Consider the following 144,179-nt stretch of genomic DNA (forward strand, 5'->3'; position numbering starts at 1 on the left):
TTACAATTAGAATTTTTTTTTACTTTTAATAATAATTTTAGTATTATTATTATTACTTTTATTAGTGTGTATTTTGATTACATTTTGTTTGGTAATTTTATAACTTTTATGAATCTTTATTCAGTACATTTACATTTTATAATTACTATAATTAAACCCTTTATTACTGATTACATTTAGTTTCATTTAGTAACATTTTTACATTTAGTAAAAAAATAATAAAGCATCCTTTGGCTAGTCAAGTAAGTTACATATATTGGGATGGACTGACAGGCTTAGACTGAGACCCAGCCAGTGGAAACTAGAGCCCGACCGATATGTTTTTTTTGCGGGGGCGTTACCAATACTAGTATTAGGGAGTAAAAAAGGGCTGATATCAATATATCGGGCAATATTTTTGTAAGGGTGGCACAATATGATTTTTTTTCAGAACCAATCCTGATCCAATAACAAAAGTTCTGAGTATCGGACAATACTGATACTGATCCGATACCAGCACAGTTTTTATTTTTTATTTTTATACCTCAGTGTGTGTTGACTTGATCATCACTCTTTTTGTTTCACACAATCTCCTAAAGATAGACAACTTCATTATGAAGAAAAATAACAAATAAAAAAATAATCTTTGAGAAAAATTATATTTTTAACTAGGTTAGTAGATAATTCAGCAGCAAAAGTTACTCTACAAAAATGATAAATTTACAATGATTTTTATAAAATCTAAACATTTAAAGAAAAAAATATTTAGTGGGGAAACAAATAAAAGTAAATAGGTGTAATCTGGTAAAATGTTAAACACTGCTCTTTGTTTTGTAAAATACATTCATGAAAAATAAGTAAATATAATTATATATAAATATATGCAATAAATTAAATACGTTTCTTTTACATTTATAGTACAGTAATGAGGCAGCAACATATAATAGATAAGACAGAACAAGAAAGGCTATTAACAATCTTTCATTGTGCAAAAGTATTATAACTTGAAAGACCCCAATACATCCCTTGCGCAGAATGATGCACTTGAAGCAAGATGGATCTCCACCAAATTCAGGGGATCCCTTCAGCTCGATGAGCCCTCTTGAAGTGCCACCCTCCATGCAATGGTAACCCCCGGGATTACCAAAATGGTTGGCACCCGCTCCACGAATTTAATCGCCAGTAACTCCCAGACCCCGGGGGGTATTGATGCGGGGGTGGTCTCATTCAAAAGGAGGCCTTGAGATGTACACTTGATTCGGCGTTCAAGAGGGTTCCTCAAGCTGAATGGATCCATCGCACTGTAAGGGCGATATGGCCGTTCACGGTTTCAATTGTATTCCATACACTTCATCCAGGTCGCCAGTAGCAAACAGTGGAGCATTCTCTGCTGGTCAAATTACATAATTTTGTAGCATTTTATCTGCATTTTATGTTTTGTAAAAAAAAAAAATAATAATAATAATATTGGCAGCATATTCGCCGATACCGAAGTATCAATGTCAGACTCTAGAGATATATCTGAGATATATCGGTATACCGATATATCGGTTGGACTTAAGTGGAAACATGTTCACTTTTGATCACCAATGGCAGGAAGAATTAAGATTAGGAAGCATTCTAGACTTACACCCAGGCCTTTCAGGTTGTTTGTGTCATTTATGCACATACATCCAAATTTTGGTTTACTTAAACTGGAACATTCATTTACTGTAAACCTGCATATGAATATCAGCTGTATGATTCCATGTCAATCTTCTCCACATGAGGAGAACTGCTTCAACAAGTCCAGCTCTATACGTGTCATCACATGATTGAGCTATGCTGTTATTCAGGCTTAAAATGTGTTATTATGTTGGGTCTAACCAAATGTCAAGAGTAAATGTACACCTCAAAAAGGTTTTCGAATGCAAACACTGTGATCAGTGACAAACACAAATTTTAATATGTGCATCAACACCTTGTTTTTCTCTATATGTTCACTGTCCAGTCTTACAGCATGTCAGAGCACTTACGCAATTCTACGTAAGTGCTTTTGGATGTTTCTGCTTTACTATGTTGTTAAGAAACATACAATTTCAGTTCCCTCTCTCCCTTTCCTGCCTTTTTCAGCTTGGTTAGAGAACATAAGTGAGATGTTTTTGCCAATAAAACAACTGTCTTGGAACAGAATTAGAAGGGAAACATTCCTGAGAGGAGTTTGACTCATATGAACAGTGATTCAGACAACAGAATCTTTCCACAAACTCACTCCATGTGTGTGTCGAGTTCAGAAATGAGCAGGAGAAAAGGAAAAGGTCTGGGCTGGTCCTGACATCAGTAGCCCTGAGGGAATAACACAATAGAAACGTTTTCCCTTTGCCTTTTTTTTTCTTTTTTTTTTCTTCTTCTGCTTTTTGGAGCTGGCGAGTCTTATTTCCCCTCCCTGCTTTCCGCTCCTCCTCCCTCTTCTTCTTGCTTCTCTCTCTCTCTGTACCGCTGCACATTTTCTGTCTGTTCTGTGGAATGGCTAACACTATGGTTAGCCTACGGCGCCCAGAGTTGGGCTCCCTCGCTTGGGATGCTGTTGCTAATCAACAACTCTTTCTACAGACTGTGTCTTCCAAGTTGGGACCATCTCTAGGGACCAACAGTACCTCCACCTCTGGACCCCCAGAGACCAGACTGAAGCCCTCTAACCGAGAAGCGCGACCCACAGGTAGTCTTGGTCCACCGGGAGGCCGAGCGGTTCAGCTGGCGGGTGAGTTTTGCTTGTTTAACACTCCACATGCCCAGAAGAAAATCTCAAAGTCATCATTTAAGGAAGTAGGCAGAGTGAACGCTACAGTGGAAGAGCTTCTAGATTGTTTTCTTCAGTGTAATGTTTCCGGTAAGCTTATACTGATATTGTAAGTGTGATTATTTCACCAGCATCACTGTCACAGTTCAGGTAACTTAAAACTAAAATGTATTGTCTGCCTGATTCACATTTGCAAAATAATTTGACATAGCATAGTTGTGGTTTTTAAATGTGTGTACATAGTCTTTTTATATAGAGCTGATTATAATTTCTTTCTTTCTTTCTTTATTTCTATTTAATCTTACTTTTCTATTTAATACCAATTGTATCACACTACCATTCAAAAGTTTGGGTTTAGTAAGATTATAATCTTTTTTTATATTAAAATAAAATACAGCATTAATTTGTAAAAATAGTTCACAATAAAGATTTACTATCTGATCAAATAAATGCAGCCTTAGTAAGCAAAATATGCATCTTATAAAAAACATTTAAAAAAAATATCTTATTGACTGAAGCGTTTGAACAATAGTGTATATTTTATTATTTAGAATTCTTATTATTTATTCAAATAATAAACTAAACATATAATAGACAAAATAACTGATAATATAAATCAATAATAAAATATATTAGTAATTACCTAACCTCAAAATATTTTATTGCATTGTTTTATTTTTATTTTTTATATATTTTTATTTGTTAAAATAAATCAATGTAATTACTTTGTGTCCTAGTTTTAAAGACGTCCCCAGGTTTTGTCAGATTTAACTATATATATATATATATATATATATATATATATATATATATATATATATTTTTTTTTTTTTTTTTTTTTTTTTTGCTTTTGCTTTTGCTTTAAATTAGCTGTGTGAGAATTAGGTTAGGGGTTTACCTAATAGAATCAGCTCCTTATAAGATCTCCTTACCAGTGAATCCAACATGTGTCTGTGTTAGCGAGTGAGCGGGAAGCTGCAGCTGGTGTTAATAAACCTGCAGAACTCAACACTTCAGTGTCCAAACTTTGCGCTGTGCTACGTAGCTCTCCTCTCTGTCTGTGCCACTGCCAACATGTTCATCATTCACAGCCATAACACACACTTGAATTTAATTCTTTACACGCCATTCTCTCTCTTTCCCTCCTCCCATCCTGTCATGTTTATATCTGTCCGTTTCTTGTGTGTGTAGCCTAAGGCAGTTTTCCTGTTCTGGTCAGAAAAAGACATCTTATTGTGCTCAGTGTGTATATATATCTATATGTCTACACTTTTGAAAAGTTTCAGGCTGTCCCGTAACTTAACCTTTCTCTGTGTCATCCCCTTTTCTTTCTATTTTGCGTGTTTCCTCTTTCTTTAATTACAAGCGTAGCAGGGATATGTTTGGGTGCTTGTTATGCTGGGGCCATTCATTATTCTATATGTTTGTGTGTGCGTCATGTTTCAGTGTCAATGAAAAGTAGAATTGAATCAAGCAGAGAAGGTCACATTCCTCCTAGACAATCGTCGTCTTGTTTCTCCACAGAAACCTCAGGCCTACACTGTGATTTTCACTCCACAATCTAATTGCTGCCAATCAGGGGAAAGTTTTGTGTTGAAGGATATCTGTTACTGTGGAGTTAGATTCCCAAAACACTGCCATTCTATATCACCAGGACTACTACTTATATAATTATCAGGATAAAGAAGTTTTGTTTATTACATTATTTGATAGATTAACTATTTTTAGTGCCTTATGCAGATGACATTTTTTTATATTAAACACTGATTTCGTGGAAATAAGTGAGTGATATCTATTTGCAAAGTTACTGTTAAAATCTTTATTAGTATTTTATTAGGTTTGCACTTATTAGCTTCATCAAGGTGAACTGTTTTGTGTGATTGATTAGCCTAACGATTTCTTCTTTTAGCTACACAGATTTAGCTGCACCACTGCACCTTTTTTTCTGTGTTTTTGCTTGCTTTCCTTTATTGTAGATAGTAATGAGTGATCAGATAAATCCACTTGCAGAATAAAAACCCAAAGTTAGACTTTGCCTGGAGGTGAAGAAGCAAAATGTAGTACCATGTTTTCTCCAGCAGGTGGCATGTATCTCACTTATTGGCATCACTGCTGTTGAATCTAGTGTCGTTTAAACACTTAAAAACATAGGAAAGTGCAGGGTTTCAGAGAGTGGTTTCTGGACCTGACTCCGGAGAAAGTGAGGAATCTCGCTGTACCAGACCGGCAGATTCAAACATAGCTGTAAATATATGTATTTATTTATTTTTTATTTTGGCAGACCTGGCATTCCATATAAATACAGCAGGTGACATGATGTGTATTTGTGCTGGTTGGTCTCCATAGCAGTGCCCCCAGAAGACCTTACGTTATGTACAGGATGTGTTTGTGTGAGGCGTTCAACCCACTGGAGTCAGAAACAGGATGCAGGAGACACACAGAGATTTCCCAGCACACTACTGCACGTTTTTACAAAGAAAAAGACACAAACACAACACACGCTTCCCAGAAATTCGGTTGTGATACTTAGTTGCTTTTACTTTTTCTAAACTGGGATAACTGTGAAAACAAAGTATGAAAAAATACATCAACAAATAACTATAAATCAGTCAGGATAATCTTTAAAGTTTGTATGCATGAAAATATTTCATAAGTAAAAAAAAATTACAGAATCATTATGGTGGGTATGGAAGTGCTCAAGATGCTATGCTATATGGTGTATGCTATATAAATAACTGCAGTCTATTAAATAATTGAGTAGACTGTGAGTGCAGCTGTCTGAATAGAACTGCTATGAAAACATCCAGTTTAACCAGAATATGCTATAGTATAACTGAAGATGAAAAAGTAGAATTGATTTATAACTGTTTTGTTCTTTTGCATTCAGGTATTCCAAGGATGCGCAGCACAGGACCCTGCAGCCCAACTTCTGTTTCCAGCCCTTGTTGTAAAGGTCCTCAGAAAGCTGCATCTTCCAAACTGCCAGTCAAAGGCTTACCCACAAGCCCCAGCTGCTCATCACTGGGAAGTACAATCAGCGAAAGCAATAATATTGCTGTAAACAAAGGTGCGTGTCTGTAAGAGATCATACAGTCACCATACTCCTAATCAGTACTTTGAAGAAACAAGACATTTACTTAAGATGCAGATGACACATGAATATACACTAAAGTACTATGGTATCAACATTTGAGAGACAGAGTTTGCCAGGTTTTTTTTAATTAAAATCTTCAGAACTTAGACTGCCCTCATTCCTTTGGTCAAAGGTCACGTCTGCTCTGAGTTTAGCAGTGACTGTGAGCAACAGTCATATACAATACAATCTCTGCCATTCCAAAACTGTGTGTTGTAGACATTAATCACAACATCCTCTGCATGACACCCTCTTAGAATCATGATTAGTTCATACCCACACACTCCTGCTGTCAACTCACAACCTACATCCAAGAAGAATCAATATAGCCACTGAGTTCTCATGGTAACTTGGAGAAATTAGATCTAGTTTTAGTAGGAAAACATATGAAGGTTTTGAAGGTAATTTCACAACAAAACGGCCAATTAATATTGAAACAAAAGCCTTTAATTTGAATGATTAACTAATACAGTGATGACATGCTTAGCTTTTTACAAAATGCATTTAATGAAGTAATTGGGTCCTTATTTGAGTTTGGTATATTTTTGCACAATCCTATACTCAGTATTTTTATTTATTTATTTATAAGATTTGTTTAAGGTGTTATTAATATGTGTTTTCAGTGATTTATAGACATTTAAACATTAATTAAAAAATAATATCAGTAAATTTAAGTGGAAGTAACATTTAAAATGTGAACTGGAACAAGAGAGTACATTTATATTCAAGATAAATTCTCTGAAAAAAAATCATGTACAATATCATGTTAATATCATGTACAATTGTGCTTTTTAGGTAAATGTATTCTTTTTTTTTAGAAGTGTTGACATTTAAAAGATGAAAAATGCTAATAAAGAATTTATTTTTTTGCATTGTACACAGTATTGTTTTCTAATGTGATGTGATGATTTCTCTTTAACCAGTTCCTGCTGAGGGGATAAAGAGTGAGGAGAAGTCTATCAAACAATCACTGGCATCCCAGCTTCAAGGAAAGTGTCTAGTCAGCAAACCCGTGTCAGGTCACCGCAGCAGAGCGAGCTCCACGCCGTCTAAACCAGCGACAGGTGGGAGAAACATACATACATGTCTCTCCAGCAGCACCCACATTTGTCCACATTCATCTGTCTCTCATCATTTATTATTCACTCATCAAAACCTCACTCTCCTATAAACATTAATCAGTGGGAAAGCTCTGATTGTCTTAAGCTAATGACACTGCAATTAGCAGTCCTTTGATGTCATTAAACCACAATAGGATTACTACCATATACCCCTCTTAATAGGTTTTAAACATTTTTAAAAACCTAACTTGTTAATGTAGTTAGTGTATAGTTCCATTTTATTGTTATGCCAGCAGCAACTGATATAAATAGATCAGATTAGTGTTTTTAATATGGAAAGTTAATGCAAATCATCTACAAAACATTGTTTAAAAATAATCATTGTTATCATTGAAACAAGTTAAAATTCACCCTGTATGCAAAATTGCATTAAAATATTAAAATGCTATTGAGAGAATATATCTTGGATATGTTACTGTATGTGGCACCAGTATATATATATATATATATATATATATATATATATATATATATATATTATATATATATATATATATATATATATATATATATATATATATATATATATATATATATATATATATATATATAAAAGTGACAGTAAAAACAGTTTTAATCACACAAAAGATTTATATTTTAAAGAAATAATGTTCTTTTCAACTTTATATTTATAATATATAATTATTATTTTATCTTTTATATATTTATAATAGATGAAAATGTGTCACAGCTTCCACAAATATATTAAGCACCGCAAATATTGATAATAATAAGAAATGGTGTCATGTGATACTGAACTGAAAATACATTTAAAATATATTAGAAAATATTTATTTAAAATCATAATAATATATCACAATATTACTGCTATTATTTGTTTTGTTTTTTTGTATATATATATTTTTTATGAAAAAAATGCAGTATGGGGAGCATAGAGACTTCTTTCAAAAAACATAAAAAACCTTTAAACCCCACATTTCTAAATTATGCACAAATCAAGACAAGATATTCCTTAAAGATTGCAGGACTGATTGTTATAGTTAATACTGATTGCCTTGCTAATTGATTTGTTAATGTTTCTGTTCCACCCTGTCCCACCCATTGCCATAAATACACTAATGCACCTAACACCTCTACAGTACATCTGACTCAGTCACTGAAACCTGCCGCTGTGCAGTCTGTTAACATGAAGTTTGATTTCTTCTGCACTATTTCATTAGGGCTGAAGGCCCCAGCTGTGACCAGCAACGTGACAGCTAAGACCAACCAAAATGCTTTGCAACGCAGTGGTTCTGCACGACTCGTTCGTTCATCATCAGTAGCAGGTAAGGAGAGAAAAAAAAAACATATTGTGTGTGTCCATATCCAAATACGCTCTACCACTGCTGCATTGTCAAAAGTATCTTTGAAGTTTTTTGTGAAGTAGGTTTAATTCTGGGTTTAATTCATGCACTGTGCTTAGTGCTACATTTTGGAAAGGGACAGTTTGATGGTTAAATGAACATAAATATGGCCATATGATATAAAAGTTATAGAATGACTGAACAGTGGATTCCTCTGTATCTGTGCTCATGCATTTGTCTCATACACATGTGATACGATGGCAAAAAGTATGTGAAGTATGTGAACCCATCGGGATTAGTCATTTTTTTTGTGTTGATTGGTCATAAAATGTCATCTGATCACCATTGAAGTCAGAACTATTGACACGCACAATGTACTTTCAATAACAGCACACAAACAGTTATAGTCTTTCATTTGTTTATTGAACACATCCTATTAAACATTCACTGTGGAAAAAGTAAGTGAACCTTACGTTGTTGATGTTGATGATCTGAATGATCCACAACAATTTTTTTTGAGTTTCATGAGTTGGTCATGACTCACTTGACTGCCTACTTTTATTCAGAAAAATCTTCCATTTCCTGTAAATTCTTTGGTTTTCCAGCATATTCTTCATAGTTGAACTCTTTACAAAAGTGAGATCCATCTTTTCACACTTAGGACATTTAATGGAGTTATACACAGATATTACAAAGGGTGAAAAAATTAATTGGAGAAAACTTAAAAATGTATTTATTAATATTAATATATGTGATTGAAATCATTTATTATCCGCTGAAGGAAGGCAGCTTCATGATCAAAAGGTGATATTTCTTTATTTTAATAATAATAAAAAAAACATTACTGGATAACCCCATTGCCTTTTGAACCTTCTTCTGCAATTCCCAGAAATTCTGCAGTGCTTCTCCACAGACATCCTCAAGCTAAAATTCCAGGCACATGCACAACCAGTTTACCCAACCAGTGCACGTTTCTTGGTATTTCTGGCCTTTCCGTCTTGTTTTACTTATAAACAACTTGACTTTAATAAAATATTAGCCACAAGCACCAGCTCCACCCCTTGACTGTTGCTAATTTATGTTACTCTGGCCATGCAGCTTTTGACCTTTAGAGGTGAATATGGAAGCACAATAGTGTCAGAACACAGCCGTTCATGTGCTGCTTGACGTCTTTTTATTCAACAATGTCACTCATCAATATTCTGAGGCGCTTGGTTCTCTCGCTCTCTCTCTGTTTCTTTTTCTTTACCCAAGGCATCCAGGAAGCCTGCTGCTTGGAAGATACATAAATGTTAAATAGATGTCTCAGAGAAGGCACCTAAAAAAAGATGGAAAGAAGAAGAATAAAAAGGAAGATTATGACATGAGGCAAGATTAGGGACTAAGAAGAACTTTATGCCTATGAAAAAAAAAAAAAAAAAAAAAAAAAATAATAAAAAAAAAAAAAAAAATATATATATATATATATATATATATATATATATATAGAGAGAGAGAGATAGAGAGAGAGAGAGAGAGAGAGAGAGAGAGAGAGAGAGAATAAGAATGTAGGATTTCAGTGTTTAAATATTTACTAAAATTAATTAATAATAAAATAATAAAAATTCTGTCATCATTTTCTAACCCACCTCATTTCAAGTCTGTATGACTTTATTACTTATATGGCACACAAGAAAATTAAGAAATAAATAAATATTATGTATTTATATAAATATTATAATTGATTATTATTATTATTATTATTATTATTATTATTGCCCATATAATGAAAGTCAGTGGAAAACAACATTGGACCCAATTAGCTTTCGTTATTTGATTAAATTCGGTCATCTAAGCATTCTTATATATTTTTATTTTATTTTATATATATCTATTTATTTATTGTATCTTGTATTTTAAATATGTCTTGAATTATGTTTTCTTACCTTGTCGGTGTTTTTTCTTGTTTTAAGCAATAACCTCGCCAAATTTTGTTGCATTCAAAAGCATTAAAGGAGGGAGAGTGAAAATAATCAAATAACTGCATTTTGTTTAAGAAAGTTTAAATATTTTATAAATGAAAATACTGATTAAGAAAAAAAAATTGCAGTGTAATTGTAAATCAGTAGCTATGCAGCATCTTTCATCCTCACACCATAATCATACCCATACTGTAGCCAAGAGAGAGGGAGTGAGAGAAGGACGTTACTCATAACACACCTACTCCCCGCTCTCTGCAAACTCCCTCCCCTTCCATCCCCCCTTCTGAGTGCACGAGTGTGTGTGTCAAGCTACAGAGAGCTTGGCTTCATGTGTGTGTGCGTGCGTGTGTGTGTGTGTGTGCGTGCGTGTGCAGCAAACATAAAGGATTAGCGTGTGCACATTTGCAAGAGAGAGAGAGAGGAGGAGAATATATGAGAGACTGGCTGGTTCAGCATCCAAGAGGATAGCGCTGAACAGAGCGGCTGTTCCCACAAGAGCTACGCACCATTGCCAATCCAATCTTCATCGTCAGTTTGGTGTTTCTGTAGCAGTATCATTTTTTTAAGACATTTTCTGAGAGATTTGGAGACTCTAGCTATTTTTATTTTTTTGGCAATTTTTTCTCCACCTATTTGGACTTTCCCTCTTATACCTTTAGAGAACCTTAACACTGGAATGTGACAGATACCAGAAGATTTTATTTTAATAATTATTTATTTATCATGTTACATTCTTTTACATTTTCTTGATTTTTTTGTGGAGGAATTCCTCTCCTCCATTTAAACGTTGAAGGTCATGTTATGGTCTTCGAGACTTCGTTCCCTATCAAACTTCCACGTGAAGCTCACGGCTAAAGGACTATTCCGCAATCTCCAGCTACTGCCAGGATGCAAGAAGACCACGGTGGTCTTCCATGCAGGTTGGGAAACCTCTCCTTTCCCTTCCTCCATCTCTCAATCTCTCCCTTCATCTCTCCCTCACCATACGCCCCTTCCCCCTCCCATATTTCTCATTTTTACAGCCGTCTCTTCATAGTTACCGTTGTTCTATCCATGCTTTAAGGAGCATGTGGCAGCCTTCACTATTGTTTCTTTTAACAGAAGATGCTTACAAAGAATAGTATGTGTTTGTGGGTCTGTGTGTGTGTGTGTGTGTGTGTAAAGTAGTGAAAGGCCTGATCGCGTGATATTTCGTGAGTGATTCCTGTGCCAGAGGGCACCATGTGCAGTGCCAGAAATAGAAACTGCTTGCTGTGTTTTATCCGTTATCTGTCTCTGCTTCCTTTTATTCATATGTAAACAGCACATTTACATAAACAAGGGGAACGGTATATATTGATTTTTGTGCTGTGAGTAAATAAAGCACAGATTGATGTGATAGTGTGTGTGTGTGTTTATGAAGATGGTAAGGGCACAGCTGATTGCTAGGATGTGTTTCTGTGTTTTCAGATGCACATTTTATGTCTTAATTCTCTACTAAATTCTCCAGCGCCCTCCTTCTTTCTAGGTCAGATGAGAATTTGGGTTAGGGTTCATGTAAGGGTGCTCTCTCCCTAACTGTCCGACCCTCTTTCTCTCTCTTTCTGTGAATCTGTTGGATGATTTCAGTCATGGGGATTAATAGGAATTCCTCTTCATTATTAATTAATACGGAATTAATAGGGTTTTCATTCTGACATCTGCTTTCTTTTACTCTTAATGACCTAATAAACCATTTTACATTCTTTGTAACCTATCTCTACGATAGTTTTATAGTAACTATTGCTTTGTCAGCTCAAGTCTATCAGTATATAATATGTATTATTTTTATTTTTAACAATATCTATCCATCCATCCATCCATCCATTGATGTTAGTGTGTGTTAGGCATTTAATTAAGATGATTATTAAAAGTATGAACTATTAGTATAAATAAGTGTCATTCAAATATAAATACAATAAAATAATTAGCTTAATTTCGTTATGCCATAAAAAAAATCACATCCACATACACACACACACACACACACACACACACATATATATATATATATATATATATATATATATATATATATATATATATATATATATATATATATATATATATATATATATATATATATATATATATATATATATATATATAAATTTCTTTTCCTTTTTTTTCTATTTTATTTATGGGTAAAACATGACCTGGATATGTTCACAAATATTATTTCTCTACCACACCAGTGGTATAGGCATGGCAGTCTCAATATTCTCCCCACAGTGGAAAATTCCAGAATATTCTTGAACACATACATTCAGAGTGAAGTATCTCCTCATAGCTGTCTCCATAGAAACTAGGATGCTGGATCATGTGGTGCTGTTATCTACAGTCCTGATATATGTGACCTGAACAGCCGGTGTGAGTGAGTGAGTGAGTGAGTGAGACTCGAGCATCAGCAGAGAGAACAGTCTGTACATATACCAAACGCTCCTGCACACACTGCACGAGATACTCGATCAGATTAATCTTCATCCGAGTACACAGGCTCTCTAATCAGAGCAAATGTATTGATTTTAGAAATGTAATGTTGTGTGAGCATGTATATAGATATATATGTGCCAAATGCGCAGGGACACAGTGTTCTCAAATTTGGCCAGCAAACTCAGACATTAATTACAGCCTTCATTTTTTTATCTATCTGGATTTGATGGCTTGCTTTGGATTTGGTCGTTTTCATCCCTCATCATGCGATTTAATCTAAACACAGCCACTGGCCTCATTCTTATAATTCCAATCCAGATTATTTCCCTGGATCTACCTTTTTATTCTATTTTCCACCTGACTGTGTCGTGGTACCTTCATAGTACTTTTTGTCCACAATAAGGACTTTAAGGAGGGTCATTTTAGGTTGAATAACAATAAAAACATGTAGGTATATCTGAATTAAACTAAATGATCAAAACAAGTGTGCTTGTTGTAATATTTACAGTACTTTTCAAAGTTTGGGGCCAGTGCATTTTTTTAAAGGAGTTAATACTTTTTATTCATCAAGGATACATTAAACTGATCCAAAGTGACAGTAAATACTTTTACTTTCATTAATATTTCAAATAAATGCCATTCTGTTAGACTTTCATTTTATCAATTTATTAAAGAATCTTGTCAAATGCATCACTTTTTCCACAATATTAAGCAGCACTGCTCTTATTATATTCAGCATTGATTGCACAACATTACTGTGTTTTGATCAAACAAACACAACCTTGGTAAGCTTAAGGTTTATCATTAGAGAGTTTCATTTTGCTAGATGAAACTATGTCACAGTTAGACTGAGAAGATGTGCCGTGATCCGATTGAATGTGTTCGGTCTCCTTTTGAATGTGTGAGATTCTAAGTGAGATAATTCTTTCCATTAAGAAAAATACTGAAACGTTTATTCAGGCTTTCCTTCAGAGCGGGTGCATAATTTCCTCATCTGCCATCCAGTAATTATGTGGAAGCCTTTTTTTTTTCTTTGGAGGCTTGCGGTTTGCTGGTTGTATGAGTGTGTGTGTGTGATGTTTAATCTTGCTCAGAGGATTGCTCAGAGAAACAACAGCATCAAAGGAGCACCACTCTGTCTGTTAGCACAACCATGAACATATCCGGCCTGGGTGTGGACACGCTTGACGGAGCTTGTGTTTGGACGCCGGTGGTTGAGCCCTGCTCAGTGTGTATGTGTGTGGTAGCTAGTTACGCTCTGTCTCCAGTGGAGTGTTTGGGGGACAGCAATCACAGCATGTCTCCTGTCACGGTAGACCATCATAAACACTTATTACGAGGCCTAGACTGCACACTGATTACATGCTACTTATGCACTTATCATGTTCACACACAGACGCACACACAAGCAGAGACTATGTACACTCGCTGACATTTAACAAAGCATAGTGATGACGTTTAATGATTTTGTACTCTACAACTAAGTTCATATATATATATATATATATATATATATATATATATATATATCTCACCAATTTCAGCAAGCTTTTAGAAAGCATCAATCAAACACAATACATAGTGAATCAAATAACAGTAGACAATGCATTGAATACATGAGTTTTATATTTAACTACCATAGCTTTACCCTGTCTTATTAGACATGCTACCATTGTAATACAGTTCCATATTTTAAAGAGTTCCGTGGCATTTAAATGTGGCATAGGCCTATATAAAAGAAAAGCTATCATCCAATACCACAATAGTACCACTGCACAGTTTTGAAAGGCTATTGGGGACATAAATCTGTGCCACAATGACATCCATAGTAGAGGAGTATTGCAGTGATGTGATCAGAGCTGATGACACAGTCCTGTGGGGTGGCAGATTGTGCAGATGTGGTCATGTGACCGCAGGCAAGGGCACTGCTCAGCACTGAGTTACAGTTATTTAAGGACATTACATTTCACCTCAAAGCACACATATTCCCTCACATCACACTGAGCCAGAAAAAGACTGCAGCAATCTCTCTGTTTCAAGCCTGTGTTTAAATAATGTAACAGTGACATCCGTCAGAAAGGAGCTTTGCATTATACATAAAGACTTCCAGGTTTAGAAGAAAATAGGTTTTGTATTAAGTATAAAAAAGAAAGAGGAAATATCTGACCAAAGAGCATTTTAATCATTGGACATTTATCATAAATAGGATAACATATTTCTATTTATTTAATTGGATACAATTCATAGTCGAAATAAGTAAACAACATGCCTACTGAGTGTTCTTATTCTTTGATGCACAAAGCAGAAAAGAGAACAAAGAATAATATGAGTGATACATTATTTGTAGATGATTTATTGTGTAAATTAATTTCTTCAAAAGTTATACGAAGCTGAAAGCAGAATCTAAGGGTCCTACCACAGTGAAAATATATCTGCCAGCAGGGGGCGTCAGAGAGACTCTCTGATTCATGGAAGGTGATTTAAAGGGAAAGTTCACCCATAAATTTGAATTTCTGTCATCATTTCTCACAGATCTTACAGCTATATTCGAAATTCCATATTCAGCCGAGTATTCTGAAGCCATACAGTGATGACTAGGGGCGAGAAGATTCCCTCACTTTCTCAGTTCAAAACAAATCTCGTTAATGCTTATATAATCATTTTGAAACAGATTTTTGAAACATGAATCATTTATTTTAATCAAGAATATATTTAAAATGCTGTAAGTGATTCTGTAAAGTATCATTCAGTATTTTTCAATACATAAACATTACAGTTTTTACATAGGAAGATTATTGAAGACATTGTACCGTTGTTTACATAAGACACATTAGGAGCAGCATTTACATAATCCTATATGCATTTAAAAATTACACAATTAAATGAAATCTCATTGTGAATTCGACTGAATCAAAGTATTTGAAATTAATAAAAATCTTTCCTGAATCAAATTGAAAACCTACACTTTTCTTTTTTTGGGTGCACTGTTCCTTTAAGGCCAGCTGTCCAAAGCAGTATACTAGAGAAAGAGACATAAACTGCATCAGCAATAGCTAATATTCAGTTTGCACTCTTCACCTCTTCACAATGTTTGTGTGTATATTATGGTTACTTGGCAGATTTGTGTGTGGGATATTTTAAAGTTGCTTGGTAAATACACAAACAAGGACAAAGTTAGCATCTAAATTACAGTTTTTTCATACACAGACTGGGGAGTTTGACAGAAGCCAACCAAATACCAAAATTACACATACAGTATATCCAGCCTTCGTCTGTCTTTATAACTTTATGTGTAAGCTTTACATATCTAATTAAGATATGAAGAAATGAGTAGAGGGCAGTTTGAAAATCGTTATGACATTTTGCTAATTCAAAAATGTTTTGTGTAGATGATATACTGATTGTTTGCAGTATGAGAGATGTGTGAGTCAATATTCATCACAAATTATGGGAAGGAAAACCTTACTTTGACTTCAGTTAGCCTATAGAAGATGAGACCGAAATGCACTCTCAGCAGACACACACACACACACTCAATCTCTCTCTCTTTCTAATGCACTCTTAATGTGTTCTCTAGACCTTAGTGCATTTCCATTAAGATGCAATCCCAGCATGCACTAGGACTTTTTCTCATCATCAACACAAGAGAGGGCGTATGTTATTTGCGTGCCGAGTTTGTTTCTTAAAGCTTTTGTTGCAGAGCTTTCCTATTAGTCATGTTCATTTCTTTCTCATGATACCATTAAGATCTAAATACTTTTCTAGTGTATGGGTGTGAATGTTCTTCTCATGAGGGCAGTTTTTGCTTTCAGTTGTACTGATTGAATTGAGGAGTATATGTGATTCTGGACTGTGAAATCATGCTGAACATAATGGCCACACTGAACACCTGCTCTTTTACAGTGGACAAGAGCTCCAAAGGGCCCAAAGCTGCAGGGGCAACAGCTGGACGGACACAGCAGCACAGCTCAGCTAGTCAAGGAGGACCGACGGAGGAAGAGGAAGAGAAAGATCTTCGTCTTCAAAATGAGAAGAAAAGTCAATGCATCCTGCATCTCCGTAAACTCATCGTTAATGGCAATCGGCGGCTGGAGGCTCTTGCCCTGGTTGTGCAGCACATCTTCAGTGAGGTTGGAGAACTTTACTGTTAAAATCTTTGTCTTTTTTTGTCTAGATGTTACTTTGTCAGCTTTATTCCCATTTATTTTCTATTTTTCTTTCTTGCAGTGGTTTTAATATATAGATATTGAGCATATTACTGATCTTTTGGCAAAGTGGTCTTTGGCTGAGAGCTGTGCAAAATGGTGTTTTATATATATATAACTGTGTTTAATAAAGCGCTAATTTATTATCATTTAAGATAATTTAAGAAAACAGCAAAAACAGAAATTTTGTGAAATGTTTTTGCAATTAGAAATAAATATTTCTGATTTGAATATGTTTTAAAATGTAATTTATTTCCATGATGGAAAAGATAATTTTTCAGCAGCCATTTATCTAGTCTTCAGTGTCGCACGATCCTTTAGCTGATTTGGCACTCAAGAAACTTCTTCTTTTTAACCATTTTGAAAACAGTTGTACTACTTAATGTTTTTGTGCAAACCAACAGTATTCAAAGGTACAATACGAAGTTACTAGGGTATTAATTTCTTTCAGAATTTTTTTTAATTGTCCCCAAACTTTTGAACGGCAGTCTGTTTAACATAATTATACATATCTTAAATAATGAAGTCTTGACTATTCAAATTATCTTCAATCAAGAGATCTTTGTTCCTCTGTTTTATTAGTCAGATTATAATTGCAGGTATCTCAAATTATCATTTCATCCTTTGAAAATGTAATTGGGTCAGATGCAATTACAAACATCTGAAATGTAATTATGGATAATCAAGCATACTACAAGGACATGTCATAATGTATGCGCCTGTCAGTTTTGTCTACAAAGCAGATAAGTAGGAAATGTTTCATATGGTGGTACCATTAACCAGGATTTCCAGGTGTGTTGAAACTAAGAGGGCTCCAGGGGGATGTTCTCCCACATTCACTCTAAATGTCATGCATGAATTAGGTTAGTCAATAAGCCAAGTCTGACCTTACCCCTTCACATGATCTCTTTGCAACCCACCGAAACACAGCTCCTTCTATTCATTCATCGCCATCAGATCCACATGCTACTGGGCCTCTTTAGTTTGATGTTGCACTTGTGCATTGATCTCCCTCCTTTAATTTACTTCTTATCTTCAGCCATTGTTCTTGGAAATGGAATGTGGCTTCAGCGCAGCTTCGGTAGCGACTCAAGCTTGCACAATATACGTTGAAGAGGAAACAGTTGGCCTCTTTTGGGTCTCTTTGACTAAATGTCAGAGCCATCAAACTCTGTGTATACAGCCTGGCATGATCAAATATCTGGGAGTGTCTGTAAAAGGCCTTTATTTCGTGATTGGCTGGATCCTGGATACAGTCTTGTCACAGTGCTAATCTCCATTCCCCTTCTTTCAGTTTGCAAATATTTGCAGATCAAAGGAGCTGTCAATCACTAGCTGTAACTAGGTATTTAAGGACTGGTCTGAATAAATCAACCATGAGGTAAACACTCTTCCAAAACAATAGGAAGATAATAAATCACAGATTAATATTCTCTTGTATGAATGTAAGAATGTAACAGAAAATTGTTCATAAAACAGAAATTACAATTAAGAAGCAATTCAATTGTTTTTTTTTTTTTGTTTTTTTTTAGCTTGCCTAACCAGTTAAACGTAATAATTAATCACCGGCTTTGACATGTCCTTGCCACGCGGCTTAAGGCTTATTGAATGGCTTTTTAATGCTTAAACATCTTGGTAAGAAGTTTCTCAAATGTTTGTGTAGACTAATAGACCACTATCCACTACCACTATCGTGGATACAGACTTAAATACATCCAATTATATAATGTCAGCTTGGATCATTCTGAAACCTGTGTGTGTGTGAGAGGGAAGTTTCAAGCCTACTGTTCATTTGATTGGGGAGCTTAGTAACACCCTACCGTTTTACATATTTGTGTATCTGACAGAGTAGGTTTGAGTGTAATCCCGCCCTCATGGGCCCTGAGGCAGAACCACTGACAGTAAAATCATCTAGACGCACGATGTTGTACTGAACCCTGCACTGTCTGATGATGTGTGATCATCTGAAGGCATGAACTGTCTTGTATTTCCTGCATGACTGGCTGGAATAGTTCTCGATTTTGAATGTTGAAATTGATTGAGGCCAGAGAGATAAAAGCCTGCAAGAATATACAAATGTAACATCCTCTCAAATAGAGATGAATTAAGATACTAGAGATTCGAAAATAAAACTTCAAATAGAATAGTTTGGATCATAAAAAAGGTTCTGGTGCAGATGAGTTGGAGAAAGTACTGGCCCACTGACGGCAGCCAAAAAAGGCATTCCAAAGAGGTGGAGGAATGGATTACATTTTGTTGAAAGTATTTGACAACATATATTTGTTCTTTGAAATAATGTGCACTCATAAATCATGCACTAGGCTAGGAATGTGTGTTAAGAAAGGGAAATTGGGTACATTTTTATTGCGTGTTGACTTTAAATGTACTGTAATCTTCCTGATCTAATATCTAGATAAACACTATTAGCTAGGTTAGAAGTTGGGAACTGGTTTCTTTCTTTCTTTTTTTTCTTTTTCTACTTTAAGTCTGCTATTTTCAAATTTCCAGTTTAGCCATCTCATTCCATGCATTCCTCAGTGTCCTAATGTCCATTTGTTATCTTATCTCCATATCTCTCAATAATAGCAAGACTTCCCACATCAATTCTTATCAAAACAGCTTAAAAAACACATAGGATACTTCACAAATTTTGCACTTCTACTCCAGAAACCCCACATACTGTCTAAAAAACATAAATCTTTCACTTTCCTTCCACTCATGAAAAAAGGGAGACCTTACTTTGGGGAAAGTTGACAATTTTAGCCCTTTTGTGTCACCCACAGTGATTGATAGTGAGCACAGAGGAATGCACCAGCTGCTACTGAGCCCCAGGGGGCGGGATTTGGAGAAGGGGTGTGGTTTATTTTCCCACCTCACTGCTGTTTGGTTGAGAACAGTAGAGTAATGTTTCTCTGTAGCCACCCACCACTTAGCATTTTACAATACTTTATATAATATAATGACATGAAATTTTTGACTAAAAAATAAAATAAAATAATAATAATGATAAAAAAGGAAAATAACACTGTGGAAGTGTCTACTAAAAATTTTATATTTCATGTAAAGCTAGCTGAAATAAAATTTGTTCAAGCACATGCAAATGTCAGTATGTGCTTGAACTGTCATCAAAATTGTTTCATGTGGATTTGATTCAAATCTAACTTTGAGCAAATACCTCATTATTTTCATTACTTTCTAATTACTAATTTGTTCTGATTCTTCATGTTTTTTTGTTGGTTTTCTTTTCCACAGCCATGCAGTCCTGTGGTCTTCTGCCATGTAACGGTTCCCATGTTGATCATAATATTATATAAACTCCAATACACCAAGCACGATCTCATTTATAGAACAGCCATGTTATGTAACTCTGAAATCACCTTTGGACTTACTTCTTTCCTATGTACCCTGGCAAAATGTGATTCATCCATTACTCTGGTCTCAGTATATCAGTAAGAACCAATCAAATTGGTTGTCTATAAAAAAAGATAGATTTTCTTCATAACCACAGAACCAACTTTTCCACCTACTCACTCTTTCAACATTCATCTTTCCATTTTCTCTTATCTGAGTTTCCACTCCCTCTCTCTTAGGAGGAATACGGGAGCAGGTCTGTGATAGGGAGGGAGTTGTTTCTAATGCAGCATGCCTGGAGACTGATGCTGACAGACCAGTTTGTAGCATAGAGAAGGAGGAAAGTATTGAGGAGTGTTGGGTTGTTTGACCGGCGGAGGAGAAGAGAGAGCAGGAGTGTGAGTTTGAGGAGAAGATGGGCTCCTCCGGGAGCAAACCTGGCTTGAAGAAGCTTCCAGGCTCCAAGCAGAACCAAAAGGTGTAGTTTAGTTCCTTTGAGTGGTTATTTTTGCCATTACTGATATTGGAAGATTTGTTAGTTGCTACTCTGTTTCTCAGAAACTTCTTTCTCAAAGTGTAGGTATGTTTTGATTCTTAACTTCCTGCTCCTCAACCAACCTATTGTCAATGTTGACAGGTGATTGAGTATGGTTTGTGATGGCAGCTGTGTGTCATGTGTTGTGCATATGGACTAATCTTTATTTATGTTTCCAGTTTTTCAGTTTGTGCATTCAAACTTGAAGTGCACAGTCACATGCTTGAGTCTGTAGAAGGCGTTCTTTGAATGTTTTGCCCATGCAAAATGTGTTTTTGTATAGTTCAGTGGTGTAAAACTCATGTCCTCTTATCTCAGGCCATGAACCTGAGTGTATGTGAGTACAGTAACCATAACAGGGAGTTTGACTTCAGTTTGGACGTGAGGTTTGTGTGTCAGTCAGCATGTTCTGCTAAGAAAACATCTATCACGTGTTCCTCAGTCTTTATCACAGAACATAGTAATCTCTCCCAGGCCATGTGATCTGTTGCGGCTAAGAGGTTACTTCAACATTAAGCATCACTTAATCATGGACACACACACATATGTTCTTCCTGAAACATTTAATCAGCCTCACACTAACTCTTGATCATGTTGCAGATAAGAAACTGTTTGTGATGATTCTTATCCAACATCAACAACAACCCATTCTGTCAGTACTGACCGTGTCCAGTTGAGTCACACAAAATGCATGATATCATTGCAAAAGCTTCGGATTGCAGAGTGTTTTATTCATAATTCTAATCAAATGTGAGGCTTGGTTTTTTACAGTATTTTTGAAGTTGAGTTGAATCATGTCTTGAATCTTTTCAAGGTTTTGGGGAAATTGTAATGACTTGTAGTGCAGTTGTTCTTATTCTGTGGACCACTGGTAGTCAACGACCAGATTCTAAGTTAGTGGATGTTTAAAAAACAAATGCATCTAAATTAATAACTATAATAGACAAAGGAGTAACAACATTACATTAAATTACTGATTAATCAATTCATAACAATAAAATAGTTAACTAATTATGTTAACAGTAATTTGGGATTCAAATATGTTTGAATATGTTCTTATTTAACAAACATTGGGCTCATAGAAGTTCATTGGCTGTGAGTGGAAGTAGCTTAATGAAAAGTATTTCAATGAAAGATGAATTTGCTAAATATGTGCTGGTTTCCCCCAGTAGCGATTATTTGGTTATTATCTGTATATGCTTATTCATATTTTCAATTAGCTTTTATTTTTATATAATAATAATAATAATAAACATTTTATTTAGTATAGCGCCTTTAAAAGAGTACTTTCTCAAAGCACTTAACAACACAAGCAAACACAACAATCCAGAGTAATACACAAAAATACTGAATAACAATCAAATCAGACAAATTTGCTTCCCTGATGTGTATGTATGTAGCTTTTATATATATTTTTATCATTCGTTTCAGTCATTTTGGTGTTTCAAATTCATTATATGTTTTTGATTTTTATTAAAATGTTTCTAAAATGTTTTAATAACCATTGCATTGTGACAAGCTATTTTTCTAAAAATATTTAAAACAACGCATTATTTTTTGTATTAAACATTGATTCACCTTTTATGCCCTTACATTATTTAACTAAATGTAATATATAAATATATAATTTTTTAAAGAATATAAATTCATCTTTTCCTATACAGTGTAATACTATATATTATTTTACAATAAAATCTTTCTTTATGTAACTAGCTATGCTTTTACACATTTTTGATTTGTCGGAGTGACTCATTTTTGGTTTTGTTTCTTCTCGTTATAGCGTGAGGTGGCAGTCAAACAGAGGGAAGAACTTTCTGTCCAAATCAACAACCTGCGAGAGCAACTGGGTAAGCAACACATGTCCAGTCACACACAGAGACTCGGTTATTATGTCCCTTCTCAAGGCTCACAGACCCAAAGCTTTCATCTTGGTTAGATAGCAGTCATTTAACAGGTGCTTTTATTCAGAGTGACTAGAAAAACACTAATTGTAGGGAAAGTCTCTGTGAGAAACCTTGGAATAACTGCCTTGCTCAAGGGCACAATTCTGATAAAATGGGACTGTGTGAATGTCTAGTTTCGGGGTCACACCTAGTTGCAATTGCGGAATTTGTCTGTTTTTTTTTTTTTTTCTTACGGATTATTTACCCAAGCCATATTTAGCTGTATTCATTCAACTCTTCTTAAGAAAGTGTTAAATTCTAGTGACCTTTATTTATTTTCTTTGTCTATATTGTCATTAACACAACTTAGCTTGTGTTTGGAGCTTTATTACCTTGCTGTGAATTGCCAGTCACATATTGGATGATATTATTCTCCACATTCCAGAGTGAGGCTGTTTCGTGTTTTATCCTGTTGAATTCTCTGTTCTGATGAGCATTGTATTGATGGAAGTGTACAGCTAATTATTTGGAAATTGGGAAACCGATGTTAACAAGCACACAGCAATCACATTCCACCTGTTTTATTACGCCCTGTAGACGTTTGACTGCCTTTTATTGTGTTTGCAGTTGGTGTATTTGTTTGTATGTGTTAGCAACAAAATATGACTCCTCGGTCCATTCGTACCTTGAACACAAATGCACACACATTCTTGGCAAGCCTGGACACACACATTTCTAATGCTGTAGAATGGCAGGGATGTGCAGCTTGTTATGTTTAATTAGTCCGACCTTACGCACTGACATGGCCTTTGGCTTCGGGACAAGTGTGAGGGATGTGTGTGGTGCATGAGGAATGTTTCACACACACTGGCTCCTGTCTGAAGGAAGTTGGCTGAATGACACTCTGTTCCTGGTTCAGTCCTCACAGAATTCAAAGAAATAGTTATCCTGAGGCTTCGGAAACACATGCATGCTAGGCTTAAATGTCCATTAAAACTTTGAGAGGAATCTTAACTGCATTTTGCAGAATTTGTAATTGTCATTTTAGTGTAAATGTACTGATTAAAAAATATATAATTCTTAATACAGCATGTTCATAGATTCAAATCTTGATTTTACAGAATAATTAGCAAATAAAACTAGTTCCTAGTTTCTATTGATACTTTTGGGAATTAAACCATCAGCATGTTCCAGATTATACTGGCTGAATAATAAATAAATAAATAAATAAATATATATATATATATATATATATATATATATATATATATATATATATATATATATAGTATATGTGTGTATTATGGCATTTATTAATATTTTGAATTAACTTTTATTTTTAGATTTTCAGTTTTCATTATAAAAATTTTGTTTATATTTGTAATGTGCTTTTTTATTTTTATTAATATTTTTGTTTTTCTTTTTAGCTTTATTTTTAGTCATTTTATTACTTAAAATGTGCATTTCTGTTCTATTTTGTTTCTTATTTTATTTAATCTTTATTTCAGTTAACAAAAACACTTTTCAGCAGTTTTAACTTTTAGAAGTGTTCTTCTGTTTCAATTTACATTAAGTTCAATTCTAGTTTTTAATCTCTTTGTCGAATTAAACCCATGGCACATTCTAGATTTTGTGTTATATTCTACTGGCTCCATCAAAACGTTCTAGGTTTCTAAACTTTTTATTCACTGATGAGTGCGCAGAATCTAGAATAGAATTCTGACAACTTAAGGAATTTTACCACCAGCACATTCTAGGTTCAATTCTGGATTTTCCTGACTCTGTAGAAAATTGACCAACTGGTGGATTCTATTGTTTTGTCTGGATTCAATAGAATGCTCAATTTGTAATAACATCTAGAATGTACTGATGGTTTTGGGAATTTGTTCAAGTTTTTATCAAGACTAATACCAAATTCTTCAAAACCCTAATTCAGACCAAGACCTGCCCAAGAAATATTGTTGTAAACAAAGAGAAAATCTATTCCAGCGTTAAATTCAAGTAGCCCCAGTGTGTTAGATATGGAGTAGATAAATCTAAAACTTAAATCCAGACCAAGAACTAAGACAAAGCCAAGTTTATTTCACTCTTGTGAGTTCTGAAGATCAGGACCACAGGTTCAAGAATCCTCTTCTTCCTAACATGCTCCTCTCTATCACTTAATTCCCAGGCAATTCTATCTCAAGTTGTGAACAGCTGGAGAAAGAGAAGGAGGAGGTGCATGCAACTTTGGAGGCATTGTTTCAGAAACTACAGGAGCAGCATCAGACAGAACTACAGCAGCTGGAGGAGCGGCTGAAGGACTTCTACTCCGCCGAATGGGACAAGACCCACGAGGCATATCAGAGAGAGGCGGATAAATGCAGGGCTCTCATGCAGCAGCAGGTGGGATCTTACCTGGGCTAGCCTCTGCTTTCATCACACAGAAATCACAAGTGTTTTCTTGAATCACAGAAATCACAAGTGATCTCTAATCGCACAATTTTACGTCTGGTTTATTTAGATTTTTTTTTTTTTGTCTTTAAATTCATTAATTTATAATTGTTTTGACTGTGAATACATGGCATCAGTAACTAAAAACATGTTTACGTGATGGTGCATCTGTTCTGCAATACTAACCAGTGCAACTTAAGCCAAAAAATTCAAAGTTTATTTTTTTTCCACGGACAGGTGGAGGATGTGAGGAGCAAACAAGAAGCACTGAGAAGCCAACAGGAAGTGGCACACACTCAGCAGATAACAGCACTGAAACAGGAACATGAGACTTCACTTGCAGGTCATTTCACTCATCAGAAGGCCTATTGTTTATCCTTTCATTAAATGCACTATATTTTATATATTTATTTTGATCTAATCTTTCTGTCAGAGGAGGAAAATCAATCAATTTTTCTTTTTCATTTTCCAGAGCTCAGGAAGACTCATGAACAGGACGTGCAAGAACTTGATAAAACACTCAAGGAATCTGAAGCCATGCTCAATGTATGCATCGCCGTCTTAACATACGAATACGAATTAATTTACTTTAATCTTCAAAATGTATAGTATTCATATTATGCTTAATTTGCACATTTTTGGCTTTCTGGTAATTGTTTTTTTAATCACTTTTCTCTCCCCTACAGGAGAAAATTCTGACTTTGACAGCAGAAAACGAGGCTTTGAAAGAAAGACTGAGAGAAGAAGAGCAACGGAGGAGAGCTCTGGCAGACAAAAGTCAGGTAAACTATGTATTATTCACAGTATGACCACATAACTGGTTTACAGTTAGTGTAATTGAGTTGAAATCCTTTTTCCACTAGTTTTATGACAAGCCCCAAATCTACTGACAATATACCATTAAAACTTATTAAAAAATTAATATTTTGACTTTTTGTCATATTTTAAATTTTTCAGTTTTAGGTTTTTTTTTTTGACTTTTTAAATATTTCTATTAGGCTTATTAATTTTTCTTTTCATTTTAGTTCTATTAATTTTACTACTTCAATTTAGTTTCACATTTAAAATTATTACATTTTCATGTATTATTTACATGATATTGTAGTTCAGCTGTTTTTCTTTGAACAAAAATGACTGTTAATAGTTATAAATAACAACTGTGTCCTAATGCAGTCCATTAGAAATGTTTAGATATGTGTGGTTTTTTCTGTTCTGGTGTGCTTGTCGACAACATCGTCCCCAACCGTAGTTTCAAAGGGCCATCTGATTAACCATCTTGACCATGTAAAGCTAGTTACTGTGACCCATGCCAAGCCTGTGACCTGTAGAGTTGCTCCGTGTATTTCTTTGTAGTCCCAGATGCCGTTAACACAAACTGAGCACCGTTTTCTCTGTGTGCAGAAAGACGCCCACACACTGTATTTGGAACAAGAGCTGGAGAGTCTCAGAGCTGTGCTGGAAATAAAGACCAACCAGATACACCAGCAAGACAAGAAACTCATGCAGATGGACAAACTGGTGAGATTATGCACATGTGTAATAATAATAATAATAATAATAAATATGCATTAGATGCCCCTGTAGCTTCATTGTGGCATTATGAGCCAATCAAATTCTGATTACATTTGTTTCTGTCACTGTATCTATAATCAGCCTTTGCCAGGTCAGCTGTCTTCATGTAAAGTAGCTTCCTTATATTCCTGTTACATCATTTATGTCACTTTTAGATATAGTAGAATAGTTAACCCCAATTTTGTTTAATTAGAATGTCTTGAAGATACTTTGAAGAATGGTTTTGTCCATAATGATAACAAAAAATGATTTTGTGGTGAAGTAAATACTATGGAAAACAAATACATTTCTATATGTATTTTCTACATGAAAAAGTTAGTTCAGGCAACAAAAAAAAAAAAAAAAAAAAAAGTAAATTCTATATTAGGACTCAATTCAAGGTTGTAGAAATTAAAGCATAAATATCAGTGTTATTAAATTTAGCAAAACCTAAAAAAAAAACTTCTAATACTGGTGGTCTCATCATAAACTGGGACGTAAATAATAATAAGAAGGTTGATTTTTTTATTTATTAATATTTATTTATTTCTGTTTTCCAGCTGTAGTCACTGTAATGTTTTATCATTGCTTTTGTTGTTAGGTTTAATAACATTCATTTTTTACTCAAAATGACACATTCATAATCCAAAATCGATCAACAGAATGTATTGAAATCTTTGTGTTCGGATGAATGCTACATTATTAATTAAGTAGATATGGTGTCTATATGATATGAATTGCATTATTTACTTCTATGTTTCTGAGTAAAACATACACTTTAAAAGCGTGGTTTAATTCAGTGCTATACTGAGTAAAAGAGCCTTGACTAAGTGTAAAAAGTGTTTTTTTTTGTGTGTGTGTGTGTAATTTGCCACATTTATTTGTAACTTAACATTGGGTTTACTATTGGTTTAGCATGTTTTTGATGAATAAATAATACATTCATGTTTTTAACATTGTTTACAGATTGATGATAATATGAAACTGGAAGAGTGTTTAAAGAAGGTCCAGCAGGAGAACGAGGACTACAAGGCTAGGATGGACAAACATGCTGCACTTTCAAAGTAAGTAGAATTTTTGTAGGCACAACAAATCGACTATTTTGTCTATTTATTCGGATCCAGCATAGCCTTTTCATCATAACATCAATGTATTCAATTTTCAAAGTGGAGATATTAAATTTTTTTTTTTTCTTGTTTGACTGTAGGCAGCTCTCCTCCGAGCAGGCCATGCTTCAACAGACCCTACAGAAAGAGTCAAAGGTCAACAAACGGCTATCTATGGAGAACGAGGAGTTGCTGTGGAAACTACACAACGGGGACCTTTGCAGCCCTCGACGCCTCTCACCCTCCTCTCCTTTCCACTCGCCCCGAAACTCTGCCTCCTTCTCCACAACCCCGGTATCACCCAGATAACCTCTGACCTCTGGCCACGCTTGCTCAGAGGCAACTATGGACCTTTTGGCCATTTTATTCCTATAATAGGACTTGTACAGTTTGTAAAGCCTTGTAAAGTTGACAAATGTTCCCTTTCCAGTTAAGACAATGATGCACGGTTGCACTTCTAGATCAAGGAATTGCCTTGTTCAGTTACACGCTTGTTTGTTCTTTAATGTCTGTCTCTCCCCCTTCTTCAATATCTTTCACAAACACACACAAACATTACTCTGAGGAGGGAACATACCTCAGGGATTGTACATAAAGCGTCTCTTCCTTGGACTGCCATTTTTCTTTTACTTGTGCTCCTTTAACCTTTTTGATTATTTTATTAAAACGGTTTGTGCATAGTAAGTCAAAGTGTAAAGCTGTCGTTTTCTTTCTATGCTGACAAGAACACTATATGACATTTGCAGAAATGATGGAAAACAGAAGTCCTCTGTTTGCTTGGACTGACATTTTTCAGCATGAATGCAGAAAGGAAAAAAAGACATTTCGAGAAAGAAGCTTAAACCTCAACCACCCCTCTGAACTGGAGTGCATATATTGTAGATCCAGAGCTCTATTCCTGATATTGTGGAATGTATTTACTTCTCTCCCAAACTGTTTTCAGTGGCCCACACACCCAGAATGCTTAAGGTGTGAATGTGTCCCTAACTCAACCACAGTGCCCTTCTTTGCTTTATTTAATTTTTATTTTTTTAATTAATGCATAAAATTTCTGGATGTTTATCTATGATATTTTGTATTGTTTATTGTAATGCAAACAGCACACAGGGTTTATTTATTTATTTTTATTTAGTTTAGAAATTATTTGAATAAAGTACATATATACGTTAGTGGAAATAAGAAAATAATGGTGGTTTTGTACTTTAAGAAATAACTCTTATAATTGTTCTTTATTCCACCACCTTTACAAAACAACAACAACAAAAACAAAAACAAAAAATAATAATAATAATATAATGTGTTTTTATTCTGGTAGGAGTTTAAATTAAGTTGACATTTTCAGTCTGATGGAAGGGATAGCCTGCCCAAAAATGAAATACGTTTCCCATTGACCTCTATTATTATATTTTTTTGTACTGCAGTAAGTCAGTGAAAACCAAAGCAACAATTTTCAAAAATATCTTCTTTTGTGTTCTAGAGAAGAAAGTAAGTCATTCAGGTTTGAAACGGCATGAGGCAGAGCAGCAGAGTAAATTTTATTATTCTTTTTTTGGAAGTGGACTATTACTTCAACCTATTGTGCCACCTTGTGGTTAAAGCTAAAACGTTTCAGTGTAAATGGAACGAGAGGGACATCTAGTGGACATAATTGGAAATGCGAAGTGATTGGAGGAGTGGAATACTACTGACAAGTTACACGAACAAAAATATTATATTTTATTATAATATTAAATATAAAATTTTATATTTTTATATGTAGTCTTCGTAAATTCTAATATGAGCAAATGTTTTCATGTGTGTAAGAGTTGCTCATTTTATTTAACTATTTTTATGTTTTTGTATTTCCACATTTTTTTAAATATAAAAACTGGGGATAAAGGAAAGCAAAATAAACTGTATTACGTATTAATAGTTATTTGGAGTTTCTCTGGGTTAAGCAAAATTTCAGCAAAATTATTAAATACTTTTTTTTTAATAAAATTTATTAAAAAGTGAACGATATCAGGTAGAAATTATAATTTCAACTTTAAAGCATAGCTGATAAGAGATCTACATTTAGAGACCATGTTGACATACTTTTTTCCAGGAAAACCTGCAGAAAATCTAATAACAGTAACTTTCACGCTAGAGCTTAAGTATTTCTTAAGGTGTGTGTAAAGAGTCTGAGAGGGCAGGAATGAGATTATAAAGGGCATGTGTGTGCATGTGTCAATATCTCACAGGAATGATCATACCTCACAGTATTTGCTTATTGAATTGCACTGAGAAAATGCTCACTGCATGATAACAGTCTGCTATTGATCAATAATATATCATTCTTCATATTCAGTAGTTGTGCAAACAGCCCCAGGCTCAGCTATTTGAGTAGAAATATGTCTAACAGTAAAAATACACAAACGCATCTTTTCAAAAAGGATATCATTCCTTGATGGACACTCGTGAAGGTATGTTTAAAATGCGTAGCCAAATGAAAGCATAAATGTCAGTGAAAATTAAGCCTAAGAACATTGTAACACTTTATTTTACAGTGTCCTTTTTACAAGTTAAATGTACTTGCTATAGCACTAACAGTAAATTATGCATAATTACATTAAACTAATCCTAAACCAAAACCATAATAGTATGTGTTGTTAACCGATATTTCATCAGCATAACTTAGTGCTTATGATAAAGAGCACAACGAACAAGTACTCATTGATAAAAAATCTCCCAGGCCCTGTAAATTTATGTGACCTGAAGAGAAAGACTTTATATGTCTTATCCTATGTAAAAACAAGCTGGACGTTCATTTTTCAAAGTATGAACTATTGTTATTATACTAGGGGTTATCCTTGGAATTATTTCCCATGTTAACAATTTGGTTAGGCCTATGTGTACATGTTTCATTACATAATACCACGTTATTTTGAAATGCAATCCATTAAAACAGAAATATTTGGTTTTTCATTTATTTGAAGTATTTCAACTCATCACCATCATTCCATCACTCACATTTCTCCGCATCTGTACTTTTAAGAGATTGCGCATAACTTCTCCAACTGTTCCGAATGCATCCGAGAAGTAAAATAGTGCCACACATTTGAGGCCTCCGTTTGTTAGCTAGCTTAACCCATTTACTGATATCAATCTTAAAAGATAAACATACAACTTTTAATGTCAACATATAAAACATATAAAAAGGAAATCAACAATAAATGTCTGTTCAATGAAAACGAGAGCGGTATCCTTTCGCCTGTTTGTTTGGATATGGGCTAAAGATGGCCGCGACTGGAGAGGCGGTCACTCCGAGTGGATGGCACATTACGCATTGACACTTTATCTGTGATTTTAATAAACTACATATGATAATTATTTTCATGTTGCAGTAATAGGTTGCCTCAGCGTTCAAGGTAAGTTTCCTGATTATTGAGTAAAACAACCTGCTAGCTGTGCTCTTTCAGTTGTTTTTCTTTCAACTTCTCTGAACGTTAGCTTGCTAATGTTAGCTCACTCACTAAAGACATTCAAAGTTATTTCAAGAAATATCAGCATATTTCGTATCTCGGAGTGAAATACGACTCAAATGTGAAAGTTTTGCTCTCGTTTTATTACTATGGGAAACATTTTAAATTGGACAATTTGATCTGGGACGCTTGAAGGTGGACCAAGTGGATCGTATTATGTGAGAGAATGATGCACCGGTCAGATGCCTTTGTGTCAGGTGGACAAGTTTAAGAACACCAAGCTCTGTGTCAATATAAAATAACACACTATTGAGCTGATGTGTGATTCAGCTTCTAATCTCCCTTATCTTCATTATAAATATATTAATCAGACTTGAGATATTTGGTTTTGTTGTTGTGACTCTGTTGTGTTCATTTCTCCAAGCCGCGAGGTTTCGCGGGAACTAACCTTAACAGTTCCAAGGCTCGTGCCAGAGGTTTCTATGGTGACAGATAAAAAAGCTTTCACGCGCCTGTTAAAGTCTCTGTCAGTTTATATGCTCAATGATTTAATGTCTGTAATGACTTTTATGTCTATCTTTAAAAAAAACAATAATATCGCAAACTGACGTTACTCTTAACATATTCAGCACAGTTTTACCTGCACAGGTGAAAGCGCCTGTAAGAGAGACGCGAGTGTTGACAGTTCGCCTGGAAACTGAGCGGGTTGACCGGGTTAACCGTTTTAACGGAATCTCTCAAACGAGCAGATTATAAGACCACAACCAGACCTCAGTGCACAGTTCTCGGAGAACAAAGAGCACAGACATCGTTTTTGAAAAGTAAGTTACGTTTAGGTAACAGTCTAACGCCATTTTGAACATTAAAAGTAGTAATGTGTTTAAATTACATGAATACGTAACGTCATATATAACGTTAACTGTTAAGTTACATGTAAGTACTATGGTCGTGTCATTGTTGTAACGTTACTTTTGGAAATTCAATACCATACTGAATACTTAAGTCAAAATACAGTTGTATTACAATTATTGCAGCATGGTATTGCCACAAAACATTTTGTTTTATGATACCGATATTAGGGAGTAAAAAAGGCAGATATTCTTTGTGTATACGTTATATTATAATATAGTAACGTTACCAGTCAGAAGTTTGGACACTATTTATTTATATACAAATTTTTTGCAGTGACCACTCAAATGTGGTGTTCACACCCTTATAATGATGTGACAAAGATATTTAATGAAGGTTGGGCATTTAACAAACTTTATTATGCAAAATGAGTCTGACATCAGTGCACTGAACAGTAAATTTGGCATTTATTTAACTTTTTTTTTCAATAAAATTGACATATTGGTAAGCCCTGCTCCCTGGAAAATGTTACATTGCGACCATGCTTTTTTAAATGTGTTTGAGCCCATATAGCCTACATTTACACAGCGTTGTTCTGGTTTCCCAGTTGGTCAAGAATGTTCACAAATTAAATAATAGTAGGCATTGTTTCTTTTTTTACTAAATTCTCACCGTCTAACCCTCTACTTTCGCAGGTTACTTTATTGCCATTCACTTTGTATCATTGTTTTCACGTCTCATACTGTGGTAAAGATGCAGGAAGGATTTCACAAATGAAAGATTTCATGGCCATGAATTAAGAACTTGTTTCATTTATTAATTTGTTCCCTCATTTTAGTTAAATCATAGGTTAAGGATCAGAATTAATTAATACTTCATGTTGTTTCTATTTTAATGTACTTTTAAAGTTTAAATCGCATTAGAAGCTTAATTTGTACATTATGAATGAAGGATGCATTTATATAACGTCACTGTCACTCACAGCTGCTTGCACATGTTTTGCCTACCGGAGTGGCTGATGTACTTGCGGCAACCACATGTGATGACCCCGGGCTTGACTATTCTTTGTCCACTGTGAAAGCCGATCCGGTGATCCAAAGCACAAAGTTGATGTATTTCCTCAGCGACCAGCACGGATCACCTCTAGTAATGTCAAAGTGGATATTGTCCTTTTTTGGAAGGCAAAACAAAGTAGTTTTTATTTCACAATGAAACACACAGCATCTCCACAACATGGCGGCAGAGGCTTCACCTACAATAAAAGTTACGCCTTACTTCTTTGCTTTGCTTCGATTATTTGGGCGGTGATATGCAAATCTTCCCACACAGTGACGTAGATGTGAGGACGTGTTAGAACTAGTGCTGCAACGACGCGTCGACTTCATCGATTACGTCGACTACAAAAATATGTTGACGTGCGTGAAATGCGTCGACGCATCACACTGTTTACATCTTGCTTAATGGCATACTGGGAATGGAGGAAGTTGCATTCTATCACAAAAACAGAGACCGCTGTTATCAAAAGTATGGGAATACTTTAAACAGACGTCAAATGAAATGGCCCTTTGTACCCTTTTTAAAACCGATATGGTGTACCACGGCAGCACAACTGCGATGCACGAGCACCTCAGAGGAAAACATCCTGGCGCTCTCCGGTGTCACGATTTAACTGTTTACCGTGTGATCTGGCGACCAACTTCCTGGTTCAGGTCTCTGCTGCAGATGTGATGGAACAAACTGATGTGATATTATTAAGTGTCTAATAAAGGCAGACTTGCTCATTGCATGATTCCGATATTCTTGTAAAGATTACAAGTTATTGGTATGATCACCCGTAGCGGCTGAAGTAGGGATAAAATAAAAAATAAAGTCTGTGTTGGCACGGGTTTCGAATACGCGTTAGATTCCGTTCACATATCGCGCCTAAAATGCTCGGAAAATGCTAGTCGCACCGCTTTCTCCTTTCCAAAGCGCTCGGGCAGTTGCGCCCTTGGGTCCTCTGCCGTTGCTAAGCAACCATGACGTGCTCTCTCCATGAAGACCATTTCTTCATCTTAGCTGAGCTTTACACGTTGTTACGGGAAAGGATGAAGCTGAATGGTTAGTTCTTGTCACATGACCCGCGGTGCGCTTGCAGCTCTCTGAAAAGTTGAGATGTTTTAACTCTAACTCAATTCGGTGCGGACGCACCTGTTTTCGTGTGTGCGTCGTGACTGCATCGCTTCCATTATGAGCGCACATATCACGCGCCTACATTGGAAATAATGAACTTGAGCGCGCAAAAGATGCGATATGTGAACGGCCCCTTAAAAGACAGTGCCCCGTGAGACAACAGTCACAAACCACCGAGCTACCCCGAATCAGCTCCAGATCTCTGGAAACCATCCTAAACCATAGCAGAATCCTGACTACATTTTATGGTTTGTGATGCTAAAGAACATGTCATGATGTCTCAGACAACTGTAAATGTGTGGCTACTGTGGTTTAATTATAAGCGCTATTGTAAACTCATATTTACCATAGTAAAATAATTTTCTTTGCCTCTTTATTTTTGTATACTGTAAAAACTTCAACCACATTGGTTGAAAATGAATAAAGGTTGAAATATTATAGTAGAAGTTGTACTTATATTTTTTTATAAAGTTATCCAAAGGATTCATTAGCTAATCAAAAAAAGAACATTAATTATTTATTGTAATAAAAATAATCGTTAGAGTAGTCGACTAATCAAAAAAATAATCGTTAGATTAGTCAACAGAAAAAAATAATCGTTAGTTGCAGCTCTAGTTAGAACAAGGCGTTTTAGGAGGGCATGGACAAGTCTTAACTTTCCTAAAGAATATCTTTAGATTTGAGACTTAAGTCTTTGCAACTTTACAGATCTTCTTTATGCACCAAGAGACTGTAACGCTCCAAAGAGAAAGGAAAAACTTAAATCGCATCATATGACCTCTTTAAAGCGATTCATCCAGGTTGCCAGTAGCAAACAAGGGAGCGCACTCTGCTGAAAAAAAAAAACTATGTAATTACACCATTTACAGGCATTTTATCTGTGTTTTATATACTGTAAAAATATCGGTGGCATATTTTCGCCGATACCAATATATCTGCAACAGACATATATCGACTGATAAAATCTGCAGAATGATATATCGGTTGGGCTTAGGGATGTCCATTTTAACCAGTTACCCATTAACCCACCGTTCAGAATTTTGACCGATTAATATAATCAGTTAAATGGTTTAAAAAGTCATTTATTTATTTTCAGTAATTTATCAAAATATTTAAAAAGGTTTGTTGAATGGTTAAAATATGCTACACACATACACACGTCTTTTAGAGAGAGAAAAAACAAACATAAGTATATATTATAATAAGTCATAAGTCTTGTATAATAAGTTGGCCTAATGCCAAATGTTTACAAACATAATAATAAACTGTATACATAGCTAGGCTATTTTAGTTCCCCTCACTCCACAACAAATCCTTTCAATTAACAGTATTTAGAAAAGAACAAGAATTAAAAATAGGCCTTTCAGAAGTTATAGCAGTATAAAGGATAAGCCAAAACAAGTTAATCTAGGCTAAAACGAAACTGAAACCAAAGTTGGGTATCTCATTCGACACAAAATCAAATGTTTCCTTATTCACAATGTATTTTAATGTCAAATTATTATTTAGGCTATTATACAGCCTACTTCACTCGCGTGCCAATTTCCATGTAAAAGGAATTTTTTTGCATAACATCACGGCGGTATGGTGATAACACTTAAAGGCACAGAATTTACTACATATTTAAATTAAGCAGTGTGTTTTTTTTTTGTTTTGTTTTTTTCATATGTTTGACTGACTGTATTTTATTATGTTAATGAACAGGCTGCATTGTCAATGTAGCATAGCTTAACTGTGTGTTCGCATGTGCAATCAATTGAATTTTAAATTTTTTTTTTCTTTAACAGTGGAAGCAACTTCTCCTTTTAGTCATAAACAGTGGAAGCAACCACTTTTAGTCATAAATATAGTAAGAGTTGCAAACTGTTTGCTTTTATTTGTGTACATTCACAATAAAATCAAATAGTTTTGCTTAACATAAGCCTAAAGAAAAATAGGATGTCGCTGTCTGGTTTCCTTTTGCACAGCACAAAAATGTACTCAAACTGCGTTTTTCATTCATTTTCTTATTTATTTTTATTTATTGTATAGACATATTTATTCATAATATGTATGTGTATAGCCTAGTTTTATTATGTGTTTCCCACTTGCAGAAGTGCTGCAGGTGCATGGTGTGATATGACCATGTGAATCCTCATGTTCTGTTGTTTTTTTGCTTTATGGCATGTAAAATTATTCTCTGAGGAAACGAATGTTCGTATTTTGAATTTCTGATTTAATTTAATTCTAATTTAAAATAATCGTATTGGTTAACGGTTAATAATCAGTTAACGAGCGTTGGTTGTTGGTTAGGAAAAATAACTGAAATGAACATCCCTAGTTGTGGCTGTATTTGACATGCTCAGTGTGGCATGTTATATGTTGCTTGGCAGCTGGTCAAACAAACCTCAGCCCGTCAAATGAAATGGTCACATCAAGAAGCTGTGTGGCTACAAAGTGTATGAATTTTCAGAGAAAAAAAAAATGGGTATATGCATTTATTTAGGTGAGGTTTGTATAAGTGTTCATTTGGTGGTTTTCTTCAGGCTTTGATTGTTCATGATGGCGACGGGCGGCACACCATTTGAAGAAGGCACAGATGAGCAGGAGCTGCACAACTGGAGCATTACCAATGGAAGCTTAGATGACAGACTCAACAATATGGTATGATTAAGTGGCACTGATACTTCTGCATAACAGAATCATAAAAGTGTGGCAAGGATGTAGTATGTTTGTAGGCCAACCTGGAAGTTAGCATCACTCTGGTTCCCTCTACAAAAAGTCAGTAGGTTTCTTTCTGTTGACTTCTGGAGTAAAATAAAAGTTCATGAGACTTGGGTATTAATAACTTTTATACATTTTAAACCCTAAACATTTAGCTGACATAGACACTTTTTATTATGGATGGACACTTTTTATTTAACTTGTTTTGGACTGATGCGCTGCAACACCCACTTGGTGCCATTAAACAGCTTGAAAGATCAAAGACAATTTTTTTAGATAACTCCAACTGGATTTGTCTGAAAGAAGAAAGTAATATAAACCTAGGATGCTTTGAGGGGGAGTAATTTATGGGCTAATTTTCATTTTTTAGGTGAACTAACCCTTTAAAGACCTTATTTCAGGAATTTAAGATCCCATTAAAAAACCCTACCGAATTTTGTATGATTGAACCAAAAGGGCATTGTTTCTGGGCTTTATGACTCTTCTCTCTATATTTTAGGCTTGTGAGCTGATGTTCATTTAATGCTCAGTTGCATTAAACAGTAAAGCTTTAGCAAAACCTCATTAAACTGTGCTATCATTTATAGTTTGCAAATGTTGATACGCTATTCTCTCAGGATTGGGGAGTGCAGCAGAAGAAGGCAAACCGCTCCTCTGAGAAGAACAGGAAAAAGTTCTCTGCTGTGTCAGAGAGCCGGCTAACCAATGACATTTCTCCAGAGTCCACTCCTGGAGCAGGACGACGGAGGGCACGCACGCCCCATTCCTTCCCTTATGTGAAGTACAGCACTCAAATGTCTGTGCCTGACCAGGCTGAGCTCGACAGACTCCGGCAGGTCATAAACTTCACAGATCTAGATGAGGTGAGTGGGGCTTTACAACCAGGATCAGGTTTGTAGCACACTTTCCTGACTCATTGATTCTGGCTGAAGTTCTGGGCTTCCTACTGTTTCAAGACAGGAAGATCATTGATTTGAACTAGTTCTGAACCAAATCCTCAGAAGCAAACACTTAAACTCAAATACTCACTATCAAATAGATAACTGTCAAATTCAGGTCAGCTTTTAAATGAAATGCAAATGTCAGTGACATCATCTGGTAAACAAAAATATCACTTTTCACCCCTACAGAGAAGTATTGGCAGCGACTCTCAAGGTCGAGTCACTGCAGCCAACAATCAGAGACAGCTGTCAACTGAGTCCAAGAAACCATTCAACTTCCTGCCAATTCACCTCAACACTAATAAAAGCAAAGAGCCCACTGCATCCACTTCTTCTACACCTGGGGGCAAGGAACCCAAGAAACAGAGTCCTGGGAAAGAGCTGTTTGCCCCAGTGCCAGCAGTTGTTAAAGAGCCTTTTAGTCTAGACAGAGCCCAGCGGTTTGGATTGGAGGATGATAAAGCAGAGCTCAGCATTGACAGCAGTCAGGTAATTTCAAGTTAAATGTCTTTATAATGTCTTAATATTGTCTCTACATGGCTCCAGACTGCGACCAAAAACCAAATTTTCTGGCGCGACCACCGCGTTGCCCAACTCATAAGCTCTGCCATTTCTGTTGCATTTGAGAAACATCAAATAGCAAACTGTGCTACTTTTCAACTGTGCAGCTTGGACCGTTTATAAGCTCTGATCGCGACGCAAACAGATTTGTCCGAGCTTAAAACAGCTATACTCGGGAGCCAAAGTTGATTTCACGACACTGTTACTGAACAGATGCAACAGTGCTGCAAGATCCATTGAGAAGAGTTTAAATTCACCAAACAATGATATGGTTACTTCGAGATCTAGTTAAAATCATTCAAACTGCACAGAATTCAAGCACTTTTCGATAACTTTCAACCATTTCACACAACTATTTTCAGCACTTTAAAGCTATAAGATGGTCCAGTTTGAATGTTATTTTTTTATGGGATGAACAAAATATACTTTGTTGAGAACAAAAACTCGTGGAATATTTTAATTTACAGTTGACAAAAGTGTTCTTAACAAAAAAGAAAACGTGAAAAAAAAAAAAAAAATACTTATCCCAGTTTAGTTATTTCCCCAGTTGCATAGTTTAAATTGTGAATTGCATGCACTAAAAAGTTGACAGAATACACTTTCTGTACTTGTTTTGCACTACTACTACGGTATACTGTCCTTGTCCAGAAAGGTAATAAAAACATCAAAGTAGTCTATGTGACATCAGAGGGTCAGTTAGAATTTGTTGAAGCATCGAAAATACATTTTGGTCCAAAAATAACAAAAATTATAAGTTTATTCAGCATTGTCTTCTCTTCCGGATCACAACTAATTCTAACTGACCCTCTGATGTCACATGGACTACTTTGATGTTTTTATTACTTTTCTGGACAAGGACAGTGTACCGTAAATACATTTTCAATGAAGGGACAGAAAGCTCTCGGACTAAAAGGAAAATATCTTAAACTGTGTTCCGAAGATAAACAGAGGTCTTACGGGATTGTAATGACATGATGGTGAGTCATTAATGACATCATTTTAATTTTTGGGTGATCTTACCCTTTAACTCAAGCTTAATGCTTTACTGTCAAATCTTTATAAACAAATAAGAAATGAAGATGAAATATTATTAGTAACTGCACTTATTAATGCAAAACAATGGTAATATTATGATTAAATTATCTTTATTTTGAATACCCCCACAGACCACCCCCAGCGCTACCAAATCTGCTCCTGGCACCACCATCTGCAGAACTTAGTGCCGCTGGTGCAACTCCTCACAAATGTTACATTTATGCATGTAGCAGACGCTTTTATCCAAAGTGACTTAGAGGGCCCTATTTTAATGGTCTAAATGCAAAGTGTAGATCATCTACGGGACAAGCTGGAATCCACCAAAGCTCCGTGCGATGAGTCCGTTAATATATATGTGTGTGTATTGACACGTTTGTTCAATTAATTAGCCAATTTCATTCATCATAAGTATTAATAGGCTGAATTGCAAATAGGTAGCCTAATTCTAATAGACGCAATGAATATCCATCATTACATTTTTATATTTATATAGCGTACACAATAATATTCTTTTAAACTGTAATCCTTTTGTATCTATGTAAATATTGCGCCATTGACGTTAGACTTTAGACCAGCTTTGAGTTGGTCTATGGCGCAGTCTATTTTCAGCTCCTTAAAATAGCAATGCACCTGAACACACCTCTTTTTTAGCCCAGCATGCCCATGGGCGCAAGAAAATGGCCGCAAATGCATTTGCCAATTAAAACAACGTGGCGCTGGATGGGAAAATGCGAATGCGCTGGACTGAAACTAGCAAACACACTTGCGCTGCGTCTTGCGTTGCATTGCGCAGGGTGCTTGATAGGGCCCACAGTGCATTCAGGCTAACATTTTTTTTCCCCCTGGGAATCAAACCCACAACATTGCACTGGTAACGCAAAGGTCTACCACCTGAGCCACAGGAACATATGAGGAAATGTTAGTCTGGAGCCCTGTCTCTAGGTGTGTGCATGTGCATTTATCATTAGGTGTGTTTACATGGACCATTGTATTCCAAATTCTTATCAGTTTGACAGGACATGTAAACATTTGATCAAAGATAAAACCAAAACTGGAAAGTTTTGCACATGTGATGTATGATACACAAAACAATGTGATGTTGTTGTTTTTGTTGTTGTTGAATGTAACAAATTAATGTTTTCAGTCTAAAATTCTCTTTCCACTCTTTTAACTTTGATTTTGATGTCGCGATGAACAGTTAACATGTTTAGAAGGATAACAATGAATTCTATTTTGTTGGAATTTCATCAAAAAGTTGATTTCACTAATTCCATTCAAAAAGTGAAACGTGTGTATTATATCCATTCATTACACACAGACTGATATGTTTCAAATGTTTATTCCTTTTAATTTTGATGTTTATAACATACAACTAAGGAAAATCCCAAATTAATATAAATAAAGGGCATATTAAACCTGCAGTGCATATATTTGCTAACTGAATCGCAGCTTTTGTGAATTCACAACAGCATTATTATTCATTGTAGTTTCTAAATAATTGTAATATTTCATGCAGCCTTGAATGGTCTAATAGCCTAATGCTTTTCATGGATTCTTGTCCATGGAATGTGCCACTTACGGTATTTTGCTGATTAATAGACACAGACAAAATGCAATTGATTTATTTTTTTATGATCAAGAACTCAAATTTATTAAAAGAAACCTGAACGCCCTACTTGTGACACATAAATGCGCTCATTAACCTGATCACTTTGTAAGGTATTTATGTAAATGCTATTTACACTTTCGATGCACCATTAACAGTCTAGATTCAATTTAAAAACTTTTTTATTTTTTTTTAACCTCTACAAGTCTCTTCTCCCTCATCAGTCTGAAACTGTCAATCATCACGTATTATTAATGTGAACAATTATTACACTGCCTATACAAAATAAGAAGGCTGTTTGTAAAAGACTTAAGAATGATCTTCTTTTAAATATTAAAAGCAGATGGCACAAATTCACTGTGTTCATTAGAACATTCCCTCCTGTTGTTGCGGAGCAAAAACTGGAGCACAGATGTGTCAGTGTGCACTCAGAATTTAGGCCAGTTTAAAAATATGCCACTGTCCGTGTGAGAGCTCTTCCTCGGTCTCTTTCTCTGCTCTTCTCTGTCTCTCTTTCCACCTCCTGTTATCTTTTCAATCTATTTCTCAGTCTTTTTGCCTTTCTATTTGATTGTTTTATTTCCTTTTCTGCCTGTGCACCTCTGTTCACTCACACAGTTTCTTCATTCAGGTGGTCAGCAAACTGGTGCAAATTCGTGAATACATCGGGAAGGCCACATCCATGAGAGACGACCTGGTGGAAAAGAACGATGTACCTGCAAATGTGGAACGGCTCTCCCTTCTTATCACTCACTTGAAAGAACAGGAGAAGTCTTACCTGCGTTTTCTTCAGAAGATGCTGGTCAGTATTTCTCTCTCAGGTCTTTAGAAAGTTGTTATTGTGTTTTATATGCACTTTTATGACATTTATACACAACTACTTTTCTTTCTTTTGTTTATTTTGTAATTTTGTACATTGCTCAGATGAATATAACAACAATTTCAGGATTGTACTGTAGGATTTTCAGTGGTTGATGATATTGTAAATATACATCTGACATACTTAAGAAATGGTCATGCAAATTATCTTAATCTTCTTATAGTTCTTATTATCTCTGCTTTTTAAGATGGAAACATTATTTGTGAATTACTAAACTGCAACACTGTTCAAGGACTCGTGACTACTGCCTAAATATCCAAAATAGGACTTTCTGTGTTTATGCTAGGGCTAGGCAATATATATTAAAAAAATTATATCTCGATATTGTATACAATATTCAATATATATGAAGTAGTGCAAAACAAGTACAGAAAGTGCATTCTGTCAACTTTTTAGTGCATGCAATTCACAATTTAATCTATTTAATCTAAGTATTTTATAAAAAAAAAAAAAAAGTTTTTTTTTTTTTATTTTTTTACTAAGAACATAAGTCTGTCTGTCTGTCTGTGGTTTTAAGAGGAGCTCTGTGACATGAAACTATGTTCCCACTGACACTTAAAAACCCTCTTAGATGGAGAGCTAGTTGCTGAAGCTCATAGCTATCTCTTATATATTAATTAATACCAAAGACTTTTGCACTCTCTCTGTCTATATTATGAAAACTGGTAAATATAACCGTGAAATTCCTAAATAGTAATTCCAAATGGCCATAGTCTATGCATCTCTATTCAAACATCAGCGGTTGGGTAAGTGCATTTATTCAGCGATCACAATCTCATTGTATCAATCTCATTTCATTGTAACGGCAAAGCTCTGATTGGGGGATTGGCAACCGCACTCATGAAAGCTCTCGTAGTAGAGGCGTGTAGAGCAGTCCGCAGTTACATGTTCCTTTTTTGAACGTTCGGCACGTTCTTTTAGGAAAGTATGCTTGAATTTGAAATATTTGATATTCCAGATATTTTCTAATTTTACATCGTCGTCAAAATTATATATTTATATATATTATCGCTAATATCCAATATATTGCCCAGCCCTAGTTTATGCTTGTGATTGTTTAACAGTGTAACACAGACAGGTGTGATTTCTTAGACCTCTATTACAAGTAAATTTGTCAGCTAGAGGTTTTTTATTTGTGGTTTTCTTAAAAAAAAAAGAAAATGTGAAAGAGGTTATTAAAACTCAACAAGTATGTAAATATCAGTCATGAGTTAAACAACTAAATTTGTACATAAATCAGAGGGCCATCAGAGTGCTGCCACAGTATATTAGCTGCAAAAACAAGATGATGACAAAGTGTGGGGAAAATTGCAGGTTATATAGCTCAGTGTTTGCATTTTCTAGTTTGAGAAATATGGAACCTTGACAGAATGACAGAAAGCAGAAGCATATCTAGTTTGACATTGATTTCTGTCATTTTGTTATGTCATGAGAGAAGAAAGGATGTTAGATTGATTGTTGTTCAGTCTGTTAAAATTATTTAATGCACAATGAACAAATATCTGTTATCAAGTGTTTGTATTAAATAGCATTCACAAACATTAATGAATGTTGTTCATTAAGAGGTGTTTCAAAGATGGCCGCCGAGTGACATGACTTGACTTAAGGCTAATTTATACTTCTACGTCGGACCTACGCCATAGCCTTTACACCGCAAGGCTATGCGGCAGTTTTTATTTATACTTCTGCAACGTTGTCCGCATCGACATGCAGTACACATGCAAACCGCTAGTCTGCAGTGTCCACAGGCATGTTGCTTGTGTAACATCGCAGACCACGGCAAAAGCCAAAGAAGCAGCAGCTAGTCAGAGAAGCATTATAGCAGTGATGGTGGCAAATAAATATTAAGTCATTACAAAAGTAGAAAACAGTGGAACAGGAGAAGATGGCATTTTTTCCATCTCCTCAAGGACTTGTACCACGGCAGATCAACATTGTTGGTCGCGGACAACTAGTGATGTATAATGCTATGTAGTATAATAAATAAGACACTTGTTATTTGCTTTGTTTTATTTTATATAAGAAGGTATAACATTAAAATATATTAAAATGCACATAAAAACACTAAAACTTAAGTACATTTGGAGAGAGGGGTTCTTGCATACCAATCACAGCCCTTGTGGTCCGCAAAGTATTGACACGCTGTTATATTTTTGTAGTGGTGCACGTCAGGCAACGCTGTACTACACATAACCTATGGCGTAGCTACGGCTACATTCGACACAGAAATATAAATTGGGCTTTAAAAGGACTTTGGTATTATTTGGACTTTGGACTTGTTTTATTTCTATCTGACATTCAAATTAAAATATGGGATAATATTAATAACAGAAGCTCTGAATATAAAAAAATATAATCGAAACTTACCTGCTTGAACTTGATCGGGGTGTTTTGTTAGTTTCATGTGTTTCCTACTCTTGAGGTCGCCTCTGCTTTTATGAAGAGATTGCCAGGTTTTCACAACAAGGGGTCCTCCGTTAAAAATTGTGTTCCGGGGTTAAAGTGCACGTGTTTTGGCATGGTTCCGCTGGTGAAATTCACATTCCAGGAGCTAAATATCACATATTTGGGGTCGTTTTTCAACCCGCAGACATGAAAAATAACCCGTTACTACAGTGTTAATGTACCCCAGTTCCACGGGAAAACCCCGGACTTGGCAAGACTGGAAGAGGATAGTTTTCGGATAGTGCTTCAAGAAACCGGGTTGACCGGGTCCTCAGTACCAATGGTACTTAAGAAAACCTGGTACCGTAACGGTTTTTAACCGACTTGGTACCGAAATACCAGGGATAAATGGCTCTTGCGCCTGGCGCAAATCTAAAATGGGTTGGTCTGAAGTAGCTTCATTATTCATAGGTGTGGTTTGGGCGTAACGTGAAATAAACCAATCAGAGCGTCATCCAACATTCCCTTTAAAAGCAGGTGCGCAAGTTCCATTATGGATTGCTATTATTATGGCGTATTTACCAGGCGCACGCCAGGAGCGGTTCACAGCCGAGGAGACTGATGTTCTTGTAAGAGCAGTGAAAGACAGAGAAGTTGTGTTGTATGGGGATGGGAGAATAATTAGCCTGAATAATTTGTAAGCTAGATTTATGCCTATTTTTTTCACATCTTCGTGTCACACCACAATGATTTCCGTCATCTCATGTGTTAATATTTTTTTAGTGTAACAATTTATGATTTGCAAAAATAACTGTTGCATCTGTGTAGATTACATGAGCAAAGTGTATGCGCGTTGTGCACGCTATACATTATGGCCAAGCATGCGCCCTTAAAATAGCATAATGAACAACGCGCAATGCGCCACTGACTTTAGACTAGTTTTTTTCTGGTCAGTGGCGCAATTGTTTAATGGAACAGCAAAATAGCACCAGGGATTGTTTGCGCCGGAACACGCCTCCTTTTTTGCGCTGAACCACCCAGGGAGCGCAAGTTCATTCACTAGTTTAGCGCGCTTTGCGTGGGTGCATAATAGGAATGACACATGCGTCGGTGTACAAAGTCAATTGCGCTGGGTGCAAGATAGGGCCCTGAGTGTTATCCACACAAAATTGTTGAAGCTAATAATTGCACATTTTATTTGGATTTTTTTCTTTAAAATACATTAACACATTAACTACAAAACAATTAGAGTAATTGTGATTAATTCTAGATCTATTGTCAGATTGCACAAAACTTATCAGCAGTCTCTCAGTAACCTGAATCATACCACAGATATTCCGTGTTAGGCTTTGTTTTTAGTGGCATAGGCTTGATAAATGTAACTCAAATCTAGGGCAGCATGTCGTCTTTCTTCCCCCTCAGCTTGTTTTTGCACTTAAATGTGACCTTGCTCGCTCTGTGCATACATTTTTGAGTGTAAAGCTCAATGAAAAATGTATATTGTCCAGGTTCTTTGTGTTGAGCTGTTGCCTTTGTTTGGTTTACTCCTTTGTTTAAATACCCAATTGTAGCAGTATTTGCAAGTGTGTGCAGCTTCTAAATTGGGTCTGTTCTGAGCCCTGCCCCTCCTCCCTACGCTTTACAGGCGAGGGAAAATGAGGATGATGATGAAGGTGCCACAGTGGACTCTGCAGTGGGTTCAGGCTCAGTGGCCGAGAGCACATCTCTGAACCTGGAGCCACGCTCTGAAGCCTCCAGTGCCACTGTGAGTACTCAAGGCCCCTTCTCTTGTCATGCCTGAACAGAAAATTAATCAGGATGCAACAGGCATGCAAGTTGGAATCTAGAGTTCATACTTTGTAAGCGTAGTTGGCTACACGGATTGCTGATTCCTCTTAACAGATAGGAAATTTGTTTTATAGTTATTCATTTTTCTGGTTTGACCTGTTTTTCTAGTTTGTCATTGAAGGTCATTGGTGTAGTCTTTTATAACTGACTCTTTTGCTGGTGTTTTTTTACTCCACCCCAAAATGAACATTTTGTCATTAATCACTTAACCCCATGTTGTTCCAAACCCGTAAAAGCTTCGTTAGTCTTTATAACTCAATTTAAGATATTTTGGATGAAAACGGGGAGGCTTGTGACAGTCCCATTGACTGCAAAGTAAATTAAACTGTCAAAGCACAGAAAAGTATGAAAGACTTCGTCGGAATAGTCCCATCTGCCATCAGTGGTTTAATCTGAATTTAATGAAGTGACGAGAACACAACAATGATTTTATCAAACAATTCGTCTCTATGTCAGCATAGCGCCATTTTGCAGAATATCCACTGGACACAAATAGCATATGCTATTCTGTGTCAGCCGCGCCAAATGTAAAATATTTCAGATATTAAATGGAATGATACAATAACGTTATTAATTGGTTTATGGGCATTTTCTATGCTGTTCGGAACTATAAAATTTGATTTTGTTTCTGGTTCTGTTCCTGTCAAAATTTAGTTTGTTTGTTAGTTTGTTTCCTTTTTCATTTTCGTTCCTTGAACCCTCAAGGTTCAGAGCCCTACTTGGAATTGTATAGTTTGTTTTAGGATGAATCGACCAAAAGCCTCACAAGGGGAAAAAAAGTGCTTTAGAGTTTTATTATTTGTCCATGACCGACTATTTTGGGGTTCAGAACTTGTAGAACAGCTAATTCTGTGCATTTATAACTGCTTCACCAAATGTCTTTAAATTGTGTGATGTGATTATGCACCACAGGCTCAACAATACGTGTATTTCCTGCTAACCTGTGGCTGGTTTCATAAGCTAGTTCTTTTCTTTTCAGTAACATAAAAGGGTTGCAGTAATTTGCATCTGAAAAATGTTCCCCTTGTAACTAAACTACTTATCAATTCTTGTATACTTTCTTATATACGTTCTTGAAAGTGACAGTTGAGTCGGCTGGCCTGAATAGGGTGACCACCCGTCCCGCGTAGCGTGTGCGCGCACAGCGTTTGAAGCCCAATTTATGCGTCCCACAAATTGAGACTGTGTCACGCACAATCAATGCTTGCTCAAAGAAAAGTTGGTCGCTCATCTATATCTGGAGTCATCAACCCGCCGATCGCGGTCGACAAGTCGATCTTGGAAGCATTTTAAGTCGATCGCGAAGATTTTCCAAAATCTGAGAAAGAAAGGTGCGAGCCTCCGGTGCGAGTTGGGAGGTGCGAGCCTCCGCTGACTGCTTTTTTTTTGTTTTAGACCAGATCATACAACTGATTTAGACGCGGGTGCCGGTGTGATGAGGTGTACTAATATCTGTCTGCTCGGGCATGATTGTTTTAGGCCTGTAATTGATTGATTATTGAGGTAATAGGGATGGCACCGTTTCTGTTGATGCATGCGCATTCTGGCTTCCCAAACATTACAAAAACATGAGAAAAAAAGAAAAAAAACCCTGGACAAATCATTCACTCTTGTTCAACAAGAATGCTGTATATGAGCAGTAATTTATTCTTAAAGTGAATAAATTGTAATGAAAAATGAATACAATTAAATAGCTAAAGTAAATCGTAAGTTGAAGTGCATTTGTCGATTCTGTCATAAGCATACAGTACATTAGCAATTACACATGTTTAGGGGAATAGGGCATTATTAATATACCATGTAAGGTGGTATGTGCTAGAAATAATGGGTAAACCACTATCAGTGAGTCTGCCCATGGGGTGGGAGCAACACCGCGCAAGGCAGTGTCCCACATTGCCCCTCAGAAACATACCCCTTGTCCCCACTTGGGCTTATTAGCAGGTGGTCACCCTAGGCCTGAAACTTTCTTACACCATGGGCCTTGGTCAGCAGGGATCCTTATTGTTGAGCTCAGGCATTAGCTGACTGTAATGTCTCTAACAACCTGCAACCTCAGCATGTTTTTGTTTTTACATAGTTCCACAGGTTGATACTAGTAATTTCTCTTCATGATTTTTTTTTTCTCTATCCTTCTCAGGGCCATGGTGTGTGTGGAGAACAGAAAGAAGAGCTAGAGAACATGAGAAAGCAGCATGATCTACTAAAAAAGATGCTAGAACAGCAGGAACAACTCCGAGCACTACAAGGCCGTCAGGTGGCACTGCTGGCCATGCAGCAAAGCGCTGAACAAGCCATAGCAGTGATGGATGACACTGGTGCGGGAAAAGATTAACTTCATGCTGCTTGAAGTTAGAATTGTTTCCATTATTTTTGACATCGTTTTTGCATTACAGTTGTTACAGAGACTACTGGAAGTGTGTCTGGAAGGAGCATTACCTCAGAGCTCAATGATGAACTCAACGATCTTATCCAGCGCTTTCATAACCAACTGCATGATTCTCAGGTACACACACACACACACACCTAAGCCTGATTTTTATTTATTTAAATTGATGTGTAATTTAGTTTGATTGGAACTCAACAGACAAAAGTATGTTAATATGTGAAATATGAATTTTTTGTGCTCTAGGCTTTTAAAATCTCTTATGGTAAATATTAGTTATAGAATAATGTTATATGTAAAAAGAGAGAGAGAGTGACTGCATTGCAGTTTGACATTTCAACATCTGTTATTGAAAGCAATTGTTGAATGACGTGGTTCCATTCTTTGGACAGACAAAAGTTCTGTTGTCCTAGCTAAATAATGTAACCACATCACATGGCGTAGCATTCAATTTAATGTTTAACTACTGTTACATAAAAAAAAAAAAAAAAAATTCTCTGTTCCTTAATAAAACAAAACCTAACAACTAAATAAAAAAAAATTTCTCTCAGTCTCAGACGGTCCCTGACAACCGACGACAGGCAGAATGTCTCTCTCATTCAAGAGAGGTGTGCCGATCACGCACTACCCGTAATTCCAGGAGTCAGTTGCCCTCCTCTGCCCCACTAACTACTGCATCAACATCCTCCAGCACTAAACTCACCAAACTGCAGGAACTACAGGACAAAAAGCAGACCATGGACAAGATCCTTCAGGAACTACACTCCCTTAGAGACCAGACCCTTAACAACAGTTCATGTAAGCCCCCTCACAAAGCAAATGTTGCTACTATGAGCCTTTCTATTTTTAATAAGCCCCTTCTCTTTAGATGATCTGTAAATCTGTTGTTATGTTAAATGCTTTTGATGCAGTTGTGTGAAAGTACTGTTACTGAATAAATAATGTATTTGTGTTTCTTCAGGTCAGAGTGTCAGTCAGCGTGGGACACGCATGGGCATGTCAGAGCGTCCCTATGTATTGGGTAGAGAGGGAAATGGACCACGTCCAGTGAGGCAGAACTCTTCCTCATCTTACACGCATATAGATGATAACCACCCTGCTGATAAACTCAGGTTTCTTTATTAATCTTATTTGATGGATGAACAGATTTTTTTTTGGTTTTTGTTTTTTGGTAATTTTTAGTAATGCAGCATATTTTATTTCTGTTTTGTCACTTAATGCAGGAAACTTAAGGAGGTGCACAAGCGTTTGAATGAACTAAGAGAGCTTGTTCAGTATTATGAACAGACATCAGATATGGTGGTGGACACAGTAAATGAGAATTTGAAGGAAGATGATGATGAAACAGAGGACGGTTCACTTTTTGAGGCCATGTTTGATTCAGAGCAGGAGAACCATGAACCAGTCACTAACATCAGGTACAGAGTAGTCACTTGAGTACAAGACTTGTGTGCACACTATTGAAAGTTTGATGGACAAGAGCATAATCATTTAAATACTGTTTTGGAAGTGTTAGCTACAAAATGTAAACGTTTATGTGTTAACATGAGACTGTGTGAGAATTTTAGAATGGTCCATTTGGCAATACCAGAGTACTAGAGTGACTAGGCCTGGGTTGACGGTTAAAGTCAAAACGCGGTGCTGGAATTTTATATGAACCGACAGTCTTCAGAAATGTTTGTGTAATTTTCATTTCATCTTTCATATAATTCCCGATAGCTTTCATGAACGCAGTGCTGCTTTGTATACAGCTTTTACCAGGAAACTGCTATTTCTACTGCTCCAAAAACACCTCCTGTTGGCAGTAGGGATATGCCGGTATCAAATTTTCATGTTGTGATTAATTGCTTGTGCTTTTATCACAGCAACACGGTATTATCACAATATTGAAATTTAATAGCAAAAAAGTGTTGTCATAGTACAGTATAACAGGTTTAATACCTTTCTTCTTATAGCAAAAATAACCAGACATTTAAATAGCCTACAATAAAACAATACACAAAAAAGGTATCATTAAAAATGTTATACCGATTAAAGTGCAAAAGAATGATAAAGACCAACAGGTATCACTTTACAATAAAATCTCATTAGTTAACCTTAGTTGAAGCATTAACATTCACAATGAGCAATAGCTACGTTTGCTACAGAAATTATTAATCTTTGTAAAAAAGAAAAAAAAAAATACAACTCTTAGCTGTCATGTTCATAATCTTTTCTTGCTAAAATAATGATGCAGTGCATCTGATATAAATGCAGAGCCGTTTCACCCGGCTTTTGTGAGCGCACAAGATCTTGCGATATTACTCCTTGAGGAGTATCTTGCGATATCTGTAAAAAGTTGATTTTGTGGTAAAACCTTTGATAGTGCAAGCATTATATTGTTCAGTCTTTTATTGCATGTGCAGTTTGTTTGGGTTTCATTTTGGAACACATATAAGGTCTGACGCGCTTTGTGTTACACTGTTATCATTTACAAACATGGAGTGTGTCTGCATCTCAGCAGCTCAGTCCACCAGCTCTTCCTCTGCATATGCTGTGAGTTTGGGTTGTTTAAAGGGTTAGTTCACCCGAAAATGAAAATTATGTCATTAATAATAGAGGTGCTCCGATCACGATCGGCCGATCGTTATGCGCATCTCGTCAGTAAAGCCGGTTTTCTAATCAGCTGTTAATTCCATCAGGTGCGTGATTTCACATAGAGCAGCTGTTACTACACAGAGCCGTTGTTAATAGAGAAGATGCGCAAATCACGTTAATTTTCAGCGTTTATTGGCCCATCTTCTCAGTTAACAACGGCTCTGTGTAGTAACAGCTGCTCTATGTGAAATCACACACCTGATGGAATTAACCGCTGATTAGAAAACCGGCTTTACTGACGAGATGCGCATTAACGATCGGACGATCGTGATCGGAGCACCCCTAATTAATAACTCACCCTTATGCTGTTCCAAACATGTAAGACCTCCTTTTATCTTCGGAACACAGTTTAAGATATTTTAGATTTAGTCCGAGAGCTCTCAGTCCCTACATTGAAGCAGTGTGTACGGTATACTCTCCATGTCCAGAAAGGTAAGAAAAACATCATCAAAGTAGTCCATGTGACATTAGAGGGTCAGTTAGAATTTTTTGAAGCATCGAAAATACATTTTGGTCCAAAAATAGCAAAAACGACGACTTTATTCAGCAGTGTCTTCTCTTCCGTGTCTGTGTGAGAGAGAGTTCAAATCAAAGCAGTCTGGATATCCGGTTCGCGAACGAATCAATCAGTTCACCAAATCGAACTGAATCGTTTTAAACGGTTCGTGTTTCTAATACACATTAATCCACAAATGACTTAAGCTGTTAACTTTTTAATGTGGCTGACACTCCCTCTGTCTACTGCCACCGGCGGTAGTGCATGTGACGTCACACTATAGCAAGCATAATACAAAATTTTGTATATAAGTGTAATAACTGTAATAGTGTCAAATTCTAAGTCTGTGGTAATTAACACATTACCTCAAACACAGTGTTTCCTTTAGATTGGCAGATTTGAGCGTAGGAAAATAGTTTATGCATTCAGCACATTAATTTAGTGTTGAGCCATCTGCATTCATGTCACCCATCCGCGTTTGCACAAGTTCTCGTGATCGCAAACGCTGGCTGGTCAGGTTTGTTGAGGCTTTCTCCAAACTGGCCAAATACAAACAAGACAGCGATAAATAAAAATGTAAACAAGAAATATTGCAACGATTCCTATTTCAAAGAGAGCGCATGCAGATGAGGAGTTATTGAGCTCGCTTGGTTGCGGAAAAGTAAACCGGACACAACACCACCGCGACGCAACAGGTTTAGTCTGTTTAGTGTCTACACAGGACATTTGAACTCCGTGTACCTTAGTACCTCACAGACCGGACGGGGATTTATCATGTCGTGTTGTGCTGCATCCAGTGTAGCATCACTGATTATAATGAGTATTTTGTCACGCTGCGCGCTCGCGTCCGTTAGACAGGGTGTTTTTAACTTTCTTATTTAGGTGTCTTTTTTGTTTAACTGCATTATTTTTTGGATATTTAAGTGTTTTGCTGGCGGCGTTCACTGACAGAAGTTCTCAAATAAACACGAACTGACAAGTTAAATAGGATGTGTTAGATGAGTGAGACAGTGCTGGGCTGATTTCTTAGACATGTGCATACATATAAATATATTCTGTATATAATATATATAAAATATATTACATGCATCCACAGTTTAAGTCAGCTTTAAATTGAAGCCTTTAATCGCCTTTTTTGGTAATTCCATGAATTAACTGACCACAACACTGCTTGCACATAGTTTATTTCGTAGTTTGATATGAAAGGATACGCACAAAGGAAGCACGCAATGGCGCCTTTGAGCACAGGACAGTTTCCGAACTCCCATTACTTGCCACTGATAATAAAGTGAAGAGGACCGCGTGTCTGAAACGTCTCCTGCTCAGTCATTCTGCGACTGAATAAATTAACTTCTTTTCATGAGAAAAAGTGACAGAAGCAGCAGTTGTGAGTGGGTGGCCATCCACGCACCTACGTTAAATATTTTGAATACATTAAACTGAAAAAAAATAATCGCCTTCGTTAAAGAGCACTTTTTATATATATATATATATATATATTTAAATGTTTTTTTTTTTGTTTTGTTTTTTTTTTTTAATCAACACCGCGCCACCGGCGGTTGTTGGTCCATGACTACCGTGGTGGTAAAAATCTGCCACCGTCACAGCCCTAGCTCTGAGTATGCATGTGGCCAAATATTAAAATGACATCTATTTAACCCTCATTGAATCACGCAGTAACATGAAACATCCCCAGGCCGTTGGCACTCTCTGCAGGTATTTGTTATAATACATAATGTACTTAAGTTGGTTATATTCATATTATGTATAAGCAAATTACATTATGTATTTTAAAAGTGTTGTACATATCATTACTTGGTTTTGATATTTTATTGAGCCAGTTATTGTCTCATCGTTAGTTTTAATATTTTATTTAATGTAGTCAATATTAAGCCTGTTTTTTACTTTGGTCTATTTTTATTACTAAAGTATATCAGATTACCCAATTGTCACAATAATCAGTATTACTTGATTACCAAGATAATCATTAATTATGGCTATAAATTAATTAAATATTTCAAAATACAATTACATTGTTTTACGTTTTGTGATTAAAACTACAATTTTTTTTGTAATTTAAAATTTCTTAAAAATAGTATTTATTAAAATACTGTCTTGTTCTAGTTAACCAAGTATTTCTATTTTTTTCTCATCTCATGAGCTAAGTCAGGGGTAGGCAAGTTCGGTCCTGGAGAGCTGCAGACCTGCAAAGTTCAGCTTCAACCTTAATCAAACACACCTGAACAAGCCTATCAAATCCACTCAGGATTACTAAGGTACAGGCAGGTGAGGTTTTTTTTTTCAGGGTTGGAGCTGAACTGTGCAGGACTGCGGCTCTCCAGGACCGAACTTGCCTACCCCTGACTTAGCTCTCTAGGACCGAACTTGCCTACCCCTGAGCTAAGTGTACTGTCACACCCCTAGTGTCTGCGAGCATGATAGCTCATAACCTTCCAAGTGCATAATGAAGTTTTTACTCTTCAGGTGAATCATATATTCATAAAAAATCACTTCGAAAAAGGAAAGTGATAACTTTGACTTAGTATCCTTTCCAATGTTAATGTTGCCACAGCCATTGCATGCTTTGCATGATTTTGCCATTTTGTTGTATTCATTTATTTATTAGAATTTGAACGACAATGATATTGTGATCTCTGATTTTAGTCCTAAATTCCTTAAGTCCTGGAATTTCATTGTGCATTTTTTCTACGAACCCTGGGTAGAACCCTCATTCGACTGCTGTAAACACACAGATGCATTTGCCATCTAAATAATAGGGAATCTACCTATATTATTAGTTTTTGGTTGTGTAGATGGAGATTATTTCTGAAACGCAGTGAAAACTTCAGTGTAGACGAGGATCGTTTCCATTTTAAAACGTAAACGCGCAAGTGTAAAGAGGGCCAGAGAGTGTATGTGCTTTCATTCAGAGCATCTCTCACACGTTCTGCCATGCAATTCTCATCTGTGCTAGTTTACATTGGCGTGCAAACACCTCTCTGATGCATCTCTTGTTCACCTCAGAGTGCACACAAAAACATCAGTGTGTGCATTGTGACCAGTTGATGGGAAAAGTATTCTTAAAATGCATTCATAATTTTGAATGATTTGTAATAAATAATTATTCTTGGTATTTTGAAGTGCCCACGATAACAATATTGTGCATATTCATTATCATTATGGATCGCTTTACCCAATACCACACGTGTAGTTGGCAGAGAATGAAATTGCCTTTTCAGTAAGGCTGTCTGCGGTTTTATATTTACATTACATTACATACACACACACACACACACACACATACATAATTTGTAGCCCAGTAATCACATTAAGCCTTGTGCTTTGTTACTTTTTATATGAAATTTGTATGAAATCAGCTTTTAAATTCTGTTAATTACCATTTTGACACGTTTGATGTGGCATGACAGACGGCTGTAGCCACCTCAATTTAAGCTGCAACACTGAGCACATGTGTAGCGATCATCTTTATCTCTTTACTACTAGTTCTAGCATGGAACAAACATCTGAATGTATGAGCTATAATACAGAGCAACTTGTTGAAATGTATTATGTCTCCTGTAAGGATTGTCTCAACTACTGAAAGATCCAGTGTCCATAGCTTGCCCATAGCTATTAATTGAGTATATTCATTACATTTTTACCTAACTTAGTAATGCGTGTTAATAATTCTGTCATGAAAATATGTTTTTATGAAACACAATTCAAAAACGAATTGGAGTAGAAACAGAATTATATAATTAAAACGCTGGTTTAACAACTGCCTCATGTTCAATTTAATTTGTATTCAACAAATTTTTATTTTGTTGATCTAAAAATTGCAATTAAATGTAATGTAATATTTAGGAAAAAATATTATATTTTGGATTCTGTATTTAATTGAAAACATTTAACATTATAGTATGTATCAACTGGCAGGGTTACCTGTAGAGTTTACAGAGAGATTGTTTTCATTCAGAAAAATGTAATCGTACTGTACCTGATATATATCCAGAAAAAATTATATCAAATTCATGAAATCTGTGTCAATACCCAGCTTTAGTGTCTTGCAAGAAAAATTATTTGGTCATGTGCTGTTCCCAAACACTGGCAGTCAGCATGGGTGGTCCAATCTTGAATATTTGTCTTCTCAATGCATCATCTGTGTAATTTATAGGATACACTTTGCCTCTGCTTCTGTGAGAATTGTCCTGTTGAAGGAATCTGAAAATAACTTCCTGCTTTTCAGTTGTTGTTAATTGAGGGCAAATTCAAAAGCATTGCATTACCAAGCACAAGGTTGGGGGTTCGAATCCCAGGGAACACATGTTAGGAGAAAATTGTTAGCATTGAATGCAATGTAAGTCACTTTGGATAAAAGCATCTGCTAAATGCATAAATTTATTTCCATAGAAATTCAGCCCAACCACAGACTCAGAGTAACTGGATGGACATGAACAGTTTGGGGAAAGCTCACAGTGCCTCCAATAATAGAGATGGCCGTCTGAACACGGAATGTGAAATCAACAACCGCTCAGCCGCCAACCTCCACAGCCTCAACGTCCCTTCAGTCATAGGTCAGACCTCACAAGCTTTCACATCTAGAAATAGTCACTGTTATGCAATATGTCAACACAGTCGTTCTTTGTATAAAATCAAAAACAAGCTGTGCTGACAAAACTATCAACCTATTAACTATTTATTATTTGATTTGCATTATCACTTTAGAATGTCAATTCAATCGGGACAGGCCTTATGATGGTGTTAAAGATGAGGATGATGATGAGGCACTGGAGGATGATGATGGGGCAAGAGGAGGAGGAGGAGACCGAGACAGTGACGGCTCAGGCTACAGTCGTAGAAGCAGTCTAGGTGGTGACACAGATTATGCTCAGAAAGTCCGTCGTCTTCAAACAGCCAAACAGAAACTCAGACAACTCCAAGAACTGGTGGCCATGGTGGAGGTGAGAGCCTGGAGCCATGAGGCTGATATGAGGTTTCTGGTAATTCATAATGCATAGCTGCCAACCTCTACACAGACTGCTGAGAACATCACATCTGTAAAGAAGCAGCTAACAACACTTCATTCTGTAGCTTGCTTCCTAATCAAGTAGTTTATTAGTGAACCTGTCATTGTATGTTATGAAAACTTTTGGCTCTTGGATGAATTGCCTCTGTTCTTTTTTTCTAAGTTATTTTGGATGAAAGCATCTACTACATGCATAAATATAATATCGATGCAAATATAGTGTGAGTGTAGCTTGTATTCAGATTCTCCTTTCTGCTTTTTCTTTGTTAGGCTTTCTTTTGCCAACCTGTTAAAGACTTTTTCTCCTTTTCTGTTAATGTTACTGTAGAGTGATGATACAGATGGTACTACAGCTAATGAGGATGAGGGTTTGAAACAACAACCCAATAACACCCGAGCAACAGCTCCCAAAATCCAGAGGGACATCGCTCTCTCTGAAAAGACCAGGTAAGTGTATATTTCTCACAGGGAAATTAGATTTTTGCTTGCATTTTCAGTTTATATTGTGTTGTTTGTAAACTTGCTTTAAGATCATGCTGTAGCATGTTTTTGCAAAGTGTCTTTTGTTAAACATCATGTATAATACCCGTTTGTTTTGTTAGAGAGAAACTGTATGAGGAGAAACTCAAGCAGCAGCAGCAGGAACTAACGCAGCTTCATGAAGAGAGACAGAGACTGATGGAGATTCAGGGCAAGATACAGGACTTACAATGGGCTTGTCCTGACCTGCAGGTACTTCAAACATGAACTTTTTTTGTGCATGTTACTCTCATAAAAACACAGAACTTCTGAGACATTCTTATTTAAATGAATCACGTCTCCTGTCAGTCATCTGTGAGCAGTAGTGTCAGTGGACAGTTGAGGAAGATTCCTGCAGCAGCCTCTACTCCTGCACCGTTACACTCCTCTTCCTCAGCTAAAGCCAACACTAGTGGCCTCAAACCCACCACTGAACCTCCTCCAGTTACTGTCACAGACAATGAGGTTAGTGCACATTTGAAATGGCAGTTTTGCTTCCATTCTATATCATGTAGCGTTTTCAAAGGAATATTTTAAGGAAAATTTTAAATTGTGATCTTTTACTCTTTCTCATGCCATTCCAAATCTATGAGATTTTTGTTCATCTTTGAAACACAAAATGAAACCTGAGAGATTTCTGTTCCTTCACTGAAAGTCCATGTCACCAGAACTTTTAAGCTTCCAAAAGATCATAAAGAAATTGTAAAAGTTATCCATGCATCATCAAACCTCATTGGTTCTCGCATGTCAAGCAAGCACTTTTGAACCTCCATTTACTGTATTTACTTTTCGATTTCAGGGACAGAAATCTCTTTAAGTTTCATTAAAAATATCTACATAAGGGTGAGTAATTGATGGAGGTTGAGGCTCAGGTGTATTCCCACCAGTAAAGTTCTAGTTCATTTGCTTTGTTCTGGACCAAATACAATGTTTATTTATTATTATTATTTTTTTTTTTATCCATTAATCATTCATCCATTCAACTGTAGCAGAGTTAATTCGTTTTTCAGCTGGGTCTCTGTATGGTTGTTTGGTCCACACCGAGAGCGATTTCTGTATTCACACTTGTTCAAAAAAATCCATAACAAGGGGTGAAATTGAGTAAGATTCATTCGAACCAAACAAGACCCTCTGATTTGTTTGCAGAAATATGAAAGTCCAAGTTTTATTTAAGTACATTTTTATAAAAGTTTTATTTTTTGGGGGGGGGATTAGCTGTGGTTGGAGATGCGAAGGCATCAGATGTTGCGTGAGGAGTTGAGACAGAGGCGGAAGCATTTGGAGAGTCTGATGGCTGAGCAGCAGAGGAGAAGCACACTTCATGATGACACGCATGAGACCCAGTCCTACAGCCGTGATGAAAGGTAACACACTGGCTTGACATCTCATGGCTTAGTGTTTCAAAATGTCTAAAATATGTGCTGCGAGAATTTAATTTGTTGGTTTGCGAAAGATGTTTATCATAATTTTTCCATCAGAACCGCGGCCACCTGGGGTGGTTCGACACAGTGTCCCCTTGGTGATGATGATGATTACTCCTCTGAGGTGGGGGCTGAGGAAGAGGACGATGATGGACATGATGAGGGAGAGGAGTCCAGTTCCACTGATGAGCTGCATGCTTGCTCCATACAAAAACAATGCAACTACAGCAGAGATGGGTAAATGCACAGGCACACAATACTATACTATACATCAAACCCTTACATTATTAACGGTCTTGTCAATTCATGCAGTCTGAAAGTGCACAGGGAAATGAATGCAAGTCCTTCCCCCCGTGGATCAAGGGGTCACTCTCGTCAGCAGCCGCAAACTGAAAGAGGTAGTTCCAGTAGAGCCAAGCGGCAAGAGAACCTGCGATGGGCGGCTGATCTGTCTCTCTCTGAGGGCTCTGCACCAGCACACTGGCAGGAACAGATCACACACCTCCAGAAACAGCTCAACTTCAGCACTACCATGTGCCAAACCTTGCTACAGGATCAACAGGTCAGAGAGTATAGAATTAAAGATACATCAATGTATCAGCCAATTGTTTCAAAACAGCCACTGATCTGAGCTGATTATTTCAAAATTCAAACAATAAATGTTGCTTTGAAGCTCTTAAATGTGGTGTGACTGATCGCTGTAGTGCCTCAGTCCAAGCGTATGTTAAAAGATGCAGTACGAGCTTCTGAAATGTATCATTTCTCATTTAATCACTCAATCAGAGTTTCAGCTGTGGAAAACCCTAAATAAAACCGCTTGTGATCTGACACACTATTTAACAGGAAAATTCTTACAGTTAATAGTATCCCTGATGTACCAAATGAGAGGATTCCCTGTGCAATATGCAGCATTAGTTGGTAGAAATGTTTGGTTACACTTTATTTTAAGGTGTCATTGTTACAGTGTAATTACACATTTAAGTACTGAGCAATATTAATTAACTACATGTACTTACTATTGGGTTAGGATTAGGGTTTGCATGCAATAAAGCATAATTTATAGTTGTTATAATAGTAAGTAAATGTAACATGTAACAAGAACACCTCAAAATAAAGTGTTACCGAATTTTTTTTCTTTAGGACAGCTAACTGGTATCATTATATTGAATTGGCATTCGGAGTTGGCAGAGAAATTTAATATCATTGCATATCTATACAACATTGTTTAACTTTCTTTATTTTCTTACTAACAACTTTTTTTATTTCCCCTGTCATCTCTAGACTCTTTCATACATGCTACAGGCTCTTCTCGCAGGCCCCTATGGTGTTGTGTCCAATAATGTGACCTCTCCTCAAATCCCTCTTATCATGCACCAACTAAACCAGTGTTACACACAGCTGGCTTGGCAGCAGAACAATGTCAATCGGTGGGTCTTTAGACTTTAAAATAAAAAATATCAATTGGGAAAATATTTTTTTGTTAAGCATGAATGAGGCATTCACTGTAGATGCACTACAGTTTAAAAGTTTGGGATCAGGTTTTTCAGAAGCTCCCCAAATCTGCTTTTATTTAATCTAAAAGGATAGTAAAAACAGTAATATTATGAGTAGCATAACAAATTAATGTTTTGTATTTTAGTATCTTTTTAAACTGTAATATAAAGAGCATCCTTTATTTGAAATACAATTGTAAATATCATTGTCTTTTGAGAGGGTATTTCTTTCAAGAAAAAAAATACTGACCCCAAACTTTTGAATGGTATTGTAGTTCCAAACTTAGAGTAAGCTTTGGTTTCATTTGTTCCTCCTTTCTGGTAGGTTGAAACAGGTTCTGAATGATCTGTTACGGCAGCAGCAGAGTCAGTCATTGTCAGGACAACAGCAACATCAAAATTTTGGGCAGGATTCTGCATCATCATCTCTGTTCGTAAACTATCCTCCTGTGAACACACTCAATATGCCTGGAATCCCAAACTTCTCCAGTTTCCCTACTGGTATTGCTATTATCTGTTTGTAAAATTAAGGAATTACATTAATTAAAGAAAATTACATACTTCCATATATATATAAATGTTTATCTTCTAAACTTTTTTTCTGGTTTTAGGTTTTAATTTCAGTCCCATATTTCCCTCTTCAGTTGGAGATTTTCAGCAGAACCAGGCCGGTTCAGATCCACAGCATGATCCAAACATATCCCTTAAAACAGAATACATGAGTTTCCCCCCTTCACTACCAAGATCTCCATTGAATAAGGCAGAGAAACGGTACAAATGTGTTTCTGTATTTTGGATTAAAGTTAATCATAATTATATTAATTGCAGTCAGGTGAAAATGCAAGAATTACCTACTTTGTATTGCATAAACTACAAAAAGGAAGAAAAACTGTGCCGAATCTTGTCAATTTTCCTCCCTTTACAGGTTCCCATCTCAACCTGACAATGGGCCCGATGCTAACAACTCTAGCTGGTTAAACTCCTCTCTGAATCGCTCTGGTCAGAGAACCACCCTCACCTCTGACCGTCAAAGTCAAATAGAGCAGAACTCCCCTTCCTCCTCTGCTGTCCCTCACCCTTCCACTTCCCGGGATCTTTCTTACGTACCTGACTCCCAGGAGTCTACAAGCAGCCTTCCAGACAGGGCAGATCCAACCACGGTCACCAAGACTTTCAGAGCAGGACGTAAGGCTGCAGCACAGGCCAGCCTGGCTTCTAGAGACAAGACTCCCAACACAAAGAGCCGCCGCAGGAGAGGCAGGGGACAAAAGAACACCGGTGTGTCTTTATTTATAATTGACATACTACAAACTTAACTGCCCATTAGAAAGCAAAGTTTATCTCAGTCACAGTAATTGAGTATATGGATTTTTTTTTTTTTTTTTCAAATGGAGTTCAGTTTTGTTCTTCTCACTTTCAGCATCTGTGGACAGTGACAGTGCTTCGAGTGACTCTCACTTTGATCAGGACCGAGAGCGCTCCTCTCAGGTCAGATACAAAGATCTCAACCAGGGTCTGCTTGACAAACTCACACAGGAGAAACTGGACAGCAAGACCAAGAACAGCAAGCCAAATGACCTTTCATCTGGTATGCCTTTTCATAGATTCTGCTACAGATATCATTGACTACACTAAACTTATAATGGTAGAACAATGCGAACAGTCTTGTTATACAGTGTACACTAGGCAGCTGTATATTCTTCAACCAGAGAACCATCTGCCACCACAGTATAGCAAGACAACTGACTTTTCTCCATTCTTATTTAATTTTAACATCATATGTCGATATAATTTGAACATCTCATGTCCCTTGTCCCCTGTGTTACTCACTAATTTGAAAAAAAAAAAAAAATTCTGTTTTTGTTCACATTTCATTTTGGGATTTGTGCTTGGTTTCTTCACAGCATATGCTTGGAGAACACCTTTTCTCTCTAACAGAATTGCATGCACTGAAGTCCCAGGTAACTCCACGTTCGTCAGCTGTTTGAACTGCTAACTACTTTTTAACATTTTTTTTTTTTTATCTGCATGTTTCCTTTGTGTCATTTCTCCTCTCCTTTTCTAAACTGCTTTGACATGCATAGGAAGTACTAAGTGTGAGGCAGGTGTTTTAATTTTCATGGCACAGAATCTCTCACATAGATATACATTTAGAGACGGAGTTGTATTAAGTTAATTTCTATAGTCCAGTATCATTATTTCAAAACATTGGGAAATTGTGGGAATCTGCTGTGTTATTCATAACACCATTAACATAATTTTTTATTAATAATGTTAATAATGTTTTATACCTTAGCTTTTTGAGTTGTGGATCTGAGCATGGTGTTGAGTAAAAACATCCCTTAAATTTTCTTGAATGTTAAGTGAACTTAACATAGTATTTTTGAACATCTGTGTGAAGTTCAAGTACTAAAGGTCTTGCTATTTGTGTACTTGAATGTAAAACATGTTTGCATACATGTTTAGTTTTTTGTATAATTAGTTTGCATATACAGCAGTTGTTTGATCCACTGTTGACAGTAGATTGCCTATGTTCGTCTTTCATTTTGTTCTGTCTGTGTGTATTACTTTTCTCTAGATGTAAGCAGTGATTTCTCTCTCTTTGAGGCCCTGAGAGAGACGATCTACTCTGAGGTAGCAACGCTGATCTCTCAGAATGAGTCTCGGCCTCACTTCCTCATTGAACTTTTCCATGAGCTTCAGCTGCTTAATACAGACTACCTTCGCCAGAGGGCCCTCTACTCACTACAGGTACAGTACACAACAATCGAACTTGTGCACACCTCTGTAGACACAACAGGCTCACATGAAGACTGGATGGTTTTCCACAATTTTTGTGTTAATTGTGTTGGAAATCTACACAATGGATTTAAATGAAAAATGAGTCCCTTAGATTTGAGAATGTTGAAAGAATGACCAGATTAATTACAATAAAATGATAACTAAAGACCATGCCAAAGGAGTTGAAAAGAAACATTTTGAGTGAGAAAAAGAAGGGTTCAATTCTGGCTTTAGTGGCAGAGGGTATATCCTTAATTTCAAAGAGAGCGGTTCATGAGAACAATGTCAAACTGCAAACACTGGGAACAACGAAGCTACTGACCGGAAGAGGGTGAAAACGACTCTCCACTGACCAGGATGACCAGCCAATCCCCAGACCTGAACCCCATTAAAAACAACTGAAATGTGATCAAGAGGAAGATGGATGGCCACAAGCCATCAAACCAATCTGGGCTGCTTGAATTTTTGTGCCATGAGTGGCATAATATCCCCGAACAGCAATGTGGAGAACATGCCAAGATGCATGAAAGCTGTGATTGAATATCAGTTATTCCACTATAATTGATTTCCTAAGATAAAACATTAGTATTATGTTTAAAAATAAATATCATTTATCATCAAAAATCATGAACTTGTTTTCTTTGCATTATTTTAGGTCTTGTATAACATTGTATATGTTTGGCCATTTTCTGCAAATAAATGCTTAAAATGAGAATGTTTATTTAGAATTTGGGAGTATTTGCTTAAATACCAAAGAGCTATTTTCACTATTTCAGTAGATCTCTTGTAGTGTTCTGGTTTTCTTTTGTGATGACTGCGTCTGTTTTTAAAGTAATAACCATATTTCATTGTTGGCTCTGACCACCAGGACATTGTAACGAGGCACCTGACGGAGAAGAGCGTGGCAGACGAGCAGGCATCTTCTTTGGGTCCGACTGCATGGGCCACAGGTTCCCAGTCAGAGCTCACACCTAGTGAGAGCTTGGCTACCAGTGACAATGTGAGACATATGTCCTAATCATCTGTTTTTCTTTTTTTCTTTACTCTCTTTATCACACAAGTTAATGTTGGCTATTGATTCCAGGATGCATCTGAGAAGATTGTAACGGTTAAATCCAACTCTATACTGAAGAGGGTAGCAGATAGAGACTCTATGGACAATGAGAGCCTGCTGTCCACCTCTTCCAACCTTGAACCCTTTGCTAGTGATGATCTGGGTAAGAAGACAAGTGCTGTATGCATCATGCCAAAAACGCATGGGATGGGTTTCTTACCACAATCATGCTTGCTTTGCTGGGCTGGGGCTGGGCTGGGCTGGGCTGGGCTGGGCTGGGCTGGATCCTGTTGTACACCTCTTGAATACGATTATGTTTCTGTTTCTCTCTCTATCCATTGATTTCCTTTCTGCTTCTCCAGGTAACACAGTAATTCATTTAGATAAGGCATTGGCCAGGATGAGGGAGTATGAGCGTATGAAGCTGAGGGCTGGGTGTAACACAGATAACCCTGAGCACAGCTCTGGTGCTGCTGCTGCTGCTGCCGCCTCAGTACTCACTCAAGGTACTGCTGTGAACACACTCGGCTGCAGATTAGACCCAACATTCTGTTGCAAGTGCTTCTAACTGTGTGTCCCTAACCAGATACAATGCAACAAGTTTCCATACACAGTCAATACAATGTGATTTTTGAGCATAGAAACCAAACAGCTGGTAAACGACTGATCAGAAACGTATTGCATTGCATCTGCTTATGATGTACTGTGACTTCTAATCAAGGCCACTGATTCCCTGTCTAGAAGGAATAATCCAGGCTTTTTACAATCTTGTGACTGTGTATCACACTTCTCTTCTCACATCTCCTGATTTTCAAATGTTCAAACTTTGACATGTCCTTCAGTGTGGTTAAAACATTAAAAGGTAATTTGCTAATTAATTTTCCCATTCATTAGGGTAAGAAAAACCTGGAATGTTTCTTTAGTCTGAGAGTTTGCTATTAATGATTATGGGTTTAAATGTTTATAATTAGCACTGGCTCTGCTTGCTTTAAACGTACCTAATGAATGCTTGGGTTTTATAGTTCTTCAGGTAGACCTAATTGTGTTATAATGGATTTTCTGTGTATGTGTGTCAATGTCTGATTTTAGGTGCAGGACATTCATCTACAGATGCACATTGTCCTCAGATCGACACACAACAGCTCGACAGACAGATCAAAGCTATCATGACGGAAGTTATTCCTTTCCTAAAGGTGAGCTTGCTCCACCTTTCTTTTCAAATTTACAAATGAACCAATAAAGCTGCAGTTCATAGACCTGCTGGTTTGCTTAATGTCTTTCTGTCAGGAGCATGTTGGGGATGTGTGTTCACACCAGCTGCTCACATCTGTGAGACGCATGGTGCTCAAACTCACTCGGCAAAATGACGAAAGCAAAGAGTTTGTTCGGTTCTTCCACCGACAGCTGGGCGGCATCCTGCAGGTAAGCTCATTTGTAAAGTTTTATTTATTTTTACTTATGAAATTAGCCTTTTTTTGATAGTATAAAGTTTGCGTGTTTTTTTGGTATCGATGTTGGTATCAAAAATTGTGGATCTTCATTTTTTTTAAATATAGATATACATAGATATATATAGATGTATATGAATTGTTAGGTTTGTAACAACCTTGTTTCCAGCAACAACAACAAAAAGTAATGTACCATACTGTTACATTAGTATACATATACTGTATACACATGTATAAAAAAAAGTTTTTGTAAAGAATAGTATTTTTGAGAATCATAAGCATGTTTGAATATTTAAGTATGTGATGCCCTAAAGTGTAGTCTAAGATCTTTGTTTTGTGCACAGGACTCCTTGAGTAAGTTTGTTGGGCGGACGCTGCAAGACTGTGGTGAGGACCTGCTAGTAGAGATCTCTGAGATCCTCTTTAATGAGCTTGCCTTCTTCAGACTGATGCAGGATTTAGACCAGAACACCTCCAAAACCAAACACAGAACCAAGAGATGCTCTGACCACACATCTCCAAAACACTCACCTCACACCGAGGTAGGCTGGAGTGATTGATCATCTTCATGTGTATGTGACAATGCTTCTGTGTTTGAGCAACTAGTGTTTTTATTTAGGAGGCGAAAACTCTAGAGAGAGAAAAGACATTCTCCCCATCATATTTTGATGAAGACAGAGTAAGTTATAATTGTTGAAACACTTACAACATTCACAATAAATCACTAAGCAGCTCCACTGCACTTCATCTAAAGCCCCACAGCAGAACAGATTTAAATGCTAGCTTGCAGAATCAGACTGAGGAAAACACCTTACTGATTTCACACAAAAACAGCAGCTGTTGTTCAACTTTTAGTGTTTATGATCTTTTTCATTATGATTTTCTTTATTTTTTGATTGTCTTGAATTGACTTTAAATGTGTTTTTTGTATCCTTAGGATCAGGATGAGACTGAGAAGGGTGGGTTGCTTCATGAGAGGGAAGAGGACAAAGAGAAAGATGCACAGAGCAGTGAAGCATCTGAGGTGGAAGAAGAGGAGGGAGAAGGGCTGCCTCTTTCTATAAGTAAGTTTATCTGAAACAGGAAAAATAAGCTTACCTCTGGGAAAAAGTACAGTGTATAGAAAAAGTGTGGGTCACTTGTGCCGTTTATTTGATCAACAATATACCAAAAAAAAAGCAATATTGTGAAATATTCCTATTATAATACATTGTAAAATGGAATTTATTCATTTTGCGGCCAAGCTGAATTTTCAGCAGCCATCTCTATTGTTTTCACATAATCATTTAGAAAATCCTATGACTTTTGATTAGTTTTCTGAATTATATATATATATAAAAAAAAAAAGTACAGACCCCAGGAGTTATGAACTTTAATGTAAAAAATCTCTGTTTTACTATAATGTTAATATTTTAAGTGATTACATAATGTTCTTCCTTTAAATTGGCATCATGGAAACACCATCTAGGGTAAATGATATGCTTGGCTTTCTACAGTACCTACAGTGTTTGCTGGAGGTTGTCTGTTTTATTGCTTACAGGTTGAGACTGTTCTGTAATCTATTTGAATTTGATAAGATTTAGTTTGACTTGTGTGTGTATAGGGTATATCTCGAACATCACCTGACCCTAAGAATGATAAAAATAAAAAATAAACTTTTAGATATCATTCCACATATGTGATGGACATTGGTTATGGTAATCATTGCTATCTACTTTAAAGACATCTTGAGTAACACTGCCTCATATTTAATGAAGCATATGCGAAACGCTTGAACCAGACCAGGTAAACAGAATACAGATGTCTGTTGCACATAACCCCTATTGTCTTTTTTTCTTCAGGCCTGTCTAAAGCAGAGACACAGGCTCTATGCAACTACGGCAGTGGAGAAGATGAAAATGAAGTGGAGGAGATGGAGGAGTTTGAGGCTGGACCCGTTGAGGTGCAAACATCATTACAAGCCAGCATGGACAACACTAGTGAACACAGCCAGGTGTGTTGGCATTTAATAATCTGATTCAGCTCAGACAAATGACAAACACACTGATCATGACCTGTTGTGGTGTTTCAGGGCTCTGCCTTACGAAATGAAGCCCCCCACGAATCCAAATCAGACTTCGAAAACTCCGAAAGCAGCCAATGTATGCCTTTTTCTTTCTTCTTATACCATTAACATTTATTGAGATCTATTGGGGTATTTATCCTCCACTCATTGAATTTTGTCTCCCTTTTTCAAACAGTGAAAAACATGAAATCTGAGTCCAAAGACATGTTTCAGCCTCCAGAGGAGGGCAGAGAGGAGGCAAAAACTAGTTCAGGCGATGAAAGACGGGAGGAGGAGGACTGTACTATTTCTCCAGCCCAGGAAACACCACAGAGCTCAGATACAGCCAGTCCTGACACAGAATCTCCAGTCATGATCAACACTGATGTGGGTCTCATTCTTCTCAGCAAACCTCTTTTATTCATTCATTTAGGATCTTTTTAAAGCATATTTTTATAACATGTATTATATTCCTCTTTTGTCTGACTTTTCATAATAAAGGAGGCTGGATCTGGAAATACCAGCCAGAGATCAGATGAGGAAGATTTTGTGAAGGTTGAGGATCTTCCTCTTCAGATGTCTCTTCTTTGTGAGGTAAGAGCTTGAGTGATCGCTCTCTAATAGGAATGGGGCACGATAGTCAAGTTGACAAGTACAATTCATGAAAAAGTGAACCTATTTTTTGTTGTTGAATGTCAGTCACATGCACTGTTGTAGATGTGTTTAACATGTCCCTATATTCTAAAGGGTATAAGACATCATCAAAGAGTGCTGTTTTTAAACATTTTCTGTACAGGAAGAGCTTTGTAAGAGGATCTCAGAAGAGCAGCAGAATAATAACTTAACAGCTGAAATCCTGAATGGAAATAAAGAAGAGATTACAGGATTGGTGGGAAATGCTCAAGCACTCAAAGAGCCTGGTAACTATTAAATGTCTTCCAAACCTTGTGCATTTGATGTTCATATTACTATGATTAGTTAATCAACAGATATCCCTGTGATGGATGAAGAAATGTTTTACTCCTATCTATTTTTTATTTTTTTTCAGAAACCATTGGAGCTCAAAGTGCATGAGAATGGTATTTTGATCCGTCTTATCATTCATGCAACATTACTGTATAATAAGCTTAATACCTTGCCCAGTTAAGTCTTGGTGAATTAGCCTGTCAGCATGTGTGATCTAACAGTTCAAGAGACGTTAAAGAAGTCTCTCTACACTTGTAATCATTTTATTTGGATTGTTTTATGAAGAATGTAGGAGACACATTTTTGAAGGGGCTCATCTTTAAGCCTGCAAGTACTTTTTCTGTCTTTCTTTGTTTAGCCAGAACTCTCCGTAAAAGCTCCTTCAAATACTTCGGTTTAAGAGATGCGAATCATTTTTGTGTTCCTATGTTTGGCATGGTTTGGCTTTTGTTTTTGCATTTCTTTCTAGGATATCTTCCCAGATTGCTATGATTATTTGCCAGTGCAATACATAAAGGACAATAGATGTTTTTTCTGATTCAGGACAAAATCCCTGTTTATATGTATTTGACTTGACACAGGATACATGATGAAATGTTAATGGATAGAGCAAAATCGCATATTAGCACTGGTACACTGTCCTGTCCTTTCTTATCGCTCTCTTTGAAATGTTTTCTCCTGCTTTTATTTTTACCTTTTTAAGGCATGTTGGCCAATGCTTGGGTTCTCATCCCATTTCATCTTATGTAATTCTCCAATGTAGATTATTAAAATAAAAAATTGATTTTTACCACTTACTGCAGAGATTGCTCTCTTTATCCCATTTACACAAAACCTGCTTTGGCAAGTGTTTATTTTGCAGAATGTTGACTGACTCAGTGCATTATTTCCACAAATAATTGTATCTCCATGATTTTATTTTTGTTATCTGTGCAAATTTGTTTATTGCTTTATGTACATTCATTTCTTTCAGTTGATAATTTTCCCTCGTACATTTGTTAACAGTGCTGATGAGGTTTAATAAAGTTATGAGACAACGGTAGTGTTGATTATCAAGTTGTTCCACTGTGCATAATTCTGTATGTTAATGTAGTTACAAAAACATTCTATACAAAAATGTCAATCACATTCACACAAATTTAAAAAAAACTGTAAAATCTGTCATACATATCAACTGTGCAATTATTTTTTGTTTCCATAACATGCATCATTAGACAAGTTACTGTACCTGTTTGCCAGGTTAAGCTTGATTAAACCCAATGATGCCCACAAAAAGCAGACGACAAACCTTTTAGCATGTAAGCCTACTGATTCTTAATGAAGCTAAAATATGAATTAGATTCTTCTTTGCCCAAATGTACAGCCGTCTGTCCCTCACCACGGCATGCAGGGGTTAGGACAGTCACGGATGTACGACTCCAGTGTTCCCTTAGACACCTCCATAAGAGTCGTGTAGGTGGTCAACTGTACAGCACAATCAAGGGGAAGTGTTAATAAACAAGCCATAAAATGAAATATAAAACACTTAACAGTAAAATATGATGGACCTACTTTATTTAACACTGGCTTGGTGGAAAGGACATCATAGACTGTCTTTATGGAGATATCCTGAAAGGATTAAAAAAAAATATATAGTACACACATTTTTAATAACAGTTTAGGTCAATGTTTGCAGTGTCAAAACTCACAGCCTGTGTGGTCTGATTCATGCATTTCATAGCAGGAGTTCTGCGGTCATCCAGAAACAGAGGCTCTTTCCAGTGATCATAGTTAGTCTCCAACACATACCACCTGCCATTCTTCACATCCAGCCTAAAATACAGTACATTAAAAAAAAAAAAAGTGTTAGCTGTAATACTGACAACCTCAAATTCACAACTTCTTTCAACTATACGTGTAAAGAAAAGCGATGCTTGTTCACTCACTCCAGTGGATTGATGCTGTGTGTTCTGGATCTGGTGATAATGCAGGCTTGACCGGGCTGGTTTCCTCCGAGGATGAAGTACGCTGGAGCCAGCAGCTTAGTGTCAGACAACAGAGCCTTGGCACTTTCATAGCTAAAAGAAGGGGATATCCAAATAATCAATAATCTTTAGGAACCCAAGAAACTTCCATCTGATTCTTTTGTTTTATATTTCAATATTTAATATTAAAAAATAAAGAAAAAAATTGCTAAATATATACTGCCTGTCAAAATAAGATTTCGATAACACTTTACGGCATTACCGTACTATACATAAGCAGCAATTTAGATAGATAATAGTGAAAATAGGACCTTAAAATAAGAGACCACTATTTTTGTATTTATTATTTTTTGAAAGACATTGTTCTCACCAAGGCTGCATGTATTTGAAAAACAGTAACACAGCGAAATATATATATTTTTTAAAGAACTATATTTTAAAATTATTTATGTTATGTCTGAATTGTGTCAATTTGTCTCCAGTGATCATTCGGAAATCATTCGAATAAGCTAATTTTGCTTAAAATTTTAACTTTTTGCTGCTTAATTTTTTTGTGGAACCTGTAATACATTATTTCACATTATCAGTGTTTTTCGTGTATGTTCTTTTTTATTATTATTTTCAAAGAAATGCAACCATGGAAAGCAGAAGATATATATATAAACTATCATAATTATTCCAAACTTCTGACTGGTGGTACACAGGTAACACTTTACTTGATGTTTATATTAAATTATAACTTGATTGTAAATGCAGATTAATGCCTTACACTAAAATAAAAAAAAAGTTTTATAAGACATAGATGTGGTTATAATAATTTATGAAAGCATAATGCATTAGATTGTGTATTATAATTCATTAAAATACATTTATAATGCACCATAATGCATTATATAAAAAATATGTATTAATATATTTATCTATAGCCAACCTAGTAGCATTCTCCAGCACAGAACGAGTCAGAAAACTCATCCACATGCCGTCTCTCTTCCCCAAGATCCACTCCAGAATCCCTAGAATTCACAATAAAACATTCTAACAAAAAAGATCTAACCAAATTAAATCAGTATTTGTATATGGAGAACATAAAATTTTCCTGCAAATCCTCAAGAAGCAAAGCTTCAACATATTTTTGACAATTCCTAATATGACTCAGCAAATATCAGGCAAAGGCTTACCGATGTAGCCTCCATCCAGACTGAATCGTTCATTCATAGTGAGAGTGAAAGAGTGCTACAAAGAAGACAAAAGACAGAGACACGGTGACAAACAGAAGCAATGTGATCACTGACCAACAATCCATGCTTTCACAATTCTCTTTCCTGTTAAATAGCAGAAGTCGAACTAAAAACAATGTGATAGACAAAAGGGCATTCTGAATCTTGTCACCATGTTTTATCATTCATTCTGGATTCAGACCTAATGAACTCGGGTGGCTCATACTGATGTGAGCTCTGTCCTTACCGGATGAATACCGGTCAGCATGCCCACGTATCCTGCAAAATTAGTGGATTTAAAGACGGTCTGGTTGTTGCGTCTAAAGTCAATGTTGACAACCAGTGGCTTCAGCTTCTCTGTGATGATCCATGACCTGTTCTTCAAATCCCAACTGTAAGCAGAACAGAGCGCAGAACAATATGACATCTTCATATTTCAATCAACACATTCTCAATAATTGAGGAAGTAGGTTAACAACAATGCACTAAACTCACCCCATGAAAAGTCCAAAGTCCAGGTTCCTTGCATGGATGAGATTGCCTATAAAAAAAAAAAAAAAAAAAAAACAAGCTTAGAGTTGGTAAGATTTGGTAAGTCTCTTGTGCTCACCAACACTGGATTTATTTAAAAATGACAGTATTAGAATTATAATTATTATTACAATTAAAAATAAATAAAAAAAAACTGTTAAATATTTATTCCTGTTATGGCGAAGCTGAATTTTTAGCAGTTGTTACTCCAATCTTCACTGTCACATGATCCTTCAGAAAGAATTTGAATATGCTGATTTGGTTCAAACAGCATTTCTTCTTCTTCTTCTTTTTTTTTTCAAAACAGTGATTCATTTTTTAAAGATTCTTTGATTAACAGAAAGTTCAAAAGAACAACATTTATTTGAAATAGAATTTGATTTTAGCATGATAAAAGTTTTGACTGTCACTATTGACCCCAAACTTTTGACTGATACTGTTTGTCATATAATCGGTCTTTAGTATTTTCTAACACATATTCAAATTATTAACTATTATAAAAAACAAAAATTAAATCAATGTGATCTATAGATGATATACTCACCATTGACATCCTCTGCAACCAGAGAAGTGCATACAGTGAACACCTCATAAAATACGTTGAAGAGCACCACCTCACCTGAGAACAAGTCATTTGTGTGATTTAAATATAGATTTGATTTAACAGTGTTATGCATAATAGTATGGTTTTGATGCATACCCAAAGGAACACCAGACACTGATGCTATTCCTCTGATCTCCTCATTGAACGGATAAGGCAGGGTATCCACCATGAAGGGCTGGGGATAAACACATTATAGTCCATTTAGCAAATACTGTTATTATTTTTGTAGTCGATGATCTGTGACAGCTATTGTATATGTCTGATATGAGGTTTAAGATTATTGTTGACTTAAGTCAATCATGATTAAAAACCACACAAAATGATATGTTAGATAGATTAGAGATTCCTTAATAACTCACCAAGTCCTTGTCTACTAGATCAATAAGCTTTCCACTGGGAACAAATGCATCTGCTAGATCTCTGATAGCCTTAATCATGCTCACCATCTAAAGACAAAGCACATGAGCTCTTGAGCAACGGGAACACGTCAGCCCTTCTCAGATCATCTGGTTCTAGGTTTGCAGACGTCAAGGTTTTACAGTTCAATTTTGGTTCACAAAAGTTCAAAAACCCATCAATTAAAAGAGATAAGATCGAAAATCAACTAATAAGGCAACGAATAATCAAGTAATGCCAAAAACTGTACGTTTTGCTGTAAGTGCATTCATAGATAGAGCATTGAAACAGTGAGGTATGAACTCACATCATTCTTTTTGTCTGTAATGATATCTGTCCATCTTTTGCTTGGTGGTAAATCCAGATTAACAGTATACCAGGACACATCGCCTTTAAATCTAAAAGATACAGAGATTATACAGATTTTCTTATTCTCTCTCTTTTCAGTGAGAATTACAAACGTGTAACTACATAATACAATCGTTCATATTTGGAGAAAATCGGGATTTAAGTTCATATAATTGTTAAATTGCGGTTTCATATTTTGTGTTTGCATAACAAGGATACATATCCACCCTGTTACAAAACACGTGACTTTGTTTCACTTCTTTAAAACTAAAGTATACTTAGTTTTGCTTATTAACATCACAGACAATAAGCTGTCAAAATACAAACTTTTGGAAATGTTTCAAATGAATTGTACATATCTGTTATACCGTTGGATTTTAATGTACACCTGTTGTACGTGATTTAACACGGATTTAAATGTCGATCTCTGACAGCAGTTTTTACAGGTTGTATAATTGATCATTTCACTCGTCATACTCACGTTGGTCCGTTTGGAGGATACATGCCACTTCTGCACTCTTCTGTGTACTGAAATATAAACATTAGTCATTTATCACATATTTACTGTAAACTGGAGTTGCTAATAAGGTTACAAAAAAATAGTAATGGCGTATAGGTAAAAATTGATAGCCTGAATAACACTGTAAGTCGCTTTGGATAAAAGCGTCTGCTAAATGCAAAAATGTAATTTAATTTAAACACAAACTATTATAGCCCTGCTATTATTCTAAGTGATATTTCTGATATGAGTAGACATGAGGATTATCGCAATCAAACATTTGTTTTCATAAATATCAATGACAACTTTAGTTTGTCACTTACCGGTGGTACATACTGCGAAGACGAACACATAAACATAAAAGAGAGAATAAAAGAGCAGAAGTTTAGTCTGGTGATCATGGTGAAACGAGCAGTGCTCCTCGGCAGAGTCTGTGTGTGTGAACGCGGAAGTGCCGATGATTCTCGTGACGGTTCGAGACACTGTGGGGGAGTTACCTAAACAATGAGTTACAAAATAAAAGATGACTTAACACTCTGTCTTTGGGGTTGTCCCTGTTATACAGGATATATATATAATTGTCGTAGCATAAGTCGGGCCAACATCATCTTTTTTTTTTTTAATTTTAAAGCCTTTTAAGAATAAATAATAACCGCAGAATAACAACGCCGTTTTATCTCTCTTGATACAAACGTGATCGGTAAAATCCAGTTAAACAAATAGGCGAATGTATTGCGCCATCTGTCGTCTGTAGACGGAAGTGCAACAACAAGCATAAAGTTTAGAGCTGAGATGAACTCTCCAATGACTGAGCAGTTTTAATAGTCAATATTCAAGAGCTATTAAGAACACTTAAATTACACAGTCATCAAAAATGCACACTTGTTTAAATGTAATCTTGAAGCGCTTATACATTTTGACAATTAGTTACAAAAAATGTTAGGAGGTAAATCTTAAAACTACAATCATCATTTAAAAATCAATATTCAGCTAACAAACAGCAGATTTATTAACTGCAGTGATGAATGGTCATTATTAAATATCCATTATGTCTTCAAATGTGGCTTAATGTTAACAGTTTTTATTTAAATATCAAATCCTACAAAAATCACACCATGACAACACTAAACGATTTCAGTCAGAAACATTAAGGATAACCAAATGTTTCCACAAGTTATTCATTCTTTGCTTTTTTTGTATATATCTATGTACCATTAAAATTTGCTTACAATAAATTGATTAAACAATTGAGATTTGGGTTTACAATCCATTTAATATAGAGCATTAATCAAATTAACATTCCAATATTAAAGAAATGACTTGTTATTTTTTAAGTAATTTGTTAAATGACAATATCACTTAAAGGTCATTTAAAAACAACAACAAAACATTTTCTTATAAAAAGTGACTAGGTTTATTATCTATAAAAAAAAATGATTGATTCCATTCTCAGTTTAATTCAATTTAATCGATTGAAACACTTCTGGATTCACTTGCAGTATCTGTCAGCCTTCATCTTGGCTCTCCTAAAAAATAAAAAATAATTTCTTATAATTTAATTCATGTTTATTTGAATAGCATTTTTCATGATACACATTGTTACAAAGCAGCTGCACAGAAAATGTGGTGCATTTGGTCTCAAACACCATCCACCATCACCAATGCATATCTACTGTACATAATCTAACACTTTTTCATCCATCTAAGTGTGATTAGTTAAATAAGCATGCTACAGTCATTTATTATCCAGTATGAGCACAATTTGAGGTCAGATGTCTTACATGTCTTTTTCTCTTCACCTTTCTTTCTGTGCATGAACGGATCTGTGGAGGACAGATAAGCATGAAAAATAGCATTTATAGAAAATAGTTGTAATTTGACAGGAAGTCTTAAGTGTTCAGATAAAATACAATGTATTCACTGCCATTCTCACTGATTTATTTCTCAAAACATTGCTGAGCTTTAGGATTACATATAATGATGTCTAAAATAGCTGGGAATCATTCTGTCCTTCGGACAACAACAACAGCAAAAATCCTCTCCCTTGAGTAATTCATCTTGGTGTGGACTGTGAGTTTAGAGAGGTTCACCTTGATCATCTCCTCCTCTCCAGCTGTCTTGTTTTTGGCCACTATGTCTCCACTCTCAATGTACCAGATGAAACAACTTTCTGCAGCAAGCAAGGCCATTTTACCCTACAGAAAACAAGAAACATCACAAGTAGAAGAAATGGTAGAAACTGAATTCAAAACTTCTGGCTAAAATGTACTAGAGTTATTCACATTTCCTATACAAAAATTAAGTATTTTCATTGTGGCTGGTGAATTGGTTTGATTGACAGATTCACTCACTTTCTGAAACACTGTTTCCCAATGTTCCCTGGAGCCGATGGCATCTGATCGACTAACCACAACACCGTCTGAGTTTATACCTAAATACTTCCCTTAGCCTGACTTTAGCGCTAGCCTACACACAAACAAAAAGATACGAAAAATTAGTCACATGATCAGATGAACTAAATTAGTTATACAACTTTCAATTACAGACATTTAACTACTTTTTCCCGGACTTCGCTACTGATCAGTCTTGAACACTGATGATCCCCATCACTGCTCAGAAACTAAGTTATGGATATGGTTATGATCTTTATCTAAAGTCTGAGAGTGTGATGGCAGTAAGCTGTCTGGAAGATCTCCTTTATTCTCTGGAAACATAAAACATATGTATTTCTACACTTGTATACACTAACATAAAGAAACTCAGTAAGATTAGTTTTTTTTTTAAGTCATCTCCTATGCTCAACAAGGCTACAGTTATTTGATCATATCAGTTGAAAGAGTAACTGAAGCCGAATGAAAGTTTTAGCTAATTAATTATAATTATTCAATTAAAAAACTACTGCATTATTACAATAGACAAATCTGTGACAGCCATTTCTAATCTAATCCACAGAAGTCAGAGCTGCCACACATTTACCCCTGAATGATTTCTATGTCATCAAAAACATTTATAAGAACATGGAAAAAAGAAAGAAATTCTAATATAATAATATCAAATACAGAGAACAAAGAAAAGTATTGTATATAAACTACTTGGCAATAACTCACAATACTGCTGAGTCTTGCAGTCTTTTAACAGTAGTTTGTTCTTCAACCATGAATGACTGAATAAAAGGATGAGTAAACCTGAACGCTGATATTCTATTCTATCTGCTGTAGATGATTTGTGATATTGAATTCAGCAAAAGCATTCAAATGATATGCTCAAAAAGATTCAAAAGAGAGCAGTGTGTGTGCCCATGTTTTTTTCTCTGGAGATGCATTGGTCATGAAGTAGGTGTCAACAGCAGTTTCAGTCATTCATTTAGTAATTTCAGGTATCAACTGCTACATTAAATTGATTTTAGAGAGCATGCACAAATTTCATGGTGCTTCCAAAGTGATGCAGAGGAACAATCGTAAACAACTCCTTCTGGTGACTGGACTATGAAATTGCTCTGTGCTTTGCATGAACGGCTGCGGTAATAGCGTCTGACGATCCATAACATTATTCAGGTTTTTAAATCCCACCCTGAGAGCAAAAGAAAAACACCAGCACCTAGCCATCTCTACTTTTGAGACTTATTTGTTCTGCACTATTAGAGGGACCTTTTCAATTTAAAAGGCAATATAAAAGCTGCATGGCATGGCTGAAAAAAGAATACAATGCAATATAATTGCAGAGAAAGATTTGCCTGTTGCCTGAAAATACTGAAAAGGGTGCATCTAAAAAGCATTTTAAAACATGGTCCTTTTTAAAAAAAAAAAAAAAAAAAAAATATTTCCAATAAAGATTCTAGTTCAAAATTTTCAAATCATTTTAAATCTCACCAGTATATAAATGCACCTGATCATGGTCCACAACCTTTGTAACATCATCCTACAGAGTCAATTATTTTTGTACCACTTTTCCTCTGCTTAAGTTTTAAAAAAAATAAAATAAAAAATAAAATTATTATTATTTTTTTTATTATTTAAATATGTTCCTTGAGGTGCACTTAAAATGTTAGCCAAAAATATTTTTCATAATCATACAAATCTCAACAACTAAAATCCTTAATCGTTTGGACCCTTAGTTTGAAATGCTCCTTTTTAACCCTTAATCAGTCGTTGGGGTCCAGCTGACCCCGCTGAGAGATTCCTTATTTTAATTTTTTTTAAGTGTTCCCTTCATCTCAGGGGCATGAGACTCTGACTTTTCCTAAATAATCTATCTAAACACACACAAAAATCTGGACTTGATTTGGTTGTTCTAAAGATGTGTACATTTTGTAAGATATTTGCAGTAAAATATCCAAAAACCACTAGGCTAGTGTTATATATTTTGTCCAGCTGAATACTAACAATATCTCTAATGTTTTCAACTACTTGTAAATCATGAGAAAATTCCCATTCTAAACAATGACATTAGTTACCCTTTGTTTCCGCCTTTACTTACGTAGAAACCACATGACAACAGTGTTGTGGACAAATGCAGAAGTAGTGTCTACCGTCCAGCAAACCACTAGCTTGCTTCAAGCAGTTCCTTATTTACTTACTTCTTGCATGTTTTATGGTGGATTGTGTTCCTTAATTATGGAACATAATTACTGTTTACTGTCTGTCGTAAATGTAAGCGTACGGGCCAACCAAACGACCCAAGAAGAGTTTGGGACAAGAGGAGAGAAAGAGCGAGCGAGGATCAATATCAGTGTTGCATTTTCTAGATGGAGAGAGCTTTGCGATAAACTATAAAGAGAGCCAATCTCGCTTGTGTTTTACTTGACAGGTGAGTTTTTTTGATTGGTATCTTGACAGAAAACCTATGGTATTATAACGATCAACAAGATTAGTATTATGGGGCATATACGGCAAACGCGGGGCATCACGTCCCTAGAACCGCACGAGGACACGTCTGATCCATAGTCTGATCGTGTCTTTGCATTGACTTTGTATGTAATCTACTCACGCAAATCGTTGAACTCGCACTTGTTATGTATGCCCAATTATTGTGTTAGAATGTACACAAGTGTATATATTTGTTGAACAAGTGGTAATCGTTTTAATATCGTCTAATTGATGGCCGTCAGCGGTTGGGTAGAAGACAACAAATCCCATCATTCCACACTCCTTCTTAGCTTCATCAAACCATGCGATTGTTATTGTTTTTTGGGAGTGTGCCCTCTAGTGGCAGATCCCACAACCTGTACCTTTAAGGACCCTGCCTTCAGACATTGAAACATTGAAAAGGGATGGGAAAAGTGAAGAAAAAAACAACCAAAAGATTTTGTCAAAAGATCCAGTATAAATTTGTTTTTAATTTTTATAAAGGCCTGGATCTAGAGCACAAATACAAATTGGATTGAACATTCAATCTCATGCACACGCACACACAAACGCACACACAAGTGTATGATGGCAATAGAGTGCATTTTTACAGTTCAGAATCAATCACCAAAAGAACCAGTTCGGTTCAGATGCGCTGTGAGTCAGTCGGCTTCACGCTGAATCAGGCATGCGCAGTATCATCAGTTCATCGGTTCTCAAATCGGATGTGTTCTATGTTCAGTGTACTACTCCGAAAATTGATGCCACCGGTTCTTGACTCGAGAACAAGAATCGCTCCAGCAGTGGGCGTGTTCATACATTATCTTGCTCTGCTCGGTGTTCATCTTCAGTTCTCTCTTCACATCAGTTCAGTCAGTGTACTATTTGAGTAAATGAATTAATCCGGGATATTGGTTTATTCTGACTCAGAGGGAGTGTCAGTCACGTTAAAAAAGTTAACAGCTTAAATTATTTGTGGATTAATGCTTATTGGAGACGCGGACCATTTCAAACGATTCAGTTCGATTTGGTGAACTGGTTCAACCGGTTCACTAAGAAGAACCGGTTAAATTGAACGGTTCGATCGCGAATCGGACATCACTAGTGGAGTATCCCTTTAAAGCTCACCAGTAAACAGCCACTTATGATTGGCTAACCTTACTCCATTACATCAAAACAATTAGTACATTAAAATACAGTACTGTTACTTTGTAGAGGAAAGAATACAAATACTTGTTTATCAAAGGTGTTTCTGATGCCAAATTCTGCGTTAGTCAATACATATAATTATCTATGAATTGATATATTTTACAACTCCATGGGCAAAGTGACAATTAACGTTACCAACGATATTCATCTCGTCTTCATCATCATCTCGTTTTCTCTTCTTTTCCTTCTTTCTGCGCAATATGGAAGATGCAGGCCAGCGTTAAAAATATGATATTAAATAACTTAACTTACATCAATTAGAACAGTGAGTTAATTAACTGTGAACGTTAATGAGAAATGACACAACTCTGGAGGAATGCAATATAAAAAGAAAGCCTTACTTTTTATCGTTTAACCCTTTTAGGACGAGTTTGCTGGACTGTCATGCTCACACACGGTTAAAGCAGCTGAATTAAAACGTGTTTTGGGGATACAAGATATTCTCATACTGGAAAAAGCGTTTTCCTGCAACAGTGTGTAGGAGTACTACGGTGGCCCAGATGAGCCCGCTGAAGATGTGCGTATGAGAAGTGCGACACCCATCGGTTGGAAAACGCACTGCTTACTCTTGTGCTTAAGAAAAAAAAAACATCAAAAACACCATAGCAAGCTAGGATGAATATAAAAGTTTACTAGAGTAAAGACTTAGAGATAAATGTGTTGTGGTAGCTTGAAAAGAGACATTATTTTATTATTGTTAACTGTGATTTCTCCAGAGCTTATTGTGGATGTGTCTGATATCGAATAGGGCTACTTTGGCTTACTTGTTGGAAATAAACAATTACTTGGAAATGCATTAAAACGGTATATAACTTTATATATTTATTAAATGTTATATATTTTCATACTATATGTTATGTTGTATGAATATGTGTGGTATGAATGTAATCTGGATGTATTTGTAATCTGGTTACTGCAATGTGACGTATGACAACAGCTGCATCATTTCACTGCCACTCAGCTTTTATTTTCTGTCGAGGCCTCATGGGATAGTGAAGTGTCTACTGGATGCACACTTCAGAATCTCTCTGGAAGTGGGAGGTGACCGAGGTATGTATGATATGTTTTGTCTGAGAGGGCAATTCCTGGAGGGCCACAGCTCTGCAGAGTTTAGCTCCAACCAGCTCCAACTCACACCTGCTTGGAAGTTTCTAGTAATCCTGAAGAGTTTGATTAGCTGGATCAGGTGTGTTTGATTAGGGTTGGAGCTAAACTGTGGCTCTCCAGGAATTGAGTTTGAGACTAGACGTTTTCTGAATACTGTGAATTCGAACATTTCACACACCTTTTCACACAGTTATTCACTTGCTGCCTCAGTCAGGTGCACTTGACTTGACTTTCCATTTCCAATGTGATGGATGAAGCCATTTTACATTTTTGCCAAATGTTGAGACATTTTACACAAAATTAAAGAGATAGCTAAAAAACTGAAGGTAAATTTTATACTTAGAAAAAATACTCACCTTTCTTAAATGCATAGTTTGTATCTGTTTGACATTAACCCATATAAAATAAAAATGGGGGTCAGATTTAAGTAATCTATTGCACTGCATGTTCTTATACCTACAGGACGCATTTTTTGTGGGAATAATAGTTATTTTTTTTTTTTTTAAATACTGTTTTTACAAAATAGAATGTTTTCAAAAGCAGGTCTTGGGAGGCGATGTTCGATTTAGCTCAAATCTAGGTGCATGTTTGTAAAAATACAGAACGTTTTTAGTTTGGGTGTGGGTTAACACCAGATTATAGTATTTTTATAGCTAGCTTTGTATAGAGTCAACAGAAGTAAACTGAATATGTGTGTGGGTGTGTGTTGTCAAGGTATTCTCCAAAAATGCAAAAAAAGCGTTCAGTGAAGGTTGTGTTTAGGGGTAGGTTATGGTTAGGGGATAGAAAATACAGTTTGTAAAGTATAAAAATCATTCTTATTTCTATGATGAGTCTTCATAAAACACATAAACCCAAGCTTATGTTGCTCCTACAATGGTTTTAAATCACAGGCTGTGTAAGAAAGGATATGTTTTTGCTAGATTGGTTATCAGACTGGAGGGAGGAGCCAAGGATGTGTGTCTCCAGGCCCATTTCTCTCCAGACACAGCGTCTGCCATGAGTGAGCCACCATTTAAACCAAAATAGCTCTGAACATGGCAAAGCCCTCTTATTTAAAACCTCAGCAGACCACTGTAATAACGAAACGCTGGAGTACAAACACACACAATGTGGAGTCGCTACTGTGTCATTCATTTTAATACATCCTTTTAAAGGCCTATTAAATCAGTCAGATCAAATCAGTTACACAGAAACAGCCCAGAGGATCAAACTCTGCTAATGGCAATCATTAAAGGGTGGCCTGTTGAAGAACTGGTCCGAGCATGCAATAAATCATAGAGTGACACTGCCAGGAAGTAAAATAAACAAGACAGCTGCGTTTTGGGCAGACTTTAAATGCAAACAGGAGAATAAGTTGAACAGGGTGACTGGAGGAACAGCAAAGACAGCTTGCATGTGGTTAGACTAGACATAAAACATAATTGATTCCAGATATCCCAGACAGACACTGACACACACAAAGCACATTAACCTGCTAAAAATGGATGCTAACGTTAATTTCCTTTTAAAATGGTGGCTTACATCAAATGCTTAATATTATGCATGTCAGATGTATCAGATTATAATCTTCTGAAAGACTTGGAGTAGACATGCTTAATCGTAAGTGATAAGACTAAAGGATCAGGGCGGGCAGCTTTGGTGATGGGATTGTTTAATGAGATGTTTGGATCCATGTTCAGTGTCTTTCTCTTGTCCTTGTTGAAAGGCTTTTTGTCTCTGTGTTCGGCCTGCCCCATTACCTCCATCTCTCAAGTGGAATAGAGAATTTATCATCCTTAGCAAGCATCAACATAGTATCAGACACAACGGAACTGGGGATGTCGAGGAGGAAGAGCGAGGGAAAGATGGCTTAATATATAGTCTAATGAGTTTAGTGTTTCATTTCCTCCCATGGTGCCAGTCATCAGTCAGGTGGTTGGCTATAGATAGTGATTGGACTGACTTAAAAAATAATATAGCTAAGCCATGATACAGTGCCAGCAAGAACAGAATGGCTGACAGCATATCATTGGAAACTTCTGTTTTTATAAAGTCAGACCAACTCCTCATATACTTTTTCCTTTCATTAAAATATGTTGTTAATATTTATATATGTTAAAAATATGTATTATTTTAATTAAGGGATTTTTGTTTTCTGTCTGCTGGATTTCAAAACTCAGGATAGTCACTAGGTCATGATGTCATTTCCTTGTTGCTCCAGAGTGATTTGTAACATGACATTTAAGCTCATGTGATTGGGTCAAAGACAACTTTGTCTATAACTAAACATAGCAGATTTCATATCATATACTTCCAGGATCTGTGGTGTGTGTGATTGATGAACTTCATAGCTGAATGAGTTCAGATGAGCCAAATGCAATTAAACACACACATAAAAATGCCAATGTTAGTGAGGAAATGCATTTAATCGTTGGCATGAATGTCTTCGCTGAAGCCAGCTGTTATTCTTAGCCAGAATAATCAAGGAACTAAAATCACAGACTTTCGGTTCGGAAGCTGCTTCTAAATCACAGCTAAAAACAAAAATTCAGATCAAAATGTGACTTGTTTATGAGCCAGCACATGCTGCTTCTCGATGAGCCCGGGGAAATAGTTCGGGACTAAGCCAAATTTAATTTGGTGTCTGCAGTTCATTTTGTTGAACAACCTGAGGTAGCCTATGTTTCATAACTTCACATATGTACCTTGCTTCTTTCTTTGTATGTCTCAGTTTTTCTGTTTATGGTGGTGGTACAGCAGTGTACTGTGGTTGCTTGTACTCTTAGTAAAATTCTCTGCAGAGACACAGAAGTGCTGAGAAGATAACGTCGCCCCCATGAGGTATAACAAAGAAAATTGCTGTGCACAAGACTGCATAGGATTCTCTTACCGAAAACCTCTGATGGGATCTGTGCCTTCTGATATTTGACAGTGACTGACAGAGGAAATAATGGGGAGGGGGAATGCACACAGGACCGGAGAATGCAGCTGCTAATGGGACCACCGCAGCACCTCCGCGTTGCAGACAGTAAGTGATTTTTGGGCTGGCAGACAGCTCAGTAGCTCAGGGTCTGTGTGTCTCTCTGAGTGCCACTGTGTTAATGAGAAATGATTTGAGCTGGAGAAGAATGATTGACGGTGAAGAGCAGGTGGTCGACACAGAGGTGTGAGCTTACCGTGTAAGACAGTATCATAACACATGCCTTCCATCCACTTTTTGCTGTTGTGGATGTCAGACTCCCTCTCGTCCCCTTACACACCAGGTACAGCCTTTTGAGGGTCTTGCAACAATGTGTGCATCGATTCAGGAGAACCTTTCCACCATGTAACCCAATCTCTAGAGTGCCACCTTCGCCCTCAGGCTAAATTCAGGATATAATGTCAAATTTTGTGAGGTTAACAAGTTGCCTCTCATGACGCTGACCCAGTGATTGAGCTGTGGGTTGAAGCCTTCCGGAGGTGAGCTATAGCTTTAGGTTTCGCTGACAAGTAATTTGACAAATAACTGCACAGAAATGCACATTTAGGAGTTTATTCAAGGCAGCTCCAATAAAAAACTATTTATAGCAGAATCTAAAGTAAAGAAAATAATGCTTGCTTTGTTGAAATAAAGCCAGGTTGAGATCAGGTGTAGCAACAGCGTATGGAAAATGTACTCTTTGGCCCATGCATGGGAAAGCCTCACCAGTTTGGGTTTTGGTAACTGTTTGGACAATAGCTTCGGGCACAGGAAACTGGACTGAAATGCTGTATATCGAAGACCTTTGAAAGACTCCAGCTGAGATTTCTCTGTCATGGGTCTCTACCCTCAAACAGACTACAAGCTAGAGTCACTTTAGGGCTCAGCCAATTTCTCACTGTGATTTGGAGGGGAAGAGATCGCAGCATGAATAACTAGCCGTGAAATTTCCCTCTCAACACTTCTGGAGGAGGTAACAGACCAGTTTCTCCGGCCCCATCTTTTCTATTCTATTTTGCTTCTCTCTGTGTATCCTTTTACAAGAGGATTTTTCAGCCTTTTCTTCACAAACCATATACCTTCCAATATCTGTGAAATTTACGGTAAAAACATCAGTTGTTGAAAAAATATAGTAGCAATATTTTAGTTTTATGGATTAAATTTACAGTACAAAAAAAGTCTATTTCATTAACTGAATATTAATATACCAAATGACTAAAATACTTAAATCTTTCTAAAAGGTTTGTACATTTATAATACACTGACATCATGTATACGTAAATAATACTGTGTGCCCACACAAATATACCATCATTGTAACACATATGATAAAAAAAAATGCAATAAGATAAGATGTAAATACCTAATTAACACAAATGGTAATAAAAAATAAACTAAGAGGAAATGGTTATTTTAATAAAAAAACATTGAACATGAAGTGCGTCACACAAAGAATTTACTGTTTTTCACTGTACATTTTAAGATGACTTTTTCACTTCCAAAAACTGTAAATTTAACAGTATTTTATGGTGAAATGTCCCATTAGATATATTATATTTCTTCCACCTATAACACCATTAGACAATTAACAGGTTTTTGCAGTCTCCTGGCACTAAAATTACGATGATTTTTACATTGTGGATTCTGATAAGTTTCATTTCAGCTCTGAATGAAGCATCTTCTATCTAATGCAGCCTATGGTGGTGGGTAAAGGCAGACAGAATAGAAAGGTGGTAAACAAATCATGAAATCTGTCACATCCACACAAGGAGAGGAGAAGACGGGTAAGTACTTTCGTGAAGCTTTATTAACATAGGATTTCAACAGAGCTGGTAAGTGTGGTCACAGACGGTGAATCTTCAAGCACTGATCAATAGGTGAGTTCAAGTACAAAGCTAGGCCTGACAACAAAGAGTCACTTCCCTTAATCGCTGTATCTGAATCTCCACAGAGTCACAATACGGTCCACAAGAAGCAGGCAGAAGATCCACAAAGAGCGTCCATGTAATCTTGATTCCAGCCGGTGAGTGAATGAGTGAGGTGAGTATTTAAAGGTGTGGTGATTGCTGGTGCAGGTGCAGGTAATCAGTATTCAGGTGACGGTTCACGTGAGCGGTGCATGGGAGATTGAGTGGATGGTGACTGGCAATGGTGACTGGGGCTAAGGGAACGAGCTGAGGGTGTGACACTACCCCCCGCCCCACGGGTGACTCCAGGCATCCTAGAGCGGCGACGGGGACGACCACGACCTCTGGGAGCCGGGCGGTCCGGGTGTTGTCGGTGGAAATCTTCGAGGAGAGCCGGATCCAGGATGTCATTGCGTGGTATCCACGACCTCTCCTCGGGACCGAACCCCTCCCAATCTATGAGGTATTCCAGGTGGCCGTTCCGCCGCCGGGAGTCGAGGATCTCTTGGACCTGGTAGATGTTGTCTCCGAGGATTTCGGGTTGGTCTGGAGGGGGAGGCGGTTCTGGTTCTGTGGAGGAAGGAGAAACTGGATCAGTGTGACGATTTAGCAGTGAGACGTGAAACGTGGGTGAGATCCGGTAGTGTGGTGGTAGGTCCAGGCGGTAGGTGACGGGATTTATCTGAGAATGGATGGTGAACGGCCCTATGTAGCGGGGACTCAGCTTTTTGCAGGGCAGTCGGAGGCGGATATCCCGGGTGGAGAGCCAAACCTTGTCTCCAGGTAGATAGACGGGATTAGGCGATCTGCGTCGGTTAGCGGTCTCTGTATGTCTCCGAACTGCCCGCTGGAGATGGACGTGAGCTGAGTCCCACACCCTCTCGCTCTCCTGGAACCAGTGATCTACCGCGGGCACTTCAGAGACTTCTCCTGACCAGGGAAACAGCGGTGGTTGATAGCCTAAAACACATTGAAAAGGGGTTAAGCCTGTAGTGGTTTGGCGAAGGGAGTTTTGGGCATACTCAGCCCACGGCAGATACTGGCTCCAGGTATCCTGGTGTTGGGAGCAGTAAGTACGGAGGTACCGTGAGATCTCTTGAATCTTCCGCTCGGTCTGGCCGTTGGTCTGAGGGTGATATCCAGAAGATAAACTGACGGATGTTCCGAGGAGTTGGAAGAACGCTCGCCAGACCCTGGAGACAAACTGAGGTCCTCTGTCCGAGACAATGTCCTCTGGAGTGCCATAATTCCGGAACACGTTGGTGAAGAGGGCTTCGGCGGTCTCGAACGCTGTGGGAAGACCCTTTAATGGGATTAGTTTGCAGAATTTAGAAAAACGATCAACAACAACTAGAATGGTAGTGTACCCCCCTGAGGGGGGAAGGTCAGTGGCGAAATCCACCCCTAGATGGGTCCAGGGTCGGCGAGGAATGGGTAGTGGTTGTAATTTACCCACGGGAAGTTGACGAGGTGTGGTGGTAACGGCGCAGACCGAGCATCCGAGGATGTACCGGGTAACGTCACGAACCATGTTAGGCCACCAGTACTTCTGCTGGATGAGCGAGAGGGTTCGCCTGCTGCCAGGGTGTCCTGAGCCAGGTGACGTGTGCGTACTTTCCAGTAGGGGGAGTCGCTGGTTGGTGGGCACGTACATTAGACCCGTGGGTACCTCCGGAGGTGCAGGCTCCTCGAGGGTGGCGGCTCGAATTTCCTCGTCGATCTGCCAGAGGATAGGCGCGAGGAAAACGGAGGGTGGTAGAATTGAATCAGGCTTGTTGGTGTCTGGATCTGGTGAGTACATACGGGACAGAGCATCTGCTTTAGTGTTCTTGTGACCGGGTTGATACGTGATCTGGAAATTAAAGCGAGCAAAGAAGAGTGACCACCGAGCCTGACGAGCATTGAGTCTTTTGGCATTCTGCAGATATTGGAGATTTTTGTGGTCGGTGACAACAGTGAATGGGAACTGAGCTCCCTCTAGCCAGTGCCGCCACTCCTCAAGGGCGAGTTTAATGGCCAACAACTCACGGTCTCCGATTCCATAATTGCATTCGGCAGGAGAGAGTTTCTTAGAGAAGTACGCACACGGATGGAGTGAGCAAGGTTCACCAGACCTTTGAGACAACACGGCTCCAATGCCGTGATTGGCCGCATCAACCTCTACGACGAACGGCTTGGACGGGTCAGGATGTCGAAGAATGGGTGCCGAGGTGAAGAGGTGTTTAAGATGGCTGAAGGCCTCTCGAGCTTGGGGTGTCCAGCGCAGCCGGCGTTGACCTCCTTTTAGAAGGGATGTTAGAGGAGCCGAGTGCAGGCTGTAGTTCTTGATAAAGCGCCGATAGAAATTGGCAAAGCCAAGGAAACGTTGGAGTTCTTTCACCGTTGTGGGCTCCGCCCAGTTGGCCACAGCATCTACCTTGGCTGACTCCATCTGAACTCCCTCCGCAGAGATCACGTATCCGAGGAAGGAGACGGTAGTGCAGTGAAACTCACACTTCTCAGCTTTTAGGTAGAGGTGGTGGTCTCGGAGTCGTTGTAAGACGTGGCGGACATGGGTTTGGTGTTCTTCTATGTTCCGGGAGTAGATCAGGATATCGTCTATGTAGACAATGACGAATTGGTGGAGATAATCACGGAATATTTCGTTCATGAAACTCTGGAAGATGGATGGACTGTTAGCAAGCCCATAGGGCATAACCTGATATTCGTAGTGCCCGGCAGGGGTGATGAAGGCAGTCTTCCACTCGTCTCCCTCTCGGATACGGATCAGATTGTAGGCACTGCGGAGGTCGAGTTTGGTGAACACCTTGGCTTCCCGCAGTTCCTCCAGAGCCGCCGGAACGAGTGGTAACGGGTAGGCGAACTTGACGGTGGCGTCATTTAGCACTCGGTAGTCGATGCATGGTCGAAGTCCGCCATCCTTTTTGGGGACGAAGAAGAAACTGGATGCAGCTGGAGATGTGGACGGCCTGATGAACCCCTGATCGAGAGCCTCCTGGATGTATTCCTCCATTGCCACCTGCTCAGGACGGGAGAGTGGATATATTTTCCCATGTGGTAGCTTGGCACCTGGCAGCAGGTCGATACAACAGTCCCAGGGCCGGTGTGGTGGTAATCGGGTGGCTTGTTCCTTGCTGAACACATCGGAGTAGGAGGAGTAAAGGGCAGGTCTACCCATGGAGGTGGAGTGCAATTGAAGGTGCGGCGGCGCAGACTGTGAATTCTGGACTGGTGGATGGTGAATGTGACTCTGGCATCTCGGGTCCCATGCCTGGATCTCCCCTGTGCTCCAGTTGATTTGTGGGTTATGTTGGGCCAGCCACGGCCTACCCAGGACGACGTCAACAGTAGCGCGAGGAAGTACGAGGAGGGCCAGTTGTTCCCGATGTCCGTGGGGCAGAACGAGCTCCAGCTCGTGTGTCCTTTTAGTTATTTTGCCACCGCCCAATGGTGATCCTTGGATGGTAGTGATACGGTAAGTGGTCTCGTTCTGGACGATGGGTATACGGTGCTTGGTTACGAAGTGAGATGAGACGAAGTTGCTTGCGGCTCCGGAATCCACCAGGACATGGATGGAAAGATTGCGTGAGTTAATTGTGATCTGGGCTCTGATATGAGGTATGTGAGATACAGATGGGGTAATGGAAACTGTACTCACCATTGGGCGAGGCGGACGGACCGGGCAGGCGTGGATCAGGTGAGTGGCCTCGCCACAGTATAAACATAGCCGCTGCTGAATGCGGCGTCTCCGTTCAGAGGCATCTAGGCGGTAGGAGTCGGTGTTCATGGGTTCCTCCTGGTCTCGTTGGGGCGAGGGCGTTCTGGCTGATGGAGAGATGGTATATGAGGCCGGGGAGGCACAGGCCGAGAGGTGTTGAGCAACATTTATAGTTTTTCTGATGAACGTCTCGAGATTGACATTATCGTCGTAAATGACCATTTGCTTTCTGATCTGGGGCTTTAAACCTTTACGGTATGCAGCTAGCAGGGCAGTTTGGTTCCAACCACTGGTGGCGGCTAATGTCCGGAAACGGAGAGTGTAGTCATGTATTTCCGTGGCTCCCTGGCGGAGATTTAAGAGTTCATCATGGGTTGAAAGAGGAGTTAGAGCCACCCCGAACACTTCCTGGAGGTGGGTGACGAAGGCGTCGAATGAGGATAGAACCGGACTCTGGGAGTTCCAAAGGGCCTCTGCCCATTGTAGCGCTCGTCCGGTGAGGAGAGAGATCATAAAGGCGACTTTGGTGGCCTCATTGGGGAATTTACTGGTATTTGCGTTGATGAACAGTGAGCACTGCAGAATAAACCCACTGCAGCCACTCGGTTCACCCGCATAGCACGCGGGACGTGCAAGGGGCGTGCTGTTGGTGGTGGTAGCACTAGTTTCGGTGGGTGGTGAAACTGACTGTAATACTTGGCGGAGAGCAGTCACCATTTCGGTGAACGGGTCCGAAGCCGCTCCCTGAGCAGCAGCGTTAACATCCATGGGAGATATGAAGTTCTGTTTTCTGGGCTGGAATCCTGTCACATCCACACAAGGAGAGGAGAAGACGGGTAAGTACTTTCGTGAAGCTTTATTAACATAGGATTTCAACAGAGCTGGTAAGTGTGGTCACAGACGGTGAATCTTCAAGCACTGATCAATAGGTGAGTTCAAGTACAAAGCTAGGCCTGACAACAAAGAGTCACTTCCCTTAATCGCTGTATCTGAATCTCCACAGAGTCACAATACGGTCCACAAGAAGCAGGCAGAAGATCCACAAAGAGCGTCCATGTAATCTTGATTCCAGCCGGTGAGTGAATGAGTGAGGTGAGTATTTAAAGGTGTGGTGATTGCTGGTGCAGGTGCAGGTAATCAGTATTCAGGTGACGGTTCACGTGAGCGGTGCATGGGAGATTGAGTGGATGGTGACTGGCAATGGTGACTGGGGCTAAGGGAACGAGGTGAGGGTGTGACAAAATCATAGTAATCAAATAATAAATCCCATCCCAAAATGCAGGGTAGAGTTAATAAATGTTGAATTATGCATTCAGACTCTTTTTAGAGGTTAAAGTACCACAAGTCTCTTTATAATTACAAGTTATCAACAGCGGCCGAACCCATCATTTTAGAGACCCACAAAAATGCACTTACTCATAGACTGCTGTGTGTTTATCAGTGACTGTTTCCCTCTGTCTCTTGCACACACATACAGACTTACAAGACATTTTAAACACACACACACACACACACAATCTGTTAAAGCATATTTGTTATTAACATAGTGAGAGAGTTGCTGAAGTCACAAGTTTGACTGACAAATTCCACTTCCCTTCCAAGTGTCATTAACATGTTTTTAGTTGTAAAAAAACAAACACACACACACACGTTACACAAGTATATCACAAACACCTAATCGTGTGTGATAGATGTTAACTCTGTGATGCCTCTGAACCTTTTTTTTTTATTACTTTTTAAACATCTATAAGCATAACATATAAATTACAAACAGATAAATAGGAAATAATGTAATGACGTTCATACATGTGAATATAAAAAATGAAAAAAGCAACTTACAAGATCATAGCCATAAAGTTGGGAATGTGTACATGTCGGCTCACATCCTTGAGTCCCGAGTTATGGTCTTCTTCGTACAAGAGAAATCTTACATAGATATCGATCATTTATTTACTATCCCTTTAATATTTTCAAGAAGCAAATTCTAGAGATGTTATTCCCAAACACTTTGGACATAGTCACCTGCACATCATCACAGAAAAACTACATGTTCTTACAGCTCCAGAAGAAGATATGTTGAGATTTGTCTACTAATCTTTAATGTAACAATGTAATAGTTTAAATAAAATATTGTCAGAGCATTACTATGTACACTAATAATATATAATAAATATAATAGGAATATAAACTATAATAGAAAATAAATATAAATTGATAAAGCCTTTCAAAAAAAAAAAAACATACATACATACACACACACACACACACACACACACACACACACACACACATATATATATATATATATATATATATATATATATATATATATATATATTATTGTTATTATTATTATTATTATTATTATTATTATTATGAATAAAGTAATAGTAATAATATAACATAAAAAATAACATAACTTTTGGAAATGTCTTTAAAAAGGTATTAATCAAACACTGGTGGGTGGAAGAATATCCTTGATTGGATGATATGACCTTGATTGGAAAAAAAAATAGCTTAAATCTCCAATGTGAATATGCACAATTTCCTGTGGAGCTGAAGTGATGTGATGCAGTTTAGGCTTTTTGTAACTATATGTGTGTGCAACTGAATGAATGAATGATAGAGGTTTAACTGGAAATGACTGAACATTAGGAATTCTCTAATCAGACGACTCTGACAGTGATCAATGCAGTGATTTCCTTCTGAGGGAATGCACCTCAAAATATGAGTTTTTCTTCCTTTCTGCACTATCCCCAACACCTGCACTTTTTCAGTCAATTTCAGAAAGCAAGAAACGAGCTTTGAAAGTTTCTCAAAGTATTTCACTCAACGAAATGTATGGCAGTGAAGGAGAAAGCTTCTTACCTCAGTCTCCTCTCAAGTTTCACACTGAAAGTCCTTCTTCTTTAGGAAGCTATGTATGTCTAACTTTGTCTCTCTGTATTAGTTCTGGTGGTGACAGAGCAAAGCACACATTCAGGCAGAGCACAGTTCTCTTTCTCTGAGAGTTTGCATCATCTGTCTTTTTGCCTACAGCATTCAATCTCTGCGGAGTAACTCTCAGTGGGTCTGCAGGGGGCAGTATGTGCTTGCACTTGGCATTACCGGAGCACTCCATTATCTGGTTATGCACTGGGATTTGCAACACTGCAATATTGAGCAATACTACATCCATGTGCCATCTTGCACATCATTAATATATGTCCCACTCTTCGATCATTAATCTTATATGATGACTACTACATAGCAGATTGTTTTTTTTACGATTATCTTGGATAGTCACACAGTAATAAACAGTAAATTCAACCTCACCTTCAGCCATTTGTCACACTAAACAACCATAACCTTATCAGCAAATCTTCAGATATGAAACTGTGCTGAAATCTGCTACCTAAACCCCTTAAAAGAAAGAAAAAATGGTTTCATGGTTCTTTTGTTGGAGGCATGACAAATTATATGCAGTACTGTTTATCTGAAGCCAGCTTATCTCCTCATGGCTTTCAGCAGCTAGTTTGGAAAAAAGGTGCTGGAAAATGCCCTGAAATGGTCAAAGTAGAATAACAAGGTTTTTAAGGTACTGCTAGTGCCTTAGTTACTGAATACCCTGGTGATACGGAAGCAGCGATTTGCATGGGTGAAAGAATCCAGAGGTGAGAGGGTTTTGGAAGGGGTTGCTGAGTTCAGCTGCAGTGCTTTGTTGTACTAATGCAGTTCCTTGTTTATTTCAGTTCATCATGATAACAAAACACTTTTGTAGTGGTTTTGATGTACTTGAATAATACGAGAACCCTGCAATGGGAAACTCTTCAAAACTCAATGAATACTCTGAATAATAAAAAAGTGAAATCTGAATAAAAACAGTGCTGATAGTATTTGACTCTTTTCTTAAAGGGACAGTTCTAACAAAAAAGAAACAAAAAAATAAAAATGTGTCTTCCTCAGCTAACAGGAAATGTTCTTTGAACTAAGATCACATTCTGCCAATGTTCTCTCAAAGTTATGGACAAAAAATAAAAAGAATCTTGCAGTAACATTAACAGAATGTGCATGCAAAGTTACCTGGGTCCTTAATGATGGTCTCAAAACTTTAGCACAAAAACATTCATCTGGATGTATTAAATGTTTGGAGAACATTCAGAAATAAAATTTGTATAACTCAACATGAACATTAGCAAACAATATTTGTGTCAGCAGGATCTATGGAGCACAAAAGGATGAAGATGCATGAAAACAATTTGATTTAATGGCAATGATGCTAAACGTATAGAGCTTAAATATGCAGAAATGCAAACGAAATTTGAGGGCACCAGCAGAGTTGCTGGCAGGATTAATTAGTTATTAAGAGGCATTTGGAATTACAGAGACTCACATTTGTCACCTTTACTCTAAATTGGAAGCTCAACTCTGCTCGCTTGATGAGTGAGAACAAAGTTCATTGGTTCTTCTGCGTGAAACAAACATGTTTCCATTTACCATATGTGAAGTTAAGACACTTGCATTTTACTTCTCAGTTCATAAGTATTTCTTTTACAGTGTCTTTATGAACAATTATGGAAAACATAAAGGTTGAGGTGAATGGGGACACCGAAATCTCTCAGGTTTCTTTAAATATATCTTGATCTGTGAGACCTTTTAATTTTTTTTTTTTTTGAATGGAAATTAGTAGTTTCAGAGGATCAGTATAATCAATTCAATCCCCAGTGTTAAAACTACTTTTCTTAAACATACAGTGGTATATGAATCATGGAATCTTTTACCAAGGTCAATAGTTAGGATAGCATAGAAAACAGATTTTACAAGGCAGGTAAAGGCACACCTTGGTTTATTGTAGCTATAGAAAATTGAGGCATACAAATTAATTGGCTTTATAGTATGTGTTTTTTTTATATATATATATAACAAGGTGGAAGGCATGTTTAAAGTGGTGTTCATGGAATGTGAAAAACGTATTTAATCATTTTTTTTAAGTATGTAATAATTTATGAATTTTAAGTGTTATGTGGACCGCAGGAAGACTAGCAGTACTCTTGGCCATAGCTAATGGGGATCTAAATAAACAAACAAAAAAATATGTCAAATGAACAAAAAAAGAGTTTTTTGGGAATATGAGGGACACAGGTTTAAAAAAGCAAAAACTGAAAAAGGCAGAAAGATGGAGGAAGCAGGTCAATAAACGCAAGTGAAAGGGTCTGCACACCAGAGAAAGAGAGAGAGAGAGAGAGAGAGAGAGAGAGATGTTCAATAATTGACAACCTGTGTATTTTTAACACTCTCCCCATTCATTAAAGATGCTGTTGGATGAGAGTCACAGCTACTCCGGTTGCTCGGGGACTGACAGGCTGTAAATCATTCAGCGCCACCACGTGTGCTACCACTCTTCACTCGTGCTAACCAGCGGGGACCACTGCCTCACAGTGAGACTCTGTGATTTAAGCACCAAGCTAACACTAATGTTAATGCAGGTAGTTGCGCTTCACCTTCACGAACCAGCAGGGGCCACTCCTTTGAAAAGCGAATGCTTTTCTATGGAGATAAGCCTGATTTGTTTCAGTAGCGATATTAAGATGCATGGAATATGGTATGTAGGTTTCTATACGTCAGAACAAACTGACAAATCACAAAGTTATATATGGTCTTGCAGATCACCTGCAGTGTTTTTCAGCATACTGCACAACCGATCCAAGAACAAAATATTGTAGACAGTTATTGATAGTTATTGTAATGGATGATTCAAAAAGATTCTGAAACTTGAGTTTAAAATTGACAAATCATTAACTCACATAATTAATCAAACTCACTGAATCGGTAAGAGTGGCTACTGAATTAACATATAACATAAGTCAATGCAAAATTACTTTAATATATCCACTTGGCTGCTCTTACTAGCTGTGGCAAGAAAGCAAAAATCTGTACACTTCATAGTCGTGCCTGTGAAATAATTAGTAAGTGTATATATTTTTCACTCAGTTGAATGCATTTTATTATTCATTTATTTATGTGGTGGTGTCACAGATTTCAGATTTGCCTGCTCTCAAAATAAATGTAATGCGGCTGGTCACTTTACAGGTCAGTCATATGATTCTTCCTGTATAATTGGCTGGTTTTAGTGCAGAATAAATTACAGTCTAGATTAGACTTTATGCTGGTAGTCAACAGTATGACTTTGAGGGACTAATGAGGATAAACCAGCTGGGAAATTCATGAAAGAAAAAGACAAAAGTACCAGAATCAGTCAGTACTCTCACCAACTCATTAACTTTATAAAGCTAATGTTTTTCTCGGGAAATGAGTCTGCTTTGTTTCAGTAGGGATGTTAAGATTCATGGAATACGGTATGTAGATTTCAGTACGTCACAACAGTTATGAACAGTACAGTGTTGCAGATCACAGCAATGTTTGCTGCAGATACTGCACAATCTGTGTAGTCCAATCCAAGAACAAATGACTCTTATGAGGCAGTTCTTTCAATGAATCGTTAAAAAAGATCCCAGTTTGGATTTGACAAATCTTTCACCCATATGTTCACTCCAACTCACCAATTCAGTTGATCACTAAATATCACTCACGTCAATGCAAAACTACTTAAACATATGCATCAGGCTATCTCCTGCTTGCTGTACCAAGAAAGCAAAAAATCTCTACTGCTCATAGTCATGCTCTGAAATAATCAGTATGCGTATTTTCAGCCATTGCAAAAATGTTTAGGATTTCTTCCCATGTTTTAATAATGTGATTTCACAGATTTCATATTCACCTGCTACTAAATGGCTCCTAAAAATAAAACGAACTGTGGTTGGTCACTTCAGCTGCAGTTCATTGGATGATTCTTGGGAAAATAAATTGCCATCTGGTCTGGACTTTATGCTGGTAGTCAACAATATGGCTATGGGAGACTAATAAGCATAAATCAGCCTGGAAACTCATCAAGAAACAAGCCAGGACTACCAGAATCACTGTAACCTAGTCGTATTAGCCATTACATAGGTGATTGGACAGTATATTGCTTTATCAGTGCATCTTAAATTTACATGAGATAGTGGCTGATTAAGAATAAAAAAATTGCTAGTAGCAAAATGTCCCCAGAAATGTCTCACTGGGGCCTTGTTTCTATCATAATAGACAGGACAGTGCCTAAACCATCTGGCCTACCCACTCGTGCCTGCTCAATCCTGGCATTTCCCTGGCACTGAAGTGTTTGTGATTTAGCAGAGCGTCTCTGCTGAGACTGGACTGGTCATTGTTAATCTGCTGTTAAAGCTGAGAACAGTACAACTCTAGAGGGATAGGCAGCAGCTGCTGCTGTCAGAATTACAATTCATCCTAACTCACTCTCCACAATATGAACGTAAAGATGCTAGCCTGCTCATAATTAGCTTGGAAATTATAACAAGAGAAGCAACATTCTCACAGTAGCCAGAACAACCCGAGGTGGAAAGATTAATAATTTATGTCTAAGCAAGACTACATGTCAGTAAGGTCATTTTGTGTAAGTCTAGAAAAAAAAAAAAACTTTTCCAAACTTTTCTATCATAACTAAAAACACACAAATGTTCAACCTGATTTTCTATATATTCATATTTGTTGGTGTTTCAAACAGGTCATTCTCAGGACTTTGGCTAATGTTCTGTCAAGTTATGAAAAATGTGTCTTTCTTTATTGTCAATACATTGTTTGTTTAAGTTATTTTGTCATTAATAACATTCTTAAAACATTACTTATTATCCCTGGAACTTTATGCTTTCGTTACTAATTACTACCTGTTTCAGAACATTCAAAGGTTACACATAAACATAAAAACATAATGAATAAAGTTTTCTTAACTTAATGGGAATGTTAGCAAAATTTCCTTAGAATATATTTTTTTTAGGGAACAGCTTTGTTGCCTCTCGATGTGCCACTTACTTTCAGTGTAGATTAGCTCTATGTGCATCTTCAGATGGACAAACCAGAATAATTGTAATGACAACACCAACAAAAATATATTAAGTAAGCAAAGATAATCAACACATGACAGATAACTGAAGGGAACAATATATAAAATGACAACACCATAAATAAAAGCAGCAAAGAGCACAACAATAAATAGTAATATGTAACATTACTCGGTATAGTTTAATCATGCTGTCATGCATTGCTGAGAACCCGAGTATTGCATCTAAACAACATTATCCTCAGATTTCACACCTGCTCAAAAATATGTCTGAGAGAAATTGAGAAAATAAGAAATGAAAACGCTTACTTTGTGGCTATCTGAGTCTTTGGTGGGTTTGGTTTTTAATGTTTAAAGCTTAAAACAGTAACTGTCAAAGAAAAGCCTTTTTAAAGAAATATATGGGGAAGGACCTGTCGACACAAATTAGTCACACAGAGTGAAAATGCAATGTTTCTTTCTCTCTCTCTCTCTCTCTCTCTCTCTCTCTCTTAAAGAGGATAAAATGTATTTCTTTTTTAAAACATTTTTAATTTTTCTTAAGTAACTTCTTAACTCAAGGACAGTCTTTAAAACTTGACAGTTCCTACCATTTAATGTCAGTAGCAGGCAAAATGCTTGTTTGCATTTCCTCTTAAATCGTAATCTCATGGAAACGGTTTAAATTATCCGCAAGAGGAGCATTTTCTACATGGATTAGTATAGTCATAGTGTAGGAACGTATCTCGCACACACTCACACTTCAACACCATGTGGGAATTTTTTATAAACTATTTCCATCACCAAAAACAATCTCTCTATCTCTCTCCCAAACAGATGCAGTGTGCCAAATGATTTGTGTATAGCTCTTGTGTTCTCTAAATCCTCTCCAAACAACAGACCCACTCACGTGTTTCATCTTCTGGCACAACCTCAAAGGTTTAATTATGAAAGAGGAAATGGATGAGCCTCAGAGAGAGGAGCACATCCAGTGTTAATGCTCTGTATGGGGCTGATCTCATCAGATCATTTGACCTCTCAAGATTTTAATGTTTCCGTATCAGTAGCACTCCACATGTCGCACAAGACCATCAGAGAAGACACAATGAGATTTTGCAAGGGGAGAATCAGTGTCGTCTTAAACCCCTGAAGAGCCACTTAAGCAGTTAGTCTGTACTGATCCCTCTCACTAGGGATTCCACATGTGCAGACTTACAAACACTGTTTGATTCCAGTCGAAAATTTTCAGCTTTGCATTAATTAAAGTCAAATCTCACCCCCACATGCAACCATCTTTTTATTAGCAAACTAGGACATTTGTGCATGGACAAACTAATATTGCCAGTAGTTTAGTGTGTTAATCCTAGAGTTTTGCCATCTAATTTCAGAGATTGTAAAAGGTTTATTTAGCGGTGTCACATCACACTGTAAAAAAAAAAACAAAAAAAACATTTGTGACGTTTAAAGTAATACACTGGCAGCAGTGGTTGCGCGATTTTCACCATTGAAAATATGGTAGCAACATTTTAGGTTGTACAGACTTAACCTAAATTTACAGTAAAATACTGTATTTCATTAACTGATGTAATATTAATAAACCAACATATTGAAGTACCAGTATCTGTTTTGAACCATTATAATGCACCGATAACCACCAAAAACTGGTGGTTATGAGAAAATGACATGATGAACCAAAGCTCACCACAGACAGCTTTTCTATGAGCTGAGGAGGGCAATATTTAGAAGTTGCACATATAGAAGTTGTCTCATTCACACAAACACTGTATATAGTATGTAGCATATATAGTATGGAAACTTACTGTTAACTAATTGATGGGTTTCTACTGTAGCATTTTTACAGTCTTTCACTGTTAAAATCAAATGTTTTTTTTTTACAGTGATATCTGAACTAATCTTACCTGTGACCTGTTTCTGGAAGTGTTTTTATTTATTTTATTTTTGCAGAATTATAGGGCAAAGTTTCTTCAGGATTTATAATATATACTTATGTATATAAGAAGTCATAATAAAATATCATGCTAAATATCAAGAATTTAATCCAGTTCAGATAAAGTTCACCCAAAAATGAAAGTTTGCTATTATAATTTACTCACCTTCAGGTAATCCATATCCTCAGGCAAATGGTGCGTCCATGGTTCATGTTGAGATTGCGAGATCATACTTTTTTTTATGTAGGTTGAGGCATCCAGGATAAGATTCATTTTTGGGTAAACTGTCCCTTTAATGATGATATAATTTCAATTGTAATCTTCAGGATGCATTGTGATTGGTCTTTTGGCAGCAATCTAAAGAAGAACATGACTTTGTTTTCCATCTTAACAGGATTTTAAAAACGTTTTTTTTTAAAATAAAATTAATATAATTTTATATCTTCATTAAGTTGTTCTCCCCTTGCAGGTTTTCTGAAGCCCCGGGCCCCTGCTTGAGATCCACTGCACTAGCCTCTTCTAAGGAATCACCCCTGCCAATAATATACTATCTATAAACTCTTGAAAACACAAACGTAATATATTTGTCTTATAATGCAGCCAAGATATCTAGCTTTTTTGAGTGGCCAGTGCTTATGAATAAAACCCCTCATAATGTTGAAAGCAAGTGTATTTATTTATTTAATTTCTTTTTGCCCCATATATGTAATGGTGTGATGATTTCCAGGAGATGATGTAAATAGCACTACTGTACATGAGCATTTATAAAAATTGTATTCATTTACACATTTATGAACTGACAGATACATCCATTTTGAGGTATATGGAGACAAGTTGTAGAGTATTGCATATAGGTTTTTATCAGCTGACGCAAACATACCTTGACAACTAACACATGTACTGTTTCAGTTCTTTTAGCACCATCTCTCTGTATGGCCATATAATTGCCCGTTAGCACACGTCCTCCTCAAGAACACACATATGCCATATACTCACTCATACCCTCCCTCTTCCTCCCGTGAATAAAACATAATCTCCTTAATCAAAAAAAAATCTCAACCACTCAGAACTAAAAAGCACGACTCTAACTTTCCATGTTGTTTCAGAATGCACATAGCAGCGGAAGTCTTGAGGTCTTCACTGTCGACATCCACGACCGATGGCACGTCAAACACTTTTGATGTAAATTAAATGGTAGACTTTCTCACACACAAACACACATGCACAGAGCAAAGTAATACAAATGTAATGACACTGCTTACAGGCCTCTTTGATATGCGTTATAAAAGTCCACTGTTGTTTCCTTCACAATCCCAAAAGGCAGGTGTCTCATTTGCTGTTCAAAAACTTGGTGAGCTGGCTACACAGAAAACATTTTAAGGCATCATAGACACGATCCTGAACCATGGTGATGGTCACTCTTGAAAAAGCATTGCTAAGCATTGAAACCTTGCAAATCTTCTGTTCCAAATTGCAGAATTTTAATCAAACATAGCTGTATTACCTTCAAACTACAAATTAAAAATTGATAAAAGAACACAAATTATACAAATTATTTTCTTAGTGTGAAGATCTGTTTTCCACTTTAAAGAATCTTTTGTGCAGATATTAAAGGCTGACATGAAGCCATTGATACCAAAAAAATTCAGCTCCCTATGTCGATTGTAAGCAGTGAGGTAGCTCATTAGGTTTTGAACAGGGCTGTACTTGTTAAAGTTTGGCAAATGGAATTGCTGTTGGATTTCAAACTTGAAATTCAAAGCACAAGAGGGTGGAAAAGTTCCCATTTCTAACCTGGTGATTTTTAATAAAAAGATATACTCCTTAACCTACACAGACATAGACTCTCTCTCTCTCTCTCTCTCTCTCTCTCTCTCTCTCTCTCTCTCTCTCTCTTTCATTTACACACACATGAACACACACACACACACCAAGTATAAGGAATATTCTTTTTGCATGTATATGCGGTCAGGAGATCCTTGGCCTGGAGATACTGTGGTTGACCTGAAGGCATAATGTGAAAGTGTGAGGGTTTTACTAACCAGAAGAACAAAGCTCATTAGAGACATTAAAGATCACAGTGGAGGGAGCACAGCTGTGATCTCTGGCCCAACACACTCGTCTCTGCTCTTTCACATGATCTCAGTCTCTCAGTGCAGAGCTTATTTATAGCCTCTGCTTTACGCATTTTATATATCACTGCTTTTTCTTTCTTTAGTTCTCAGATTCAAGTTTAACTGCTGTAAACTGCTGAGGTTGTTTACATGGTATCTGTTACATATATAATTTTAGAAATCCTATTGCAATTCTTTAATTAAAAAATATCACACATCAAGTGCTGTTGGCAGACAAACATTGATTTAGAGTATAATATCACATTTATAATATCACAAAGCTCAATTTGCAAAAAGTTAATATTGAGTGACTTAGATTTAAGACACAATATTGTCGTATACTATTTAGGTTCAGTAAATGAAAATATTTCCAAACACTTTCAAAATGTGGTCAATAAGTTTTTATTGATAAAAAGTTCTGTCATCACAACTCCTGGAAGATTTTAGTGGAATATTTTAATGGAAATGTCAATGGGAATGTATTTGGTCTGTGGCAGAATAGATCTGCTACATTGTTGCTGCTGAGTTGGTTATTTCTGTTGTTTTAGATTATTGCTGCTACATAATAACCCATAGCAGATCTATCCAGGTGGAGCTGGGGAAGGTGGAGGGTTTCAGAGGAACCCATCAGCCTGTGCCATTTAGAGTTTCGTGACAGAATTTGGCATTAATGGTGTTTACTTCTAATCAGTGTTTTAGAATAAATTTATTAATTAAGACTCATAAAGACAGTTAGAAAGTAAGAACAGTAGTAAGTAATTCAGCAATGTGTATTACAGTATATACTGTGATGAAGAAACTGGCTATTAGATGTTTGATACTAACTAGGTGTTTGTCATGAATGAGAGAGAGAATGGGTTCAGCATCCCTTGGCTAAAAAGAAGTGTATGCCTGCACAGGGCCTGACCTTATCAATTGAGTTAGATCGATAGTCCCTCATCAACACACTGAGACAAAGTACTGATTATTCTGCTACAGCCTGTCCCCCAAAACATTTGGCAAAGGTCAAGGTGAGATACACAGGTCTGTAGAATAAATGTTTATTTTTATTGATTTTCAAGGGGGACAAAACAATACAAACTGAGAATTACAGCAGAAAGGTTTTTTCTTTTTTTTTTTTTTTTTTTTGTATAGCAGCACGCATATAAAACAAAATCTCAGACTTTGATTCCATGCTTATTTTATAAACAAAAGCCTTACCAGATTTGTGTCACATTGTCCTGTTTCATTTATTGCAGGATGCATTTTAGTGCAGGAGAACTGGGCTTGAATCCATTGGAGGAAAAAAAACTGGGCTGTAGAATTACAAATCCATCAGCATTAATAATGTAGACTGAACCTTGGACAGTTAGTAGTGACACAAACACACCCACATTTAGTTTTTGTCTATAAATCATCACTGGAATACATAAATATGTGTACGAATCTGCCTCAAAGTCTGTTCACCTTGCTGAGAGACAAGGTTCTGAGTGGTCATATGATAATAAGATGACTTCCTTTGCAGAAAACATTGGGAAAGATCAAAGTTGTAAGGCCAGTGAGAATGGGTTGTGGGAGCAATATGATCTGTAAATCCAGCTGTGTAGCTGGTAATACAAAACAAATCCCAGGTAAGTTTAAGATCAAAAGTACTGTGTCAAAGGTACACCACTGCAGTACATTTGACACAGATAAAGTGCGGCAGTGGCTGGGAGATCAGAGCAGCACATGTCATTTCAGAATGTTCTAACACTATCAGCTATAAGCTCAACACTGTAAAAAAAAAATGATTCTTTAAAATTTATGGTAAACAACAGGTAGCTGTGATTGCCTGAATATTACCGTAAAAAATATGGTAGTACCATTTTAGATTTTACGGATTCAACTTAAATTTACATAAAAAAAAAAAAAACGGAATAGTTCTGCAATCAGTTGTGTACCTTTGCAATAAAACTGATAACCACCAAAAGCAGGTGGCGATGAGAAAGTCCCATGATGAAACTGAAATAATACAGTAAACATGAATAAAAAAACTAAAAAAAAAACTAACAAGAAACATTGTTTTCAATGGAAAACCATCAAATGTGAAATGTAACAAATTATTATTTTTTTCACTGTAAATAATACATTCTTTTTTACTTCCAAAAACGGTATTGTATTACCATAAAAACTACATGAAATGTCTAATACAAATGAAATTAAATAGTTTTATAATTTAACTGCTAGATTTAATTGCTAGACCTATATATGTACCATATGTGTAATATACTACTGTAAAAGTGTGGGGGTCAGTAAATTTATATTTATTTTTTATGTTTTTTTAAAAAAAGACTCATAGAATAATTTTGAGAAATATTATTCAAATTTCAGATAACTGCAACAGATATTCCAGTCTTCAGTGTCTCATGATCCTTCAGAAATCATTCTCATATGCTGATTTGGTGCTCAAAAATATTTATTTTAAATATTGAAACAGTTGTGCTGCTTATTAGTTTTTGAGAAAACAAAGATTCATTTAGTTTCAAAAGAACAGTGTTTGAAACAGAAATCTTTGTAATATTGTACATTTCTGTCACTTTTGATCAACAATGCATCAATTTTCTTTCTTTCTTTCTTTCTTTCTTTCTTTCTTTCTTTCTTTCTTTCTTTCTAAATAAATAAATAAATAAATAAATAAATAAACAAATAAATAATAATAAAAAAATAATAATCTCACCACAAACCATCAAATCACAAACCGGCTCATTTTTTACTTATTTTAAAGGCAAATAAAATCATTCATGTCATTTGTTAATAAAACTGTATTTTAGAAAGATAAAATAAGTATAACTGTGCAAAACACTGTGGTGTTTTTGAACAAATTGATCAAGTAAAATTTATATTTATGTTGCAGTAGGTTTCTGAAGAGCATTTTTGAAGCTCAAAGTGTGCTGAGACAGCCGTCACCATCTTGGCTGCGCATCACTCCCAGATTATCAAAATGGGCAAAAAGGCATGCAAAAATGACATTGGTCATTTCAATAAGCAACGTCTCTGATTTTAGGCAGAAATATTATAGTGCATAATTACTTGGTCACACTACTGTGGTCAGAATTACAGTGTGGCAAAGCATTTGGTTGAAAATGACATCATGGTAAAGATTGCCTTCTTCTTGCTAGAAAATCAACACATAATGTTTTAATCCCCTAGTAAGCAAGCCAGAGGCAACAGTGGAAAAAAACAAAGAACTCAATTTTTATGGTAGCAGAAAAAAAAAAAACAGAAATAAAAACTTGGGATAACCCAGGACACAATGGTGCAGGGTGCAGCCAGTTCTGCTCTGTCTTAACAATTTTAAAAATTTTCAAATTAAACATTAACAAGTGTCTTGCAGGTGAATGATTCTTGTGTGAATGACATTGTGCCTATCCTAAAACCCATGGCCTTTGCACCTGACCACTGGTCTACTTACATGGCATACTTCTGGTATTTGTGTTTAAATTGGTGTGAAGACCGCAAATGTGTTAAATTATTTATTACCCGAAGGGACACAGTAATACTGTGCAAATGCTTTACAAAATATAAAACATACTCGCATACTCATGAGTAAAATGAGCATAACTAAATTTTTTACTACCAAAATTACATGTTATTAATTTAACTTACCCTGGAAAGTTCTCGATATCTTGTTATTTCAGGACACATGAGTTCCTAAACATGATGAATGGTGGGATACGCTTAGCCTCAAACATAGTAGGGCCAGAGTCGCAATTTCATATACTTACTTCCCATCACATGCACATGCTCTCAAACGGCCAAGACTGCAAGTGTGGTTAATGGCCTAGTCACTTTTTCATTCACAAATCAATCAGCGTTTTTAAACAAATCTGTTAAACTTATGATTCAGTGACACTCTTAAAGCAGTCGCCTGCAGAAAGAATCACAGAAAAATCTTCACTAATTTACTATATTTAAAAGATTATTGATGACTAAAAAGTAAACAGACTGAACACAGATACTGAATGGTTTAGTTTTTGACAGTGCTAAATAGTTAAGTAGCGAAACGTTTAGCATTTTATATAGTTTCACATTACAGAAATGTTCACTGACCGAAAAAAAAAAAAAAAATCCTGTGATACTAAACTTTGTTTTTGTCAAACTTTGCCATTTTTAATTGAAAACATAGTATAAATTCTTTACAAGATTCATGTAATCCATGACTTGTGACATGTGACAAGGCAAGAATTTAATTTGGCAGTTTTGCATTTTTATTTGCAAAAAATTATAATTGATTAAAGCTGCAGTCCGTAAGTTTAGCCTCTTTGTCACCATCTCTTTTTTGCAATTTTGCAATTGCAGCTATTTGCGGAGTTATTTTCCTTGAGTCAGTTGTGTGGGTTGTGGATCCTGTAGTTTGGAATTACAGATTCTAGCCTACGACTTGGAATATATGATCCCAATAAGAATTTTCACTGGATATTGTCACCTGAAAAAGTAAGTGACATGTCTACCACTTTTGTTCTGACCAACTGAGGAAAAAAAGTATTACTTTAAATTGTGCTACCAAAGGTGATTAAATCTAACAATCACTTTTGTTGTCATACTTTTTTCTCAAATGGTTAATGTTAACAACATCAGCATTGCATTTTTGTAGTGTAGGAATATGATTTAATTTCAGTCACATGTATTTAATAAACACATAATACTTTCTGGATTACAATCCACAATCAAAATTGAATTATTCCAGCTGCTGTGAGAAAAGACTATAAATGATCCACCGCCTGCAGCATCCTCACATGCGATTTAGCCTGTTATTAAATTATTAAATTCTTTTAAAAACTGACCTCCTCCAATGTTTATGACTTGGTAACAGCCTTGAGGAGGGCTGCTGTTTCTTTAGAGTACCTCTATTTTCAGCTCTGATTTTTGAAGAAGATGTCCTTTTAAACTTGTCCTTGTTGGATTCAGGTCTTGATGCTGTCAAGTAATTTACAGAAGGTACAGACTCATTTAGTTCAATTTAAGAGATGTCCCAATGAGTGCTGGAACATTACATTAGTGCTTGTACTCTCCTTTTCTCCTTTTGTACCTTTTCCCATTAACTTTTCAGTTGTCCTGAGGATCTTCATATGCAATCACTGTCACAGGATTGTGCTCAGTTTGTTTATTTATTTATGTTTATGAGTTTCTGATTAAAGTATTGTATTGTCTTGTCAGATGTGATATCTCTGTACACTGTTAGCAAGAGAAATATTTTACCTTTCTGTGTGGAGGAACCAGTGGAGTACACAATCATTTGAATGTCAATGTTTTAAATTGATGGACAGCAGCACCTGAAGCCTTTTATATTTTTGAACAACCAGTAATTTAAAAGATTTTAAAAATGTGCATATTTTAATAGGTTTTAGCAATTAGCTTTCTCTCCTTCCAAATGACCTTTTTTGTTAAATTGGTTCATGCTATTAAAAATAAAAAATAAATAAAACCAAGAGCACCACTGGCACCGTAGTCACACTGGTGCACTGAGCACTACTAAGATGTCTCGTTTCCAGAAAAAAATAAGGTCTGGACTGTGATAAGGTAAAAATTTTATTTGAATTTAAGAACAATGAAATAAATAAATAAATAAATAAATAAATAAATAAAAAATTCTGTCTTCCTAAACCAAGTATTACATATTTTGTCTCGTCTTCGATGACCATCCTTTGAATATTGCATAATAAACCAAAATTATTTAAATAACTGTTTGTTTGAGATTTTGATTGTTGTGATTGTAGCTTTTTTTTAGTCTAAATTCCTTTCAATTCCTCTCCCGCAACCATAAAGTTAGAATACATCACATTTGTTAACAGCAGCATTCTGGGAGTAATATTGCTTTACTATTTTTTTTTGTATCATATTTTAAAATGAAGTTGTGTTTCTTCTTCTAAACTGTACTGCTATATGGTCTCTTATCTCCCTCTCACAGCTGTCTATTATGAGCTCTCTGCCTGTGAACACTGACTCACAGGTTTCTTTTTCCAATTACTTTCCAAACATCGGTCAGCGTGGCCTTATTTTAAATAGGCAGCCATCTCTGCACTTAAGCACATTAAAAATGGTAAATAAACTGCCAGACACCACTTCTGACAATCTGGAATTGGACTACTGGCTTTGGTTGGCTGTTCGGCTTAATTCACTGAACCACATGGTGGACAAAAGGCCAGTGAGCAAGACGTAAAGAGTTTTAATTCTTAATCTTATTTTGGCAAACAACATTAAACAACTTTATTACTATATTGGATTTCATGTAAGAAAGTGAAACAGAGAGTTTGAATCTAGATTAGCTACCCATATATGGCTACCTAAGAAAAAGACAAATCACTGTGGAAACTATTTTTTTTTCTTTTATCATATATAAGCTGCAATGTAATCATTTCTAATATTAAAACGCCCAACATGTACATATTCTTAGTTCTCCCAACACTGATTAGAATCTTTATTAAAACTGAGCATCTGTGGGTGGGAGAAGTCATTATACTCAAATGAACTTCATACTAGTACGGGGAAACAGAACCTTTATTCTTTCAAGAAGAGTATATATATATATATATATATATATATATATATATATATATATATATATATATATATATATATATATATATATATATATATATATATATATATACACACACACAATACAATGTAGATAAAAAATATAAAAAATAGATTGTGAATATGGTCGAAATTGAAATAAAAATCATTCTGCTTCATTAGTAAGAAAATTTGTATTCCATTACAGCTGAATAAGATCCACTGAATTAACTTCTGGAAGTCTCTATAGTCATAATTGACTCTTTTGAAACCTGTGAAAGCTATCAGATGACCTTTACACACAGACACCTGAAGCATCAAAGACATTCGCACAAACACTAGTGATAGCTGATAAGAGTTCGATTGTTTGTAAGAAGCTAAACAAACATGGTAAGCCAGTAAACTTGGCTTCACCCTCGTCTCTGGTGCTTTCTTAGATCCACAAACTGTACATTTTGGGCATTTTGTCCAATATCCAAGAGATATGTTCCTGCTGAACCACTGTCTTTGAAATTAATAGTAAAGATAACAAATAAAATTCTCCAGGTGTAATGACCTCTTTGACATCAACTCTCTCTGGCCTAAATGAAAACAAGATAACATACCAAAGTATGCCACAGAAGCAGAAGGAGATTATTTTTGTTTCTAATTAAGTCTTTGTATGATTTAATGAACCCAATGCGAACACTGGCTCGGAAAGTCCCTGTTTATAGCTATGAATCTTCATTATGCCAGCTAAACATAACTGCTTAATTCATTCAGTTCCATGGGGTCAGTAATTATATACCATTTAAAAACACTGTGACTGGAATAATACATTTATGCCATTGAAATTATGAAGTAAACTTGGTTTGGCCAAATTAAAGCTGTCAACCTTTTAAAGCAAGCATGTGCAGGCCACAAATAAGAGAGTGTGTTCGTGAAAGGACATTTAATGAGGCAAATCAATGTGTGTCTCGTCTCCTCTCCTGTATATGTTCCATTTTTACTGTATAAATTTCAATTAAAAACATACTCAGGAAAAATAGAAGTAATAATAATGAAACAAGTGTGAAAAAGTAAACCTTTTATCTGATAAGGTGCACAAGCTCTGTCTCACTCACACACATAGTAGACACTGTGAGAAAGTAAAAGCAATTAAGTGATAACATACAGGCAGAAAGGAATGTGTGCCAAATTTTTGTGTGTGAAAAACCAACACACCAAGCCCCATTTCACACGTTTCCACTGATGATAAGATGTTTAGTATAATCAGCCTTACCTCGGTCACTAATACTTGAAGGTTTTTTATTTTATTTTATTTTTTATATCAGTAACATTAATGGTTCCATTTAGATAACTACACTAGATAACAAGAGCTAACCACAAAAATTACTTCTAAAGCATTTACTAATGCATTTATTAATCCCAATGCTAATTACAGTTATCATTAAAATCAGGTGTGTCTATTAATATTATTTAATGAACTTTTCGTAACATGAACTAAAATTAAACAGGTGTATTTTTATTATATTATAAAATAATTATATATATATATACAATATGCTTTATTGCAAAATAAAATGCATTGTAAATTAGTTTGGATATCACTGTATTTGTATAACTCATAAGACTTGTATTGGCTCCAGCACTGTTTCAATGGAAACGGGTTTGAAAAGGTGAGATAGAAACACTCAGAGTAACATCCTGAGAAAAGGGGATGACTGCCAATCTCCTAATTTACAAGGAATTCCAAATGAATATGGTTTGTTTGTGTTGTGAGCCAATTTGCTTAATAGCTAAACTCAAATTATGAGACTGAACAGTTTACCTTGGTGTTTGGAAAGGTGTAAGACATTACAAGAGAACCACCTCCAGGCTAAACAAACTAATCTCATTGGTATTCAATATACATGCATTCCATAGATCTAACGAAAGATCTTCAGTGCTATTTTATCCAGGGCACACTGACTAACATCTGAGGTAACCAACAACCCAAGAACTGGTAAACAGACAGTTCCTCCATATCACTTACGGTCAATAAACCGTGCTTTAATTAAAATGTTTACTACCTGCATTGCCTCATCTTATCTCACTTTATGGTTCCATTTTATCTCTAGAATACAAAGACGCAATTGACAGCAAGATGTCTGACAGCTAAATGTCAAACAGCCAGTAATCACCTAATAAATTAATAAACACTAGTTGATGTTACCGCTGGGGTGATACATTGGTGCCACTGTGTATGAATAAACAAGAAAGACAGATTCACTGTCCTTATCTATGTAGCTAAAGGGCTTTTAGCGTTTCTCCAGCTATCTCAATCTGATTTCTATTGATTCACCGGCATTTATTTGCATAGTGTGACATGAAATTAAACTCAGTTTACAGAAACTCATCAGCTTGTCATCAAAGCATTTAAAGCTTGGTTTTAAATTGGATGCTGTTTTATATAATGGCTTAAATGCTCCTTTTCAATGCAAACAACAACCTTACTTAAGTAGCGGCCAAATCTGGCCCATTAATAATAAGTCTACAGAACATGTTTATTTTTTATTCATCTATGCAAGATATTAATTTCATTATTTAGAATTCCAAGAATTCCTTAATTAACTTGTGTCACTACCCTTCAACATGGGTCTAAAACTATGTTATTTCAGTTATGGCTGAGTGTTTCTTTGCTGAATCTTTGAAAGAAATGTATTTTATCATTTATTATTCCTGGTATTTTATTGTTTGTTTGTTTGCCCTTTCATGCTTTATAAACAAACACAGTTTTTGTAATTCTACATTAATTTTACCCACATGGATCAACAATGACCCACATCGAAACCTTTGATATTTGCTAATTTTTACAAGTGGTAACATATTTACTGCATAAAGCTATTGACCTGCCCCACATTTCACAACTCAACATGGCTGCTTTAGTATAATTGATGCATTTAGTCTTATTATATAATCTATTACCACATAAACTATTTGATATATTGTGAAAGATAACTGGATATAATGTTTGAATGTTACACTGGGTAAACATGGACAAACCCAGCGAATGGATTGTTTTCAACCTACAGCTGGGTTAAATGTTTAACCCAACCTTCTGGGCAGTAACCCAACAGCTGGGTCAAAACAACCCAATCTATTTTACCCAGTGCTGGGTTGTATTTAACCCAGCATGACGATGAAGATCAGGCAATTAGTCCTTATTCAGAATCTGAAATATCTGATGCTAATGACTTAGACAATGTGCCACAGGGTCAATCTGGAGTTGTGGGTGTAAACTCTCCTTGATGAAGAAGAGTCATTTGATGACACTGATGACTTATCTGTTGAGTCCTTAAAGAGGAAACTCAGACCCAGTCCAATAGATTGAGTGAAAATGGTTTGCATCTACTCATGTAAGCAGAGAACATGGAGCTGTTTGAGATACAATTTGAGATAGCACTGGACCTGTGTGATTTTATTTCGTTAGTTTTATTCAACAGTTCAATTTCACTGTGGTCGGTTGTCAGTGATATGCATATGTTATGTGTGACAAAGTGACAAAAAATAAACATATTCCATGTGTTAAATGTGTTGGTCTAAATAACTGCTAACATAATTATTTTAATGAAACGTCTTTTTATTTTAATATTAAAATGTCTTGTAATGTCTTATTATTATTTTTTATCATGCATTTTGCATAGATGGGTCATTTTTGACCCATGTGACTAAACTTGATGTAGTAACAAAAAACTCAGAAAAAAAGAAAAACATATTTGTGATCTGTAAAAATCATTTTTTTTATATTCATGGATCATGGAATTTACAGATCAGGGAATAGTAAATGCAGAAATAAACTTATTAAAAAAAAATACCCAGTGAAGTGGGCCATTTTAGATCCATGTTGTGCATTAGAAGGGGTTTTCATGGTTTACTCTGTACATAGTTCAGCTAACCTATTTCTTGAACATGAAGGTCTCCTACATAGACATATTTGATCATGTCTTATACAATTAAAAGCATTTATGAAAATTACTTCTTTATAAATTGGCAGACCAGTATTCAAACAGACAGGAATTTACGGCTAATCCTAATTAAATTTGTTTTAATTGAAGGCCCCTGATTACATTAAAGCTAATAAAGACAGAGTTTTAGGTTTTCAATGCAAACAGGTTTGACAAAAGTGCTTTTAATAAAATTTAATGGAATTTGATTGAAACTTGAAAAGTCTAGTTTATGTGTTGTTCTGTTGTTGTTTCATAAAAAGGGCATAATAATAATAATAATAATAATAATAATAATTACTTTTAATTATAAGTGCTATAAATAATGTAAAAAAATATATATTTTAAATGACAAAACTAAAAGCTTTTTAATGGACTATCAGAGATGGCATTTGTGTGAAGCATCATTTACTGAAAACCATAAAAAAGATCACTCTGAAACACGCGGCGCATCAGATTACTTATTAATATGATTACAATGCAGTCTTTGCAATTTGATACTCATGCTAAACCATAGCTAAATGATGTGGTCTTGAAAGAAAGATGTTGAAGAGTGCTGGAATATGTCTCGTTTTGAAATGGAAAATTGCAATTCAATGCTGGTCTTTTATAGTGCATGTATTATAAAAGGGATGAAAGATGGTGTTTGCAGTGCAACATGTTAAAGAATGAATCAGTGACAAAAGGGACCCTTTTTTTCCCCACACATTTCCACTCCAGGCCATATCATGTTCTATATTATCCAAGGAACATTATGCAAGGAAATGGATCTCCTCACCTGTTATTTGCATAAATCAGCATTATGTTCTTGAGGCCCATTATTCATAGCCATAGTGCCCTTACAGGCAGCAATGGCAGCGCTGGAGTGAACTCCTACACAAAGAGAGTTTGGGTGAGGGCGTATGGTATCTGCAAGGGGGCAGTTGATTAATACCCATGAGTGCTTGTTTTTTTCTAGGGGGATTGATGCATGTGAAGAGGTCTGAAGATGCTCCTTCATTGGGGTGAGAAACAGCCTGGCCTGTCTGTTATTATTAAGGGCTTCTTGAAAGCTCTTGACAGAGTGAGAGAAAAAGAGGCAATGTTCTGACAGCAGGATTACCATTTCATTGGCTACACAAGTCATAGCTTTGCAAACAACGTGCCAGCAGGCATGACACACAACTATGCGTCAGTGAGGATTAGAACAAGATTAAAATGAAAAAAATATAGTCAACACTGCAAATCCTCAAACTCCTAATACGTCTAATGATGCAACTGCTGTATTATAATATTAGTCGCAATTTGTTCTGCTCTATTTTTCTAAAAACTACATACAAATTGTGTGCTTTTCAGTCTTGTCACAGATATCAGATGCCACATTAGCCTATGAGACTCATTATGCACCGCACAATAGCTCATAACCATCTATTGAATGAATGTCTGTTTTAATTTTGTTGAAACCATTTTTCAACATCACCATACAGTAAGATGTGCAAAAATACATTTTTAAGACTGACTAGTCTGGGTAATGGTCTGAATAACTAAATCAGTGATTTAGAAAGTCTGGTTCCAGATCACATGGCCCCAATCAAATACATTTCTTTTGTAAGACATGTTCTTGCTTTTAAAAACAGCTAAATGCAGTGCAATTAACAGAGCACAAGAGGCTTTAAGCTTCACTGGTTAAAAGGAGACAAAAAAACGAAAGGTGAAAATTCTCTTGGAAGGTTTACCAAGTCTAGTGTATAAATTTCAGCACTATTAAATATGCAATTGTATGAAATATGCAAATGTATAAATAATATACAATTGTATAAGTATTTATGTTAGAAGTAAGAGAATGCAGAGTGATAAGAGAGAGACATTAAATTATGTGATGACAATGGTCATTTATGGGTATACACTACAGTTTAGCAGTTATTATACTGTAGACCATGGTGTAATTTAGGTTCATTTCACTAGCTTGCACAATTACACATACTCTTTGTATGCGTACATTCCCATGAAGACACTCACTGTTTAAAGTACGGAGTTCCCCGAGGTCTTTGAAAACCAGAATCATGAATTCAGCAAACTAGTGTTTTAGTGATGGATTATTTTAGGCTTTGATGTCCTCAACAACCTGAGAACTAACTTTAAGTCCCTCCAAATGAAGCTGAAGTTAAGCTGTAGTCGATACTGTAAACACACATGAAAGACTATCTCAGGACCACCCATGTGCATGCCGTATTTATTTAACATGGTAACCCATGGAATTTAGCACTCTCTAATCCACTCAGAGAGTTACATTCTGTGATAAAGGTTGACAGAATAATCCCTTTCATCTCTTCTTCTTCCTCTGTGTCATGGTTGTCCTCTTCATCTCTTGCACAGCAGGTGTGTATCAGTTTAGGAGTAAGTACACATTGTGATATGTGCACATGAAATGATTTATTAATGTGATTCCCTAAATCGAATAATGTTTTGATATGGCTAGATTTGCTGAAAGTTTAAAATACTTTGAATCTGAGAAATTAAAAATATCAACATGATTTCAAAACAGACTGGATGTCTATACACTGTACAAAACAGTTTGCCTGACACTGATTTTACTGGATAAATAATAAATGTTCATATATATGATCCAATTTCTTTTTTAACTGTCAATCTAGACTAGAGCTTATCTTCAGTGCAAATTTTCTATCCAGCTACAGTTTAGCATGTTTTTGGCATTAATAATGAATGATTCTCAATCAGATTTATGCGAACAGATTTGCAGGAAACCACTTTCAGACATCACAATCACCAGTAAACATAATTTAATCAAAGTCAGAACTAATATTCACACCTCTAATCATCTTGGGATTTTCTCAAAAATAATTTAAATAAAAGATTTGATTAACCAATTGGCATATCATGTAATTTAATGAATTGAAATGTTCTCATAGCCCTTAATTCAAAACACTACACAAAGCAAAATATACAATGAAGCAAAAGTAAAACGTTTCTGTCAATACATGCTTTACAAAGTAAATAACTCCCTATATTGTGAGGGAGGTTGAGAGGAAGGGGGCGAGTATGAGCAATGAGGAGAGAGACATACAATTGCATTTGGTAAAAGCCTATATACCAGCAACCAGACGAGAAGAGTAAGAAAAAAGTACTGTTCATGGCCTGTCAGCTTGAATCGAGTCCGCATCCAAAACGAATACCCTCCTTTGCTCCTAAATAAGAAACAGTAGAGAGCAGAAAAGTAGCTCCTCTGTGCAGAGATCAGCAGAGCACGGGTGACTGAAGGAGTCAATGGCTTGAGTATTTCTCCTTAATACCCCTTGAGTGAGTGAGTGTGTATGTGTGTAGACGCATTTTAGACCCAGATGGTTCATCAGTGTGACCTCAGTGGGTCAGTAAGCTCAGGAGAATGAAGGCGACACAGCGGGACAGAAAATATTGCATTAAAGGATCATAGCAGCAGGAAAAGTCACCTTTCCAACTGGAAAACATGAGGAGACATTGAATGTCCACTTTTACACAAGCGTGCTGTTGTACTGAATTTAATATAATTGTTGTGTAACAAGGGATTCAGATTAGTCTTACAGCCTATTCCTGTTTTCGACCGTATGTTTGTACTTGCAGTGTACTTTGTAGATGCTAAAACCTACAATCTAAATCATGAGCAGTTTTATGTATTTACATGTATTTAAATGTAGATGTGAAATCTTTAATTTGTAATGAATATTGTAACTTGAATATTTACTTGCAGAGAGATAAACTTGCAGTTCTGAAAAAAGTCAGAATTTGCTAAATGTAAGCAAATATATAGATATTTTCTAGATATAGAATTGACTAAAATTCCGGCTTTTTCCTTTTTATATATCGCAAATATTGATTTAGATTATGTGTTTACTTCTCCAAAATTTTCCCCTCACAATTTTAGTGAATCTGAATTTTTCTTTCTGAATTCTAAGTAAACATTTCGTAATTCTGCTCCCCCCTCCATGGAATAAAAACTAAAAAGAAGCTAATTGTGACTTTTTAATCTCGAAATTCTGTTCATCATTTCGTAGCTGCGAGTTAATATCTCACAAATTGCGTTATTGCAAACTGTAAACAAAATGACAATTTATATCTTAAAATTCTGAGTTGGTATCTCGCAATTCTAATATATAAGAAAAAAGTGTGAATTGTAAGCCAAAATTCACATTTACCTTTTTAATTGGTTTAACTTCCATACCAGAGATTGCACATTTTTAGATGGTTTAAAATGGATAATTTACCCCAAAATGAAAGTTCTGTCATAATTTGCTTACCCTCATGTTATTCCAAACCTGAATCACCACATGTCTTCAGTGGAACAGAGATAGATGGAAATGGAATGAAGTTTGTTTACAACTGTATATCACATGGTTATCTCACTTTGACATACACATACAAATACAGTCACAATTCTGTTGGAATGCAAAAATCCATTTCACAAGTACAAAGCTGATGCTTCACTGTGATGCTTCACATCCTCTTCGGTTCTGATAAAGCTGCGGCTGGCAATCGCTGAAGAAGTTTTCATACTGATGAGCCATCGACAAATCCATGACATGTAAAACGGTATATTTCAGATCTGCGTAAAATGGCAGTGACCAGAGTGACAGAAGTTTGCATCTAACACACTTAGATAAGCCCACATGGTACCGTTATCATCGATCAGTTTGTTATCACCTCCGCTCCTGAAATCTAATTAAAATCACCCGTCCCTGTTAGAGGACTCAACTCTGATTGACGAAGGCAACCGTTCACTCAGCTGCACTTAGAAGTTAAACCTGCATTAAAACTGTAGGCCTGTGAAGCAAAAATATTAATTCGCCGTCTGAATAATCACGCTGTTACATTTTTCCATCAACCTGCGGGTGAACCATCATTAGCCTTACTGTTCATTATAATCACTAACGTCGTACACAGCCATTTCTGCCAAAAACTTTGACTGAACGCAAACGCCTTCCACGATGGCAGAGTAGTTTTTCTCCAGTCGAGTCTGGAAATGTAAATGCGACAGATAAGTCCAGGCATGCTTAATGTTGTTAGTACACAGCTCTGTAACTACTGGATTTCATTTCCTCCTGTTTCGCACCTCTCCTTACTGGCTTTCTGTTTACCAGCTAGGGCCAGACTCATTTGCATAGTAATGACAAGAGTGTATGCGTGCAAAGCAGCAACTTTAAAATGCGTTAATGGGCTCATATTTATTCATGGCATTCCAGGGAGAGTCCAAACACATAAAAATGCGGGTATGAGATACCTTAAAATAATATATCGTTTTAAATATGTGGCTTTGCAAATGCCGGAAAATAAAAATAGCAGGGTTACACTAAATACAGTTTATGGAACATTTTTACCACAATGACATAATGTATTTAAATCAATTTAATTTATATGCAAATATTGATATAATGTGATACATTTCACCAATTAATCAGCTTTAGAGTTAATAGAAAATAGGTCTTTTGTTTCTAAATATATAAAAAAATAATTAGTTAAGATAACAAACAGTCTCTTGTAGCATCTCTGCTGCTTAAGACAGATAACAAATGGCATGTTTATATTTTATGCAATGCAAAACTGTCAGCATGTTAATAATTTCTCCAAAGGCTCAGAAATCATACTTGGTGGAAGAAGTCTCTTCATTAACATTTTTAACTGCAGCGTTTCAAATCATATTTTTGTGTTGTTTGCATAAAGCAAGTTAATCTGTCAGGAAGTGGTAGACATCTGGTGGCTTCGGCTTTGGGAATTTTACATGCACTTACTCAGTCTCCTCAGTTCCACTTCGAGATGAACATATTTGCTGAAATCTATCAAGTATGTGTCTAGTCAAGTACACAGGGGCTACAGATCTCTCAATGTTAGCTGCAGGAGAACAGTGAACTTTCCAGAAGCCATTTATCTACAGTATCTATCAGGGTCAGTCACAGCTCTTATATCATCTGTATCTCCATAAATAGCATTTTTACATAGATGGAACCAAATGAGACACTATTAACACTCACAGCTGACGTATACCGTAAGTTAATATTTAAAAACTTTAATAAGCAACAAAATACATAGTGCATCAAATGTTGGCAGAAATAATTTGTAATTCAAAAGAATATATATATATATATATATATATATATATATATATATATATATATAAATATATATATATATATATATATATATATATATATATATATATATATATATATATATATATATTCATTTATTTAAAAAAAATATATATAAAAATATATTGGTTCTCAATATTTATCTCAGCTCTGTTGGCCATCCCGGATGGAAATCTTTTGTTAAGATTATGACAGATTTAAATATCCATTAAAGTTATATTTGAACTTTGATTTTGTTCAAAATTAACTGGTACCATATCTTAAAATGCAGGACAGTTTCATTACATTAATTTTGCCCAAATATAGGTAGGAAGCCTACTAAAAATACAAATCTTGGCATGCATTAATTTATATATAAAGGTGGTTAAGTGACTAATCTTCCTGTATTCACTCCTTTATTATGTTCTCATGTTTTGACGCTCAAGACAACGACACTTATGAACTGACAATCTTCCCCTGCTTTGAGATGATGCATGTGACATTCAGAGCATTGCGTCCTAACCTGATCGTAGAGCAAGTACAGAGCAGCAGTCATTTATAGTCGAAGAAATAAAGCTTGGATAATGTCATCATCGTCATCATCTTTGCCTCATGCTGTGGTAGAACAGTAGATTTTAAAGGTCTCAAAGCTGGGAGGACAGGAAGGGTGCATAGAGGGGTTTGCAGATGTGCTAATTGCAGGAAAAATATAAAGATAAGAACCAAGGATAATTTCTCTCTTTTTTTTTTATTGGATTTTGTGTTTATTTTATTTTTGGGTCCAAATGGCAGTTCTTTTGACACATGTGAATGCTTTGCATGAGATGTGAAGAATAGCTCTCTGAAGGCAAGACATACATTATAATATACTAAATGAGACCAGGATCAACATGGCCTGATAGCCTTTATATGAAGTGCAAATATGTGTGATCAACACATTCTCATTACAATGCCTAAATGTTTTATATTTTGGTGAAATGTTGGCTAATTAGTTTGAGTTGTGATTTCCGTTATAGTAGCATTCCTGTATGTGATGCCATCTAAGGGCCCGAAGATCGCGGGCATCCAGTATGGTTTTCCGGCCTTGACCCTTACGCACAGAGATTGTTCCAGATTCTCTCAATCTTTGGATGATATTTTGCACTGTAGATGATGATAACTTCAAACTCTTTGCAGTTTTTCTCTGAGAAACTCCTTTCTGATATTGCTCCACTATTTTTGCCCATCTTGACTTCTGAGAGACACTTCCACTCTGAGAGGCTATTTTTATACCCAATCATGTTGCCAATTGACCTAAGAAGTTGCAAATTGGTCCTCCAGCTGTTCCTTATATGTACATTTAAATTTCTGGCCTCTTATTGCTACCTGTTCAAACATTTTTGGAATGTATAGCTCTCGTGAAATCCAAAATGAGCCAATATTTGACATGACATTTCAAAATTTCTCACTTTCAACATTTGATATGTTATTTATATTCTATGGTGAATAAAATATAAGTTTATGAGATTTTTAAATTATTCCATTCATTTTTTTACTCACAATTTGTACAGTATCTTAACTTTTTTGGAATCGGGATTGTACAGTACATTGCTTTATCATCTCACAAGCATCCCAAAACACGCTTACTTTCTTTGGTAACACTTTAGTATAGGGACTAATTCTTAGTATTAGCCAGTTGACTATTTGCATGCCTATTATTAAAATACTGGTCATTTATTAGTACTTTATAAAGCACATATTGTGCATGACCATATTCTCCATCCCTAATCCTAAACTTAACAACGTCTCGGTTACGTACGTAACCCTCGTTCCCTGATGGAGGGAACGGAGACGTTATGTCGACCGACAAATGGGGTCTCACTTGGGAGGCCAATCATCTCTGATTTTAAGAGAAAACGCCAATGAAATTGGCAAGTGGATTAACACACCTGAGCCACTCCCCGTGCCAGCGGGTATAAATAGGGCGACAGGTGCATCCATTCATTAGGTTTTACGCTGAGGAGCCGAGAACGTGTCCCGGCAACAGCGAATGGTTCAAGGTTGTGGCATTGGGACATAACGTCTCCGTTCCCTCCATCAGGGAACGAGGGTTACGTACGTAACCGAGATGTTCCCTATCTGTCGGTCACTACGAGTTATGTCGACCGACAAATGGGGTCCTATGGAAAACGCCATAACCTGAACCTCGTCACAACCCTGAGGCGCTGCAATTGTTGACAAGCCTTGGTGTGCCACAAAAGCTACGCTTAAGGTCGTAACCTTCCCAAAGCCCCAGCGCAAATTCACTGACCTTGGTACCGAAGGGGCCAAAGGGTGAGTACATCGCTGCTGGAGAAGGCCATGCTGCTGTTCCGCCCACATAAGTAAATGGAAGGGATTTCAACCTTCGGTGAAAGATTGCTTCAAATCTTCCCTATTTGTTCTTTCAGCTGGCAAGACAATGGGGAAGCGAGCCTTAGGAAAGGCCGCTACGGAGACCACATCCTACCCGTAGGGAGGTGACATGTGGATATACCGATATGGACTGACCCAGGGGGCAGTACTACATATGGAAGGGGTCTCTGAGGCAGGTCCTACCTTGGAGTAGGGATGGAACGGCTGCCAGAAGAGACTGACAGAACGATCTGTCAAGGGAAGACACGGGTTTGCCAAGAGGGAAACCTTACCGTGGAAGAATACACATATGGGATTACCCGTAGGGAACCCAGCCATATGGACACCTAGCCCAGTACAGGGGCTGACCGGCTCCGGGCATGCTAACTCCAGTACTGGGCCTGGCGACAGACTGCTCCGCCAAGTCTGACGCCGAGGGTGCTGGAGGACGCTCGACCAGGTTACGCCAACCGGGGAACTCTACTGGGAGAAGAAGGCGCTCACATCCCCGTGTTAGGGGGAATGGCGCAGCAAGCGAGACACCCAGCCAGCCCTTCCCGCCAATTACCTGTTACCCAACACACGGGAAGAAACTGGCTCTACACGGAGGTTGTAAAACCTCGCAAAGGTGTTAGGTGTCGCCCAGCCCGCAGCTCGACAGATGTCTGACAGAGAGACGCCGTGCGCCAACGCATAGGAGGAGGCCACACTCCATGTGGAGTGGGCCCTCACCCCCAGGGGGCACGGCTCGCCTTGGGAATGGTAAGCCAAGGCGATGGCGTCCACTATCCAGTGGGCCAACCTCTGCTTAGAGACAGCCTTCCCCTTCTGCTGACCTCCAAAGCAGACCAGGAGCTGCTCAGAGCTTCTGAAGCTCTGGGTGCGGTCCACGTATATGCGAAGCGCTCTTACGGGACACAGCAACGACAAGGCTGGATCTGCCTCCTCCAGGGGCAGCGCTTGCAGGTTCACCACCTGGTCTCGGAAGGGAGTGGTGGGAACCTTGGGCACGTATCCAGGCCGTGGTCTCAGGACAATGTGAGAGTAGGCCGGCCCGAACACAAGGCACTCTTCACTTACCGAAAATGCTTGGAGGTCCCCGACCCTCTTGATGGAAGTGAGCGCGATCAGGAGCGCTGTCTTGAGAGACAGGAACTTCAGCTCAACCGAATCCAGCGGCTCAAAGGGACCCCTCTGAAGTCCCGCCAGGACAATAGAGAGGTCCCAGGAGGGAATCAGGGGTGTCCTAGGAGGATGTAACCTTCTGGCACCCCTCAGGAACCTAACGATCAGGTCATGCCTCCCCAGGGACCGGCCGTCCACTGCATCGTGATGGGCTGCAATGGCAGCCACATACACCTTCAGGGTGGAGGGTGACAGCCCACGCTCCAGCCTTTCTTGCAGGAAAGAAAGCACGACTCTGACCGGGCATCTCCGGGGGTCTTCTCGGTGAGAAGAACACCAATTCGTGAACAGACTCCACTTCAGAGCATAGGCCTGCCTCGTAGAAGGGGCTCTAGCCTGAGTGATAGTGTCTACCACCGTTGGGGGCAGATCACTTAGGTCTGCCGCGTCCCGTCTAGAAGCCACACGTGGAGGTTCCAGAGATCTGGACGCGGGTGCCAAATGGTGCCAAGCCCCTGAGAGAGAAGGTCTCTCCTCAGGGGGACGCGCCAGGGAGGGGCTGTCACGAGGAGCATGAGTTCCGAAAACCAGGTCCGGGTGGGCCAGTAAGGCGCAACCAACAGGACCTGTTCCTCGTCCTCCCTGACCTTGCACAGAGTCTGTGCGAGCAGGCTCACTGGGGGAAACGCATACTTGCGTAAAGCCCGAGGCCAGCTGTGTGCCAGTGCATCTGTGCCCAGGGGGGCCTGGGACAGGGAATAGTACAACTGGCAGTGGGAGGACTCGTGGGAAGCAAACAGGTCTACCTGGGCTTCCCCGAATCGACTCCAGATCAGCTGGACCGTCTGGGGATGGAGTCGCCATTCCCCGGGGAAAGTGAGCTGTCGTGAGAGCGTGTCGGCTGCACGATTGAGCTCCCCAGGGATGTGGACAGCGCGCAGCGACTTGAGCCACGTCTGACTCCAGAGGAGGAGATGGCGGGCGAGTTGAGACATGCGACGTGATCGTAGACCGCCCTGTCGGTTGATGTACGAAACAGCCGCAGTGTTGTCCGTGCGGACCAACACGTGCTTGTCCAGCACTAGCGGACGAAACCGTCGCAAAGCTAGATGCACTGCCAGCAACTCCAGGCAGTTGATGTGCCAAAGCAGTCGAGGTCCTGTCCAGGACCCTGAAGCTGCCTGCCCGTTGCATGTCGCGCCCCAGCCCGAGTTGGAGGCATCTGTTGTGACAACAACGTGCTGGGACACTTGTTCTAAGGGCACGCCGGCCCGTAGAAAAGCAAGGTCCGACCAGGGACTGAATAGGCGGTGACACATCAGTGTGATGGTGACACGATGTGTACCGCTGCGCCATGCCCATCTCGGGACTCGGGAGTGTAACCAGTGCTGAAGTGGTCTCATATGAAGCAACCCGAGCGGCGTGACTGTGGCTGCGGATGCCATATGCCCCAGGAGCCTCTGAAAGTGTCTCAGTGGTACCACTGTCCTGCCTCTGAAGGAACTCAGGCAGTTCAGCACTGACTGGGCACGCTCGCTGGTGAGACGTGCCGTCATACTCACCGAGTCTAACTCCATACCGAGATAAGAGATTCTCTGCACAGGGGAGAGCTTGCTCTTCTCCCGGTTGACCTGAAGCCCCAACTGACTGAGGTGCCGAAGCACGAAGTCCCTGTGATCGCACAACTCTTCTCGGGACCGGGCCATAATGAGCCAGTCGTCGAGATAGTTGAGGATCCTGATGCCCACTTCCCAGAGTGGGGCAAGGGCGCCCTCCGCGACCTTCGTGAAGACACGGGGGGACAGGGAGAGCCCGAAGGGGAGGACCTTGTACTGCCATGCCTGACAGTAAAGCGCAAGAACGGTCTGTGACGAGGGAGGATAGAGACATGAAAGTACGGGTCTTTCAGGTCGATCGCTGCAAACCAGTCCTGGGGCTGGACGCATTTGATAATGCGTTTCTGCGTCAACATCCTGAACGGGAGCTTGTGTAGGGCCCGATTCAAGACTCGCAGATCCAGGATAGGTCGAAGGCCACCTCTTTTCTTGGGCACGATGAAGTAAGGGCTGTAAAACCCCGTCCTCATCTCGGCTGGAGGGACCGGCTGCCCGGGCAAGCATGGCCGACAACTCCAAGTCCGATTCGGCAGCAGCGACAACACCCGAGGGGGGCAGCCCCGCCGAACCTTCATCCTCAGAGGTCGATAACCCATCCCCCGATGCAGCAATCGCAGCGCTGCCATGTTCATACGCCCACAGTAGACGCATGAATCATCCACGAGCGCAGCCTCAGCGTGTTGGACGCCCAGACACTGCAGACAACGCTCGTGACCTTCAACCGAAGACAGGAAACGACCGCATCCAAAAGGACACGGACGAAACGGCATCTTGAAAAAGACGCGAATCGTCCGTGATTTGCTCTTTTAGAAACTGTCTCTTTTAGCCGAAGCGCCCAGGGGAATCGCCGTCTCGCAGGGACACCGCTGTAACGCGCCGTCACACCGACCAGGAACAGCTTCAAACAAAACAAAGATGATGGCTTTGTAGCGACTTCTTGACATCAACTACTCGGCTCCGAAGCAAAAATCTAATGAGTGGATGCACCTGTCGCCCTATTTATACCCGCTGGCACGGGGAGTGGCTCAGGTGTGTTAATCCACTTGCCAATTTCATTGGCGTTTTCTCTTAAAATCAGAGATGATTGGCCTCCCAAGTGAGACCCCATTTGTCGTTCGACATAACTCGTAGTGACCGACAGATAGGGAACCCTACTTACTGTTACTATTACTATTAATAATCAGCAAATTAAGAGTTTATTGAGGAAAAAGATGTAGTAAATGAATTGTTAATAGCAATAATTGGACTTAAAATAAAGTGTGACCCTTTCTTTTGAAAAATCATATATTTCACATTGTACAAATTCATATAAATTCTACACCTCATATAATATGTGTTCCCCTTAGACTAGGTTTAGTGTCCCATGCTGGGAAGGGGCATCCAAACTTGTAGTTTTTCCGTTTTTTTTTTTTTTTTTTTAGCTCAAAATCCTATGTTTCGCTCACTAAGCACCAGCAATCCACTTTAATCAAGCAAAATCAGTTTTGGTGCTAAAACAAAGCAGACAGTGTGCGATAATAAACAACACTATTTAAATTCTTACCGAATCTACCATGTTTCACATTACACAGACAGACTGCAGCAGGTTAAATAAGGAAACCTCGGTTAAATCAGTGACAACCTGATCAGGATCATGTACTACACATGAAATGGCTGTGAGCATTCCGGTCATACTTCTTCAAGACGGCACTCTTCTCCTTTTTGTGGCGCTTCCCATCTTTGACACAGGGTCGTGGGAACCAGCTAGCATCAAACAGTGTGACCTTATTAGCCAGATTTTTTCTGCTATCCAACCTCACTAGCATAACGACCCTATCTCCTGCCGTCTTTGGCGTCACGTATCAGTGCCCAAGCACAACGAATCAAATGTGAACTTTCATTTGAGTACCACTGCATGCGTATCTCTTTCGGTGGGACATTCCGTATGCTTGTTCATTGGAGTCTGTCTCGTGACATTTGGCTGAAATATCACAAAATGTCAGCACCATGTTGGGGAGAGGGAGGGAACAGGTGGAGCTCTCCATAAACCTGACACAAAGACAGCTAAAAGGCATCTGGCTTGCTCTCTACTGTGAGACAGTTGCATATGAGCTGTCATTGTGATATGATGCTGTTCACATTTGTGAACAGGCAGACAGCCTTCTTCATAGATTACACCACCTCAGTTATTTTCTTAAGCTTATGTTTTTAGACAAACACATGCCCATTGGTACAAATGCCTCTGCTTAGGATTAATAGGTTTCTAACCTCTGTTCAGATTTGTGCTTAGGGCTATTGACATTTCTGCTCCTCTGAGTGACACGGACGGACTCTCGCAGGTATGGTAGGGTGATACCACTTATTTTCTTGCTGAACTAACACAAATTGTACAAAGATTATTTTGATTTGTATTTTTTCATGGGGGAGGGGGGGGGGGGGTCATAGGGCATTTAGCATTTAAAAATCCATTAAATAGACTTAAATTGATAGTTTACTTAAACATTAAGCCAGAAATTGCTCACGCTCATGTTGTTCTGAACCTGTATGTTCCTTTTTTGAAAAAAAAACAAAAAAACTATGCAAGTCTTCTTCTAAACATCTCCACAGAAGAAATAATAAAGTAACGTTTGAAATGATATAAAGGTGAGTAAATTATGGATGATCAGATTTTCATTTTACTAGCCATTTAAATTGAACATCTGTCCAAAAGGATCCTTTTCAATTCCATTTATTAACAACAATAAAAAAAAAAAAAAAAAGATTTAAGAAATAAATGTGGACCTGAACAGCCACAAGGAGAATCACAGTAAGATACTGGTAAATACTGGTGTGATGTTGCCTTCCAAAAAGGTGTGTATTAAAACCACGTGCAAAATAAATACAAAGTGCTGTCATGAAACTCTAAAACTCTAACTATCAGACCTGTTCTGCCAAGACTATACACATTAATTAAATATATTCAAAATAAACTACAAACATAAAAGTATATACATTTATTTCCATATATTCAAAATAAACTACAAACATAAAATTGTACACATTTATTTTGTCCTCACATTCTTTCTTGTAACTCTTCCCTTTAGATCACACACCTGACTGAAAGGCTCATTATGCAGCTCATTATGTGGGCCTTTGTCTTCTCAGGTGTAAATCACAATAATATTCATGATAGTTGACGCCTACTCGCATATGACTTTTACAAACAAAATTGTCTTAGAAATTTAAATCAGTCTATTGTTCTCTCTGAGTAAGCAAACAAGATGATTTTAACATAATTTTGAAGCAAAAATTGGAGGCTACAAGCTCCAGGTTTGACAGTCTTGTGAATAAAAGTTCTGTATTTGTTTTATGTCCTTATTTCAGTGACTTTAATATTGTTATTTCACTAACCACCCATAAATGTTGTTTTCTCAAAAACACAACCATGTACATTCAGTACATGCTATTTGTATTTTATTGTAGCCCAGTTTGTACTGAATACAGTGTTTTCAGACTTTAGTCATGAATATATTTATAAGCAACTGAAAAAAGCACTAAAGTCAAGGCATGTCAACATTTTTCCAGGCCCCCCAAACCCCCTGAACTTCGAGGGTTAACTTTGTCATGTTCATTACCATTCTAAACCCTGCAAGAGTTGTCCCTACAGAAATCTGTTTAAGAACATGAAAACAAAGGCTATTAAGAAAAAAACATTTACAGTAACAGTACCAACTTCCCTTTACCACACTCAATCAATGCTACAAATAACCATATTCGACTTGCTCTACTAATCCGTCCAATAATTCACCCCAAGTTTATGCTTCTTTAAGACCATGCCCACTCGACTAAAACAGGAAATATACACCAGTAAACCCCATGTAAATATTATAAAACACATAAGAATATTAAGAAGACAATAACAACTGTGTTGAAAGACAATGTCAAGGTCTTTCCACCCCAATCATTTTCAGTGATATGGAAAAATATGTAGAGAGCTTGTGTTATACATTCATTTGAATGTTAAATACAATATGTGTCAATACATTGCAATAAAAGCATATCTCACAATATCAAAATAAGCCATTTTTGAAGGCTGGTTAAATACAAGCTTTATTTAAAAGTACATTTTAAGCTATTAATCTTGCAATTTACTGTATTTTATGTCAAAAGATCAAGGAAAATTAGATTTCTCATGTCAAACAGCCCCTTTAATATCATCAAGACACCAAAGGTTGACAGCTGCAAAAATACTTTCCACACATAGGTAAATTATTTTTCAATTCTTGATTATTTGAAACCTACACATCTTTTCAACTTTCCTATAAAGCCTCTTTCTGTAATTCCATACAGTACTTTCCTCTTAAGCAGTTTTAAAGCCCCTCTCTCTTTCGGACTTTTAGAGAGACAGGCTGCTTGCTGAGAGCTGGGAGAGAAAGAGTTTTAAAATCTCTCTCATCAGCTCTATGTGCTCGGTTACTTTCCAGAAAGGATTTCCAGAAAATTCAAAGACTCTCACAAATTTACAGTCTTAGTTTATCTGCCACTCACTCACATTTAAATACAGACAAACCTGGGTTGTTAAATAAAAAGGGTGAGACCATCTAAAACAGAGTATTAAAAATGAAAGAGAAAATGTTCCAGATACAGTATAGAGAGAAGTAAAACAATGTTTTAACCTTTATAAAAATAACAGTAATTTGAATGAACATTCAGTGTTTACATTTAACTAAGTGTTTTTTTTTTTTAACAACAAAGATGTTTAAAAAGTGTCCATATGCTGTTAAGAATTGGATTTGTTTTTGCATTGTTTATATAGCATTTTCACCAAATAGAGGTGGTCATTTCAATAGGAAAATAAGATTTTCTTAAGACATAAGCAGAAGTCAGTTGCTTGGTAGGGCAACACTGATATCTGAGATTTCAATAATTCACAATGCATAATTGATAGCAGACAATTTGCTCTCTCTTTCTACTCTCATAAATGTTAATAATTCATATAATACTGTGGAATAAATTATACAAAAATGTTTTGAAACCCACACGGATCCTGCCTTGTTGGAACTATTGAACTCTAAATTGTGTTTTATTATCATTTCATGAACATCATGCGCCTCAAGTTGCAGCAATAAATCAGCTGGGCACACAAGCATAGGCCTTCTTAGACTCATGCTATGATCCAGAAAGTCCAGGAGCAAATTACCAGACTCAAGAGGAAATTAATGAATAAAAGAATACAAAAAAAATGTATAAATTAATTAATAAATAAAGTTTCCCACACAACGCCGTAACTTGCTGACTTACTGCCATATTACAATACATCACTGAAGAAAATAACCAATCACGAACACCCTTTCCCTAAAACCATTGTAACATAATCACACCTCTGTTGTTTGAACCACATTGGTTCAACAGTTTATTGTTGTTAATGGCGTCAAGCAAATGTGGTGACAAACTTTTATTAATTAATTGATGCGAGATCTTCGAGATGCTGCTGTAATGAACATGGCATCCGAGGACTACATTATTTTTTGTTCCCTGTCTTTTTGATTCATTATGGGTTATCTTACATCACACTCCAGGGTTTTCATGTGCATTTATTCAAATTAACTCAAACTGAAAGAAAGATATAGTGTGTACTGCATATTAGCTTTCTTATGGTGACCAAGAGCATTAAGTCCACATCACTTGTCTCTCGTGGAAATGTCGCCACAATAACAGACCGGTGTGTAATACTCTCAGACATATTTTAAAGATTCTATGCCGCAAACGTACAATTTTTCACATACTTTTGAAAATCCAGCATTTAGTTGATCCCGATAAGCGCTGGTCATCACAGTTGTAAACATGATGCCTTTCTTCTTTCGTAAAGGGGTTTGGCACAACGGTATCTTTGTTTCCAGGTGGAAGTTTAAGAACGCGACACACACGTCTTGAGGAAATCCTGTAGAATTCAGCCAATCCGATAACGACTTCAACATTCCTGAAGTGTTTCCACTTTTGTGTCCCATATGCATCAGACATTTAGCCAACGGTCTGTGGGCGTGATGTCTGAGGCTGAGACTAGCATCTAACAAGAAATTATGCTTCTAACCACAGGTTGAGAGCTGTTGTTCCAGTCACATCCTGTAAGTTTCAGTGCTGATTGTTTGATCATGCTTTTGGGAAACACTAAATTGTTGAACTATGTTGGTAATGACGGAGCGTGTAACCATTGGCTAACTATTCTTTTAGAAAATGCAAACCCATATGTGACAGAAATACATTAATAACATTGTCAGCATCTTAAATGTAAGCCATTTTATAAACAACTTTAGTGACAAACCAGAACTAAAAATAAGACATAAATATTCAAATATTATCTTCTGTTAGTAAAATTGCAGAAATATTGTGACGAGTGGGGCAGGGCCGAGGTACGTGGGAACAAGGAGTAAGGCCAGTGGAGTGATTGGAGATGAACTACACCTGCGACCCACCACCAGTCTCAAGTCCCACGTAGGAGATGGAAGGAGATAAAACTGGAACGACGACAGTGAAGGACGAGAGAGGACCAGGCCTGGGCTTTATTTTATGTTTGCTTTTTATTTGTGCGCATCAGTCGTCCGTGAGGGGCTGATGCGCTGTTTTGTGTTTATTTGTGATTATTAAAGTTTAATTTGATTGTCCGCCGGTCCCGCCTCCTTCTTCCCGATGATTAGGGAGTTTTAATTATTACAGTCATACTTTTCATCATATTAAGAATCTTGTATTTGCTTGCCATTGTCTAATTAATCAAACTAAGAATTTAGTTTAAGTGTCTGACTTGATCTAGCACATTTCCATAAACTACTACAACACAAGCATATCACATTTTTTTTTTAAGTTTTTTTAAGTTTTTTTAAGTTACAGAGCTCCAAAGGTCCTACATACCAGGAATGATCCAAATGGAAGCTGGCCTATTTGTCAGGATTAAATGCTTTTGCGCAAATTCAAAATAAATTTCCTGTCAACATCAATCCCTGTCATACACTAAAACCTTTCACTCTGTCTTCTCCACAGATCAGAAGCAACATAAGGTGTTCAAAACACTGACTGTGAAGCACAAACTCACTCTGACCTTATGTTTGCTTTAGCCTTTCAGTTTTGGCAGCTTCCCCAGACTTATACTTCCCCGGAGTGCACTTGTTGCTCCGGCCTCCCTGAATCTTCCTGGTGTGCACTCAGGGTCAAGGAAAGGGGAGATCAGTTCAATTTGGATTTCAGCCCAAAACCTCACTATACCATTTCCCCCCTATGAAAACAGCCCCAATGCATGCCTAATAATCACCTTTATAATCCCAGAAGGTCAGTAGGAGTTCACTTCATTCTTAGATAGATAGTGCCACCAAGTATAATTGAGTGCTGAAACACTTTAAAGCTCTTTTTTTTATCCTGTTCAAAGAATCAAAAACATGTTTGATCATAACTGAGGGCATATAACTTAAACGTTATTTTTTATTGGAGGAGGTGAGCAGTAACCTAAATAGATCTAAAGGAAGGTATGCTGGTCTTTTCAAATCAAATAACAAACAAATAATTATATAATCTATATATTTTTTTTGTCATATTAAATAACACATCACACACACAAAAAAAGTTCTCAAAAAGCAAATGTATGCAATTTACTTGTTCTAAGGATGTTAAATTTTTTTGTTTTCTTTGGTAGAAAACAAGACATTAATAGTAATTAAATTGTCTTTGGTGATTTAAAATGTTATTGTAATTAATAACTGACATTCTTCCACTGTTTTGCACATACAGAGATTGGCTGTTGAGATTGGATCTGTATTATCTGCATGTTTCAGTTTAACAAAAACATTCTTCTCATTTTCTCTTTCTTGTTATTCTCTTTCTTTCCCCCCAGACTTTGTGTTTAATGCTGTCCATCTTACCTCAGAGCTTGGCAGACCATCAGTACAATATATCAATATTTTTGTTCTTTTGTGTCTAAATGAACACAGACAAACTGATAATGAAAAGCTCTATATCACACTAACAATTTTGCATCTTTGTATTGTTTTTCTTCTTCTTCCCAATACTCTGTATAAAACTACAACTCAATATTAAACATATATTTATTTATGCTTCCTATAGAGGACGTAATGTAGGGGAAAAGGTTGTGCAAGCTGGTTACTGGAAGGATGTTAGTTTGATTCCTTCAAGCATATTTTTGTGGTTGTCATTGCCTTTGAGCACAGCTATTGTGTCCTTGAGTAAGGCAGTTAACCTTAGTTGCACCACAGCTATTATCTGTGAAATAAATGTACTATAAGTCCTTTGGATGAAAGCATCTGCTCCTTTAAATGGTGACTCAATAGATGATTAAGAAGACAATTGCAACAGAAAACATTCAAACATCCATTCAATGATGTCAATCCACTAAGAGTTCATTGAAAAAAAAAAAATAATTCTTTAAAATGTAAAAGGGAGATTTCAAAAATTCTGTCATCATTAATTTACAATCTATTTTAAAAAACCTGTATGTGGTTCTTTCTTCTGTGGAACATAAAATATGATGGTAATCAAACAATTGTTGCCCATTCCTATTGACTTCCATATTATATACATTTACATTTACATATACGGATACATTTACTATGGAAGTCAATGAGGACCAACAACATTTCACCAAATATCTTCTTTTACATCCAGTAGATAATAATAATAATAATAATAATAATAATAATAATAATAATAATAATAATAATAATAATAATAATAATAATACAGGTTTAAAAAAAACTTGAGGGTGAGTTGAATTGACAGAAGTTTCATTTTTGTGTGTGTGTGAATTATCCCTTTAATAGTAATCAACCACCCACTGTGCGCCACAGTGGTTTAAATTAAATCTGTCATTGTCAATGAAACCATCACTCAAACTGAGCATCATTTTCTTTTTTGCTCTCTCTCTTTCTCATACACATAACCATGAATAAACACAAATGAACGTCACTTGCTCAAGTCAATAATATCCTGCCAAATGTCAACATGTAGGCTGAACTAAAAATGCTTGTAAAAACCAAACAAACCATTGTTTTAGGGTCATATGATTACAGGACTTGTAACACTCCATAACCACATTATTTATGTAAATCTTTCTTTGACAGATGCATTTGAAAGGAGGAAATGGTAAATTGTTGTTTGTCCTTGTTAAAAGGGATCGCTGTCAATGACATTTTACTCGCTGTATGGCTATATCCCTGCCTTTGCTTTGAATTTATGGTAAATAGCTGTGGGTACTCTGGAGAGTCTGCAAGCTTGTGTATGTGTGTGTGAAGTGTGGTCAACGATGAAGAAGATAAATGAATATCTTTCAGCACTGTCGATATGAGACACCACATTTACAGCCCTTTGAGAGACCCCAGCTTCAGAGACCATGTGCTCATTGTGCACATTTATTAATATGTACTCACTCTCATGTCATCCCAAACTCACACAAGTTCACTAAGGTACATTTTTAAAGTATTTTTTGAAGTATAAATATTCTGGTAAACAACATTAGACACCATTGGCTCTTGCATGTCAAACCTGACACAATGCTTCTAATGGAAGCACTTGGCTTTGCAAAACTTTAAATATAGTACATAAGTCATATGGGCCACATTTATGGTGTTTTTTTTAGAACATGCCACATGGAAATTTTTTTTTATAATAATATAAAGAAAAAGAAAGGGAGAGAAAAAGAAAGAAAATAGAGAAAATCATTTTTAAAACAACATGGGGAACAGCAAGTAAATACTAACACCATATGGGTATATTTTATTTTAAAGTGTCATTGTTACAGTGTAATTATACATTTAAGTACGTAATCATATTAATTAACAACACATACTTACTATTGGGTTAGGTTTAGGGTTAGTTGCATGTACAATTTATTGCTATAATTATAGTAAGTATAAGTATTGTACAAAACTGTAAAATAAATGTTACCTATAATTTTCGGTAACAGTTTATTTTAAGATGTCCTTGTTATATGTTACATGTACTTACCTATTCTAATGACAAAAGATTATGAATAATTACACACAAGTAACCCTAACCCTAATTTTAACCCCAACAATATAGTAAAAACATGTAATTAATTAGTATTACTTAACATTAAATGTATAATAACACTGTAACAAGGACACTTTAAAATAAAATGTAACCAAATTTTCTTTTTGTTCAACAATGCACAACATGGGCATCGCTAGGGGCGAACTCTCAATATGACTATAGTCATAAACAAAATCTCAATCAGTTACCCATCTACTGAAGCCTAAGTTTTTGCTGCGTTTACCCCTCATCACACCACAGCTGTTTCCTCCAGTGAAAATGAAGCACATATGATGAACGCATTATAAAATTATCATGTTGCAATTTTCATTTGAAAATGTAACTTGCAATGTAATACATTTTCCAGTGTATGTGGCAAAGAGGTTTGCATACTTGAGAGGGTTGTAGTACTAGAAATGCAAACTGTAAAAATTTGTGTGTACAGTAAACAGTTTTATGCCTGTGTGTGTGTGTGTGTGTGTGTGTGTGTGTGTGTGTGTGTGTGTATGTGAGAGATCATGAAGTCTTGTATTTGGCTTATTCAGTTATATGTTATACCTATCTGCGATACAGTGGAATACTCCACTTTTTGGTATATGAATATATTATACCCTCTTTGGGGTCTGAGCCCCCCTAAAATTAAAATCCTAGATTCGCCCTTCATGCACACTCTGTATGAACATGAATGTTCCATTTGAAGAATCTGTGTTGGAAGTGCAGTATTAGTATTTATGGCCACAATGTACCATTCAGCCACTCACTCCATTTCTTTTTTTATGCAAAAATAAAAATACGACCTTTTTTTGCATACAAAAAGAAATCAAGTTTGCCCGTTGAGTGGCTGAATCAGTGTACCCCCCCTGATTATCAACAGAGTTTCATTTGGGCTTGACAATACACATACAAAACAAACTATTGTAGTTAAATATGAACTGATTCTGTCAATTGTTACATTTTAAAATGTGCCAAAAAGCTGTGTTTTTTAATTCCAGCCGTCACAAAAAAATAAAAAATAAAAATAAATAAAATAAAATAAATCATTATTTTCATATTCAACCCCTTTATGTATACATTTCATTCTTCAGAGCACAACATATATATTTTTTAAATGATATGATGGTTTTCCCCCTATAAACTTGCTAGCCTTATGACCATCAAAGTCAGATATATTGGTTCCAGTGGTCTAGGTGGAACTAGAAGAGGTGGTATAAGATGAGATTAAGTGCACAAATGAAGGTGCTAACTACAGTACATACAAAGTACAAAACAAACAAAATGGAAATAAACAAAATAACAAAAACGAATTTAGATATAGTTCTCAAACTCAGCACCTCCACTGGCCCACACAAACACTATAAAAACAATTGTTGGAGCGGCAAACCTAACACTAAACCCTTATCTGTACAGACCCCTTGATGTTACATAAGGATTAAATGGAATTAACTCTTCATTTACAATTCATATTTCTGTAATGACACTCTTATGCATAGCCATTTGAATAAACAAAAGACAGGAACTACCACAAGCAATTCTAAGCAATTTAAATCAAATACATACATTCAAATACATGCATTTATGCGCACTAACAGAAAAAAAAACAAATACACTTACAGTACAAATAAACAATGAAAAGAATGAAAGAAATCAAACTTAAAAAATTGTGATGACTTATAATCAGCCACAGTGATTACATCCATAGAAAGATGTATGTAGACACACATAGATATAGACAGAGGCTTATAGAGAGTATATTAATATTGTATAACTTCCACACCAAATGACATAAATTACTAAAGAACTTGTACGACGCTCCAGTGATGATGTCATCTGATAGATCACCATCAAAATTCCCATTTTTGTCCGCACAGTTAATAAATTAGGTCCAGATTTTATTATATAATTTTTTAATAATTGAGAAAAGTCAGTTCTCAGCAGGTCAAAGGTCAATTGTGAGAAAAGTCTCAAAGTTGATTAATAATAAATATTCCAGAAAGTTTGGGACATATATTAAAATTTAAATATTCATTGCATTCATGAGCAAATACACTGATTAAATATTCACTCATTTCTCTAACTCTGTTTATGTGAATAAGTAAAGGTAGGCATCATTTGCTGTGCACTAAATATGAAAAGGCAATAACAAGTACAGTATGACTTTTGAGAGAACTCATCTAAACTTATAATTTCTCATTGTAATACAGTCATACATAATTCATGTGAAGCAAAGCTAGCAATGATATATGCAACAAACACTGCTAACAAGTAATGAGCACAAAACATCTTGACACAAATCATATTGTACAGTGAGAATCTGATCTTCGAGACATCCACAAGCAATCATCCATCCATATCTCTATGAATCAAAATAAGGTCAGGAGATTTCATTTTAATAATGATTTGGAATAATGCATCAAATGATGCGTCCCAGGTCATCCCAGGAGTTCACAAGCTCCTATTGTGTAAACAGATATTAGATTTACATAGATTTCATACATTACATTTAATATTAGATGAGATAGACAGTTTTTTTTCTTCTGTTTTTATCTAAACCATCACACAATCATTATGCCTTGAAATGCTTTTTGCAGGTAAATAATAGACACTATTATGTATTCCTGATGGCAGAGCTATTCCATGCTCCCTGGTGCCCGAGTATTGATTATGCTATAGTTCAGTATTCAACGCTTCGGTAAACAGTCCCCACAGAGATCTAGTCATCTCATGAATTTGTATGATTGAATTCCTTGTGTGATAACATTGATCTGTTATATTAGATGGACTACAGCCTGAATAATCTAATGTAGAGGCGAGGCCTGCCAGGTGGAAATGCAAGATAATTCTAATCTTTTCTTCTGTTAACAATGGCTGTAAACTATTTTAGTTCTGATGTGTAACAATGGTGGTATTTACAGGAGAATGGAATGAGGAGGAATACACAATGTGCTGTGTCCTACTGTACTTTTAAAGTATAAATATATTCTGATATCACATGGGCACTCTGTAAAAATTATTATGAGTATGTTTTACAATAAAATAAAATTTTGCTTATTTAAACTTTTAATTTTCTTGTTAATTTCAGTGTTTTACATGCCATTTTTTTAGTAAACGTTTGTGAAATTTACTTGCAGTATTTTTTATTTTTTATTTTTCTCAGTTCAGTGAAAACTAAATAGTTAACTAAGTTACCTATACATATGGGGAGAAACAATGTGCCTCTATGACGCTTTTAAAATCTATAGGTTTGAGAGGTCCAGCAATTTCTGGCCTAGTCGATGGAGTTTTATAAATATTTTGCTTGGGTGAAACTGGACCCTTACACAACAGAAATAATAATTGGTTTTCCTATTTTGACATAGTTTGACAGTTGTTTCATAGCATTTATTATTGCCAATTTATTTGTTTATTGATTTAAAACCAATGGAGGGTCACTTTTTGAACACAGACTTGGTTACATTTGTCATTTCAATTGTTCTATATACAGATAACAACTTTGCTTTACACCCCTAGAAAATACCGTATTTTTCGGACTATAAGTCACACCTGAGTGTAAGTCGCATTTATTTAGAACCAAGAACCAAGAGAAAACATTACCGTCTACATCCACGAGAGGGCGCTCTATGTCTTCAGTGTAGACTACAGGAGCGCTGAGCAGCATAGAGCGCCCTCTCGCGGCTGTAGACGGTAATGTTCTCTCTTGGTTCATTTTTCTTGGTTCATGTCAAATTAATTTTTAAGTAATAAAGAAGTCGCACCTGACTATAAGTAGCAGGACCAGCCAAACTATGAAAAAAGTGCGACTTATAGTCCGGAAAATAGGGTACAAACATCACCTTAGACAGTGTCTAGATAGCAAGTCACAAGAAGCTATGCAGTACAGATTTTACATTGTTCCTTACAAGTGGATGGAACAATTCTACCATGAAAAATGTGACATATTTTTCCCGCTTTTTGGAGCATCTTGTAATCGTCAGGTCCTCACATGCGCAAGCACATCAATTCTGTTTACAGCTTGATGATATTCTAATTGAACAGAACATTCACACAGTAATCAAGCTACATTTGCTGCCATTAATCAAAACCATCCTGTGACATTTAGCTAATTGGACGGAAATTTGTGTTCGTTATACACAGAGAGAGTAAGCAAAAGGCAGAGAACAAATTACTGGTGAAGTTCATGGTTTAACATTTGAGGGCCTTAGCATTTGACTGGATGATGGATGGAGTTCGATTCCAGAGCTCACTGAAGTGTCTGTTTAAATAAGTGCGGGGATGTAAGTAGTTTTTAATAATGCCAAGTGATGTGGGATTAAGTGTACATTTACAGAGCAGTGAGACTCAAAGATAAATGTGTATGTGTAGACAACGTATATGACTAATAAGTGACGTGCTTCTTCACACTGTTTTCTTAAAACAAATGCAAGACTGGGATAAATGCTTTAGGGAGACTCAAGGGTGGAGCTGAATTTAACCTTTCATTGCTTTTCATTTAACAATACTTCCTTAATCAAATCTACAGTGCACAGTTTCTACAGGGAAAATCCCTCTTGGGTTATATGGGGTTAAGTGCTTTGTTCAAGGACTCAATTGTGGCAGCTCATAAATTCTCCTTTTGGGATTTCAATCTTCATTTCTTCGACTACTAGTATAGATCTTTAACAACTTATGTTTACATGACAACATTTTCAGGCCGTTTACATGACAACATTTTCAGGCAAAAACAGGCAACGTTTTATAAGTTTTGCTTGTTCGTTTACATGACAATGGCATTTTGGGGACTGAAAACACATATTTTTGAAATCGGTTTCAAAGTGCAAGTTTTTGAAAATGCCACCATTATCATTTCCGAGTAAACACTCAATATTGGAATCTTTGAAAACAGTGACGTCATGCGCATGTGTAGTACTTTTCTAGGTGTGTAGACAGTATGTGTTGATTTTAAAGGCAAGCACGAACAAACATACACAATAATACCACAATTTATTTAGTTAACAAGCTTCACCTTGCAGGACCATCATGCTGGGGACTAAATTTACCTACAGTCTGACAGGTTTGACTAGTACATTTTAATGATATAATAGTTCATGACCTACAACAATTGCACCAACATACTGTAAACTAGCATAGACATTCTTTAACATGAAATGCAAAGGGAAACAATATACTGTGGCCATGAAATAAGAATAATTTTCCAGGACCAAAAAAATCATTTTTATTTGTATGATTGATGCCATGCTGTACTAGCCTCTTCCCTCATTTTAGTGAAATTGTGACAACGTTTTGATAAAATGACTTTAAAAGTCTAAACTTGAGAACTGGATCAGTCTGATTTGACATTTTTCATTGGGCACATTTTTATGCTAAGCTCTGTAACTCTTTTCTTTTCAAGATATTTTTAGCTTAATGCAGCCATCCATGCATATAAGTCCCCACATCCATATAAAGATAATAATAATAATAAAAAATCAAACAGGTAAAGATACTGTAATGGCTTTACAGCACACCTCACCCAGACATACACACGTTACAAAAAAAAAAAAAAAAAAAAATACAATACATATTTGGGGAATATCAGGAAAAAACCAGAAGGTGAGTTCAATCCATCTGTCTTTTCCAACCCTACTGCTTTCTCACACACAAACACCAGATCTGACATGCACTGACACCAATGGGTAACATACACACTGAAATGATGTCTGAAATAAGATTCATGCTACATGTTCTCACACAGTGCAAACCTGACCTTACAGAGGGTCAACACACAAACAGTAGTCAAGGCGTTCAGCAATTCATCACTGTCTCTGTGTGATAGACTCTGAACCCTTGTCTCCTCAGCTGGTGTGAGGAAAACAAGCCTTGGTGTAGCATGAGGTCTCAGTGTGGTCAGCCTGCAGATAGTCTTGAATAATTGGTCTATCAGTTGAGCAGGGACGTTTCTGAATGCAATGGATAACTGATGCTAGGACGGCATAGATTGTTTGTCTTAGTTTGCGGTGACCTCCGGTTGTCCCTTAGAAAAGCCCATCAGTATAAGAACCACAAAGTAAAAGGATAGTGTAGATCGTACATCTGTTCCTGGCTGAGTTCTGGGACCTGCACTGCTTTGAATTTGAATTAGAGGAGAGGTTAAGTCATGTCAGAGTATATATATGTGTATGTGTGTGTGTGTGTGTCTGTGTGGTGGGGCACTACAGGGAAGATAGAAGGGGTGATTAAGAGATTTTCTCCCCTCTCTCTTGCATTGCACTTATGACACTCTTCGCATCAACTCTGAAAGAATTTCCTAATTATTTTTCTCAGTGCAAATTCTCATGCATCACTGTCTCTGGAGGGATCTAAACCAGAATCCTCCCTTTCATATGGGTGAAAATGTCATTGTTTTATTCAATAGATGGTGCACCAAAAGTAAGGATATTCAAATATAAAGTTGACCTGCAGTGAGTAAACAAGAATTAGTCTAAACGAGGATGGTTACACTAGACTTAAAGTGTGCATAATTTTTATAGACACTGCAACATCACTCTCATAATAGATATCAAACATAATAGATAAAAAAACGAAAAAATGCAATCTACTCCAATTTACTGCAACTGCGCAATCATGCATATTTAAAGTTTTTGTGTATTATTACTATTATTTTTATTATTTTAATTCGATACACATTTGCAGGTTGGACTTCACCAGACTGGAACTTTGGAACAAAATGGATGCAAAAGTTTGTTTAGTTTCTTCTTTCTCACATGCACATGCATATTAATGGAAATGTATACAACAAAAAGTGTGTGACCATCCCTTAACTAGGTAGTGTATGTCTGTTAACACAGAGCACACAGAGGACCAATCCAAGCAATCTGTCAGTTTGTGAGAAATTTCAATACTGTCTGATTGGGGATTTCAGCTTCCTGAGAGTGGTGAAAGACTTTGATCCACTGACTCAAAGTTTCAGTTCTTGAATCCTGCTGAGCCTTATGTGCCCAGAAGAGATTGTTTAAAGGGGGGGTGAAATGCTTGTTTTCACTCAATATCCTGTTAATCTTGAGTACCTATAGAGTAGTACTGCATCCTTCATAACTCCAAAAAGTCTTTAGTTTTATTATATTCATAAGAGAAAGATAGTCTGTACCGATTTTTCCCGGAAAAACACGACAGGCTGGAGGCGTGACGTGTGGGCGGAGCTAAAGAATCACGAGCGCCAGTAGGCTTTTGAGTTGAGAGCGTTTGGAAGCTGTCACACAGATCCAGTGGCTGAAATTTAACAAGAGCAGCATCAGCAAACGACGTCTCTATGTGGTATGTACTAAAACTGTATATATTTGCTTAGCGGTTTTGGAAAATGACTAAGTTCCACTTTATGTCGTCTTTTTTTTATTTTTTTAAGCTGTACATGTGGAAAGTGCAGTTTGATGACAACATCGCATGTTGTTTACTTGATGTGCTTATGCGCCGATAGCTAAGTTAACAACACAGAGATATTTGAAGCAGTTTTACTCACCGCATGCGGTTCCAACACACGATCGTGACCCTTTTTCGTTGTGAATGCATTATCCTTAAGAAATAAACGATGTGCAAATCCAGCGTGAAACTGGGCCTTGTTTGTAAAACAAGCATCTTCGAAATGCAGGGAACAAACAAAAACACTTGCACAACTCCGTTGATGCTCTGTAAAAATAAACTCCATCCACTGGTCCCTTAATGCTGTTTTTTTTTTTGGTAATCTGTGCAGGGTTGTCTTGCCCTGGCAACCAAAAACACACTTCTATGACATTTCGTGACGCTCTCGCTCTGATCAGTGAGTCTGTGCTCAGCCTCTCAGTGCTCTGCTATACGGGAGCACGCGCTCTTCCGGCAGAAGTGTCCTCAGGACCCATATATGGAAATTCCGCTCCATCTAACGTCACACAGAGCCATACTCGAAAAAAACTTTCCGAAACTTGTGACAAACCAGAAGGAGTATTTTTGGAACAGAAATACTCCTTCAAACGTACAAATTAATTTTTTAAACTTTGTCCATGTTTAGCATGGGAATCCAACTCTTTAACAGTGTAAAAAACTCTGTATGCATGAAATAGCATTTCACCCCCCCTTTAACAAACCCAGAGAAGTGTTTACCCAACATCTCATCATTCATTCATACTTTATTTAATTTCACACCCATATGATACAAAACAATATATATATAAGAATAATAATAATGATAATAATATATAATAATAATGTATCTTTTTTTCATTAAAATGCACTGGTTCTCAAAATTTCCCTATTCAGTGTTTTATTAATTTTTCCCTGTTCATGTCTATATAATACATCTGAGTGATTTTATATAAATATTAAGTTTATATAATTTAATTTTCAGAAATTGCCATATTTAAAAATGCTAAACTGATTAGTAAATGTCTTTTGCAGTGTTTAATGTGAAAATAAGTCTAATTTGGTTATAACCATGATCATTAGATTTGCACAGTAACCGTCACGTCTCTTGCACTTTATATCTGTGAACAAGCGTGTACAACCACATCTGGGACTAATTAAACTCAATAAAAATGCTGGAGCTTCAACATTTTTTATTCAAACTCCTTTGCTGGTGTGATGCTCAGTGACTCCTGGCTACATTCCCCTCTCCTCTCCATTACTGTGAAGTGATGTATTGATGTTCCCTTATTCCCAATGCCATTTCCAGTGCCCTTCGAACTAAACATGTGTCTTCCCTTCAGACGGAAATCTCATATATGATGGCAGAATACCCTACAGCTGAATCGAACACACCTCTGAACTTAGCATGTCTGATAGACAAACAAAATGTGGACCATAAAAGTATGATTACTTCTATTAATCACTGTTCATATGACGTTTCTAAACTTGGGAACTGGATTAGTCCAATTCATAGACAAAAAGTTTGAAGGGTCAATGCATGTGAACATTAGCCTGACTACGTCAGACTTCCTACTTCCGCTCAATTTCATTTTGCTTCTGTACTCAGTCTGATACAGCGTCAGAGCTTTCTGTTTGCCACCGGTCTGGAAACAGCCGGGCCAATCAACAGAGGGCGGGCTGAGAGCCGTGACGTAGATGCGTAGATTAACTTCACATAATCTGCAAAAGTCGTTTACAGCCATGTTCACTCCGGTATTTCGCTCGCATCATCATGTGTTTACAACAGGTTTACAGTGGAAGTTCAATCATAGATTTGAGTTCGATGCATGATGTCTGTGCTTCGATGCGGCTGTACAGGCGCATAACATACGTCATAACTAAATGTATCTGATTGGCTTACGGTAACCAATGATTTTAAACTTCAGACAAGCGCCCCCTAGTGAGAGAGAAAACACTTCTCTATTATGCCATTCCAGAGTCTGTCTACGAAGCAAAGTGAAGTAGCAGAGTCTGGTATTACCAGGCTATGTGAACATGGGAGGCTGGAAATATAGATATGTGAATTTTGCTGCATTCCAAACTTTGAGTGTGGTGAAATGTGACTTATTAAGAATGCAAGCTCTAAAGCTGTAGCTATCTAGATTGTATATATATTTTTTCATTATGGATTTATTATTATTTGTTATATGTTCAATCTGTGTTATTACCTAGATGAAAATGTAACGCCATATCAGGACCATTGCCATATCTGTAAAAATTTTAGCATAGAAATAGCATCAGACATTTTTTTTTGAGTACTGAAGCAACTGATTCAGTAAAAAGATCTGAATTAAGAAAAAAAAAAAAAAAAGTCAAACATACATTAGCTAATTCTCCTATAATGAACATTTAAGAATGTGTCATGAAAAGCAATGATGAATTAAAGCACAATAAAGAAGTCAAAAAGTTATAAAATAAATATTTACAGAATGTTCATTTTTAGGTAAACTATTTGTTTAACATTGTAGATTGTTAATGCAATGTTGGACACACAATCTATTGTATATCAGTGTATTACTATATTTTTAGATGCCATGCCAAATTATAAAAGATTAATCTACATAAATGAAGATCAGTATGTTATATTACATTTTCTTGCACTTTATAGCTATTTTTGAACACAAGACCTCACTCTGTCAACAGCCGTTTAAAGACATTCACTGTTAATCAACTGGTTTAGCACGGCTGTATTTAACCAACTTAATTATTTCAATATTGTGCCTTTAATTACATTTAGAAATTGACTAGAAAAAAAAAATACTTTCATTTAAAAATACAGAAATCAATTTGTTATTTATACTTTCAAATATAATTGCAGTTTAAATGCACACATCTTTTAGACTTAAAGCCAATTGAAGTCACATGTTTATAGAATTCATTTTACACAGAACAGCATGAATTGCACAGAAATATATTCTGTGCTGATATGCCAAAACCAAGAGGTGATCTATATGAATTAAAAATAAATACGTGTTGTTTCCATAAGTGTTGCAGTTAACCATTAGAAATCATAGTTGTGTACATGTATGATTACATTACCTTTGATGAAGAATACAAATTTAAACTGTTTAGAAAAATATTTATGATTTAAATGTTGCTTAAATAAATAAATAAATAAACAAACAAACAAATAAATAAATTAATTAATTTACTCAAAATGCACACACTTTTAATAGAAGGAAACAAAGAAACAGGCAGCTTGCCAATATGATAATGTGCTTTCAATTTATTTTAATATATATATTTGTATATTTGTTATTTATTTATTTATTTATTGAATTCAGCTTGAAGGGAGGAAAAGCAAATAAGCCCC

The 144,179-nt window shown here is 36.9% G+C and overlaps 3 protein-coding genes across 10 annotated transcripts in view; 2 read left to right on the top strand and 1 right to left on the bottom strand.

The window, feature by feature from the left end:
- LOC127949173 (microtubule-associated tumor suppressor 1 homolog) overlaps window positions 1-28,859 on the top strand; it is a 37,909-nt gene extending 9,050 nt beyond the window's left edge. The window contains exons 3-15 of the mRNA XM_052546158.1: window positions 2,572-2,719; window positions 5,646-5,825; window positions 6,815-6,955; window positions 8,194-8,298; window positions 16,632-16,858; window positions 22,600-22,666; window positions 24,873-25,087; window positions 25,373-25,478; window positions 25,608-25,681; window positions 25,822-25,917; window positions 26,537-26,653; window positions 27,653-27,750; window positions 27,894-28,859. Of these exons, the coding sequence (XP_052402118.1) occupies window positions 2,572-2,719; window positions 5,646-5,825; window positions 6,815-6,955; window positions 8,194-8,298; window positions 16,632-16,858; window positions 22,600-22,666; window positions 24,873-25,087; window positions 25,373-25,478; window positions 25,608-25,681; window positions 25,822-25,917; window positions 26,537-26,653; window positions 27,653-27,750; window positions 27,894-28,101 (1,782 nt within the window). The 3' untranslated portion in view covers window positions 28,102-28,859. The remainder of the gene's footprint in view (window positions 1-2,571; window positions 2,720-5,645; window positions 5,826-6,814; window positions 6,956-8,193; window positions 8,299-16,631; window positions 16,859-22,599; window positions 22,667-24,872; window positions 25,088-25,372; window positions 25,479-25,607; window positions 25,682-25,821; window positions 25,918-26,536; window positions 26,654-27,652; window positions 27,751-27,893) is intronic.
- Window positions 28,860-31,024: 2,165 nt separating this feature from the next.
- Window positions 31,025-69,280, top strand: pcm1 (pericentriolar material 1). 8 transcript variants are annotated; one of them, XM_052545155.1, is made up of 40 exons: window positions 31,034-31,181; window positions 36,782-36,899; window positions 37,577-37,822; window positions 38,090-38,389; window positions 41,734-41,904; window positions 46,013-46,132; window positions 48,353-48,530; window positions 48,609-48,718; window positions 49,150-49,396; window positions 49,560-49,710; window positions 49,822-50,016; window positions 56,142-56,305; window positions 56,457-56,692; window positions 57,086-57,204; window positions 57,360-57,489; window positions 57,586-57,741; window positions 58,492-58,640; window positions 58,755-58,934; window positions 59,010-59,259; window positions 59,979-60,124; window positions 60,516-60,691; window positions 60,802-60,961; window positions 61,116-61,468; window positions 61,611-61,778; window positions 62,095-62,151; window positions 62,769-62,941; window positions 63,840-63,971; window positions 64,056-64,188; window positions 64,388-64,531; window positions 65,115-65,218; window positions 65,313-65,447; window positions 65,818-66,015; window positions 66,093-66,152; window positions 66,411-66,537; window positions 67,315-67,466; window positions 67,545-67,614; window positions 67,714-67,904; window positions 68,019-68,111; window positions 68,314-68,437; window positions 68,566-69,280. In XM_052545155.1, the coding sequence occupies exons 2-40, from the start codon at window positions 36,795-36,797 to the stop codon at window positions 68,589-68,591; spliced, it is 6,129 nt and encodes a 2,042-aa protein (XP_052401115.1). In that variant the 5' UTR covers window positions 31,034-31,181; window positions 36,782-36,794; the 3' UTR covers window positions 68,592-69,280. The 8 variants fall into 8 exon arrangements, with proteins under 8 accessions (XP_052401117.1, XP_052401115.1, XP_052401116.1 ...); XM_052545156.1 differs by having other exon boundaries at window positions 60,835-60,961; XM_052545157.1 differs by lacking the exon at window positions 46,013-46,132 and having other exon boundaries at window positions 31,025-31,181.
- A 102-nt stretch (window positions 69,281-69,382) lies between these two features.
- asah1b (N-acylsphingosine amidohydrolase (acid ceramidase) 1b) lies at window positions 69,383-74,532 on the bottom strand. The gene is made up of 14 exons (XM_052545163.1): window positions 74,366-74,532; window positions 74,025-74,071; window positions 73,503-73,593; window positions 73,159-73,245; window positions 72,896-72,974; window positions 72,740-72,814; window positions 72,160-72,205; window positions 71,912-72,056; window positions 71,626-71,680; window positions 71,379-71,460; window positions 70,409-70,540; window positions 70,172-70,295; window positions 70,035-70,091; window positions 69,383-69,947 (listed from the first exon to the last, which is right to left on the bottom strand). Exons 1-14 carry the CDS (start codon window positions 74,441-74,443, stop codon window positions 69,858-69,860), a joined length of 1,188 nt encoding a protein of 395 aa, XP_052401123.1. The 5' UTR covers window positions 74,444-74,532; the 3' UTR covers window positions 69,383-69,857.
- Between the last annotated feature and the right edge of the window lie 69,647 nt (window positions 74,533-144,179).

This window comes from Carassius gibelio, chromosome B1 (assembly GCF_023724105.1).
Source record: "Carassius gibelio isolate Cgi1373 ecotype wild population from Czech Republic chromosome B1, carGib1.2-hapl.c, whole genome shotgun sequence".
Taxonomy (NCBI): Eukaryota; Metazoa; Chordata; class Actinopteri; order Cypriniformes; family Cyprinidae; genus Carassius; species Carassius gibelio.

Coding starts and splice junctions, on each gene's coding strand:
- pcm1 (XM_052545155.1), top strand. CDS start 36,795: ATGATGGCGACGGGCGGCACACCATTTGAAGAAGGCACAGATGAGCAG. Junction 61,469..61,610: donor CAGGGGACAAAAGAACACCG/GTGTGTCTTTAT, acceptor TCTCACTTTCAG/CATCTGTGGACAGTGACAGT. Junction 67,467..67,544: donor ACACTAGTGAACACAGCCAG/GTGTGTTGGCAT, acceptor GTGGTGTTTCAG/GGCTCTGCCTTACGAAATGA.
- asah1b (XM_052545163.1), bottom strand. CDS start 74,443: ATGATCACCAGACTAAACTTCTGCTCTTTTATTCTCTCTTTTATGTTT. Junction 74,072..74,365: donor CTTCGCAGTATGTACCACCG/GTAAGTGACAAA, acceptor TTTATATTTCAG/TACACAGAAGAGTGCAGAAG. Junction 72,206..72,739: donor GGTTGCAGAGGATGTCAATG/GTGAGTATATCA, acceptor TTTTTTTTATAG/GCAATCTCATCCATGCAAGG.